The sequence below is a fragment of the Oncorhynchus masou genome, chromosome 29, assembly GCF_036934945.1.
Source record: "Oncorhynchus masou masou isolate Uvic2021 chromosome 29, UVic_Omas_1.1, whole genome shotgun sequence".
Classification (NCBI taxonomy): domain Eukaryota; kingdom Metazoa; phylum Chordata; class Actinopteri; order Salmoniformes; family Salmonidae; genus Oncorhynchus; species Oncorhynchus masou.
In genome coordinates, this window is record NC_088240.1 from 36,498,997 (window position 1) to 36,611,268 (window position 112,272).

A 112,272-nucleotide genomic window follows, 5' to 3' on the forward strand; every position below is an offset into this window, starting at 1 on the left:
AACAAATGCTGTTTTATAGCTCATCTCATGCTATTCTCCACATTTTGCAGTTTTAAAGCACATTTCTTGCTATTTTACACATTTTGCCATGAGGGAAAATGAGAGAAAATGTTGCAATTCTATAGCCAATTTCCTACGATTCTACGCATTCTGCCATTGCTTATGAAGTACTCTTACAATATTTGTCCCCCCCCAGCCCCCACTCCTGCAACCATTTAAAAAAAATGCTGTGTGTGCCTTGAATTCTAAATAATTCACAGTGTCACCAGCAAAGCACCCCTACACAATCACACATCCTCCTCCATGCTTCACGGGGTGAACCACATATGCGGAGATCATCCGTTCACCTTCTCTTCGTCTCACAAAGACACAGTGGTTGGAACCCAAAATCTCAAATTTGGACTCATCAGACCAAAGGACAGATTTCCACCGGTCTAATGTCCATTGCTCGTGTTTCTTGCCCCAAACAAGTCTCTTCTTCTTTTTCTTCTTCTTCTATCCTTTAGTAGTGGTTTCTGTGCAGCAATTCAACCATGAATGCCTAATTCACACAGTCTCCTCTGAACAGTTGATGTTGAAATGTGTCTGTTACTTGAACCCTGTGAAGCATTTATTTGGGCTGCAATTTCTGAGGCAGGTAACTCTAATGAACTTATCCTCTGCAGCAGAGGTAACTCTGGGTCTTCCTTTCCTGTCGCGGTCCTCATGAGAGCCAGTTTCATCATAACGCTTGATGATTTTTGTGACTGCACTTGAAGAAACTTTCAAAGTTCTTGACATTGTCCAGATTGACTGACCTTCATGTCTTAAAGTAAAGATGGACTGTCGTTTCTCTTTTCTTATTTGATCTGTTCTTACCATAATATGGACTTGGTCTTTTACCAAATAGGATATCTTCTGTATACCACCCCGACCTTATCAAAACACAACTGTTTGGTTCAAATGCATTAAGAAGGAAAGAAATTCCACAAATTAACTTTTAACAAGGCATACCTCTATATTGAAATGCATTCCAGGTGGCTACCTCATGAAGCTGGTTGAGAGAATGCCAAGAGTATGCAAAGCTGTCATCAAGGCAAAGGGTGGCTACTTGGAAGCATCTCAAAAATAAACTATAAATTGATTTGTTCAACACTTTTTTGGTTACTACATGATTCCATATCTGTTATTTCACAGTTTTGATGTTTTCACTATTATTCTACAATGTAGAAAATAGCCAAAATAAAGAAATTAGTAGGTTTTTTATATATACTGTATATGTATATATTATCATTTTTGGGGGTAGGGGGCCCCTGGAGGTCCGGCACCGGGGCACGTGGCTTGCATTAAGTAATCCGTCCCTGACCGCCCCTGACATCACACCTAGACTTTTGTCTACAGTTGGTCGGTGTAGCCTTACTACTCAAATGCGCCCATTGTTTTCACCAGCCATGTGCAATTTACTCTGGAAGTCTGCCTTCAAAAAATAAATCAAGTACTTTTCTAAAAATGTATTTCTTAGCTCCTCTTTTAAAGCTTTTTAGATGACATAGTATTGGCACAAGGCTCTTTTAAAATAGAATACCTTTACATTAGTGTTCTTCTTCGTGGTAATGATTTGTTCTCGCGTCCAATTTCAGCACCATGGACAGATACCATGTGTCAACAATTTACAACAAACTACCTCTTGTGTTGCTATTTGATACCTGGCATCTGTCCATGGTGTTGAAGTCGTAAGTGATGATGTTTCAGTCACTAGCGATTGGTTTTTAACTTTTACATGTATTTATTTTTTAAATTAATCTAATTATCTATAAATATCGTGCTAATTGGTTTAAATGCTTTTGGTTCTCATGAAACCATGTCAATGCATGAAATAGGCTGCCTGAAGTTAGTACAGTATTTGGATTGGACTGGATACATTGTTTCCCCATTTGATTGGCTGGCAATATTGTAATGTCGTTTGTATTCTATTATTCTGTCGCCATTGGCTTTCGTTGCAATCTTCAAAGTGCTATTGGTTGCATTTTCTTGGTGTAAGATTAGCCATCATTGGTTAATTAATTGCACGGCACTAAACTCACATTCCGTTCTCAATTTCCCATAGCTTACTTTTAAAAACATCGAATTGTCTAGTCACTTGTGTGTGCTGACTGATACGCAAGAGCTGAATGTAGGCTATCTGTTCTACGAGACAAGAAATATTATGAACCTTTTATCCTATGCTAGCCTATAGCCAAGTTACAGTAGCCTTGGTTATGTCCACAAAAATCGATAGAGAGGATATTACCACGAAGAGGGCGTAACGTGATCACCGGGTCTTGAATGCAGCAGTATCTTCAAGTAATAGCCTAAGCTAGCCTGCAATATTTGAACAAAACTGAACCGCGCGATGTATGAGGATGCTTCTGGACCCATCCCACTGTAGTCGGAGCAGCACTCGCTTGCCCCTTCATGCGCACGCCTTGGACATAAGGATATATGAACGCCGACATTTCTCCACTTCCCTACAAGCACGTTTGTGGTGCTGAAGTGAATCAGACAACTGTTTCCCGAGATGTAAAGTTGTAATTTTGCGGGATCAGAATGAAACATGTTGACAGGTTCGGTTTCACTTGAAATTCTAGCACGGGGGACGTCAGTGTGCAGCACTGAAAATACCGTTTGTGAAGTTGGACAACCATGACGAGAAGTAACCGGAATATGTCATGTTTCGGCAAGCCTGCCTCGTTTGAAATGATCTGCTCTGGTGTGATATGACTGCAGTATCCTTGAAACATAAAGGTAGGCTACCTGCTTAGACCAAAATATGCCTTTTGATAGCAAGAACAATAACTAAATCTTGTCCAGATCAACATGTGGCACTTTGAAGATCCATAGACATTATTGTGATGAACCAAGCAGCAGCTACTGAAAGGATCATGTGTAATAATTCACACTAATGGCATGAAAACATATTCTTGTTAACATGGATGATAAATCCAATAAATTGATCTTAGTTCCTATTTTAGCTGTTCTTTTTGTAATGATAGGCTATCAATATATATGTCCAGCTGGCAGCAATTCTTGCCACTTTAAAACTGGGGAAAATTTGAGAGGGGTCAGTATACTTTCTACCCAATATCGGACAAACGAAGACTTTTACACAGAACTGGAGGATGACAGCCCTCCGAAATTGCCGTCAAAATTCAACTTTACTGAACGAGACCTTCAGCGGCACGTGGATTTCAACATCAAAGGATACGATGTGATAGTGTTTTTACACATTCAAAAAACCGGGGGAACCACGTTTGGAAGGCACTTAGTTAGGAATATTCGTTTGGAGCAACCATGCGACTGCAAGCCAGGGCAGAAGAAATGTACATGCCACCGACCAGGGAAAGAGGAGTCCTGGCTGTTCTCTCGATTCTCTACGGGCTGGAGCTGTGGTTTGCATGCCGACTGGACAGAGCTCACCAATTGTGTACCTGTCATCATGGACAAGAAGGAAGCTCAAAAGAACAAAAGGTACTGTATAACATTCTATTCCCTCTCTATCTGTCTCTCTCTCTCTCTCTCTCTCTCTCTCTCTCTCTCTCTCTCTCTCTCTCTCTGTGTGTGGGGGGGGGGGGGGGGGGGAGATACCTTTACATTCATATTCACACTTTCCATAGCATTACCTTCATGAAAATGTGCTTCTGTAACTGGAAATACAGCACGGCCTACAGTTCAGTGTGCATTGAACTCTGAGACTGAACTGTAATACAACAAAAATATTTTTGTAGTTAACTGTAATACAAACATTCTTTTGAAGTTACCTGAGGAAACAGGGCGTTGTTGGTGATAACTTACAGGTCTCAGAGATAGACAGACTGTGGAACAGTAAAATTAGAGATTCCAAGTGCAGCTGGTGGAAATCTATCTCAGCACAGAGAGATAGTGTAGAAGACAGTGAATGGATGTGGTAGAAGCCTGAAATCACATAAAATCTTTGGTTATAGTGTTAAAATAAGGTCAGACAGAGTGGATTTTGTAAACCAATTGGGTGTTACCGATAACATGGGCATTCCTGCAACTAAAATTAATTGAACCATAAAATGGTGCCACTGCTAGGAATTGACGATGCATGCTATATTCTCAGAACTGCTAAGTAAGTGCTTTCTGTTTGATCTGCGCATGACGTTCCCTTGAAAACATCACAGGGTGCAAGGTAAAGAAGGGTGGGAAAAGTCAGATGAAGTTCATCCATCTCAAGTGTGAAGAAGCATCACTCTCCTGCACTGCTATGAAAAGGATAGCATGGAAATTGATGTAGAACATAAGGGATGTATGTCTATGTTGGCCACAAGGTTCACAGTCTCCCTGGAGGACAGAACACAGCCCTGTTTTCTCACAAACATCTTCACCACCATTATCCACCACAGCTGTAGCAAACACAAAAACGACAGTTTACTCTTAGGCAGGGGCGACTTTTCACTGTGGACAGGGGCGGGGCATGCCCCCCCTCCCACATTCTGAAATTGCATTTTTGTCACCCACAGTTTTATGATTGGAATGTGATATTAAACGAGGCAACGGTGTGCTTTAGGACGAGGCGGACGTCTCCGAGCGGTCTGGTAGGCTCTTTTTTAGTGTTTATCTGACTGGGGGGAAGAAAAAAATATATATATTTATGTCCCCCCTACTTCTAAAACCAAAGTTGCACCCCTACTCTTAGGTCTTTTCTACAGTTTAGCCAAGGACAGTGTTCAAATATATTGTATGAGGTGGCCAGTCTGGAATGTATACACCGATGAGAAACACTCAGATTTTTTCGAGGATTACAGGTGGGCTATTCAAGTGGACTATCTGAATGGCATGGTATCTGCTTTTGTGCAAAGGCTCTCTACACTCCTCATGTCAACCATGTCATCTCTAATCCATTATAGTCTCCTTTAATAATTATATATCCCCAGCTCACTATCTGTAGCATGAATTGTAATGTGTCCACGCTGTTCATTTTCTTAAACATGATTTTTCTCTGGTCACTTTTCAGAGTCTTTTTTTGTCCTTGAATTACCTTTCAATGATACTGGAATGATGCAGGAATACAGTCACAGCAGCTACCACTCTCCCACTCTCCATCTCTCTACCTTATATATATCCATTGTTCTCTCCCTGCCTACTGTCTACCTAGAAGCACCCTGTTACGCAGGCTTCACGCCCCTCTGCCTTTTTGTCTGCATCCTCTATTATGAGAAAATAGGTCTGTCTCAAGCATATCCTCATTATGTCCCCACCTCTGTAAAAGCTCCTGTTGCTGTTGCCCTTACTTTTATTTCCTGGTATTAAAGCCCACTGCAAATAAATGTAGGCTAGACCAAACGCTACATAATCTCTGCAATCAAACCATGACCTTCAGAGATTAGGAAAGTGACATTTAAAGTGATCCATTTTCATGTATTCACAGATTTGCATACAATTGAGGCCCACTGGGCGTACCAAGTAATTTCAAATGGATAATTGGGTAATGTTTGGTTGAGACATTGATTACAACCTATATTCACCCACTCAAAAAGTTTGTTTAATTTCCAATGTGTTATCACTATGTTTTCAACCATCTAAAGCACAACCAAATTCCAATTGAATAACAACGTGTGTTTTTGGTTTAGTTGTAACCCAAATGTCTGTCACTGTGCTTTCACTCAATTAAAAGCACAGCAAAGTTCAAATGGGAATTCCATGTCAGATATTTTGGTTATTTATACAACAAATTAGTGTTATCACTGTGCTTTATCTAATAGCACAACCAAATTGCTTGGATTGCAGTTGATATTGCATAATAAGTACATAGTGCAAGTGATCAATGCAGTTCGAGATTCTGCACAGATTATTACAGCAATTGTGAAGACCTCCACAGACCTGCGACAACCTATTCACGCTATCTTGAACATGCACGCTTTATATGATTATATTAGAATACATTTATAGTTACAGTAACCTCAACATATGGCCATGGATGTGTTACCCATTTTACAGTATATTGTTACATTAGCGATATAGGATCTTCATTTGAGCCAGTTTGCTACAGCAGGAAATGAATGAGGCAACAGGAAACATGAGTTATGATGTGTGGATTATAATTAATGGACATCTTTGTCGCGGTTAATACATTTTCCATAAGGGAAAATCAAGTCTGAAATGTCAAAGGGGAAATGGGAAACTTCAGAAGCCTTTTTAAGCCTCAAATTACACTACAAATTCTCCTGCAACAGGGGATCAAATTAAGATCCGACACCTGTAGTAGGATATTTACTGGGCTATTTGCTGTGTTACAAAAGTAATATGAAATTGTGTTTGGTTGACAACACAACAAAATATCAACATTTAAAGAAGATATGTGTACTGCTTAGAATAGTTCCATCTGAGCCACTGACTTAATCCCATTTTTTAACCTTTATTTTTGGTTGAGTTAGAGACTTGAATCCAACATACCATTTGTGAACTTGTCGACAAGTTAATAGGCTATTTATGTATTACAAAAGTAATATTGACTTGTGTTTGGTTGACAACGCAACCAAATATCAACATTTAAAGGAGATGTATAGTTCCATCTGTTCCCCTGACTTAGTCTGGCTTTAATTCCAGTTTTTCTACATATTACATATAATTCCATCTCAACCAAAAATATAAGTTAAAGAATATGACTGAATCAAATGGAAACCAACTTTAAATGCACTTTAGTCCTATTCTTTAACTTAGATGTTTGGTTTGCTCTGTTAAACCTGCCCTTTGGAATGACTTCGATAGCAATAGTGAATCTATTTAGTTGTTAAGTGGAGATCTCTCTCAACAATCATTCTCACGATAGCACATTAGTAATAGTCAGTGACAAATATCATACTCAAGCAGGGCTGGGCTTGGTTAAAACCCTGGATAGGAGACCAAAGGTTAGCTGTAGATAGATCAATTCTCCAGTAGGACGTCCTGCCCAGCCTTTTGTTATATTTTCTGATAGTGGAAATGAAGTTGAAGATCTGATGTTGTTTTAAAAGATACAAATTCAACATACAGTATTTTATACAAGGTTTGTCTATGTTGAAATTTGGTGACCGTGATGACATATTCCTGTGGTTGAAATTTCACCCTCAAAACATCAGTTTCCTTTGATAACATCTTTCAAATCCATTGAATTTTCCATGTACAGTTCATTCGGAAATTTTTCAGAACTCTTGACTTTTTCCACATTTTGTTACGTTACAGCCTTATTTTAAAATCTATTACATAATTGTTCCCCTCATCAATCTAGACACATTACCCAATAACAAATAACAATGACAAAGCAGAAAGAGGCTTTTAGACATTTTTGCAAATCTATTACAAATAAAAAACAGAAATATCTTATTTACATAAGTAATCAGACCCTTCGATATGAGACTCGAAATTGAACTCAGGTGCATCCTGTTTCCATTGATCGTCCTTGAGATGTTTCTACAACTTGATTGGAGTCCACCTGTGGTAAATTCAATTGATTGGACATGATTTGGAAAGGTACACACCTGTCTATATAAGGTCCCACAGGTGACAATGCATTTAGAAGTACAGTTCTTACCATTTATAAATATTACAGGGAGAAATTGACTGAAGGTGAAGGGCAAAGACTTTTCTCCATTTCATGATATGTATTATGAGCCCTAAGATCCTCTGTCGGTGTATTATTGAAACGTGCATCTGCAGCCTTCTTCATCAAATCATTTGACATGATTGCGTTTACTTCATAACCTTAGCCCACTGACTGTCTGAACTTGTCTGAACTGCCCCGAGTCAATGATGTATGTGATCGGTTATTCCAACGACAGCAGATATAATGTATAATAAATACTCAGTATCTGTATGTATAGTATAAATACAGATAATTAGTGTCAAAGAATCATTATTTCTGCATTAAAGATTCCTCAAGCTTTAATCCCAAATTGACAAGGCAGAGTTTAATCAACCAAAACCCAGGGACTCTAGGATCATAGGAAGGGGTAAAGCTGTAGTGATTATATATTTCTAACTGGCTTTACATCCCTATGGATGAGGGCATCTATCTATGTCCACTCAGATGTTTAAAGAGTCGGCCAGTGGGCAGCATCATGCCAAAGACACACACACACACACACACACACACACACACACACACACACACACACACACACACACACACACACACACACACACACACACACACACACACACACACACACACACACACACCTTCCCTTCACTCTCTGGCCTTTGAAGTCTGGAGATCTACTGATGATCTGTCTATGTGTTTGAAGGGGCTCGTGTTCTTGTGTGTTCATGTTGTACATAATATGTGAACATTTCTTCACAGCTGTGATGTTTATAGTGACCCCTACAAAATGCCGCACGGTTAATGCTGGTATAGGTCCACCTAGTTTTAGATTGACGTAATTTACAATATATTGCACAAATTCCATCTCATTTGAGTTTCTTTCACATTCTAAATACACAGTAACTCCCAAACAGTTTTATACCAGTTACCATGTACACTACCGTTCAAAGGTTTGGGGTCACTTAGAAATGTCCTTGTTTTCCATGAAAACATCAACTCGGCAAAAAAAGAAACTAGAGGTCGACCGATTATGATTTTTCAAGGACCAAAAATTGGAGGACCAAAAAAAGCCGATACCGATTAATCGGCAGATTTAAAAACATTTTTATTTGTAATAATGACAATTACAACAATAATGAATGAACACTTATTTTAACTTAATATAATACAGAAATAAAATCAATTAAGCCTCACATAAAATGAAACATGTTCAATTTGGTTTAAATAATGCCAAAACAAAGTGTTGGAGAAGAAAGTAAAAGTGCAATATGGGCCATGTAAAAAAGCTAGAGCATGAGAACATATGAAAGCTGGTGGTTCCTTTTAACATGAGTCTTCAATATTCCCAGGTAAGAAGTTTTAGGTTGTAGTTATTATAGGATAATTTCTCTCTATACGATTTATATTTCATATACCTTTGACTATTGGATGTTCTTATAGGCACTTTAGTATTGCCAGTGTAACAGTATAGCTTCCGTCCCTCTCCTCTCCCCTACCTGGGCTCGAACCAGGAACACATTGACAACAGCCACCCTCGAAGCAGCGTTACCCATTGCTCCACAAAAACCGCGGCCCTTGCAGAGCAAGGGGAACAACCACTCCAAGTCTCAGAGGGAGTGACATTTGAAACGCTATTAGCGTGCACCCTGCTAACTAGTTAGCCATTTCACATCGGTTACACCAGCCTAATCTCGGGAGTTGATAGACTTGAAGTCATAAACAGCGCAATGCTTGAAGCACAGCAACGAGCTGCTGGCAAAACGTACGAAGGTGCTGTTTGAATGAATGCTTACGAGCCTGCTGGTGCCTACCATCGCTCAGTCAGACTGCTCTATCAAATATCAAATCATAGACTTAATTATAACATAATAACACACAGAAATACAAGCCTTAGGTCATTAATATGGTCGAATCCTGAAACTATCATCTCGAAAACAAGACGCTTATTCTTTCAGTGAAATACAGAACCGTTACGTATTTTATCTAATGGGTGGCATCCATAAGTCTAAATATTCCTGTGACATTGCACAACCTTCAATGTTATGTCATAATTACTTAGAATTATGGCAAATTAGGCGGCCCAAACTGTTGCATATACACTGACTCTGCATGCAATGAACGCAAGAGAAGTGACACAATTTCACCTGGTTAATATTGCCTGCTAACCTGAATTTCTTTTAGCAAAATTTGCAGGTTTAAAAATATATACTTCTGTGTATTGATTTTAATAAAGGTATTGATGTTTATGGTTAGGTACAGTCGTGCAAAGATTGTGCTTTTTTTGCAAATGCGCTTTTGTTAAATCATCCCCCGTTTGGCGAAGTTGGCTGTCTTTGTTAGGAAGAAATAGTATTCATAGAGTTTGCAACGAGCCAGGTTAGCAGGCAATATTAACTAAATATGCAGGTTTAAAAATATATTCTTGTGTATTGATTTTAAGAAAGGCATTGATGTTTATGGTTAGGTACACATTGGAGCAAGTCAGTCCTTTTTGCGAATACGCACCGCATCGATTATATGCAACGCAGGACACGCTAGATAAACTAGTAATATCATCAACCATGTGTAGTTAACTGGTGATTATGATTGATTGATTGTTTTTTATAAGACAAGTTTAATGCTTGCTAGCAACTTACCTTGGCTTCTTACTGCATTCACGTAACAGGCAGTCTCCTCGTGGAGTGCAATGTAATCAGGTGGTTAGCTGAAAGGTTGCAAGATTGAATCCCCGAGCTGACAAGGTAAAAATCTGTCATTCTGCCCCTGAACAAGGCAGTTGACCCACCGTTCATAGGCCGTCATTGAAAACAAGAATGTGTTCTTAACTGACTTGCCTAGTTAAATAAAGGATACATAAATGTGTAAAAAAAAAATCGGCCAAATTGGTGTCCAAAATATTGATTTACGACTGTTATGAAAACTTGAAATCGGCCCTAATTAATCGGAAATTCCGATTAATCGGACGACCTCTAAAATAAAGGTCCTCTCACTGTATTCGGATGTACCGATCCTGTGCAGGTGTTGTTACACGTGGTCTGCCACTGCGAGGACGATCAGCTGTCCATCCTGTTTGCCTGTAGCGCTGTCTTAGGTATCTCACAGTCCTCATGCCTCCTTGCAGCATACCTAAGGCCCGTTCACGAAGATGAGCAGGGACCCTGGCATCTTTCTTTTGGTGTTTTTCAGAGTCAGTAGAAAGGCCTCTTTAGTGTTTCAAAACTGTGACCTTAATTGCCTACCGACTGTAAGCTGTTAGTGTCTTAACGGCCGTTCCACAGGTGCATGTCCATTAATTGTTTATGATTCATTGAACAAGCATGGGAAACAGTGTTTAAACCCTACAATGAATATCTGTGAAGTTACTTGGATTTTTATGAATTATCTTTGAAAGACAGGGTCCTGAAAAAAGGGATGTTTCTTTTTTTGCTGAGTTTACATGAAATTTGTTGCAAAATGAATAGGAAATATAGTGAAGACATTGACAAGGTTATAAACAATGATTTTCAATTTAAATAATAATTGTGTCCTTCAAATTTTGCTTTCGTCAAAGAATCCTCCATTTGCAGCAATTACAGTCTTGCAGACCTTAGGCATTCTAGTTGTCAATTTGTTGACGGAATCTGAAGAGATTTCACCTCATGCTTCCTGAAGCACCTCCCACAAGTTGGATTGGCTTGATGGGCACTTCTTACGTACCAGACGGTCAAGCTGCTCCCACAACGGATCAATAGGGTTGAGATCCAGTGACTGTGCTGACCACTTCATTGTAGACAGAATACTGCTTCTTCCCTAAATATATATTGCATAGTTTGGACCTGTGCTTTGGGTCATTGTCCTTTTGTAGGAGGAAATTGACTCCAATTAAGCGCCGTCCACAGGGTATAGCATGGCGTTGCAAAATTAAGTGATAGCCTTCCTTCTTCAAGATCCCTTTTACCCTCTACAAATCTCCCACTTTACCACCACCAAAGCACCCCCAGACCATCACATTGCCTCCACCATGCTTGACAGATGGCATCAAGCACTCCTCCAGTTTCTTTTCGAATGTTCTTTGTGATCCGAACACCTCAAACTTAGATTCGTCTGCCCATAACACTTTTTTTCCCAATCTTCCTCTGTCCAGTGTCTGTGTTCTTTTGCCCATCTTAATATTTTATTTTTATTGGCCAGTCTGAGATATGGCTTTGCAACTCTGCCTAGAAGGCCAACATCCTGGAGTCGCCTCTTCACTGTTGATGTTGAGACTGGTGTTTTGCGGGTACTATTTAATGAAGCTGCCAGTTGAGGACTTGTGAGGCGTCGGTTTCTCAAACTACACACTCTAATGTACTTGTACTCTTGCTCAGTTGTGCACCAGGGATTCCAACTCCTCTTTCTATTCTGGTTAGAGCTAATTTGCACTGTTCTGTGCAGGGAGTAGTACACAGCTTTGTACGAGATCTTCAGTTTCTTGGAAATTTCTCGCATGGAATAGCCTTCGTTTCTCAGAACAAGAATAGACTGACAAGTTTCAGAAGAAAGTCTTTTGTTTCTGGCCATTTTGAGCTTGTAATCGAACCCACAAATGCTGATGCTCCAGATACTCGGCCAGTTTTATTTCCTCTTTAATCAGGACAACAGTTTTCACATGTGCTAACAATTGCAAAAGGGTTTTCTAATGATCAATTAGCCTTTTAAAATGATAAACTTGGATTAGCTACTACAAAGTGCCATTGGAACACAGGAGTAATGGTTGATGATAATGGCCCTCTGTACACCTATGTAGATATTCCATTAAAAAACTGTCCGTTTCCATCTACAATAGTCATTTACAACATTAACAATGTCTACACTGTATTTCTGATCAATTTGATGTTATTGTAATGGACATAAATGTGCTCATCTTTCAAAAACAAGGAAATTTCTAAGTGACTCCAAACTTTTTAACGGGAGTGTATGTATATATATATATATATATATATATACTTGAAACTTTTGTATGAACTGTACATGGAATATATACATATACAAAAGTGTGGACACACCTACTCATTCAAGTATTTTTTTAAACTATTTTCCACATTGTAGAATAGTAGTGAAGACATCAAAACTATGAAATAACACATATGGAATCATGTAGTAACCAAGAAAGTGTTAAACAAATCAAAATAGATTTGAGATTTGAGATTCTTCAAAGTAGCCACCCTTTGCGTTGATGACAGCTTTTGCACACTCTTGACATTCTCTTAACCAGCTTCATGAGGAATGCTTTTACAACAGTCTTGAAGGAGCTCCCACATATGCTGAGCACTTGTTGGCTGCTTTTCCTTCACTCTGCGGTCCAAGACATCCCAAAAATGTCTGCAGCATTGAAGGTCCCCAAGAACACAGTGGCCTCCATCATTCTTAAATGGAAGAAGTTTGGAACCACCAAGACTCTTGCTAGAGCTGGCCGCCCAGCCAAACTGAGCAATCGGGGGAGAAGGGCCTTGGTCTGGGAGGTGACCAAGAACCCAATGGTCACTCTGACAGAGCTCCAGAGTTCCTGTGTGGAGATGGGAGAACCTTCCAGAAGGACAACCGTCTCTGCAGCACTCCACCCATCAGGCCTTTATGGTAGAGTGGGCAGATGGAAGCCACTCCTCAGTAAAAGGCGCATGACGGCCCACTTGTAATTTCCCAAAAGGCACCTAAAGACTCTCAGACCATGAGAAACAAGATTCTCTGGTCTGATGAAACCAAGATTGAACTCTTTGGCCTGACTGCCAAGTGTCACGTCTTGAGGAAACCTGATACTATCCCTATGGTGAAGCATGGTGGTGGCAGCATCATGCTGTGGGGATGTTTTTCAATGGCAGGGACTGGGAGACTAGTTAGGATTGAGGGAAAGATAAACGGAGCAAAGTACAGAGAGATCCTCAATGAAAACCTGCTCCAGAGCTCTCAGACTAGAGTGAAGGTTCACCTTCCAACAGGACAAAGACCACAAGCACTCAACCAAGACAATTTTTATTTTTACTTTTATTTTACTAGGCAAGTCAGTTAAGAACAAATTCTTATTTTCAAGGACGGCCTAGGAACAGTGGGTTAACTGCCTGTTCAGGTGCAGAACGACAGATTTTGTACCGTGTCAGCTCGGGGATTTGAACTTGCAACCTTTCGGTTACTAGTCCAATGCTCTAACCACTAGGCTACACTGCCGCCCCCACAATGCATGAGTGGCTTCGGGACAAGTCTCTGAATGTCCTTGAGTGGCCCAGCCAGACTTGAACCCAATCGAACATCTCACAGCTGTGCCGTGACGCTCCCCATCCAACCTGACAGAGCTTGAGAGGATCTGCAGAGAAGAATGGGAGAAATTCCCTAAATACAGGTGTGCTAAGCTTGTAGCGTCGTACCCAAGAAGACTCAAGGCTGTAATAACTACCAAAGGTGCTTCAACAAAGTACTGAGTAAAGGGTCCGAATACTTATGTAGATGTACTATTTCAGTGTTTTTTTTATTTATAAATGCTTTTCTTTGTCCTTATGGGTTATTGTGTGTAGATTCATGAGGGAAAAAATCTATTTAATTCATTTCAGAATTAGGCTGTAACATAACAAAATGTGGAAAATGTCAAGTGGTCTGAATACTTTCCGAATGCACTGTATATAAAATGTGATGTTGCAACTTTGGGGTTTTGATTTACTCATATTGGTAGGCCTAATTGAGTTTAAATGGGAGAGGTTGAGCTGTGGAAAACTGTCAAGCACCATCCACAAGTTTCACTGAGTGATGTAAAATATATAGCCTTAGGAGATAATTAAAAATCCACATTTGCACATATATGATTGTCTAAGTAAATAAAACGCCATCTGTTTGTTACTGCCTACCAAAAGGTAGTTATACTTATGAGATTCACAGTCAATTATTACATGAAGAAGCCTGTTATTTGGCTGTTCTGACCAGTCAGTCCATTGAATTCATTCATTCATTTACCATGAGTTTAATTCTCTCTTTAGCCTACAGTCGATTGTACCCAAGTAGCTCCTTGATCTTTTAATGTCAGAGAAGGGCGCAAATGAGAGAAAAATGTGTTATGCGAAGCACACCCTTGATGCTGAAACTGCAGTGTTTGTAGCAGAGAAATTACCTCCCTGCTTTGAAGAAGAAAAATACAATGGTGCACTAAACTGCAAGGGCATGAGCACATGATTTATTTCTGCAGTGCCAAGTGTTTCCTTTGCTCTGGAAAGCGCTCACTGGATGCGACAGCTCCTCGTTTCATAGCTGCAGCATCAATTCTGCACTCTGAGTCCTCCCCTCCCTGTCTCCTAAATGGGCCCCCAACAGCTATTTCAAGAGCATATTACCACTGCCTCTATTGAGACTCTGAGAACAAATATGTCACCTCAGACAGTTAAGTGACAACATTATGAAAATGAAAAACTCCAAACACCACATGTTTAAAACAGAAAATTATGGAGAAATGTTCTTCCTCATTTATGCGCAATTTCCTTTCTCCTCATTGTCTTGCTTAATCTTAAATTAAGTGAAAGGCCTCTCACGTGTGTTGACTGCTAGTGTTAATCGTTTTAGCTCTGAATGGAGCTTTTAATGATTGATATATAAGTTAATGAGATATCTATAATGTGACACCATTAATGGGAATGCCATAGATTTGGATGCATACTTATTAGCTTCTTTAAAACACTTATACAGACCTTCTGTATAGGTTACATGTATTTTCCGCAGAAGCTAGATGAGTGCTTAAAAGTGGCCCAACCTGCTGAGGGTGTTGTAGAGAAGCACAGGGTTCATATTTCACAACCAGATTCTGATGGCATGGCCTTGTTTTGCAGTTGAGGGCCCCTCAGACTGAGTGGCTGTCTGTCCAGGGTGAGTGTCCATGGCAGCCAGGCCTGAGATGGCAGCTAGTGCAGGGGCTGAGGTGAGGCGGGGTGGTGAGCATGGGGCGGCGGGGCCTGACTGCCTGGCCTGACTGGCATGGCCTTTTCAGGCGGGCACGGCAAGCCAGCCCAGCCGTGCAGCCCGGGAAAGGTCAGGCATGTCAGAGTGGATCAGCGTGTCGTCCTGCAGTGGGGCTCCACTGGAGTGTGCTGCCAGTCAGAGGAGAAGAGGAGAGCAGCGAGGGAAGTCTCAATGCTCATTTCTGCAGGGCTTTGGGGAGAGAGATGCCTCTCCGAGCTGTCCTCTTACGTTGCTGCTGTTTGGAGAGCAGCATGTTAATATGAGAGTGGGTAGATGCATGATTTACCAGAACTGGGAGACATCTAGAGCAACATCAGCTTCTGTCACGCAACGAGATAATGGTTCTTGATTCATCTCAAATCATTCAAAGTTTATTGTTCACGTAGACAGATTTGCAGATTTTATCGCAGGTGCAGCGAAATGCGTATGTTTCTAGCTCCAACAGTGCATCAATACCAAGCAATACAATAACAATACACACATAATCCAAAAGTAAAATAAATCAAACATGATACAAATAAATGGACGAGCAAAAACAGAATGAGCAATGTCAGAGTCTGGAATATAAATATATATACAGTGAGAATACCAAACATTAGGAAAACCAACACCTTCCTTTGGCCCTCAGAACAGCCTCAATTCTTTGGGGCATGGACTCTACAAGGTGTCGAAAGCATTCCACAGGGATGCTGGCCCATGTTGACTCCAATGATTACCACAGTTGTGTCAAGTTGGCTGAATGTCCTTTGGGTGGTGGACCATTCTTGATACACACGAGATTTGCAGTTCTTGATATAAACCGGTGTGCCTGGCACCTACTACCATACCCCGTTCAAAGGAACGTAAAAGTTTTGTCTTGTCCATTCAACATCTGAATGGCACACACACAATCCATGTCTCAATTGTCCCGTACGGACTCGGGAGAGGCAAAGGTCGAGAGCCATGCGTCCTCCGAAACACGTATGAAATATCACATTTACATAGAGTACCAGTCAAAAGTTTGGACTATCAAGAGTGTGCAGAGCCGTCATCAAGGCAAATGGTGGCTACTTTGAAGAATCTAAAATCTAAAATATATTTTGATTTGTTTAACACTTTTTTGGTTACTACATGATTCAATATGTGTCATTTCATAGTTCTTCACTATTATTCTGCAATGTAGAAAATAGTAAAACATAAAGAAAAACCCTTGAATGAGATTTTGTGTCCAAACTTTTGATTGATACTGTAAGTATTCAGACCCTTCACTCAGTCTCTCCAGAGATGTTTGATCGGGTGCAAGTCCGGGCTCTGGCTGGGCCACTCATGGACATTCAGAGACTTGTCCTTAAAAGCCACTCCTGCTTTTTCTTGGCTGTGTGCTTAGGGTTGTTGTCCTGTTGGAATGGTGAACCTTCACTCCAGTCTGAGGTCCTGAGCACTCTGGAGCAGGTTTTCATCAAGGATCTTCCTGTATTTTGCTCCGTTCGTCTTTCCCTCGATAGTGAGTAGTCTCCCAGTCCCTGCTGCTAAAAAACATCCACACAGCCTGATGCTGCCACCACCATGATTCACTGTAGGGATGGTGCCAGGTTTCCTCCAGACGTGACGCCTGGCAGTCAGGCCAAAGAGTTTCATCTTGGTTTCATCATACCAGAGAATCTTGTTTCTCATGGTCAGAGTCCTTTAGGTGCCTTTTGGCAAACCACAAGCTGGCTGTCATTTGGCTTTTACTGAGGAGTGGCTTCCTTCTGGCCAGTCTTCCATGAAAAAGGCCTGATTTGTGGAGTGCGGCAGAGACGGTTGTCCTTCTGGAAGGGTCTCCCATCTCCACAGAGGAACTCTGGAGCTCTGCCAGAGTGACCATTGAGTTCTTGGTCACCTCCCTGACCAAGGCTCTTCTCCCCCAATTGCTCAATTTGGCCGGGCGGCCAGTTCTAGGAAGGTTATTCCATTTAAGAATGATGGAGGCCTCTGTGTTCTTGGGGACCTTCAATGCTGCATTTATTTGTACCTTTCCCCAGATCTGTGCCTTGACACAATCCTGTCTCGGAGCTCTATGGACAATTCCTTCTACCTCATGGCTTGGTTTTTGCTCTGACATGCACTGTCAACTGTGGGACCTTATATGGACAGGTGTGTGTCTTTCTAAATGATGTCCAATCAATTGAATTTACCACAAGTGGACTCCAATCAAGTTGTAAAAACATCTCAAGGATGATCAATGGAAACAGGATCCACCTGAGCTCAATTTCAAGTCTGAATACTTGTCACAGAGTGTTTATTATTATTTTTTTTAAAATATATAAATTAGCAAAAATGTCTAAAAACCTGTTTTTTCTTTGTCATTATGGGGTATTGTGTGTAGATTGATGAGGGGGAAAGAATAATTTGGAATGAGCTTGTAACCTAACAAAATATGGAAAAAGTCTTTACTTTACGAAGCCACTGTATATGTAAAAATCTTGTGGGTACGCTACAATGTCTTGAATGACTATTTAACGGCCTAGGAACATTATAACAGTAGTCTCCCTCTGGATGAAAACCATGCACAGAATAATTTTCCACAGTATTGAAACACTGTAGGCAGGCTTCATGTCTCCCCTCTGTTGTCCTCTGTCATCTGATCACATTCTGCAGGAGTCAGGCTCCTCTCTATTAGACACAGAATGCACCTTCTGCTCCACTTCGTCATCATTACTAGGGCTGCTCATCTGATCGGAGAAGATTAAAGGTACCAAACATATGGCCCGGAGCCTCAACAATAACACAACTCTGCTTCCTTAATAATGAATCGAAAGAAACCCAACCGAAGCCTTTTATGCACCAAAAACAGCCAAGAATCATATATTTCATGAACATGAAGAGACCCAACATCATTACATTATCACTCTCAGAACAGGGTCAGATTGCTCTCTGTTCAACTGGAATGGAGCATGGTGTGATTTTCACACACTATCCCTGAGAGCTGAGAATGTGTGAGCGCAGGGTGCTCAAGTCACCTTAGTTGCTAACCAGAGAGAGAGGGCTGACTGTTGATTTTCCTACTGCTGCTGCTTTACCCAGCAGGCTCTCTGTCCTTGCTTTAATTATTGACAACGTCCCTGCAAATTTGGTGAAACGGCAAATCAAAGTTCCGCCCGGCCAGATTACTATGCCATGCAAAGTAATAAGCCTAAAATTGCTGTCTCATTGATTTACCAAAATGAATAGAAAGTATCTTACCTGTGAAACCCCCTCTGTTTAGCAGTTGTCTTGACATTTAACAAATCACTGGCATAGCTGTGGAAAAAGGAGCGGATTAACTTGCCATTTCTCAGCATATTTCTATATCCCCACCTTAAAACTGCTTAAGGTTCAATTATTGAAAGGATTAGTACCTTTAATATTAGCTGCAGTGCTTCTCATCATCCATTCTCATTTACATTTCACAGCTTAACGATTAAGTCCTAACTATGCAGATGCTGATGAAGCAGTTGTGAATGAAGTATAAAACTTCATGAATTAACCCACTGTTTTTGTCTTATGAACATCAGTCCAGAAGTACAAAAGAGCCTAACAGCAGGAGTTTTTAACATTTGTTTTACTTTTACGGTAGCTCAAAATAGGGGCTAACCATCACCAGATACTTTGATTCTAGTCTTAAGCCCAGGAGGATGTGTGCACGCGTGCGTGTGTGTGCGCCTGCCTGGGTGCATGTGTGTGTGTGTGTGTGTGTGTGTGTGTTTGTACAGTGTGTACAGTGTGTACAGTGTGTACAGTGTGTTTTTTTTACAGTGTGTCTCAGTTCAGCCGAGCTCCACAGCGCGTATAGCACGGTAATAGCTGCTCCCGCATTCCCCTCAAACAATTTGGAATATAATAGATTCACAACCTCTTCATTTCCAAGACAATCAGAGTAATGAGCAACCTGCAGCAGCAGTAATGGCCCCGTTATTACTCACATGGCACAGCGATGACACGCTACTGCCCAGCTCCTGGCTGAATAATACCCCACATCATATTTTATTCATTATAGCCTACGCAGAGAGGGCTGCAATTACTGCATGCCCCTTACCACTTACCGCTCAGATCACCCAGCCATGTCTGCCTGCCTCCACCTGTCCCCTGGTGCCTGGGCTTTAGCCAGTTAGATATCCCCCTGCATGTGGGCACGTGGGTGGGCATGGACTGTCAGGATGACCCAGACAGACCAATTGTGGTGATACAGTGTGGTGTGTTTTTGAACTAATACAGTGCTGTTCCATAACGTCATCACATGCCCAAACCACAGCAGTCAGCCAGTGTCACCAATGCTCTGTCAGTGAGGTAGGCATAACCCAAATGTAATGTCATCTCTCATGTACATCATCAAAGCCAAGAAAACCTAGTTTGTCCATTGACATACAGGTGCATTAGTAATGTTTGAGTAGTAAATAGGAAGCCTTATGTAAATAAATAAGTACATTTGTGGATCTAGGAGCTCCCAATGGTCAAAATGGATACATTCCATTCATAAGAAATACAGTACTGGACCTAGTTATCTCAGTGAAGGTTTTATTCTCTCAGGGATCTCCTGCTCAGTGAAACAACAGCAACTGAAAAGGCCCCAACAAGGGTCTGACCCAACACATGCAGCAGCAGCAGGCTGTAGGCCAGGTGCCTAGGGAGCACAGATGAACCTGTAGAAGTAAAGTTTTACAGATTTACAACCTTGGCCGCATCAGCAGGCCTGCCAGGCGAGCGATCCCGATTATGGGATGTTTATTATGTGTGGAGTGTGCCCTTGTGGTGCCAGTCCTCTCAGGGTGTGGGGATTGCTTTTCATGTGCCGTTAATCCAAGCTGTCATCGGTTCGATAATGAAGTGTAACCTAGACAGGGGGTGTTACAGCATCAGTCAAGCACTTATTCACTGTCTTGACAAAGCAAATTAAAGGGAGTCAAGGTTTTAAATTTGATTTAAGATTAGATATATTATCAGTATTATCGGTGTTGCAATTTGAAAACACGTTCAGAGATGATATAGTCAAGTAGTCACAGTGTGCTCAGGATCACATGCAATCATCTCGACTCTTCTCATATGTGTGGTGCTTGTGGAAACGGGGTTCTGGGAGGTATGCTGATTTCTTTCTGAGTAATGTTTTTATGGGCCTTAAATATGCCTGTTTTATGATTCTGATGTTTATCTCTGTAAGGAAGATGTGTAGGGCGTCAAACTAGCAAATATTCAATACTTCAGAACCTAACAGGTAAAGGAGTTAGAAACGCTAATAACTGCTAACTTGGTTTTGTTCTGTAAGTGGCACTTTTTGCTCTTTACAAGGGAGGGGTCCCAACGGCCCTCGGATCCATGTGTACGGGGGTGGAGTGCCAGTGACATGGATGACAACCCTACTTGGGATGGGGGAAAGTTTGAGGGAAATTAGAGGACAACTGGAGGTCTGCTTAGATCCAGTTGGAGCTGCAGTATGTTTAGCAGGGTATCATGGTACAGCTACGTGGATAACGGACAGACAAAGGTTCTGGTGGTACTGGTAAGTATGGATAAGTATCTCAAAATAATGTCCAGGAAAGTGGTACATTTCTGAAATATAACCCATCATGGTAATTGGTGAATTGAGGAAATGTAACTATAATTCCAATGGTTTGGCTGATAATAAATAGGAAAAAGAGGGCAGTTTTTACATGGTTAAAGGAGGACAACCATTATTATTTATTTTTTACAGGAAACTCATTCAATATACTCTGACAAAGTGGCTTGGGGAAAAGAGTGGGATGGTCAAATCTAAATCTGTCATGGGCTAAGGAATTCGAAAGGTGTTATGATTCTATTAAAAAACAATCTAGATCTTGAGGTGTAATCCATTAAAATAGATCCTCAAGGAAGATGGATTGCATTTAATATACTGCTTGATGATAAACAGATATGGCTCGTTAATCTATTTGGACTGAATAATGAAGATCTGAACTTCTTTGAAAATGTTTATAATAATTCAATTACTTTCCAATATAGAAGTAACTCTGTTATAATTGTAGGGGACTACAACACAGTTTTAATTACGTCAATAGACCATAAAGGCAATCATACCACCAAATGTCACCCTCTGGCGCTCAAAGAGATTGCGAATATTATAAGCACTTTGTAATTTACTGATATTTAGATGGCTTAAAAACAAGGATCTCGTAGAATATACTTGGATGAGGCTTAATCAAGGTAGTCGTATTGATTATTTTCTTGTATACTTTTTTAAGTGAAAAAAGAATTGAATGAGGATCGAAAGCGATCAGATCATCAACTTATATCTTCCCATTTAACTATGAAAGACTTTTCACGAGGATGGGGATATTGGAAATTTAACCAGGGTTTATTGACTGACATTACTTTATTTAAAAAAACTAAGGAATTCATAACAGACTCCCCCACTGTGGCGCTCGAGGGCGCCAGGCGGCCCATCATTACGCACACCTGTCACATTACGTACATCAGCGCAATATCGGACTCACCTGGAATCCTTCACTTTGTTGATTTCCCCCTCTATATCTGTCTGTTCCTCAGTTTGTTCCTTGTGTCAGCACTAATATCGTTATGTTTGTCATGTCCAGACACTGTACTGTCTTGTTTCATGTCTGTTTATTAATTAAATGTTCACTCCCTGTACTTGCTTCTCTTCTCCTAGCGTCTGTCCTCACAGAATTCTGACACCACAATTTGAAGCATCAGGGAGTTTTGTTTGCTTGTTTTGGTTGGTGACGTTTGGTCTGGGCCTGCTGCCGAAGTAACCGGGGGTGCATCAGCTCTCTTCTCGGGCTTGCACGCCTTAGCTGACTTGAGAGGTTTCCTTGCCTCGGTTGGCTCAGCAGGCTCCCACCCCACATCATGCCTCAGCCAGTTCGTCAGGCTCCCACGCCTCAGCCGGCTTGTCAGGTTCCCATTCCTCGGCTGGCCCGTCAGGCTCGCCCAGGTGGGATGCCGGGTGGCGCCCCTAGAGGGGGGGTACTATCACACCTGCTCATGCTCCCCCTCTCGAGCGCCAGGTGGCCCATCATTATGCACACCTGTTACCATCATTATACGCATCAGCAAAATATTGGACTCACCTGGACTTGCCCCCTCTATATCTGTCTGTTCCTCAATTTGTTCCCCGGTCAGCACTAATGTCGTTACGTTTTTCATGTCTGACGCTGTCCTGTCTTGTTTCATGTCTGTTTATTAATTAAATGTCCACTCCCTGTACTTGCTTCTCATCTCCAAGTGTCTGTCCTCACAAATACAGGTTCAGCGCACCCACTTATCTTATGGGATGCCTTTAAATGTGCCTTTAGAGGCCATTCAATAAAATGTTTATCCCAAAAACAAAACGCTATCGGTCAACTCTAAAAAATCTAACATTACATATCGATGGTGTTGATAAATGTAGTACAGAAGTACTGAATAATTTAATAATCTAGACACAAAACAGGAGTTTGAGGAATTTATTCAGAAAATATTAGGTTTTATTTTTCTAATAAAACTGAGCAAATTGGATGCTAAAACCTTCAATATAGAAACATGGCCAAAAATAACCTAAAAGAAATTGTTCCAAACGATGGAGAAATCCTTATCTCACCAAAGGACATTGTGAATGAGAAAGTAAAATATTTAAAAGAAACATTCTCTTGTCAAGTTCCTTGGCAATTGATTCCTTTCAGATGGGGAAAACCCCTGGCCTCGGTGGCATTCCAATGGGGATATATCAAATTCTTTATGAACTACTGAAAGATCCATTACTATCATGCTTTAATTACTTGTATATAAATGGCAAACTGAGAAAGCCTTCGATACAGTATGTTTAGAATCAGTTTATAAGTGCCTGGATTCTTTCATAACGCTTTCTCTGAGAAATGAATTGATAAGAGGCGCAAAACAAGGTTTCCCTCTGTCAACATACTTACTGTATTTGTTATGGCCATTGAACTGTTAGGTATAAAAATCTGATCTAATGATAACATTCAGAGGCAAACAATGTATGCCGATGATTAAGGTTTTCTCTTGAGTCCTCAATCTTCAAACTTGAAGGGCCTCATTGAGGACCTGGATAATTTCTCCAGATTCAAATTCAACTATGATAAGTGTACTATATTAGTGTAACGGCGTTCTTTTGTTGTTGAAAGAGAGTCGGACCGAAATGCAGCGTGTAAGTTACTCATGTTTATTGAGTGAAGACAAAACGAACAAACTAACACGAATAACTAATAAATACAAAAAAACAACAAACAGAACGAAACCTAATACAGCCTGACTGGTGAAACTAACACAGAGACAGGAACAATCACCCACGAAATGCAAAGCGAAATCAGGCTACCTAAATACGGTTCCCAATCAGCGACAACGAGAAGCACCTGACTCCGATTGAGAACCGCCTCAGGCAGCCAACCTAATTAACACACACACACACCCCTAATCAACTACAATCCCAACTACTACAAACCCCAATATGAAACTACAATACATAATAACCCCATGTCACACCCTGGTCTGACTAACTAATAAACTAAAACACACAATACTAAGACCAAGGCGTGACAATTAGTGATTGGGTCTCTCAACGACCAAACTTTAAATTGCCATGTGGTCTCCCGATTAAATGGACGGATGGTGAAGTTAATGTGCTTGGTGTACAGTACAAATGCCAGAAAAGTTGAACCATCTTGCACTTATTAAGTTTGATAGAAAACTTAGCAAAAATAAATAGGATCATGAAACCATGGAGAGGGAAACACCTGTCATCTATGGGGAAATTACCCTGATTTATTCTCTAGTGATATTGCAGTTTACATATTTATTAAATGCCTTACCATCTCCAGGATGATCCTTTTTGAAATCATGCGAGAAAAAATGGCAAACCAGATAAAGTTCAACAGGCATATTTATATAATGAACATGAGTTTGGAATAGCGTTGGACTGTATACACTATATACCGTATACCGGGGTATTTGGAAATAGCCATGGGATGGTTTTTCAATACCATTAATACCGTTGAAACAATTTCTTTAACGTTTGTTTTTATAAATGTGAATTTTGATAGCTACTTTCTTTAGTAAATTACCTGCAGTCAACTTATGCAATATGTTAAGAGATAAAGAAGATTGTCTTCTTCATTTCACCTTTCACATCATTTTTCATTATGAAGCTTATAGGTGGTCCCCAGTAACATTGTTTGATTACAAGCACACAATGATGAGAGACTGTAGCCTTGTGAGTCACTCACTGTTGTGTAGCCAGGTGATCTAGTTACAGTATGGAATTCACAACTAAGTGTTTGCCAGCTAGACATCTAATAACTATTAAGTTAACTGTTAAAAATGGGATAAATGCGCTGCAGTTGTGCATTCGGTTTGCTAATTTAGTAGCTAGTTCGCTGTCTAGCTACATGGTTAGCTTATTCCAAAGGTTTTGCTTGGTAACAGCAGAAGATGTGTGCAATGCACTCGTTAGCATTTAGTTAGCAGTCTCAATGGGATTTGATCATGTACTTGTTTAGCATTGCTCAATTTCGGTTTACGATAGCGCCCCTTGTGTTCAGCGCCCCTTGTGTTAGCGTCCCTTGTGTTCAGCGCCCCTTGTGTCAGTTGAGAACAAACTCTTATTTACAATGACAGCCTAGGAATCTGCCTTGTTCAGGGGCAGAACAACAGATTTTTTACCTTGGCAGCTCAGGGATTCTCTCTAGCAACCTTTCAGCTACTGGCACAATGCTCTAACCACTAGGCTACCTACCGCCCCATTAATCCAAACTGGTTCTCCAGCAGGCTACTAAGAGAGGCCCATCCTATGTTGAAGACTGGGCTCTTTGCCTTTTTGCAGATAGACGGGTTGGCTGACAACGTCACGGAAGTTAGGAGCACGGATCAATGTGTCCGGAATGTGTGCTTTGTTAGGATTCTGAACAGTCAGATCACTAGCAACAAGGACAAGGATCTGCCACGTGGGGAATCGTAGCTGGCTTGTTTCAGCTCGTTCTGTCTTGTTATTGATACCATGTCTTGTTGTTTTTACTGATGTCATGTCTATGCTAATATAGCTTAGAATCACTAGCTAGCTGGCTAACCAACAACTGTAACAATGTATTTGAAAGACAGCAAGTGGTCATTTAGCAAATTTATTTTGGTATTTCTATAATTAATGGGGCCAATGTGTGACATTGGGATCAAGATTTCAAAATGTTTTGAAACAAAAATAAAAAGGACTTTCATGCAGTTCCACATGTGCACATGCTAAAATAATTACAAATAATTTTCAAGCACCAAATTGAGGAAATATCACATTTTCAAGGTATTGCAGTACTTCAACTTCTGACCTTTAAATTTGAGTAGGCTACTTCAAGCCCCTTGTATTGTTTCAAATTGCAGGTGTAACATTGAAAACAAAATGTATTTGTCGTGTCATTTCATTACCAGATCATATTGTGACTAAGCCCATTGGGCTATGTCATTTGCTGTCATTATATCCAGAATAATTAATAGGACTGTCTTTGGGTGGTGTGCAATATTCTATCCTTCCCAATTGCACACAGTAGTGGACACAGTCTGTGTCCAATTTGAGGCACAAAAACATATGAAAACATAAACTCGTCACCTTGATACTATCTTTGTTAAATCAAGCAAGACCCTGCAGTAAATCAAGCAGACAACAACAGATGATCAACATCAATTCTCTAGGGATTTTAGATCCAATGTAGATCCAGGCACAACTGTCTTCACTGGCATAACGAATGAGACATCAACATTTGATGGACATTCCTCGCGAATCCCTTTTTTCCAGCTCTTAGGCTGTTGTTGCTATCTCAACAGCTGTTCATTACTCGACTGTCTTTGTGAAAATTCCTTCCAAGATCAGATGATGATGTGTGAAAATATCACAGCGTAACGAAAATGCTCATCCACCAGGTGTTATGCATAATTATTGAAGAACCACGTCAGTGACACCGTATCGATTTAGATTTTAGGTATCAAGGTAAGGTGACTCTTTCGGTTAGAAGCATTCGATTTTGGAATCACTGTTGTTATTTTGGATTTGTGTGCCCATGAAAACAGTTTTCACCCCCTAACATAAGAGGACACAAAATGTTCTCTATACAAAAAGCTAGATCCAGGATTCTTACAGGGTTCAAGTTCAATGTCTAATTTAACTGATGATTGATTAATATATGATATAATGACAACTTACACTGTCATAAATGCAAGGACAGAAAAGTTATGTTTTATGTCACATGATTTTGGACAAATCCATCAAGACACCAACCATGATATAGGATTAAACATAGGTTTTAAATCAACTTGGGAATGTTATGCTTGGCGTACACACAAGACAAAAAATGAACAGCTGAAATGTCTTGAGTCAATAAGTATTCAACCCGTTTGTTATGGCAAGTCTACATAAGTTCAGGAGTAAATATTGGCTTAACAAGTCACATAATACGTTGCATGGAGTCTTGTCTTTCTGTGTGCATTAATAGTGTTTAACATGATTTTTGAATAACTTCCTAATTTCTGTACCTCACACATACAATTATCTGTTAGGCACCTTAGTCGAGCAGTGAATTTCAATCACAGATTTAACCACAAAAACCAGGGAGGTTTTCCAATGGCTCACAAAGAAGGGCAAAAAAACAAACAAAAAAAGCAGACATTGAATATCCCTTTGAGCATGGTGAAGTTATTAATTACACTTTGGATGGTCTATCAATACACCCAGTCACTACAAAGATACAGGTGTCCTTCTGAACTCAGTTAACGGAGAGGAAGGCCAAAACAGTTACAGAGTTTAATGACTGTGTTAGGAGAAAACTGGGGGTGGATCAACAACAGTGTAGTTACTCCACAATATTAACCAAAATGACAGAGTGAAAAGAAGGACGCCTGTACATAGTAAAACTATTTCAAAGCATGCATCCTGTTTGCAACAAGGCACTAAAGTAAAACTGCAAAAAATGTGGCAATGAAATGAACTTCATGTCCTGAATACAAAGCGTTATGTTGAGTATGCTTGTCATCGGCAAGGACTAGGGAGTTTTTTTAGGATAAAAAGAAACAGAATAGAGCTAAGCACAGGCAAAATCCTAGAGGAAAACTGGGTTCAGTCTGCTTTCCAACAGATACTGGGAGACAAATTCACCTTTCAGCAGGACAATAACCTAAAACACAAGGTCAAATATACACTGGAGTTGCTGACCAAGATGGCATTGAATGTTCCTGATTGGTGTAGTTTAGACTTTTGACTTAAATTGGCTTGAAAATCTATGGCAAGGCTGGAAAATGACTGTCTAACAATGATCAACAACCAACTTGACCGAGCTTGAAGAATTTTCAAAAGAAAAATGTGCAAATTTTGCACAATCTAGGTGTGCAAAGCTCTTAGAGACTTGCCCAGACAGACTCACAGCTTTCATCGCTACCAAAGGTGATTCTAACATGTATTGACTCAATTGAATCTATTTTGAATTCCAATCCTATTAAAACCGCACATTTTTGGTGGATTAATAACGGATCCCTGTTTAAAGTATCCTCCTTTTTAAACGAAGCCAAACAGAGATGTTCATACAGAATTTCAATGTCATCCTCCAGAAAAGGCTGATCAAATATTACAGCAATAGCGAAAAAGAGGACAACATTTAGAGAGAAAAAACGCATTAGAAATTATGCAAACAATGAAATTGACGGAACCCAAAACCTATCTGCAACTGTAAAGCGACAATCAGCAGTAGAAACAATAAAAAAGGGTGCTTACCGCCTTTGTTTTGGTAAAAAAGCTGAAGGATGGGGCTGGAGAAATATAGCACCCTCAAATTCATAGGCAGAACTATGGATGCAAGGACTGACTATCTGTGATATACATTATAGATTTAACCATGTTTTGAGGCTATATATTGTTGGTTACATGTACTTATCTGACAAACATCGGAGTGAAACAAACTTACATTTGGGTTCTGATGAGGTACGACAGTTGAAATAAGCTCATGAGGCATTTATAAGTTATTTTCTACAAGAATCAATGCATACATATCATTCATGCACAAAAATCGATGTATCAACTGCTGATTGCCCCTTTAAAGCTGATCTACTCCCCCTCACACAATAGAAAGACATTTTAAATCTCTAGTTACTTTGAGGAAGATTAGTGTAAACACTGTGAAGTCTTTTCAGCAGAAAGAAGATTATAGTTCCAGATTTATGCAGAAACATTTAGCTTTGTTCGTAACACATCAAAATGGGGGACCAAGTTGCCTTCATGTTTTTTATTGTCTAGTGCGCTTTGATTAAATAGCAGGAAGTTCTGATTTGAGATTACAGGCTCTGGACCAGCACTATTAGCATTTGGGAAAATGAAAATCCCTGCATGTTTATGAGACCATTCTGCATATTTAATGCTTTTTCATCTGAAACATTTCGATACGGGGCTCATAGTGTGTCTCTAAAAGCCACTCAGGGTAATGAAAGGAGTGCAGCTTGCCAGAACAGCCAGCCAGGCAGGCACACAGCTCCCCTGATCTGACACCGCTGCTGCTGCTGTCAAATTCTTGCTGGTCTGGCAAATATGAATCTCCAATAGTTGATTCAGCTCTTCTCCTCTGATTAAAGGGGGACTCTTGGACTGGACCAGTGGCTGGCCAGGACCTCTCCTCTTTGGTGAGTGTTCAGGTCTCCCGGGTTTCACTGTAGTAGTCAGATAGTTCTGGGTGTAAAGCTTTGGACCATGCACCAAATACGTTGTAGCATTTCAGTCTATCTATATGATTTGCACAGCACATCTCTGTAACATCCTCTAATTGAGAGCTCATTGCATTCTGCTGGATGCTAGTTGGGGCCTGTTTTTTATTGAGTTGCTGACTCCGAACATTATATAGAAGGAATGTGCCATAGGAGTGGTGAGCTCAGCCACCATGCAGGCAGTCCTCTGGAGGACATGCGGTGCACCATGTCTCTGAGACACTCCACTATGTGTGCTGTGACTCACTTCCATTACATTGATGACTGTATTTAACTGATTCTCAATGTCCTGCCACGTCCTCTGTCCCTCCACCATTGTATTTGCGATCAAAAGGAGATAATGCCAGACGGCCTGCTTCAGGGAAAGGACGGAGAACGTGGCAGCACATTACATCAGGTATGAAGGTAAGACCCAGATGCAGACAATGTCGAATTAACAATGGTTTAATAATCCAACAGGGGCAAAAGACAGGTCAGGGCAGGCAGAGGTGAGTAAACCAGAGGTTGGACAATGGTACCGGATGGTAGGCAGGCTCAGGGTCAGGGTAGGCAGAGATCAATAATCCAGAGGTGGGGCAAAGGTACAGGTCGGCAGGCAGGCTCAGGGTCAGGGCCAGGCAGAGTGGTCAGACAGGTGGGCTAAGAGTCAGGACAGGCAAGGGTCAAAACCAGGAGGGCGAGAAAAAGAGAGACTGGAAAAAGCAGCAGCTGAGACACAACACACAAAACAGAGAACAAAGGTATATATGCACAGGGGATAATGGGGAAGATGGACGACATCTGGAGGGGGTGGAGACAATCACAAAGACATGTGAAACAGATCAGGGTGTGACACATTGAGAACCAGTTAAATACAGTCATCAATGTGATGGAAGTGAGTCTCAGCACACATAGTGGAGTGTCTCAGAGACATGGTGCACCGCATGTCCCCCAGAGGACTGCCTGCCTGCATGGTGGCTGAGCTCAACACTCCTATTATCAGAGGCACAATTAACTTTGGTGCACATTCCTTCTAATTGAGGAAAGGACTTTTTGCTTCTGTAAACGGCCAGCTAAATGTACACTAACTGTACCGGCCAGTGCAAGGCTCCTCAGAGGAGGAAAGAGAGTAGGACACATCCTACACAATGAATTTAAAAAATAAAATAAAAAGTGAAACATTAAAAAGTTAGCCTTTTAGATACAAGTATACTAAATATATTCACGTCACAAAATAATTGATTTAAACACTGTTTGCAATGAAGGTCTACAGTAGCTTCAACAGCACCCTCTAGGGTAGCACCATGGTGAAGCTGGAGGACAGCTATTTTCCATCTTCCTTTGGGTACATTGACTTCAATACAAAACCTAGGAGGCTCATGGTTCTCACCCCATTCCATAGACTTACACCCCAGAGTTTCTAAACCCAGAGGCGCAGCATTGTGAGACTTCGTTGAATGCTTGCAAAACAGACCAAGCAGACCAGACTGGCATTTGAGAAGTGCAAAATTAGGTGTTCAGTTTCTTGAAATCTAAAGGCACAACCTAGATGCATGAAAACAATATGCGTATTTTTACCATCAAATGTACTTGTTGTGGATAAAAGGCTGTGCATGACGACATAGTGCACTTAAAAAGACCTTTTGTAGTTAAATTCCCATGTAACTAATAAAAAATACATGTTAAATCGGTTTTCATCCCTTGTTCAACTCCACTGATGGTTTTCTCACAAACAAACATGCAGTTATATAGCAAGTGGGGAGACTCCGGTATCAGCTGCAGATACAGTGTTGGTATAGCCTACATACACGATGAGATTATTATGGACAACAGAGAAAGATTATTTTGATTTGTCAAACAGCAGCCAAGCATCAATCATCATGTCACCAGAATAAGACCCTCGATATTCATTGGGAAGGAACATCAAGCTCATCACATTGCACTTTTCACCACCCTGTGAATTTCACCATAACTTATTTTATCTGTAGCCTAATAAACTGTATGGTTCCCAAAGAGTCATAGTGGGAGGAACACACAACATATCATATAATGGTTATTATATTATTATTTCCACCAACATTTCCCGCATAATTCATTTTAGAGACACAAAAAGGTCCCACCTTGTCTAGCGTATTTTGTTTTTCGACATTTGGAAAGTTTACAGACAAATGTTTTGTTTCCATCAGGCCTGTCAAGACATTTTTTTAACTAACGTACTATACTCACATAAAAAGGTTGGATGGAAACCTGGTTAATATCTTAAGAAGTTTAACATTATTACTCCAACCTCGTGAAAGTGACAAAGTGACACGTTTTCCTTTTCGTCAGAAACAACTTTATATTGAAGGAGAACCTTTGAATTAATGGCCCCTGCACATGTGCAGTTTGGTGGGAGTTGACCATTAGACCCCATGACGTCAAGGTAAGCATTCGGTTTATAAATGTATTGCCACCAGGACCTGCAAGTGTAACTGCTAAACTGCTTGCTGTATACTGTATTGTGCGCGTGTTTGTACATGGATTGGATTGTGCGATTACTAACGCGTTAGTTCTAGTTTGTTGACTATAACGTTAATATGGTGACAATGATGTAGGCTGTGTAGCGGTTAGCATTTATGGTATGAAGGTTTGGCTCTAAGACGTTTTTGCGCCTGGTCACAGTTGTGTTGTGCACTGAAGTCCAGAAGCGAAGGGAAAAAGTGAGAGGAGGAGAGTGTGAAGATGGGAGAAGGAAATATGCAACGAGTAAAGTGATGATGCTGTATGTGGCCGCTATGAAAGTGAACTGTGTGTGCTGGTGATCAGGGGTGTATTCATTCCACTGATTGGGTTGCAAAACGTTTCTTAGACGGAAGCGAACGTAACGAAATGGGGAAGGACCTACAGTACCTGAGTTTGTCGTATAGAAACTCTCATTTGAACTAAGGATTACACCCTAGATCAGCTAGATGCAGGCAAGAGTGTGTAAGGCGGCATTGATTGTGTCACTGTCTGTCAAATGAAATAAAATAAAATTGTATATGTCAAATGCACTGAATACAGCAGGTATAGACTTTACCGTGAAATGCTTACTTACGAGCCCTTTCCCAACAATGCAGAACATTGATTCGTCTCTTGACCTGTGCAGCTACGTTATAAACGTTAATTTGTCGGCTAGGTTGTAGCAACCTCATGATGGGTATTATGTAGGAAAAATTCTAGTAACATGTACTAGCCTAAACCTATCGATGTTATATTTAGCTGGCTGAATGGAATATGATTGACAGTCATCTAATATGCTGTAATAGAAGTAAGGCCATCGCTCATAAAAAAAACGTCACTGCTTCTGGCGATACAACTTTAAGATCGCGGTCATACATTCTTAATTGAACACTAATTAAAATAGCCTGATCAGCAGTTTCTCACAACAAATTGCTCTGATGATTCAGAGGAAACAGCCTTAAACAGCTGGAATGTTGTAGCCAAGCGTATTTTTTCTGCCGTCTTGCAGATCTGGGTCTTTGCTTAATAAAACTCCTTTAAGTGTTTGTGTCTCCCATTAAATGTGTTATTGTCTCAAGCTTGAAAGTGCAAGCATATGTAAATATCAATAGACGATGGTAGTTTAGATAGTGTTTACCTCAACAGAAACATATATATGATGTTACAGTATATAGAATAATATAAAATATTATGTGAAAACCATGCACCATCCACCCCATGGTACTTGGGGAGTTAATGGCGCTATCTACCATTGCTGTCTTTCATACGATTTCTCCATCTCTTTAGGATTATTCTTTACAGAAGTTGCAGTGTATGTACTGTTTGTGAGTCATGTAGAGTCAATGTTGTTATTGTATGTTATTGTGTTACATAGCAGTCATACTCAATATCTCATGTAAGGGTTTTTGCTGTCTATAACCTGAAAGGGTTCTTCGGTTGTCCCCATAGGATCATTTTTTTAGAAGAACCATTTTTGGTTCCACGTACAACCCTTTTGGGTCCAGGTAGAACTCTGTTGGGCTCCATGTAGAACCATTTCCACGGAGGGTTCTACATGGAACCCAAAAAGGTTCTACCTGAACCTGAAAATGGTTCTCCTATGGGGACAGCCGAAGAACCCTTTTGGAACCCTTTTTTCTAAGAGTGTATGTGTCTGTCTAACACAGTCTTAAAGATAAGGTAAGCTCAGTGGACTTCGCTGTCTACAGCCAGGGATAGACTTTCCTCTCAGCAGCGTGTTGTTCCTGCTTCTTTATTTAGGTGACAGACTGACAGCTCAAACAGCGACAGGGAAAACGCCAGCTCAGATACTTTGCACTATTATTTTTCAATTGATACGTGTAAGGCGTGACGAAAGATTTCTGCCAGGGAAAGCCTGCGCTGGGGCTGATTTATCATAACAACCTGGAGAAAGGTCATCTGTCCTTATTTGGGGCAAGCTGCTGACAGGTAAGTTATGCTGCAGGGCCGGCGAGGGGAGGCTTGCCGGTAACTGGGCTAGGGCTGGTGCTGCCTGTGCCGCGAGTCTTTCTAACATGGATTTAGTGGTATAGCAACCTGGCACGTTGTGAGTACAGGTACAGAGTCACCTTCACACTGCCTAATCCCCTCTCCAGTGCAGGGCCGGGCCCGCCATACCGCCTCAGCTCTGCTGCCAGGGGATTGGTTCAGCCCTATGATGTCACGGTGCCAGCCTACAGGGCACAGCACCACACTGCATTTAAATGTGCCTCGGACCCCACCGCTGTGCCCATCACTGTGCCGGATATGAGCTTCAGAGACCCCTATTCCAGGACCTGGCAGGTGCCTGGGGTGTGATGCTCACAGATGTGGACAGTGATCGACAGATATGTGGTGACAGTGACAGGGACCTTGCAGAGGCTTTTGACAGTGCTTTTAGTGGCTTTTGCAAGAATCGGACATTCTATTTTATTATGCACATGGAGAAACACTTCTACAAATGTAATTCGCAAAATCTCCATGGCATTTCATAGACATCCCTTCTAGTCTCTTCAACGTGTACAGTGCCTTCAGTATTCATACCCCTTGACTTTTTCCACATTTTGTTGTGTTACAGCCTGAATTTAAAATGGATTAAATTGAGATTTGTGGTCACTGGACTACACACAATACCCCATAATGTCAAGGAGGAATTATGTTTTTAGACATTTTTACATATTCATAAAAAATGAAAAGTGAAATGTGTTGAGTCAATAAGTATTCAAACCATTTGTTATGGCAAGCCTAAATAAGTTCAGGGGTAAAAATGCGCTTAACAAGTCACATAATAAGTTAATGGACTATATGTGCAATAATAGTGTTTGCCATGATTTGTGAACGTCTACCTCATTTCTGTACCCCACACATACAATTATATGTGAGGTCCCTCAGTTGAGCCATGAATTTCAAACACATATTCAACCATAAAGACCAGGGATGTTTTCCAATGCCTCGCAAAGATCTACCTATTGGTAGATGGGTAAAAAAAAGCAGACATTGAATATCCCTTTGAGTATGGTGAAGTTATTAATTACACTTTGGACGTTGTATCAATACACCCAGTCACTACAACGATACAGGCGTCCTTCCTAACTCAGTTGCCGGAGGGGAAGGATAACGCTCAGGGATTTCACCATGAGGCCAATGCTGACTTTAAAACAGTTACAAAGTTTAATGGGTGTGATAGGAGAAAACTGAGGATGGTTCAAGAACATTGCAGTTACTCCACATAAATAACCAAATTGACAGAGTGAAAAGAGGGAAGCCTGTACGACAAGGCACTAAAGCAATACTGCAAAACATTTGCAGTATTTGTCCTGAATAATACAAAGTGTTATGTTTGATGCAACCCATTACGGAGTACCACCCCTCATATTTTCAAGCATAGTCGTGGCTGCATCATGTTATGGGTATGCTTGTAATCATTAAGGACTGGGGAGTTTTTCAGGATAAAAAAGAAATGTAAAAAATCCTAGAGAAACATTAACAGGCAAAATCTTAAAGGAAAACCTGGTTCAATCTGCTTTCCACCAGACACTGGGAGATTAATTCACCTTTCAGCAGGACAATAACCTAGAGCACGAGGCCAAATCTACACTGGAGTTTCTTACCAAGAAGACAGTGAATGTTCCTGAGTGGCGTAGTTACAGTTTTGACTTAAATCGACTTGGAAATCTATGGCAAGATCTGAAAATGGTTGTCTAGCAAAGATCAACAACCTATTTGATAGAGTTTGAATAATTTGTAAAAGAACAATGAGCAAATGTTGCGCAATCCAGTTGTGGAAAGCTCTTAGAGACTTACCCAGAAAGACTTAGAGCTGTAATCACTGCCAAAGGTGCTTCTATAAAGTTTTTACTCAGGAGTGTGAATACGTATGTAAATTAGATATTTCTGTATTTCTGTATTAGCAACATTTTCTAAAAACATGTTTTCACTCTATCATTATAGTATATTGTGTGTAGATGGGTGAGGTAAAAAAAATATTCATTTTGAGTTCAGGCTGTAACATAACAAAATGTGGAATAATTAAAGGGGTATGAATACTTTCTGAAGGCACTGTACAAAACTGGCTGCGTGAGAGGCTAGAATGATCTCACTGAACAGATTGCAGCTCAGATTGCTTCTTAGACTCTTCTGTTTATAAATAGGCGCTTGTGTCTGTTCCTGGTTTCCTTTGCAAGATCATTTCTGATATTTGATTAATACTTGATTTGCACATATTTTTGAATCTTTACGTTTTAGTGAAACAAGGGTATTAAAGTAAACTGTTTATTTATTTATTTTTTACTTCTGAATGTGCCAGGGAAATGCTACAAATAGAAATAGAAATCACTATCACTAGCTATCACTAACTCTAATAGGGAGGGAAAAAAACAGAAAATAAACGTTTGAGAGAACTAATCAGAGCTCAGACGAATACTGCATTTACACCAGACCAGTGTGTCAAGTTTGAAGTTTATTCGCCACGTGCACAGAATTACAACAGGTGTAAAACAGCACAGTGAAATTCTTACCTTGAGAGCTCATTCCCAACAATGCAGTGATGGTAATAATAATATAGATTAGTGGGCCTTATCTGGTCTTCAACGAGGTCCGGAGGGCCACACTGAAAATGTGTTATATTTCCTTGCCGACCAAACTTCCCCAAAATAGTCCTCTATCCATCGTTATTGGAATTTTCAAAGCTCCCTGACTGGCTAGAGATTATTAGCGAGCTGGACTGTCAAGAAACGGTATGAATGTAGGTCTATTGACTGTGCACAGTTTTGATTTGGTCTTAGTCATTGTGTTATTTTTTGGTTCAAACCCCCCGTGGGCTGGATTGGACCCATTTGCTGGGCCGTATGTTTGACCCCCCCTGATACACTGTAGATAATAATATAAAATATAATATAATAATAACAATAAATAAAAACATCAAATTTCAAAAATAAGTACAATATAGGTTGATTAAACACGAGAATGCAAATATATACAAGCCAGCGTCAATACCTTATTCAATGTGCAGTGGTACTGGAGTGGTTGAGGTAGGTTCATTCATAAAAAGTGACTGGTAGTAGGATATACAGGGAACTCCAAAAGTATTGGGCGAATTTTGGCTTTGTACTCCAGCACTTTGGATTTGAAATGATACAATGGCTAAAGCGCAGACTGTCATCTTTAATGGTATTTTCATCCATATCGGGGGACCGTTTAGAAATTACAGCACTTTCTGTACATAGTCACCTCATTTTAGGGGACCAAAAGTATTGGGACAAATTCACATATATGTGTATTAAAGAGAAGTTTAGTACTTGGTCCCATATCACATCATTTCAAATCCAAAGTGCTGGAGTACAGAGCCAAAACAACCAAAAATGTGCCACTGTCCCAATACTTTTGGAGCTCACTGTACATGCAAACATGACTGAAAAGTGACTGGCGGCAGAAATATATAAATACAGGGCTTTGAGAAAGTATTCATACCCTGTGACTTATTCCACATTTACTTGTGTTACAGCCTGAATTCAAAATGGATTAAATACATTTCTTACCTCACCCATCGACACACAATACCCCATAATGACAAAATGGAAACATGTTTAAAAAATGTTTGGTACATTTATTGAAAATGAAATAGAGAAATCTAATTTACATAAGTATTCACATCCCTTTGCTATGACACTCCAAATTGAGCTCAGGTGCATCCTGTTTCCTTTGATCATCCTTGAGCCAATTCAATTGTTTGGACATGATTTAGGAAGAAATACACCTGTATATATTGTCCCACTGTTCATGTCAGAGCAGAAACTATACCATGATGTCCAAGGAACTGTCCGTAGATCTCTGAGATGGAATTGTGAAGAAGGGTAGAAAACATATATGTTTCCAAGAGCACAGTGGTCTCCATCATTTGGGAAATTGAAAAAACATGGAACTACCCAGACTCTGCCCAGAGCTTTCCGTCTGACCAAACTGAGCAACCGGGCAAGAAGGCCATTGGTCAGGGAGGTGACCAAGAACCCAATGACCACTCTGGCAGATCTACAGAGTTCCTTGGCTGAGATTCGAGAACCTCCCAGAAGAACAACAGTCTCTACAGCACTTCACCAATCTGGGCTTTATGGGAGAGTGGCCAGACAGAAGCCACTCCTGACAAATTGGCACATGATCGTGTGCCTGGAGCACGTGAAAGACTGAGAGCAAAAGGCAAAAGATTCTGTGGTCTGATGAGACAGAAAAGTTACTCTTTGGCCTGAATGCAAAGCGCTATGTCTGGAGAAAACCAGGCATAGTTCATCGCCCGTCTGACACCATCTCTACCATGAAACATGGTGGTGGCAAAATCATGCTATGGGGATGCTTTTCAGCAGCAGGGACTGGGAGACTGGTAAAGATAGAGGGAACAATGAATGGAGGACAACAACCCCAAGCATACAGCCAAAGCAATGCTGGAATGGCTTCAGAACAAGAATGTGAAAGTCCTTGAGTAGCCCAGCCAAAACCCAGACTTCAATCCTAGTGAGAATCTGTGGAAAGACTTGAAAATTGCTGTTCAGCGCTGCTCCACATCTAATTTAACAGAGAAAATCTGAAGAATGGGAGACAATCCCCAAATCCAGATGTAGATAGCTGATAGACACATCTAAGATGACTCAAAGCTGTAAGGTGCCAAAGGTGCTTCTACAAAGTATTGACTCAGGGGTGTGAATACTTATGTAAATGAGATATTTCTGTATTTCATTTTCAATACATTTGCAGATATATAAAAAAAAAACATGTTTTCACTTTGTCATTGTGGGGTATTGTGTGTAGATGGGTAACAAATGTAAATCATTTGAATTCAGGCTGGAACACAACAAAATGTGGAATAAGTCAAGGGGTATTAATACTTTCTGAAGGCACTGTACTTATGGTAATATACTAATGGTAATATACACTGAGTGTACTAAACATCAGAAACACCTGCTCTTCCCAAGACATAGACTGACCAGGTGAATCCAGCTGAAAGCTATGTTCCCTTATTGATGTCACTTGTTAAATCCACTTCAATCAGTGTAGATGAAGGGGAGACAGGTTAAAGAAGGTTTTTTAAGCCTTGAGACAATTGAGACATGGTTTGTATATGTGTGCCATTCAGAGGGTGAATGAACAAGACAAAATATTTAATTGCCTTTGAACAGGGTATGGTAGTAGGTGCCAGGCGCACCGTTTTGTGTCAAGAACTGCAACGCTGCTGGGTTTTTCACACTCAACAGTTTCCCGGGTGTATCAAGAATGGTCCACCACTCAAAGGACATCCAGCCAACTTGACACAACTGAAGGAGGCATTTGAGTCAACATGGGCCAGCATCCCTGTGGAAGGCCCTGACGAATTGAGGCTGTTCTGAGGGCAAAAGGGGATGCAATTCAATATTAGGAATTAGGTGTTCCTGGTGTTTTATACACTCAGTCAGTCGGTGGTGGAAAAAGTACTTAAAACTCATACTTGACTAAAAGTCAAGATATCTTAATATAAAATGACTAAATTGAAAGTCACCCAGTAAAATACTACTTGAGTACAAGTCTGGAAGTATTTCAAATATACTTAAGTATCAAAAGTAAATGGAATTGCAAAAATTGCATATTCCTTATATTGTGCATACCAGACCACACAATTTGTATTATATTTTTTATTTACGGATAGCCAGGGGCACACTCCAACACTCAGACATGAATTTACAAATGAAGCATTTGTGTTTAGTGAGTCCGCCAGATCAGAGGCAATAGGGATGACCAGGGATGGTCTCTTGATAATTGGACCATTTTCCTGTCAAAATGTAACTTTTGAATGTACTTTTGAATGTCAAGGAAAATGTATGGAGTAAAAAATACATTATTGTCTTTAGGAAGGTAGTGAAGTAAAGGAAAAAGTTGTCAAAAATATAAATAGTAAAGTAAAGTACAGGTACCCCTAAAAACTACTTAAGTACTACATTAAAGTATTTTTACTTCAGTACTTTACACCATTGCACTCAGTGTATACATGTTAATCAGGAGTAATAGTGACCATTAGCAGGATAAATAGATACTAATGTTAATGGAAACCAATAATCAATGAACAGCTTTGTAATGGTTGCAATAAATCAAATCAATAGTCATTATAGCAGCAGCATAGGTGTGGGGGGGTGTGTGGGTGTGGGTGTTAATGTGTGGCATCAGTAATGAGTGTGTGAGGGTGTATGTGAGTGTGTGTGTGCTTGTGAATAAGAGTGACAGTGAAGGTGTGTGTATCAGAGTGGGTAGAGACCTGTTAAGGGGCGTACAGTCAGTGTGGATAGTCTTTGGGAGAGGGAAAGCAGTAGTTGTTAGCCATTTAACAGTCTTATGGCTAGGGGATAGAAGCTGTACTTCTATCCCCGGTACTTCTAGCCAGACGGGAGGCTGGAGAACAGTCCATGACTCGAGTGGCTGGAGTTCTCAGACACCGTCTGGCATGTATGTCCTGGATGGCTGGGAGCTCGCCCCCAGTGATGTGCTGGGCTGTCCGCACCACCCACTGGAAGTATGAGAGTGCTGGTGACTTCATGACTGTGCTAGTGTGAGAGGACCATGTTAAGTCCTCAGTGATGTGTACACAGGAACTTGTAGCTTTTGGCCCTCTCCACTGAGGCCCCGCCGATATGGATGGGGTGTGCACCCCACCCCTGTTTCCTGTAATCCACGATCAGCTCCTTGGTTTTGTTGACAATAAGGGAGAGGCTGTTGTCCTGGCACCACACTGCCAGGTCTCTGACCTCCTCTCTGTAGGTTGTCTCATCAGTGTTGGGGATCAGGCCTACCACCATCATGTCATCAACCCCCGTGTTGAGGGTCAGCGTGGCAGAGGTGTTGTTGCCTACTCTTACCACCTGGGGTCGTAGTCGATGAACAGCATTCTCACATAGGTATTCCTCTTGTCCAGGTTGCTAGCTTGTCAATGTTATCAACATATTCCAGTCAGCACGAGCAAAGCAGTCCTGGGGCATAGCCTCAGAGGACCATTTCTCTACTTAGCGATTCACTGGTAATTCCTGTTTAAGCTTTTGTTTGTAAACAGGAAGCAGGTGTATAGAGTCATGATCTGATTTGCATTGGGGGGACAATGGAGGACCTTGTATGCTTGCTTGTGCATTGAATAACAGGGATCTAGGACTTTATTGCCCCTAGTGACGAAAGAGATGTGTTGATAGAAGTTGGACATCACGTGTTGTAGTGACCGGCAACAAGAAAAGCAGCCTCGGGTGCATGGTTTCATTACATTACATTACATTTAAGTCATTTGGCAGACGCTCTTATCCAGAGCGACTTACAAATTGGTGAATTCACCTTATGACATCCAGTGGAACAGCCACTTTACAATAGTGCATCTAAATCATTTAAGGGGGGGGGTGAGAAGGATTACTTTATCCTATCCTAGGTATTCCTTAAAGAGGTGGGGTTTCAGGTGTCTCCGGAAGGTGGTGATTGACTCCGCTGTCCTGGCGTCGTGAGGGAGTTTGTTCCACCATTGGGGGGCCAGAGCAGCGAACAGTTTTGACTGGGCTGAGCGGGAACTGTACTTCCTCAGTGGTAGGGAGGCGAGCAGGCCAGAGGTGGATGAACGCAGTGCCCTTGTTTGGGTGTAGGGCCTGATCAGAGCCTGGAGGTACTGCGGTGCCGTTCCCCTCACAGCTCCGTAGGCAAGCACCATGGTCTTGTAGCGGATGCGAGCTTCAACTGGAAGCCAGTGGAGAGAGCGGAGGAGCGGGGTGACGTGAGAGAACTTGGGAAGGTTGAACACCAGACGGGCTGCGGCGTTCTGGATGAGTTGTAGGGGTTTAATGGCACAGGCAGGGAGCCCAGCCAACAGCGAGTTGCAGTAATCCAGACGGGAGATGACAAGTGCCTGGATTAGGACCTGCACCGCTTCCTGTGTGAGGCAGGGTCGTACTCTGCGGATGTTGTAGAGCATGAACCTACAGGAACGGGCCACCGCCTTGATGTTAGTTGAGAACGACAGGGTATTGTCCAGGATCACGCCAAGGTTCTTAGCGCTCTGGGAGGAGGACACAATGGAGTTGTCAACCGTGATGGCGAGATCATGGAACGGGCAGTCCTTCCCCGGGAGGAAGAGCTTGTTTGTAGCTTTGTACAGTTTGTCAAGTGCCAGCCAGCTTGTTGTTGTTTTCCTGAGGATGAAAACCCTCTTGGGAGGTAGAAGGGTTGGCATTTGACCATCAGGTATTCCAAGACGAGTGATCAATAGGTTGAGACTTCCACTGCGCGACAGTCTGCACGTCATTTGTTGTTGATGAAAATACATTTCCCTGAATCCAGTGTCCTGTCTGCACGGTGAATGGAGGATCCATTGAGTTGGATAGACAAAGGGGGTATCTTGTTCAAAAGCCGTGTTTCAGAAATACAGACAATATTGCCATTACGAGAGTCTTGTTCATAGCGAATCTAATTATCAAGTGGCCAATATAATGGAGGGAAGTGGTGGCCGTTTTTTTCTTAGCCTTGGTCTCACCAGGACGCCAGCTCTCCTGCCTATTTTTCACCTGCCTTTCCTCTTAAGTAGCCTGTAGATTGGGTCAGATATATACAGAGCCCAGGGCAGATGAGTCAAAGTCGAAGTTGAAGCCGGAATTGAGGCTAGTAACTGCCTATCCGATGTTCAAAAGTTCTTATTGATCAAAGGAAATAATAGAGGATACATTTAGTGCGAAAAAAGTAAAGATATAGGCAAAAGAATCACAAAATACCGAAGTTGAGTCAAAGCTCGCAAGACAGAAACCATTCCTATTTTCTGTCACAGCTTTGCCCTCTGCTGTGTACCGGAGTTGCGTCAGCCTGACTTGCAAGAAGTGAAGTCCAAAAAACCACCAACAACAAAAAACCACCGATGGTTCCTGGCCTCCCACGCATGCATTCTGTTCCTAACACTAAAACGAAAACTGAAACAAAATAATATAAAAACTCAAACTAAATATAAACCAGTAAATCAGGTCTGAAAACTAACAGAAACTAAACAGAATTTCAAATTATTTAAAATAAAATAAAATACAAAACTAATATAAGAACACAAAACTATAATTACCTTATAGTGAAGACTTTGTAGAGTTTTGCAACCACATAACTAAAAAAAGTAAACCCTTATTTTGATACGTGTGAGGATATAAACGGAAAAGTTTATCGCTTTAACCCCCTCATCACACAACATAGTGTTTAGGACTGGCATCATGATGAGAGAGCAGATATTGCTACTGTATAGATATAATTTTGCATGTCCTATGTTCTGCTGACTAAACTCCTTATTATAATATATCGTATTGCAATGGGAAACTATAGATCAATTGCAGGGCATGACTGTATTGCAGTATAAATTGGCTCCCCAGTCCACAGTAAAATTACTATGGATTGAAAATCCATCCTAACAATTGGAATGGCACTGGAGAATAGAGTAACATCTTGCGGTATCACAGAGTGGTGATGTGGAACAAATAGCATTATGTTCCAGTGTGGGCTGTGATACAGCACATAAACTTCATCATAGGAATCCAATGTCCCTCAATTGAAGCCAGTCCTCCTGAGGCACAAGAGACAGGGTTACTATCTACAGCTCCAAATCACATTCACAAATCCAGGGATCTCCCTGCTCTCATTTATCTGGTTTTCTGCAGTGAATCATATACTTTCTGCCAAGCGACGTGTGTGTTATTCAATATTCTAGCCCAGTTCCTCATGTATTGTCTGGGAATTCAGGGATGATTTGTTTGCTTACTCTTGGAGGGTGGTAAAGGAAATTGTCCTATCACTATATGCATTGAAAGTACTTGGAATGCCAAGCATGCTTTTGAATAGTAATAAGAAACAGACAAACGGTATTAAATATCTGGGTCTGAGTGGTCCCATTTCTTCTCCGTCTGAAAATTTTCCTCACTTCTAAGCGGTGTAAAGTACTTAAGTAAAAATACTTTGAAGTACTACTTAAGTCATTTTTGGGGTATCTGTACTTGACTATTTATATTTTTAACAATATTTACTTTTACTCCACTACATTCCTAAATTAAATAATGTACTTTTTACTCCATACATTTTCCCTGACACCAAAAGTACTCATTACGTTTTGAATGCTTAGCAGGAAAGAAAAATTGTCCCGTCCCTGGTCATCCCTACTGCATCTGATCTGGCGGACTCACTAAACACTAATGCTTCATTTGTAAATGATGTCTGGGTGTTGGAGTGTGACCCTGGCTATCCTTAAATTTAAAAAAAACAAGACATATGTGTGATCTGGTTTGCTTACTATAAAGAATTTGAAATTACTTTTAACTTAAGGTATATTTTAGAAATTACATTTACTTTTGATACTTAAGTATATTTAAAACCAATTACTTTTAGACTTTTACTCAATTAGTATTTTTCTGGGTGACTTTGACTTCTACTTGAGTCATTTTCTATTAAGGTATCTTTAATTTTACTCAAGTATGACAATTGGGTACTTTTTCTACTACCACTGACAGCGTCGGTGCAATGCGGCATAGCCTAGTCCTTGTCGCTTAGCGAGCGATTTCCAGGTGACCAGCCACAGTGGTCACAGTGGCCAAGAGTCCTGAGACCCCCACTATCCTGGATTGACACATTCTAATTGTGCGGCCATTGAGGGCATGGCTTCATTTCTCATCCATGGGTCTGCGCTGGTGTGGGGTGTAGGGAAGGCTGGGTCCCAGCCCCAGGAGCACAATACTGGGTGCCAACATGACTAATGTGCCTTACCTGGACCTGCTATCGACTGGACAGAAATACACTGTGATTGATTTGAGCGCTTACGCCACAGCCATAATCTGCCCACATATCATGGATATGTTGTGTAAAAAAACTATGCTCCTGCAACAAGGCAGGAGGTGCCATTTAATATCATTCAGAACATCCAACTTGCAAAATGACCAGCAAGGTGTAATGGTGTGCTTCATTTACTTTGACCTTATTCTGACCCCTATCAACATCATATGATGTTGTTTTGGATTAGAGTATGTTATCTCTACTTCTTGGCGCTGGTTAGCAGTAATAATACACAAGGTGGTGGGTTAGGTTAGGTTTAAATTGCAAAGTCAATCTCAATGAGACTCAACAAGTATATTTCAGCCTGCCAATTAACTCACCCTTCCTTCTTAGTTTTAAGGAATATGAATGTCTGTGATTTTGTGCTCCCTGCCACTGAGAACAAAACACTACACGTCTTCATAATTGAGTAACGTCTTGGGTTCAAGTCCAGCAATACTCTGTGGAGAAGTCCTTGACTGAAGTCTGTGAATGACATTCACAATCAGAAAACCATCATATACTGAACCAAAATCTAAACGTAACCTGTAAAGTGTTGGTCTCAAGTTTCATGAGCTGAAATAAAATATCCCAGAAATGTTCCAAATGCACGAAAAACTTCTTTCTCTCAAATATTGTGCATAAATTTGTTTGCATCCATGTTAGTGAATATTTCTCCTTTTCCAATATAATCCTTCCACCTGACAGGTGTGGCATATCAAGAAGTTGATTAAACAGCATGATCATTACACATGTGCAACTTGTGCTGAGGACAATAAAAGGACACTTGAAAATGTGCAGTGCCACAGATGTCTAAATCTTTCAGGGAGTGTGCAATTGGCATGCTGACTGCAGGAATGTCCACCAGAGCTGTTGCCAAAGAATTTAATGTTCATTTCTCTACCATAAGCCACCTCCAATTTGGCAGTACGTACAACCCGCCTCACAACCACAGACCACGTGTAACCACCCAGCCCAGGACCTCCACATCTGGCTTCTTCACCTATGGGATCGTCGATGGTAGACAGTGTGAATAGCGTCGTGTGGGCAAGCGGTTTGTTGATCTCAACGTTGTGAACAGAGTGCCCCATAGTGTTTTAGGGGTTATGGTATGGGCAGGCATAGGCTACGGACAACGGACAAAATGGCATTTTATTGTTGGTAATCAATGTACAGAGCATACCGTGACCAGATCCACCGCGATACTGTACAAAATTCCTGGAAGTTGAAAATGTCCCAGTTCTTCCATGGCCTGCATACTCACCAGACATGTCACCCATTGAGCATGTTTGCGATGCTCTGGATTGATGTTTACAACAGTGTGATCCAGTTCCCGCCAATATCCAGCAACTTCACACAGTATTTGAAGAGGAGTGGGACAACATTCCACAGGCCACAATCAACAGCCTGATCAAGGAGATGTGTCGCACTGCATGAGACAAATGGTGGTCACACCAGATACTGACTGATTTTCTGATCCCCACCCCTACCTTTTTTTAAGGTATCTGTGGCCAATAGATGCATATCTATACATTTACATTTACATTTAAGTCATTTAGCAGACGCTCTTATCCAGAGCGACTTACAAATTGGTGAATTCACCTTCTGACATCCAGTGGAACAGCCACTTTACAATAGTGCATCTAAATCATTAAGGGGGGTGGTGAGAAGGATTACTTATCCTATCCTAGGTATTCCTTGAAGAGGTGGGGTTTCAGGTGTCTCCGGAAGGTGGTGATTGACTCCGCTGTCCTGGCGTCGTGAGGGAGTTTGTTCCACCATTGGGGGGCCAGAGCAGCGAACAGTTTTGACTGGGCTGAGCGGGAACTGTACTTCCTCAATGGTAGGGAGGCGAGCAGGCCAGAGGTGGATGAACGCAGTGCCCTTGCTTGGGTGTAGGGCCTGATCAGAGCCTGGAGGTACTGCGGTGCCGTTCCCCTCACAGCTCCGTAGGCAAGCACCATGGTCTTGTAGCGGATGCGAGCTTCAACTGGAAGCCAGTGGAGAGAGCGGAGGAGCGGGGTGACGTGAGAGAACTTGGGAAGGTTGAACACCAGACGGGCTGCGGCGTTCTGGATGAGTTGTAGGGGTTTAATGGCACAGGCAGGGAGCCCAGCCATGCGAAATCCATAGATTAGGGCCTAATGAATTCATTTCAATTGGCTGATTTCCTTACATAAACTGTAACTCAGTAGAATCTTTGAAATTGTTGCATGTTGCATTTATGTTTTTGTTCAGTGTAATTAGTGAACTTTATTCATCAATCAAGCACAAGGGATGGAGAAAAAATCTGCAGGCACTCGGCCCCCGTGGAATGAGTTTGAAACATATGACCTCAATCTAAAGCATTGTAGTTCATAACTGCCAGATCAGGTTGAGCTCATAGTGGATTGGTGTCACACAATAATACTCCAAATGTGACATACAAGACTGAAAAACTGAATGGCTGTTAGATTTCCGGGGATTCTCTTCTACTCTAGTCTTTCTCCTTCGTGTCCAATAAATGTGTGGTTGGCTCTCCGGCCTTCCTTTTTGTGGGCCTGGATGGATTGGGCCTGGATGGATTGGGCCTGGATGGACTGGGCCTGGATGGACTGGGCCTGGATGGATTGGGCCTGGATGGATTGGGCCTGGATGGACTGGGCCTGGATGGACTGGGCCTGGATGGATTGGGCCTGGATGGATTGGGCCTGGATGGACTGGGCCTGGATGGATTGGGCCTGGATGGACTGGGCCTGGATGGATTGGGCCTGGATGGATTGGGCGTGAGCTGCGAGATTGCGTCCAACATTCCCTTTAGACTGAAGCCTTTGGTCTTGTGTGATAAATGCCTTCTGTTTGCTAATGTAGCATGATTAACGAACACAGCCCAGAGCCTCTCCCTCCTTGCCCTCCGTTCCCTGTTCACTGCGCCTGAATCAATCATCTACAGTCCGTGGAAGGGACACTTTCTAGCTTTAGAGAATGCTTAGAGCGTTCAGCTCTTTCTCCCACTCTTAGTTTTAGGATATTGGCGTTGCTAAAGGATTTGCTCTCAGATATAATAAATATCACGCCCAAAAAGTCTACTGCTGTGGAATTTTCAACGCCATCCGAGCTACAGCTATAGCTGAAGAACATACACACAACCCCTCACTTACATGCATCTACACACAGAACAACTAATTGAACTGGTGCGATGACAGATTTAATACAGTATATTATCTTCACAGAGGGATAGAGTCAATTAATCATAGTCAACAGTGCGGCAACACTGCCATTACAATGTAATCATACAGCAATTGCTGGTATAATATATTGCTGGTATAATATTGCTGTAATATTATAGCAATTGCTGGTATAATATAAAAGTTCATGTGAAATGTTCAACAACAAAAAAGTGAAATCATCTGTGGCCATTAGATGGATCCTGCGGTGTCCAGAAACAGATGTGAAGCTGGCACAGCCTGACTGGCACAGTCACATCCTATTTACATATCAACTGGATAGCGCTTGCTCATTTGACTTGAGGCTGTGCTTGTACTTGCAGGAGAAATGAAATGAGAATTGCCAAAGAAATGCAATCAGAGAGGCTCAAAGAGAAAGCGCAGAGCACACAATGCAATTCACATCAGTTTACTCATTTCACTCATGCGTTGACATTGACAGGAAGGTCAAGTGTGTGTATATCGTACCATCTGTTTTACTCTGTCTGAGTCTCTGTACACATGGCCTTTGCTACTATAGTAAAAAAATAAAAAATCTCCTCACCTGGTTGTCTTGGTCTTAATTAAAAGGAAAAACCAAAAACCCGCAGACATTCTGCCCTCTGTGGAATGAGTTTGACACCCCAGATTTAGGTGCTATCTGTTTTCCTATTCTTTCTGCAACCAGATCTAATTTTGTACTTTTCCCCCATGTCTTTTTCCAATAGTTGAATATTTTAGAGAATCCTATACATTGTGATGCTACTTTATCTGTGCCTATATGTGTATTCTCTCTCATTTGAATGCCCAAGTGTCACTCTAGCCCAACTTTTAATGAGCTATGTCGTGACGGGTATGAGCTAACTACCAAAGTGTCATTTTACCTGGCATGAAAATGATTTCCAGGGGGTATAATGGCCCCCATAGAGCTACATGACATTGTTTTATTGGAGCGGGAGAGACCCCCCCACCCCCTAGGGAAGCCTCAGTACCTCACACCCCTCAGCCCTGTGGTAATGGTTCTCCCAGTGGGGGGATGCTTTCAATCCCTGAAATAATGGGCCTGGCACTCAATGGGGCCTTCCCATTGTCCTGCTGAGAAAGCTGAGATAAAAGCCACTTAATGCAGCTCAGCCAGTCATGTGAGAGGTGTTAAGCTTTTAATTGGGAGATAAATGAATCTTGATGCTCTTGTTTACTTTAGTGTGTGGTGTTTTTTGTAGTTTAAAAAAAAAATTGTTGGTGGTATTGATCCAATGTCACATTCGACTGGGAAAGGGACCATGCAGTTTACTCTTGGATTGAGTAGAAGGGGCCTTACATTCTTTGTTTTGTTCCTAATTCATGGCGATAGCCACGTACTGTACCTTAATAAGAAGTGTAACCATTGGAAATCAGGTCCAAAATGGTTGGCTTCACATTTCCCAGAATCACAGAGTGGTTCTTCGTCTGAAATTGGTTGATGAATTAGGAGAGGGGGATCTAGCACACCACCGCCCCACTTCTCATCATTTGCATATGATTTTGGCTGTTAAGTGACAGAATATAATATTCTTCATAATTGTTGTGAAAAGCTAAGACAATGATGGCTATAGACAGAGAATATCAACTGTAGTTGTAAAGAACTATAGGTTAGTATGCCTTGGTAGAGACCTATGGTATGTATCATAGCTTCAACACAATGACAATGTTAGGATCCCAAGCACATAAAGAGGGAAAAATATTTAAAGGTCCTTTAAAGAGGGAAAATGTTAATCATGATGTTGGGGAGGGGGGGGGTGGTTGCTGTGATACGAAATTAGCGTTCCCAAGCCAAAGAAGCGTGTATCTGCTGTGAGGACCCAACATATTGTAAGTCATAGTTTTTCATTTCAAATATACATCAATAGAGCATTTCAGGCACACAGAAATTCCAAATGAAGACATTGAAATGTTTTACAAAACGTCCACAACCAAATATTGCATATTTCAAATTGAGTAGTTCTAAAGTACCAGAAAACACATTGTAGCGTCAGTAGATCGCTACATCAATGATAGCGTTATAACTCAGAACAGTAAAGAAAAGGAAATTAAATTCACTACCCATTTAACAAACACTTCCCTCTTCAAAAACATTACAGGTTATGTAGACAGGATCCTGGATCTCCTCTTCAATGAGGTCAGCCTTGATCCAGCTCCGTATGTGGAGAACCTGTGTGAGCTGTCCATCCCAGGACACCTGTCTGCTCAGTGGAGGCCATAGCTGGATTTGTCTCCCGCTTCAATCTTGGGGGTGACTGAAGCCAAGTGGGTGACTGAAGCCAAGTGGGTGACTGAAGCCAAGTGGGTGACTGAAGCCTGCTTGATTTCATGGATCCCCCTCCTCTCCCCATCAATCTCTGTAGTTGGTTGCATCTCCTAAAGCCTAAGTAATTCACTGTTACATGATGTCACATTATGTTTCTTTGTATGTTTTTTTTAAGCATCGGACGGGAGATGAGGGTTACAAGTTGTACAAATCGATGGGGCCCTGGACAGTGTGGGGTGGCCGCGTGCCGATATTAGGCATTTGTTTCTCATTTCGGCAATACCGGCCAATTGTAAATGATCAAATGTCTGATCAATACATCCAATGATGTATTAACATTTAATTTTAATTTTATAATGCTTAACGCAGAGGCACCAATAAATTGTCCAGAATTGTATGCCGTTCCCCTATGTCTAAGATTCTAAGGTGACTCAGACATGGCTAATTATTGTGAAGAAGTGTATCAATGAACTGCATTCTGTAATTATTTCCAAAACACTAAGAATGCAATTGTGTTTTGCTGCTGTCTGTCTGATATCCAACAGTCCATGAACAGCTCTGTGGACCATGAGAACATGTTACAGAGAAAATGGATTGAGGCATACTATTTAGGCTCGGAATGACATGTGGCACATTGTTTACCTTGTCATCAATGATATGTGGACCATGAATATAAGCTCCCCGCCCATACAGGCTGTTATTTCAGGCTTCCTGATAGTTAGAGATGAGAGAAAAGGCAACACTTTTAAAAAAACACTTTAATAAGGTAAAAATATTATGGGTGATGTTTTGGTCCCTGAAAGGCTATTTTTACTTGGGAAATAGAATGACTGTGTGGGACCTTTAACGAGACGTCAAGCATATCCCCACCATATGGACATGAATGAAACCCATCTGCCCTGGGCTGTCTTTCAATGCAAAACACGTTGAGTCCATTGGGAGTCTTTGCCCAGGATAAAGCGCTCTGACATTTACATTATAATGCACAGTGTCACAAAGTTTAGGCAGTGTGCCTGATCTCCTTCCCTTCCCAGTCCCCTTGTATATCTTTTCTCGTTTTTTTTTTAAAAAGCACGGGCGCCGCACCACACGCTCCCTTAGGTCCTAAGCGCTGATGCTTGATAAGCTAACGCAAACAGGCTCATGTTTATACAGGGCTTTGATGAATGCGCTGTGCTTTTCATGTTAGGAAGACAAACAACATCGATGGGAGGGTAACTACCGCTGGTTTTAATTAACGTGCCATACGTAATCACAGCAATAAACCTGTCCACCGTCGCTGTCTAATGAAAGTATATCAAAGTCAAACCGAACTGAGCAGTTTGAGGTGAGCCTCTTGTTCCCCGACGTGTTTGAATGGGTGTCATCTGGGAGCTGCAGGGGGAAATATAAATTGCGGGTGTTTAATGTCACTCCACATTTGGAGGCTTCCTGTCAGGATGGAGGTGCTGTGACATTCCCCTCTGCCTCAGAGAGTGGCAGGTCCTTCTGAAATTTGTATTCATGGGAGCAAATGGAAATTAAATGAGTGCGAGAGGTGTCCTGAAGCGCCGGCCCCTGTTATTGATGTGTGGCGGTGGGAAGAGAGTGACATTTAACTGTGTGAGGAGGAGACTAGCCTCCCTCCGTCCAGCTTGAGTGCACAGCCACAGTCGAACAGCAACAGAGGCCCCACCCACATACATTCTACAAGTCTCTGTCTGAGTCTTGTCATTATTATAGAGGAGAGCGAGGACGGAGGAAGCAGAGAGGAATGAATGGGCCATAGGGCTAAAGAAGCCATCCCAGCTATGACTACCCCAGCCTTGCCCTGCCTCAGTCAGAGGAGACAAACAGGGAAATCAATAGTCCCATTCAGGACAGCTCACTACAAGGGCCTCCCTCAGTAACATTGTCTGTCACAGGCAAGCCGGGAACTGCTGACAAGAGAGGTGTCAGACCACACTGAGCACACCATCACAGAGAGATTGAGAGGGAGGAGAGAGGGAGACGGAAAGAGTTCAGAGAGAAAGAGGCTTACAGAGAGAGAGAGGAAGAGATGGAAGGGTTCTGAAATAAAGAGTGAGAGAGGTGTCTAGCGAGAGAGATATCTACAGAGAGAGAAAGAGAGAGGTGTCCAGACAGAGGTGTCCAGAGAGAGAAAGAGAGAGATGTCCAGACAGAGGTGTCCAGAGAGAGAAAGAGAGAGGTGTCCAGACAGAGAAAGAGAGGTGTCCAGAGAGAGAAAGAGAGAGGTGTCCAGACAGAGAAAGAGAGAGGTGTCAGAGAGAAAGAGAGAGGTGTCCAGACAGAGAAAGAGAGGTGTCCAGAGAGAAAAAGAGAGAGGTGTCCAGACAGAGGTGTTCAGAGAAAGAAAGAGAGAGGTGTCCAGAGAGAGAAAGAGAAAGGTGTCCAGAGAGAGGTGTCCAGAGAAAGAAAGAGAGAGGTGTCCAAAGAGAGAAAGAGAAAGGTGTCCAGAGAGTGAAAGAGAGAGGTGTCCAGAGAGAGAAAGAGAAAGGTGTCCAGAGAGAGGTGTCCAGAGAAAGAAAGAGAGAGGTGTCCAAAGAGAGAAAGAGAAAGGTGTCCAGAGAGAGAAAGAGAGAGGTGTCCAGACAGAGAAAGAGAGGTGTCCAGAGAGAGATGTCCAGAGAAAGAAAGAGAGAGGTGTCCAGAGAGAGAAAGAGAAAGGTGTCCAGAGACAGAAAGAGAGAGGTGTCCAGAGAGAGAAAGAGAGAGGTGTCCAGAGAGAGAAAGAGAAAGGTGTCCAGAGACAGAAAGAGAGAGGTGTCCAGAGAGAGATGTCCAGAGAAAGAAAGAGAGAGGTGTCCAGAGAGAGAAAGAGAAAGGTGTCCAGAGAGAGGTGTCCAGAGAAAGAAAGAGAGAGGTGTCCAGAGAGAGAAAGAGAAAGGTGTCCAGAGAGAGAAAGAGAGAGGTGTCCAGAGAGAGAAAGAGAGAGGTGTCCAGAGAGAGAAAGAGAAAGGTGTCCAGAGACAGAAAGAGAGAGGTGTCCAGAGAGAGAAAGAGAGAGGTGTCCAGAGAGAGAAAGAGAAAGGTGTCCAGAGACAGAAAGAGAGAGGTGTACAGACAGAGATGTCCAGAGAGAGAAAGAGAGAGGTGTCCAGAGAGAGAAAGAGAAAGGTGTCCAGAGAGAGAAAGAGAGAGGTATACAGACAGAGGTGTCCAGATAGAGAAAGATAGAGGTGTCCAGAGAGAGAAAGAGAGAGGTGTCCAGACAGAGGTGTGTAGAGAGAGAAAGAAGGGTCAGCACTACAGTCAGAATATAATGCATGGCAATGAGAATGTAACACTAGCAGATATGTTTTACAGGTCATTGAGGACTTCCATTCTTTATGTTGGACTAACTAAAAATGAATTATGTGTTTTTTCAAGGCCATACAGCAGCTTGTTCAATGCAGATATTAGGCTACACCTATGCCTTTACTGACAGCTTCAACATTCCCTCTGTTACAGCTTCAACAGTCCCCCAGTAACAGCGTCAACATTCCCTCAGTAACAGCATCAACATTCTCCCAGTAACAGTTTCAACATTCCCTCTGTTATGGCTTCAACATTCCCCCAATAACAGCTTCAACATTCCCTAAGTAACCGCTTCAACATTCCCTCAGTAACAGCTTCAACATTCCCCCAGTAACAGCTTCAACATTCCCTCTGTTATGGCTTCAACATTCCCTGAGTAACAGCTTCAACATTCCCTCAGTAACAGCTTCAACATTCCCCCAGTAAAAGCTTCAACATTCCCTCTGTTACGGCTTCAACATTCCCTGAGTAACAGCTTCAACATTCCCTCAGTAAAAGCTTCAACATTCCCCCAGTAACAGCTTCAACATTCCACCAGTAACAGCTTCAACATTCCCCCTGTTACGGCTTCAACATTCCCTCAGTAACAGCTTCACCATTCCCTAAGTAACAATCCCAGTAACAGCTTCAACATTCCCTCAGTAACAGCTTCAACATTCCTTCAGTAACAGCTTCAACATTCCGACAGTAACAGCTTCAACATTCCCTCGGTAACAGCTTCAACATTCCCTCAGTAACAGCTTCAACATTCCCCCAGTAACAGCCTCAACATTCCTTCAGTAACAGCTTCAACATTCCTTCAGTAACAGCTTCAACATTCCCCCAGTAACAGCCTCAACATTCCGACAGTAACAGCTTCAACATTCCTTCAGTAACAGCTTCAACATTCCCTCAGTAACAGCCTCAACATTCCTTCAGTAACAGCTTCAACATTCCTTCAGTAATAGCTGACTATTGAGATAAAGGAGGAGGCACAGACAGTCAGTCAAGTTGTTCCCACAGTATATTTCCACAGTGTAGAGATGGAGGGGGAGCCCATCAGAGAAGGCTGCCAATGGTAATGAAGCCACCATTATAAATGGGCTAGACATTCATGATTAAGTGGCGTGTCATGCCTGAAGTAATTGCCTTAATTAGCTATTGAACAGGTTTCAGGGTTAATGGGACAACAGGTTGGCAGTGAATGTGATTTACCTTTGGAACTTAATGATTTTACTCTCATCTTCCTTTCATTCCTCGAAATGATTTGATTAACAGTAGAGGAGAAACAGATCCCCTTGTTTGTTAATACAAAATCAATTTCATGGCTGGCTGAACTATCTCTGACAGTGTTTTTGTTGGGCGAGCAAGGTCCTCAGTCAGCCTCCAGAGAGAAGAGAAGACAGACAGAGGGGCTGTGGAGGAAGAACAGTGTAAATCTGCCTAGCCTGCAGAGCTTGCCTCCTCCCAGGGAATTGAATGCACTTCCATTTGTCCATTCGTAAAGGCTGGCATCCCTCACCTTATTTCCTGCCTGCTAGTTTACCTCACTAAGCTTTTTGTGACGACTTGCAGCCAACCCAGCCTATGTGAGTAATTGGAGAGCAGGTACTGTAGAATCCCAGGAAGGCTAGATCGATAGGATTTGAAACATTAGGGGAATTTAAAATGCCAGAGGGGTGAAAATGTAATGATATTACCTTTAAATCCACAACCAGCGGAGCCGCCACATTTGGGAAACATGGTCTTATATTAAACTGAGGTCAAAATAGAACAACCTTTTTTGTTAACCTAATTTTCTCTCTCAATGGAGAAACTCTTTGATAGTGAAGCCCAATTTAGCCCTTCTCCTCTATGGCACTGTTTGCCTGTGGCATGGTGAGAGTAGAGACATTTTGGCAGTGAATACATTTGGTTTCAGAGCTTCCAGGGCAGATTCAGATTCACTATAGAAATCACATACAACCTTTAATTTGCCTTTCATTCTTCCAGACTGGTTTAGCATATAAATGCCCATGATTGGAATACCTACGAGACAGCTGTGTTTGGACAATGATTTCGGACCAGTATGCATCAGTCTGACCATCTGTATCAGTTTACTCTGACTCACCACAGTAGGAGCTTTGAAAGGATACAATGCCTCTACAGAAACACAGCTGGGGGTTGGAGCTGTTCAATTGGACGCATGTGTTTTGTTGTTCTATAGTTCTGTGCTTTATACGTCCAACATAATATTTTTCCCCATGCAGAAATATACTGTGCCTTGGGCTTTTATGATTATGGCAAGTTGGGTTTGGTTGACAATAGCCTTGGTGGTTGCAGTGGTCATCTTTAGCTTATTGACGTCATCCCTCTCACACCACCTCTTAAGATTGCCCTTGTGTGTTGGCGTATTTCGCAGGAGATCAATAAAAAAAGTATTTGCTGGGATGGTTGAACTGAGGAAACGAACTTTGACAGTCTCTGATATACGTCTGGTAGGTACCTATAGAGATTAAAGCCAGACGGAGCAGTTAAAGTGGAACGTTTCTGCTGAACTGCACAAAGACGACTTTTGGGTACCTCTTGGGAGCCATAAAAGCACCGGGCACAGTAAATGAAGTGTGAGTGTATTTCACTGCCTCCGTTGGGCTGGTGGCTGAGTTTGGGCTTTCACAAAAACCTGTCTTTGTCAGTCAGAGGAAAAGATTAAAAGAAGGGAGGAAGATAGAGGAGGACTGTGATAGAGGAGGACACCCTTTTGGTGTTTTAGTCTCTAGAACTCCTTCAACTTTAAAGAAACTTGCCTTTCAAATGATCAGCCATGCTGTGTCATTAGATCAACCACACAATTGATTCATGTTAATTATGTATATAGTACTGCCCCACTGGTTATCAATCACATTACCAATACAAACAACAAGGTTGTTCATGCAACACTTGAGTTATAGCCATTATTACACTGCTGAGACCTCTTACAGTGTTTGCCTCGGTATTCTTCGCACATTCACACGCAAAAAGTCCTGCAATGTTTTTTTTTTGCGTCTGTTGGAACAGCATTTAAAAAAAACTCAAATACCTCATGTACTTTAACTGAGAGACCCATGCTCTGCCAAGAAGGTGCCAGCCTGACAGTGAAAGGAGAACTTGTCTCGCAGAAGAGTGAGGAAAGCAGTGCGTGCCTGTGTGCCTTTGTGTGTATGCGAGAGTTCCCCTGTCACCCCCAGTGTCAAGCCAGAGTTGTCTTTAACTGATAAGGACTTTGTATGAAGTTTGCACATCTCCAGAACAGCGACATGAAAACCAGCAGCAGTGAGTAGCAGCAATAGCAGTAGTAGCAGCCAGCAGAACATACTCCCTCTCCTCCCTGTAGTCCTCTGATCAGGGTGTCAACTCTGACAATCCCTTTGTTCATTGAACAAGTCTTTCTACTCAGATTGTCAATGAAACTTAGTGTCTGTGCTATAGCGAGGCAGGCAGTCAACGTTCTTCTCGTCTGTCAGACTGAGCTGTTAGTCTATTGGCCCTGTAATCACAGCGAGGCTGTGGGGGATTTGCTGTAGCACTGATTTGTTTGCTCAACTACACTGTGCTATATGAAATCCTTCAGAGACATTCCATGTCCTATTCTTAAAGCTAATGCATGCCAGGGTATGAAACTCAATTAGCATTTTCTTTTTCGCACAGACTGAACAGTCCCCACAAATCAAAACTGTACACAAACACGGTCTCAAATGACTCCTTGGTTGGTTGAGACTTTCATAGTGGCTGTTTCTTAACGTTCCATTTACAGTTATTCTACCATAATCCAGTGTTTAAAGGCGTCCAACTGAATGCACTTATGACAGTCTATAAAACCCCCTGTTTCCAGTAGTTTGAGTTACATGGCTGAGACTGTCTGTGTTTCTCATCCTGGAAGGGGAGCTGATTTGGCTGTAACTGAAGCCGTGCTGCGGTGCTGTGGAGCTGTGGAGCAGCATACGGCCAGGCTGTCTGCAGCTGGCTGGCTACAGGACACGGCCTGTAATCGAGCAGGAGAACATGGAGGAGATAAATCACTGATGTTATCAGTTGGAGAGTGGGACCACGGCGCTCCTTCACTCAAACTCTTAGCGGATCAGAGGAGCCGTCCGGCCTGGTTCCTCAGAGATGCCCTGGCCTGATAACTAAATGCTCCGGAGCAGCAGAGAGAGAGAGAGAGAGAGAGCGCGCCGCTGTAGCGATGAAACAATGAAACGCTACACTGCACCACTACTGCTAGCTACATCTGTCTGATAATGATGGTCAGAAAAAAACGGATTGTATTTCTCCTCGACCTTGGCGGACACACATCACAGGTAACAGAGAGGGAGAGAAGGAGAGGATATTACACAAGAGGTTCACCTGACCCTGTCAGTGTCCCTGACATACAGCTTCACTAACAAGCATCTGAAGTCTGCTCTGAGACAACACACTATAATGGTGGACTTTATGAACTGTACTGGATTCAGTCAGAGGATAGGATACCCAACCTCTTCACTTCCATGGCCTGTCGTCTGCTTGATGATGTTGAATGTGCGATTTATAGACAAATAAATGTCTAATTGTGGGAGTTGGACCCAGATCTATGATAGACTGCAGCATGACGTGTTGGCAGGGAGGCAGTATGAACCCACGGACTAATAGAATGTTGCTGCGTCCATCTGTGTGTCCATCTGGTGTGATGGGTTGGGATGACGGAGTTTACAGCGCCTTGGGTACTGGAGGATTCTCTATCGATAAACAAGATTATACACGGAACATGACCTGACACGACAAGACGTAGCATAGCTTAACACAAGAGTAGCATTAGGCCACATTGATTTGACTACCCTGCAATGGCTTTAAACATCACTTTACAGTAGCATCAAATAACTCCTTCCTGACGTCTGCTAGCTGTAAGGAAAAACTTTAGTGTGTGTGTGTGTGTTTTATCTGGGTGTGTTTTTGATCATCTATATCTCTGTCGGCAGGCTACATGCTTGGCTGATTAGCTCCAGTACTGTAACCTCAATCTCTATACTGTATCTCCAGGGCAGAAATGCCACAATTGACTGAAAGCTTGAGGAAAGGCCCAGCGTTTTGTGAGGTATGACCTTTCCTATAGTTGTGTATGACGAACCCTATCGATTATGGCCACACACATTATGTCTGTGATGAACAGGGTTCATCTTACCCTTCTGGTATTGATCATGCATGATTTTGAGGCAAGGTAGGGAAATATAGAACGTTTCTTTTTTGTCTCAGAGCTCTTGCCTGGATCGATAAAAAGCAACATATTACATTTCGTGTTTAGTGACCAGAATGTGTGTATTTTGTGGGCAACATGCAAGTGTATAGTATAGCACGAGGTCTCTGTATGCCCTAGTCCATAACAATAATATCTGCCAATTAGAAGCCTTCCTTAGAGGCCTTGGGAAAGGTCACAACGGTGGTTTCATATTTCCACAGAAATGCCCTTCACATGGTCCGAAGCACAAGCTGAAACCCAATTTTTGTCAAGGGGAAAGGACAGTGGAATCTGAGCTTAATCCGGGGGTGGGATACGTTCCTCTGTGATGATATCGTGCCTGTTATCCTGTCAGGAAATGTGGGCTGTTAGCAGTGGGATATATTGGTGTAATGAGGTAACAGAGAGCAGGAGCAGAATGAAAGTGTCACCGTGGGTCCTTCCACCTCTCACACAGCCAACGGCGCTAGGATGGCAGAGACACTGTGAAACTGTGGGGATGGAGCTGGAATTCAACAGGACAGCAGATGCACAAGCAGTTGTGTGGTGGTGGTTATGCATCACACCTTTGTGCGTGATCTGATAATACATAATACATGGATCTCAGTAGAGTTGGTACAGGAGTTGGGATTAAATGCATGTCCACTAAGAACTGTGTGTGTGTGTGTGTGTGTGTGTGTGTGTGTGTGTGTGTGTGTGTGTGTGTGTGTGTGTGTGTGTGTGTGTGTGTGTGTGTGTGTGTGTGTGTGTGTGTGTGTGTGTGTGTGTGTGTGTGTGTGTGTGTGTGCGCGTGCGTGTGTGTCCGTATGTGTGTGTGTGTCCGTATGTGTGCTTTATACAGAACATGGCAGGGATGTGTTTTGCTGGGAGGATTCCTGTGTGAGCTGTGATGTGGTCTGTCAATGCACTTGGCTCTGCGGGAGTGTGTAGATCAGCCAGGTCTCCAGAATGGTGCAGTATTATCTATGCTTCACAGGAGAGCAGTGAGCAGGCAGGAGGAATCAGACGGCAGTACCAGCTTCACTGCCCTGGAGCTGCCTGCCTGCCTGCCTGCTATCCACACTACACTAACATCCACACTCCTCTTAGCTGCCTCACCCCAGTCACTCCCATTTCAGAGACCACTGTGCAAAGTATACATTTTACACCACCCTTTAGCCTGGCACATGTCTAATGATAGGTAAGTAATCGTGCATAGTGAGGTGCCAAGCCTTTTTGGGATTATTCAAGAGAATGAAGTGGTTGTTCCTGATAATGGATACACTAAAGGCCAGCAGCCAGGAGTGGAATGAAATCTTTGAGAGAATTAGGCCTCTCCTCAACACCTCTCAAAAATAGTCTCTTGAAGAACTTTTCATCTCGCACTCAAAATCCTTTGTGTATTGCCTTAAAATAATCTAACCGTTTCCCATGGTGCCGCACTGAATAATATTTTAGAGGGAGGGCTGGAGTAGTTTTAATGTCAAGGTGAATCAGATCTTCTCCCTCAGATAAGAGGTAGGATGAATGGGCTATAGCCCAGATGCTGTATACAGGCCAGGGAGAGGCTTGGAGAAAAGATCAAAGAGACACTTTTACTGAAGGTGAAACTTCTGGAGATTAATGAACCATTAAAGCCTTTTTGCTCTCCAGACTACAGTAAAGGAAAATACATTTGCAATGGTTTCAATAAAGGCAGAATCTCTGCTTTTGTACTCCATTGAATCTCGTAGTTCTGGAGGTGCTTTGTTAGTTCACTGAACCCTAGAATATTTCACAACAGACTTCCTTTTCAAAGAGCTGGGATGCTGAGAAGAGGAGAGAGGCCAGACCAATGGTCTGCATCCAGCCGGGTCTATAGAGCGGAGGGCTGGGAGGGTCATTTCTCTGGTGCCGGTGGAGGGATTCTATCTGACGGTAATAGGGTCCCTCTAGGTCAACTGAATCTAATGGACTCCTTTTCCAGTAGGATAAACACAGACATACAAACATCCAAAATGGTGGGTTCACCTCTGGCAACAAAAATAGTAATAGTCAGATGGAACAGAGTAAATAGGCATTTTAACGTCATAGATTTAGCCGGTGGTAACTTGTAGAATAGACACCGGCTAACCAATCAGCATTGAGGATTAGACCCACCCGTTGTATAAATGAGAGCATATAACACAGAATCAATGTCATTTTGGAGGCATGTTTTACAAAAGTACATACATATTTCAGTGACAGTATTTGACAGTGACAGTACATCTTTGGCATTAAATGTGTTTGTTGATGTTGTTGTTGTTTTACCGTGGCTCACAAGCACCATGTGTGTATATCGTTGTGCTGCAGAGCTTTAGAGGTAAACCCAGAGAGATCCTCTACACAGAGAGCTCCCCAGACCCAATCACAGTAGCCTATCTTCAGCTGTGGAGGGAGTTCACGGCCGTAATAGCAAATCAGAGATGAGTATTTGATATCGCTGCTGTAATTCAGAGACACGTAATCCAGTTTGGGCCAAAACAGACTGATAATTCAGCTGCGGCCCCAATAATCCCCTGAAATAACAAGCTTATGGGCTAAACCCTCTATAATTTTATATTGAATCTTCCACACAGTGGAATTATAATGACATCAAAGGACGACTGCTAATTCGTGGCTAACAAATCAATAGACAGACGAGCCGTATTAATGCTTAATACGTGGCAAATTGGAGAAGGGGCAGAGCTATGGTTTGGAACCTGGGTAGAGCCTGGAGAGATTGTCTGGATGGGAGATATCCGGCTTACTATGGCACTACTCCCATTGTGCTCTGTGGCTTATAGCTGCTGGGTGAACCCTGCACCAAAGTTATGTTTTATTCCAATCTGATGGGTTATTCTCATGGGCAAAATGGATTGTGCTTCTTTAGTTCATTAGTTGGGAATGAGTATGTTTACTATACATGTTTTGTGGCAGCGTGGGTTAGCAGATGAAGATTTCTGTAATTCTACATTTCTGCATAGATCTGTGAGGATCCCTTCCTGGAGCCTACTGCTGTTGTTAGTCAAATGTATGAATAGGCCAACAGTTTAATCTTACACTGGCATTTGAAATATTTGAAGTTGGCAAAAGCCACTGGACACAAACTGGTTGAATCAACGTTGTTTCAACGCAATTCGTCAATGTATTGTGATGTCGAATATATGTGGAAAATACTGTTGTTTTGAGGGTGACATTTCAACCACAGGATTATGTCAAATCAAATCAAATTGTGTTTGTCACATGCGCCGAATACAACAGGTGTAGACCTTAGAATGAAATCCTTACTTACAAGCCCTTAACCAACAATGCCGTTTTAGGAAAATACCTAAAAAAAAGTAAGAAATAAAAGTTACAAATAATTACAGAGCAGCAGTAAGATAACAGTAGTGAGGCTTTATACAGGGGGTACCGGTACAGAGTCAAGATGCATGCGGGTGCAGTCGAGGTAATTGAGGTAATATGTACATGTAGGTAGAGTTATTCAAGTGGCTATGCATAGATAACAACAGAGAGAAGCATCAGCGTAGAGGGGGGGGGGGGGGAATGCAAATAGTCTAGGTAGCCATTTGATTAGATGTTCAGGAGTATAATGGCTTTGGGGTAGAAGATGTTTAGACGCCTCTTGGATCTAGACTTGACGCTGGACCGCTTTCCATGCGGTAGCAGAGAGAACAGTCTATGACTAGGGTGGCTGGAGTCAATTTTTAGGGCCTTCCTCTGACACCGCCTGGTATAGAGGTCCTGGATGGAAGGAAGCTTGGCCCCGGTGATGTATTGGGCCGTTTGCACTACCCTCTGTAGTGCCTTACGGTCGGAGGCTGAGCAGTTGCCATACCAGGCAGTGATGCAACCTGTCAGGATGCTCTCAAAGGTGCAGTTGTAGAACCTTTTTAGGATCTGAGGACCCATGCCAAATGCATTCAGTCTCCTGAGTGGGAATAGGTTTTGTCGTGCCCTCTTCACGACTGTCTCGATGTGCTTATACCATATTAGTTTGTTGGTGATGTGGACACCAAGGAACTCAACCTGCTCCACTACAGCCCTGTCGATGAGAATGGGGGCGTGCTCGGTCCTCCTTTTCCTGTAGTCCACAATCATCTCCTTTGTCTTGATCACGTTGAGGTAGAGGTTGTTGTCCTTACACAACACGGTCAGGTCTTTGACCTCTTCCCTATAGGCCGTCTCGTCGTTTTTGTCGGTGACCAGGCCTACCACTGTTGTGTCATTGGCAAACTGAACGATAGCGTTGGAGTCGTGCCTGGCCGTACATTTGGTTACCATGGTAACCATATTTAAACATCGACAAGCCTTGTATCAAATATGTTTCGTTTGTACCTTTAAAACAACGTCTTACCTTAAACCTTATATAGACGACGAGAAAAAAACAACATTAGGTTGGACAGCACCTCCAACTGGAGCGATGATCTATCAACAGCTAACTTTTGGTCTCCCGTCCAGGGTTTTAACCAAGCCCAGCCCTGTTTAGCTATGATGTTTACCACGGACTATTACCAACATGCTACCGTGAGGGTGATTGTTGAGGAGTCTCCACTTAAAAATGATTTACTGTTACTGCTATCGAAGTCATTCCAAAGGGTAAGTTTATCAGAGCAAATGAAATGGGACCATACTTTATCAGTCATATATCATCAAGGAACATATAGCATTTGAAAAGTCATCTACAGCTATTGTTTCAATTCAACCCTGGGTTCAACTAAAAATAGACGATGGAATTACAGTGCCTTTGTGGAAAGTATTCAGACCCCTTGACTTTTTCTCCATTTTGTTACGTTACAGGCTTATTCTAAAATGGATTCAATAAATAAAACTCCTCATCAGTCTACACACAATACCCCATAATGACAAAGCGAGAAAAGTGTTTTAGAAAATAAAAAACAGAAATACCTTATTTACACAAGTATTCAAACCCTTTGCTACGAGACTCAAAATTGAGCTCAGGTGCATCCTGTTTCCATTGATCATCCTTGAGATGTTTCTACAAGTTGATTGGAGTCCAACTGTGGGAAATTCAATCGATTGGACATGATTTGGAAAGGCACACATCTGTCTATATACAGTGGGGCAAAAAAGTATTTAGTCAGCCACCAATTGTGCAAGTTCTCCCACTTAAAAAGATGAGAGAGGCCTGTAATGTTCACCATAGGTACACTTCAACTATGACAGACAAACTGAGAAAACAAATCCAGAAAATCACATTGTAGGATTTTTTATGAATTTATTTGCAAATTATGGTGGAAAATAAGTATTTGGTCACTTACAAACAAGCAAGATTTCTGGCTCTCACAGACCTGTAAATTCTTCTATAAGAGGCTCCTCTGTCCTCCACTCGTTACCTGTATTAATGGCACCTGTTTGAACTTGTTACCAGTATAAAAGACACCTGTCCACAACCTCAAACAGTCACACTCCAAACTCCACTATGGCCAAGACCAAAGAGCTGTCAAAGGACAAGGGAAACAAAATTGTAGACCTGCACCAGGCTGGGACGACTGAATCTGCAATAGGTAAGCAGCTTGGTTTGACAAAATCAACTGTGGGAGCAATTATTAGGAAATGGAAGACATACAAGACCACTGATAATCTCTCTCGATCTGGGGCTCCACGCAAGATCTCACCCCATGGGGTCAAAATGATCACAAGAACAGTGAGCAAAAATCCCAGAACCACATGGGGGGACCTAGTGAATGACCTGCAGAGAGCTGGGACCAAGGTAACAAAGCCTACCATCAGTAACACACTACGCCGCCAGGGACTCAAATCCTGCAGTGCCAGACATGTCCCCCTGCTTAAGCCAGTACATGTCCAGGCCCGTCTGAAGTTTGCTAGAGAGCATTTGGATGATCCAGAAGAAGATTGGGAGAATGTCTTATGGTCAGATGAAACCAAAATATAACTTTTTGGTAAAAACTCAACTCGTTGTGTTTGGAGGACAAAGAATGCTGAGTTGTTTCCAAAGAACACCATACCTACTGTGAAGCATGGGGGTGGAAACGTCATGCTTTGGGGCTGTTTTTTTGCAAAGGGACCAGGACAACTCATCCGTGTAAAGGAAAGAATGAATGGGGCCATGTATCGTGAGATTTTGAGGGAAAACCTCCTTCCATCAGCAAGGGCATTGAAGATTAAACGCGGCTGGGTCTTTCAGCATGACAATGATCCCAAACACGCCGCCGAAGCAGTGGCTTCGAAAGAAGCATTTCAAGGTCCTGGAGTGGCCTAGCCAGTCTCCAGATCTCAACCCCATAGAAAATCTTTGGAGGGAGTTTAAAGTCCGTGTTGCCCAGCAACAGCCCCAAAACATCACTGCTCTAGAGGAGATCTGCATGGAGGACTGGGCCAAAATACCAGCAACAGAGTGTGAAAACCTTGTGAAGACTTACAGAAAACGTTTGACCTCTGTCATTGCCAACAAAGGGTATATAACAAAGTATTGAGATAAACTTTTGTTATTGACCAAATACTTATTTTCCACCATAATTTGCAAATAAATTCATAAAAAATCCTACAATGTGATTTTCTGGATTTTTCTCTCATTTAGTCTGTCATAGTGGAAGTGTACCTATGATGAAAATTACAGGCCTCTCTCATCTTTTTAATTGGGAGAACTTGCACAATTGGTGGCTGACTAAATACTTTTTTGCCCCGCTGTAAGGTCCCACAGTTGATAGTGCATGTCAGAGCAAAACCCAAGCCACGAGGTCGACGGAATTGTCCGTAGAGCTCCGAGACAAGAATGTGTTGAGGCACAGATCTGGGGAAGGGTACCAAAACATTTCTTCAGCATTGAAGGTCCCCAAGAATACAGTGGCCTCCATCAGTCTTAAATCTAAGAGGTGTGGAAACACACAGACTCTTCCTGGAGCTGGCTGCCTGGACAAACTGATCAATGGGGGGAGAATTGGCTTTGGTCGAGGAGGTGACCAAGAACCCAATGGTCACTTTGACAGAGCTCCAGAGTTCCTCTATGGAGATGGGAGAATCTTCCAGAAGGACAACCATCTCTGCAGCACTCTGCCAATCAGGCCTTTATGGTAGAGTGGCCAGACAGAAGCCACTCCTCAGTAAAAGACACATGACACTCCGCTTGGAGTTTGCAAAATGGCACCAAGGCACTCTCAGATGTGAAACAAGATTCTCTGGTCAGATGAAACCAAGATGGAACTCATTGGCCTGATTGCCAAGCGTCACCTCTGGAGGAAACCAGGCACCGCTCATCACCTGGCCAATACCATCCCTACGGTGAAGCATGGTGGTGGCAGCATCATGCTGTGGGGATATTTTCAGCAGGGACTGGGAGACTAGTCAGGATTGAGGGAAAGATGAATGGAGAGAGCCTTGATTAAAACAGAGTGCTCAGGACCCCAGACTGGGCTGAAGGTTCACCTTCCAACAGGACAACAACCCTAAGCACAAAGCCAAGACAACGCAGGAGTGGCTTCGGAACAAGTCTCTGAATGTCCTTGAGTGGCAGAGCCAGAGCCAGGACTTGAACCCAATCAAACAGCTCTGGAGAGACCTGAAAATAGCTGTGCAGTGACGCACACCATTCAACCTGACAGAGTTTGAGAGGATCTGCCGAGAAGAATGGGAGAAACTCCCCAAATACAGGTGTGCCAATTTTGTAGCGTCATAACCAAGAAGACTTATGGCTGTAATTGCTACCAAAGGTGCTTCAACAAAGTACTAAGTAAAGGTTCTGAATACTTATGTAAATGTGATTTTTCATTTTTTTATACATTTGCAAAAATATCTAAAAACATTTGTTTTGCTCTGTCATTATGAGGTATTGTGTGTAGATTGATTAGGACAAAAAAACAAGTGAATCCATTTTAGAATAAGGCTGTAACATACATTTTTGGGGGAAAAGTCCAGGGGTCTGAATACTTTCCGAACGCACTGTAGATTGTAATCTCATCAATCAACTTCTTAACCAAATAGTACCCAATTGTCCGTGGTAAAATGACATGGTGTTCCCAGTGGGAAGTGTACTAATGGCAATTATTGTCACTGAATCATTCAATATGAATTTGTCTCTTGATTGGCACTGCACTCAACACGTCAAACCACAGGGCAAAGGTGCAAGTGGTAAGGAAAAATTGAACAGCAAAGTAAAAGTATGTTGCTTTCTAAATTCTTCAGAAAAATACATGCAAAGTAGGCAATTTGAAATGACACTGTCCATTTCGACGAGAGTGGCACTTTTTTGTGATGTGAAAATGTGCCCCTGTGTGTAGAGATGCCAGTATTTCCATCCAGAGATCTGTGCCACTGCCAGGCCAAGCAGCATGGCCTCTCTGAGGTAATTAGCCTGGTAGGGCTACGACCTTGCCTCTCCCAAGGACTCTACTCTCCTCCCCCTTCCCTTTCCCTCTCCTCTACTCTCCTCTCACTGACTGTCACTTGTTCCCCTTTTATGACTGCAAAAGCCTTCCCCGTATTTCTCCTCTGAATATTCCCTGTTGCCTTAGGAAGATAGGGGAACAGGGACGCTTTGCCTGCTCTTTGTGTCTTTATCTGAACGCTACATCATTTCAAATGAGGAACTGTCTCCGTGTAGGAATTGCACAGGGAGGAAGCTCCGAACAAAATCAGTGATACAGTACAGTAGATCATTTTATCCTCTGCTATCGGCCTTCCCTAGGTCCCACAGAGCATGTACGAAATGCATAGTAGGTCTTCAAAAGGGCTTTGGAGATTATAAAAGAGAGTGCAGAATATTGCGTGAAATATGATATCCAAATCATTTGACAAAGTCCATTGAAACACCTATGTGTGAACACTGTTCTCTCTTTCTCTTTCCAGGAAAGACAAGGGAATGTGGAGAGCGGGACACACAAAGAGCACAGGAAGTGCTGGTGTGAATTAGTCTCACTTTGCATCCGTCCGTAGACCACTAGTTTAAAAAGGCTGAGCATTTGGCTCTGAGCGCTGCGCAAGCAGAGACAGACGAAGACGAGTCGAGAGGAGATCGATTAGGGTAACGCGCGGCTACACGACCGAGCCTTGTCATCCTTGCACTGGGCCACGCCTGGCAGGGACCTCAAGTGCTCCCTTAGATTACGGCGGTGCACAGCAGAAGTAATACATGGCTAAAGGAACACAGATGCCGGATGGCAGGCTGGGCTGTGGGGAGAGAAGAGAGATGGGCTCGGTAATAGGTCAAAGCTATTACTGGGGCCTCATCCTCAAAACTCCAGCCCTGTGGACTTAGCCTGAACAAAATAAGCAAACTGAATATGTCAACTGACCATATACTGTATGTCATTGAATAATACTGTATAACCAATATAGAAAGGAATACAGTGTTTAGATGTACTGTGTATTGGAATTAATTTATAATAGCCTCACTAAATATTTATTGACTTAATAATGTGGTGAGATCCATGCCACATGTTGTTCTTGTGTTGCTTGGTTACCTCTGGCGAGTGATGATTTACAGTCTCTCTTAGGGTTCTTTATCATGATTCTGAAAATGATTATCTGATTTGAAATAGTGGCATGGACTCCCACACACCGTGCACTGTATAGCTGCAAACGATTGAGGTACACAACATTTAGGTTATATAGACCTTTGTCGAAGCAACACAGCGTTCGTACCTGTATGCAACATACACAACAAAGAAATACCTTCTTTTTTTTTTTTTTTTTACAGTTGAACCAGTGACTTACAATGGCATTCTCTGAAACCCAATGGGAAAGACCTTGCCTATTATTATACTAACTGTTTATACTTACCGTTGGTATGTTTATACTTACCATTGGTAGTCCTGTGTACATTCACCCATGAGCAGAAAGCATCAATGAAATTGTTAATACACTAAACTGGACATAAGCGAGACAAACTGAATCTATGGGCTAAAAAGGACCACTACATCTGGGTACAACATCTCAGCCACAGCACTCGGTAATACACAAGGCAAATGATGTTATTTATCTGTGTTGCTGTAGGTCTTATGTATGAAGCCCAACAGTGCATGGAGGAAAGTGTCTCTGAGACTGAGCTAAGGTCAAGTTGGAGGTAAGCTTTATTAGATGAGCCATCAAATAGGAATTTCTGTTATTCACCACGTAGCCCGCCAGTCTCATTTCCATGCAAAGAGAACAATCTTCATTCCTGCATGATGAGCCTAAATAATTGATAGAGGATAGACGAAGGCCAGGAAGAACTCAGTGGGATTTTACTTCAAAGGGAAGAACTGTCACCAATCACCTTGACACCTTGATTTATTTGTCTCAATCAGGGTCCCGGCTTCTGCCTCCTTGCTTCTAGATTCCACACCGTTACAGAGACCAGCCCAGGGAGATAAATCACATGTCTCTTTAACCAACAACACGCCACCGCTGTATCTGCAACATCAATAACATAGCCACAAAACAGGCCTTTAAACACCTCTCCCACTCATTATCGCTGACACTCTGATTTAACGACAACTCTGTCTTCAAGGCGTTCTGTTCACTGGTATTTATCAAACCTCCTTTCATGTAAGAGCATGATAAATGCCTACAGAAATGGTCAACATGCCCACTGAATTTCTTTGGGAATGCATTGATGTAATCATTTAATACATGAAAATATGGAATGTAAATAAGCTCAGGATTTACAAGTAATGAAATGTCAGTACATAGCACCTTGTCCTAATCTTATTTCATTAGGCTGTTTAGTCCATTTTCAAATGGTTATCTCAACACTTCTCACTCTTAATGAACAGCACCCTGTGTTATAAACAGTAAGCGTATTTGAATGTAGTAGCAGTCCCTTCAGTATGAAGTGTCCCCAAGCCCCTCTCAGGTCACTCATCCCACAGTGTTAACGCTGCTGGGATTTACAAGGGCAGGGAGCAATATCTGTTCACCCCTGTGACATGGTGCTGCTGCTGTGGCAGTGCCCCTTGTGCCCTCTGCGCCCCACTGTGCCCCCTTGTTGCCCTGTGTAGACCGCCGTACCACAGGGCCCCGGGGCGATTTAACAGACCTTGCCTTTGCCTTGGTTACAATGCACTTAAAGTCATCCGAAAGCAGGGGAGATTAACCTCATCGATCCGCATCCGTTCTCTACAGAAAGCAGTGTTCACTGTGTTGATCATTAGCTTGAATAAGTAACCTGCACCAGATGCAGATATGTTATTCCCTTACAGTCCCTCAATTGAATGACAGTCAAACAGAAAAAAATGAGACACACTATAGCAGGCATTGCAGTGTAATTGCCGTAGGAGTTTTCTGCTTCTTTGGAGAATGATGGGCAATAGCTTCAGGATAAATGATGACTGAAAGAAATGTCAGTTAATCATGAAAGGGCGTTTAAACATTAGTAAAAAGTTTTGGAATAAAGATTCCTTTTCACTCCCCCTCCCTCTTCCCTCAACCCTCCCCAAAACCGTTTGATCTCATCTGCATTTAATCATGCAAATGCTTAATTTTAAATCACCACAGTTACGTTTTCATTATGCAAATTGTTTTATTGAAATTGATAGGCCTATTTAGCATCGGCATTTCATATGAACTGAGAATGTTAAAGAGAGAGGAAAAATTCAGCAGCCAGTCTCAATTGTACTGTACCTACAGAAACAATTACAGACTGATGCTCAGTAAATGTATTGCACAGAGCATGAGATACTGTGGGTATGGGAAGGGTTTATAAAGCATGGGAGTTCCACAGCGCGTGTGTATATAGTAGAGTCTCTGATATATTAGGCATTGTAAATGCAATTTTCTGGAATTGACTCTGAATAACGTCCGTGACCTTGATTATAATGACGGAAAATTGTCTTGGCAAGTATTGATTTCAGGTTCTTCATTTCTCAGTTTTAGCAGCGTGACCAAGCTACGAGGTGAAGGAACAGACGGAGAAAACATTTGAGGTCCTGCTACAATTCCTGGAGATCGATCGCATTCCATTTACAAAGCAGACAAAGGTTGACTCAGTTAATTTGACCACGAAAAGACCAACTTGATTTGTCAGCCTGAATACATGGCTAAGATAAAGACAAACGGAACATTGATTATGAGAACTGGAAAATCATTTCAATGATTGTTTGAGCGAGTATGTGTTTAGGATTTCAGAAATGTGACGACTTAAAGGTAGACTCGGTGATATGTTGAGGATGCAGGAAGTAAACAGCAAAGTGGGTCAATTGGCGCAACAACTAAGAAGGTTGAAGTGCGAGGCTCAACTTCTCCGCTGTCTTGGTCCCCTGGCACCCACGCTGTAACAGTGCACATGCGCAGATACTGTGTGTGAATGTGTGAGAGCGAAGTGTTGCTTCTCGCTCATCCCAATATCTGCAGAGTTGCTCGTGGCAACGTCATCTTTGCCGAGTCTACCTATAATAGCACACGGCTATGTTGTTAGTCTATATATCAATCGCATCAACTAATACATGGGTAGTCAGTCAATGAATTACAGCGTTATTAGATATCTCGACAGCTCCATGTTTTTCTCCATTAATGTTGTTTATGAGACCGACATGACAGTTTGACTGAACCAGAACAGGAGATAACTCTGAGAGAGCACCATGCTCCGTCTCCACCTATGGTGTCAGAAATGGTTGAATGGGGACCTTGACTGTAACCAGTGTTAGCAGCTCTTATCGCTCTCCTAGTTTAAGGACAGCAGTCTTAGAGTGAGGGTGCTTTTCAAGTTCAAGACCTTTCTCTCTAGCCCAAATATTTACATGAGCAAGACCTTTAAAACGTGCAAAAGACCTCAAGCCGAACCCTTTTGCCACATTTGTTTTTCTTCAGTCTGCACTTAATGTGACATCCCTGAAAACCTTCCCTGAGATTTCAGCTTAGCTTTTAACAACCGACCAGAGAGACATGTTACAGTTTTTTTCGATTGCTAAACGACAGTGGGCACAACTGGAGTCACATGTGCAAAACTCTAACTACAGTCTGCACTACCAACAGTCAGCTGAGCTAAACAGTTCACATCACCTGCAAAACTCATTACAAGCAACACAACTCTTAACACATGGCTCAAAACACGCTCAGTGCAGCCAAACACTATGCACAACCCTCACTGTGATAACACACACTGTCACTCAGAACACACTGAGAGTAAAAACACTAGCATCAAACAACAATACAGAAAATACAAACTTTTCATCTTTACAGTTTGAACAATTTCAGTGACTTCATACAAAGTAATATTTTCTTCAAAGAAAAGAGTGACATTCTTTCACATGATTTATTAAAATTTTTAGAACATAACAATTCTTTAAGGTAAATGAAAATTAGCAGTTTGCTTCAATAGTCTTTAGTAATTTACGGAATTACAGTAATGAGAAAAAGGTAGAAACTAAAAGTACATACTGTAATTCGAACAAATAATTGAGGGGCTAATCCTGCCTCTCTCTAGCATCAGGCCACAGGTTTTCTTCAACATCTAATGTTTTCTCTTGCCATGCACCTGGGGAAGAACCTTCTGGTGTGCCTTATCCATCCCTGGCAGTCCTCTGGACTCATGTCCTCACATCCGGCACGCATGGATTCCAAAAGAGACATTTGGTCATGTGGGTGGTGACCAAACACTTTCCACCTCCAGGCAGAGAAAAACTCCTCTATTGGGTTGAGGAAGGGTGAATATGCAGGCAGGTACAAAACCGTAAATCTGTGATTTGCTGCAAACCAATCTGTGACAGCTGCAGAGTGGTGAAAAGCAACGTTATCGCAAACTATGACAACAACTTGGGGGTTTCTTACTGGCTCCCCCTGTTCTGCTGGCACTAGCTGAGCATAGAGCTGTTCTAGGAAAGCTATACGCCTTTCTGTGTTGTATGGGCCAATGAGTGGTGTGTTGAGAAGCAAACCATCATTGGCCATTGCAGCACACATGGTGATATTTCCCCCTTTGGCCTGGAACCTCCACAGTGGCCCTTTGACCTATAACATTCCTTCCTCTGCGCCGTGTTTTGGCAAGGTTAAATCCAGCTTCATCGATAAATACAAATGAACGTGGTCTTTCCAGTGCTTCCACCTCCATTACTCTCTGAAAAACAGTAAGTGCACAGTTTTACTGTAGAAATGTTAGTGTTTTTTTTACTGTAAATATTTTGTATAGCTGTGTACGTAACCTCAGACGTCTTACCTGGACATATTGGTATCTTTGCTCTTTTACCCGTTCACTGTTTCTCTCGAACGGTACAGTGTATAACTGTTTCATTGTAACTTGGTGTTTCTTTAGGACTCAAGCAATAGTTGTTGTGCTGACAGAATTAATTTTTTCAACTATATCATTATCAGCCAGCACTCTATCTTGAATCTCCCACAGTTTTATTGCATTGTTGACAACAACCATGTCAACAATAGCATTTTCCTGCGCATCTGAAAATGTTTTTCCTCTTCCCCCTGTTGGGGGCAGCCTTTGGGTCCTGTTGTAAAAATATATTTTACAGTCAAACTTTCTGTAATATATATCTGTGTAAATATTCTATAATTGCAATACAAAATAGATTCCTGTAATGTTTTCATTTACTGTAAGGATGTAACTCTCACCTGTTTGTATGATGGAAAATTTGCATTACAGATGCCACTGTGGATCTTTGCAGATTGGGTTGCACCCTCAACCCTGCCTCTTTCAATGAGAGACCATGGTTCACGACATGGTCTATAAGTGTAGCCCTTATTTCATCTGAAATAACAGCTCTTTGTCTTCTTTGTCTTCCTCCACGCATCCGCCCTCTCCCTGCCACCCTTCTCCTCCACGAACCCATCTTCCTTGTTCCATTTCCAAAATGAGTCTTTCTGAGCTCTACCTATATATACTGTAATATGTGTGTGTGTTCACTAACAAGTCTAAAACAAGACACCTGCTTAGCCTTTCAGCTGAAATTGCAATCAGCAGTGTTTGAAAGGCACAAGGCTGAAATCTATTCCGTTTTGAATGTGTGGTTCACAGTTTTGACAGCAGTGTGTTAGCATTTGAACAAAGTGCTGTAAATCCACAGTGTTGTGCAGGTTGTGGTTAAAGTCATGGGATAAGTGTGTAGAGTTTTGAAAACTGTGTTCAAGCAATGAAAAACGAACTAGAGTTTGGTCCACATGAACTGCTGCTGTGCAGACTGTAGTTAGAGTTTTGCACATGTGACTCCAGTTGTGTCCACTGTCGTTTAGCAATCAAAAAAAACTGTAATAAACCATTGGCTCAATAATTGAAACCAACAACAAAACATCTTGGGTGAATATTTTATTGCTATGATTTATAGAGTCCAATACAGTTCTCACTCTGCTCAAGTTTACCAGAACATCAACTTGGCTAGGTCAATTGAATTGAGTGTTGACGCTTGACTGATTATATTTCAGTCAGAATCAGTGATGCATCTTCAGTTTGACTTAACCGAAGGGTCCAGAAGTTCTCTCAAACTCTGTGGGCCTGGCGGTTGTAATATAGAGTAGTGTCCGTGGTGATTGTGTGTGTGAGTGACATACAGGTTCTTGAGATTCCTGTAATTACACACACACACGCACACACGCATGCACACACACGCGCGCACGCACGCACGCACGCACACACACACACACACACACACACACACACACACACACACACACACACACACACACACACACACACACACACACACACACACACACACACACACACACACACACACACACACACACACGCACAGATCACCTGTGGTGTAATGAAGGTCTTGGGCAAGAGTCTCTGATGCAGTCTGCCCAGGAGGAAGTCAGTGAACCAGCAGTAATCAAAACTCAGTCACTCAAACCCATCGATAAGGCCCTGAAAGGTTAACTCCGCGGGACAACTGGAGGTGTGTATGCGTGCGTCTGGATCCATGGGTGCAGCAGTCTCCGGCCTGGCCGCTGTGGAGGAGTGACAGTGAGAGTGATGGGGCAGTTGGCTACAGTTGGCTTCAGCACAGGGAGGGCAGACAGGGGCTTTGAGCCTGCCTAGGCCCCTGTCTGACACCACCTACCAAGGCCTATATGAATAATTGTCGAATGTGGCAGAAATGTGCTTCTGATCTAGTTTCTTCAAGACAAGATCAGCCCTCACCGTCTTTTGCTTTGCATTAATATACAGAATAATTGCCATTTCCCCAGCAGCCTTTCAGCACCATAGGATTAGAATGATTTATCCATGTTCACTGTGTCTTCATTCAGTTCATTGGATTACGTTTAGATATTGTGGATAAAGGGCTAAGGCTCTGTAAATAATACTGACTTGAAGATTGTGCCACTGATAGTTGGAGGACAAGTGCATTGGAGCCCCCCGAGCTCCACTGCGCTCAATTTGAGAAATAAACCTATTGAATATTTCATTAAACAACAGGCCAGTGTTTCCACTTGGGAACCCTTAGCCCATGCACTTTATCCAGCTCTGTGTACACACTGTCATGATACACCGTGTGAGTAATGAGATAATATAAAATATTGTATATGACTCTGTAGTTGTGCTGCTTTCCCAAGTCATGAAATTACTTAATTGACCAGTTGCTGGTGTACTATTGTAGACACAGAATGCTAGTTCCCTCAGGAAGGTATTTGTGTCAGTCAGTGTCCTCCAATTCTATACACTTCTCAGAAGTAGGATATAACACTAGGATTTCATTCAAAACACATTTCATCATAGCACAGTCCCCTGGAGGGTCGCTACCTCTCACACACACACACACACACACACACACACACACACACACACACACACACACACACACACACACACACACACACACACACACACACACACACACACACACACACACACACACACACACACACACACACGTATCCCCCAACCCACAAGTATCCCCCAACCCACACACACATGTTCACCACCACACACACACGTATCCCCCACCACACACACACACACACACATATCCCCCACCACACACATTTCCCCTACCACACAAGTATCCCCCACCACACAAGTATCCCCCACCACACACACACAAGTATAACCCACCACACACATATCCCCCACCACACACACACACAAGTATAACCCACCACACACATATCCCCCACCACACACACACACACACAAGTATAACCCACCACACACATATCCCCCACCACACACACACACATATCCCCCACCACACACACACGTGTATCCCCCACCACACACACACACACACATGTATCCCCCACCACACTCACATGGCTACCTCCTCAGGACGTTTGTGACAGCTGTAAATAATTCATCCAGTTCTATTCCAGGTTCAGATATGTGTCTGTTGTTTGATTAACCTCCTGATCTGAGGAGTGGGGATGAATTCCTGCTCCCTGGCTGTCAATAAGCCCTATGGCTACACACCACTGTGAAACCAGCCAGCTCAGCCACCTATAACCTCTTCTCCCCAGCCCTCTCCAACAGACTTGTCCTTGGCTCAGACAGGAAATCAAAGGGCATCTTCGGAAAGAAATAGAGAAAATAAATAAAATCCAACTCGACATTAAGAAAAAGTGAAACCTGAGAGAAAGAGAGAGAGACAGAAAGGAACCCTAAAAAGAGAACATTCATTTTGATTAGCTGCTCTGTTCCTGAGATGCAAAGTACCTTTTCAGGGCGCGTTTTGAAATGTTTTTCAAAAGTAACAGCCAGTCTGAGATCACTTTTGCATCAGATCAGTGATGTTGGATGGCCATAAACTCGGATGTCTTGCAGAACCAGGCACTCTTGGAAGGTTGATGTCTATGTCCATTAACCTGAGAGAAACGGGCACTTATGCATTATTAATCTGCAGTTATCACATTCGTGGTAAAAGCGCCAGCAACCAAGAGCACCGGCAACGCTGTATTGGAATGACAATTATCTGATGATATTCTTCCTAAATTCAGAGCTCAGTGCAGCAACATAACTTGCAATACTTCTTTTAATAATTCCATTGACATCAGATACAGCATTCGCATGGACGTAAATGTTACATATTATCACGTGTTGGTCCCAAAGAAATGTGAGGATGTTTCTTGTGGTGTGTAAAAGGTTAGGTAACTCATGCTTTTGTTGCAGGCCAAGGACATCGCTATTGTACAGTAGTTAGAACTGTCTCTCAGTTTGTAACGTCATTATCTGTGAGCTTGTGTGAGGGCTTCTAGACTGACATGTCTGTCTTAAGCTGCTCTTTCTGGCAGACTGCTCAGAGGCCAGTGCCCTACCACAGTGATTACTGTGAGGGAGTAAGGCAGAGAGAGAGAGAAAGATAGGTAGAGGGAGGGAGGGAGGGAGGGAGGGAGGGAGGGAGGGAGGGAGGGAGGGAGGGAGGGAGGGAGGGAGGGAGGGAGGGAGGGAGGGAGGGAGGGAGGGAGGGAGGGAGGGAGGGAGGGAGGGAGGGAGGGAGGGAGAAAGGCTGTTTGCACTGTCAGACGTCTGATTGGCTTCTCTGAGGAAAGGAGACTTAAGAGTGAGCGTCTCTCCCTCCCCACTCTCTCTCTCCTGTTCCATCCATATTCTATAGCTTTTCAGCAGAGCAGGGATAAGCCCTAGTTGAAGCTCTGCCAGTACTGGGTTGATCTGAGCCACGGGCCAAGGAAGGACCAGGATCAACCAGACACCCATAGAGTCTACACTATCGTTAGCCTTTCGCTGTCTTATATATACAGTCTCAGCGACAATACCAGTCTCCATACCTTTAGAGACTTCAGTCTCCATACCTGAACAGACAATGCTGTTGCTAACATGCTATGTTGGCTATTGATTCAACACCACCTGGGGGATTTTATTGAGTGGTTGGTTTTAATAGGTCTGAGGATATGCTGATATTGAGGATGGAAAGATAGGGTAAGTCAAGTGGAAATGGAGTCAGTCAGTGTACGGGCTCCCTGCACAGGGAAATGTGCCCTCAACGGTGTGAAATGGGCCCTCGTTTCCCCCTCACCGGGTTCAGCACGGACCACAATGGAGCTAAATAGGCAGACAAATAATTCCATTAGAAATATTAATTCAAGGAAGTAACAGGTTTTAAGTAAGTGGTAATGCACATCAAATGTTATCCACAGGTCAAACAAGTGGGAGAGTAACATTACTATACTTACAAAGTCATTTAGGCTACCCTGCTTGTAAGAATGTTTAACTAGGGGGCAGCAGTAGTCTATCTGCTAGGTCGTTCTATCTGGATCTCAGCTCGTCTAAAGCAGGTCTAGAACCTGTTACTGACTGGTCAAAATCAAGAATGAAAACTGTCTGTCAGTATCCTTGAGCTGCGGGCCAACATTACTCAGAGAATACTGAGCTGAGTGTCTGGCTCGCGAAACGAGTACAATAATGGTATGTGATGCATTATTTGTGCGTTGTGTAAGAGAGATATTTAGCTTGATGGATGTCAGATTCGCTCAGTCTGAACAGTGAGTGAGCTACCACCTTGACATACCAACACTATGGTATATCTGGGAATGGATCTTTTGTGACAGGGGTGCTTTATGTAGCTTCCATGACTGGCTCATAAAAAACAAGTCTGGAAGAAATAGTGCGACTAGAATCTGCTGATTATTATACCTGTATGGATCAGGCATTTAAAGAAGGATTCACTTGGTAATACCCAATCCCACTACTGACACATCTTTATGACTATATCATACACCTAATCCACAATACTTTAAATGATGGTGGAAGGGATATCATGTTGTTGAGGAAGATGATGATGGTATGGCATGATGGTAAGGGAGATTAACGGTGGGGTTTTGCCCCCGGGAGGTTAGGGTGGATGTAAGTCTCCCACAGTCGCATAGAGTCACTGTGATGTAATGTGATGGGTGCCATTTTAAACCCCAGTCTGCCCAGTGCACATGCATCTCTTCTGCCATTATCATTTATTCAGAGATTGCATGACACGTGTGAAGGAAATTCGGCCTGGTCTCCTCCTCCTTCTTCCCTAGCCTCTTGGAAAAAGAGAGAGAGAGGGGGAAGGAGAGTGAAGAGAGAGAGAGAGAGAGAGAGAGAGAGAGAGAAAGGAGAGAAATGAGAGAGAGAAAGAGAAAGAGCAAGAGAGAAGAGAAAGAGAAATATCTTAGTTCGTAGTGAAGGAGAGGGCATAATAAGACAGGAGGTTTTTCAGTGTCATGATAATTGAATTGGTGCTGTCAAATTAGAATATCTAATTGGCCTCAAATTACAAGAGATCAATCAGAATGACGGAGTACAACTAAGAGTTTTTCTCACATGTCAACTGACTTCACAGTGGGTTTCACCTCAAACAATTGCTATTTTGTGGACTCTGTAACTGTGTGTTACATAAATAATACTATATGTAATTTAGCAGATGCTTTTATCCAAAGTGATTTCGTCATTTGTGCACACGTTTTTAAGTATGGGTGGCCCCGAGAATCAAACCCACACCCTGGTAGTGCAAGTGCCATGCTCTACCAACTGAGCCATACAGGACCACCGATTTGATAAATGATAACCTTGAATTCGTGTTCTAAACGTTCATTTCTATAACACTAGAGAGTAGTTGTAAAGATAAGGAAAATGAAAAGTACAAAATGCACTCACTACTAAGTCTCTCTGGATAAGAGAATCTGGTAAATGACTAAAATGTCAAATGTAAATTCCCTGTACACCTAGTATCTCATAGCCACCCACTTATAGCCTTGTTCTGTGCCGATAAACAAACAGAGGGTCGAGGAGACGCTGCTGTCCGTGGTGCTGAAAGAGATGTTAGATCTCATTACAGATAGACAGTCATTCAGAATAGACCGGAGATGCTTTAATTAAAAAGGCCATTCCCTAAGCCGCCTCCTCAGTTGATTCTCCTGGAAGTAAACTGTGTATTCAGCATTCAGTCGCCGGCTGCACTAACAACTTTGGAAGTAACCTCTAAAAATGTGTCTTCTCCTCTGCTCTTACATGACTATGTTAGTCAGACAGGTGTTTAACACGTTGGGACCTATTGATCTGGCATGATAGTATACTTCATGTAGTCTGTAGCATTGTGCATTTTAGCCAAATTCTCTTCCATTGCAAAATGTTAAAGGCATGTATTTTCAACACCAGAAGGTTATTATTCTCTTGAAGAGAACAACCACCCGAGACTGCCCTTTGAGGTCTTGTCTCTGTCACTGGAGACTTGCTGTGTTCAGCCAGTAAATGTCTGTGCTTGCTGTTGTCACCATCCATTAAGTGGATTCTCATGTCTCAGAGCAGGCTGAATCTAACTACTGTACATCTTCCTTATGTCAAGCCACAACTGTCTGTCTGTATGTCTGTGGAGATGCGTTGGAAAATCCTTTGTCCCTCAAAGGGCAGATTCTGGTTACAGCCCAAAAGTCTCAAATGATGACACGTGTAATAGGCAAGATTGTGTGACAATTTTAAATTGAGTCATGTCATATTTTCTCTCACTCACTTTTTGATTCCATACCATAATCGATGACCAAATCTTCTTTACAAGTCACCTCTTTCAGATTTTAGACTGGGAACAATGTGACCAGTGTCCTAATATCAGCTATTTTCAATATACTTGTTCTAAAAACATAGATATTTACAGTAGTTCTATAGAGATAACATGGCATTCCATTTGACACTGGTATACAGCAAGACGGAAGGGGGTGGAGTCTGTCTTTCTTGGCTGAAGGGCAGTTTTTCTCCTTGTTGATATCAGCCAGTATAAGCACTTTCAGTATGCGCACCATGTCAAGTGCCGTCTATGCCAGCTTTCTGACAAGTAAATGAAAGACCCCCTCGTTCTTATTCCTTCCCAGGTGACACACTGTCCCCATTCCGTCACCATCAGAAAGCTGAACAAGATGCAGAGAAACTCCGAAAACTCCACATTATGGGCTGCCAGGGGGGAAAACAGACCCCATTAGGGAACGATATTGGTTACAAATAATGCATGTCTCCAGTCCCGGGTTCATTTTGTCTGAGGGAGGAGGGGAAGGGAAGTCGCAAAGATGTAGAGAGAGATGCACCAGAGAGTTGCCTCCTCACTCCTACACACTCATCTGAATCTATAGATCTATATTTTTACTCACCAGTCTTTAAAAAATGTATTGGTTAATGCATTCTCATACAACAATCTTTAGTGTCTTACAGATACAGTAGATACAACGTTGTACGACTCTAGCTGTCCTCTGTATCCTCGCTAGGGTTGCAAAATTCTGTGAACTATCTATAAATTCCTTGGTTTTCCCAATATCCCGGTCTGAGGTTTTCCGGATTCAGGAGGGAATAAGAAGTAAAGTCCGGAATCCAACCAGGATTTCTGGAAAAAAAAAACATGGGAATTTATTGAAAGTTCCCATAATTTGGCAGTCCTAATCCTCACATACCACTGAATTGGCAGACAGTATTGAACTCTGATAACTGGCCACAAATGTGATGTGGTCACACCTCTGTATTCATTCTGTGTTTCCTTCATTACATTAATGACCCTAGAGCAGCAGCATGCACTGAAGGAACCCCGCATAGCCCACTCAGCAATTTTCCGCACTTAAAATGGGATCCTCACATCCCACATCTCCCTGTAGCAATACTGTAGCTTTATTGGCCAGGTTTGGGATGTGTAAACCGAGAACAGGTGTAGGGTGAAACTGTGGGTTGTGGTGGATTAGCTAGAGAACAACATTATGCCACTCTGCTAAGCATTAAATCCCATATTCACTGGGGTCACTTCCTGTGGCCATGGTGGGAAATCATCTTGGCAGAAAGATCCGGAGAGAGTGATGGAAATCCATTTACCACAGACTCTCATGGGTCAGTTAAGAACATGCCCTCGTAAGCACTGTAAATACAGTGGAGGAACTGTACACATTTCAGTATATGAGCTTTATCTAATTTAGCGTCCATCAGGTTGTCTTAATCAGAACTTGATCAAATAGTCAAATAGTTGGAGGAGTTCACATTTGGTAATTTCCTTCTGAATTGGAATGAAAAGGCAATGCTGCTGAGTTTATAATAGTACTTCCAGTTTTATGAGTGTAGTAATCTTAAAATTGAATCTCAAACCTGTAGGCACAGTCTTTTAGTTCTAAGTTGCTATTAGGCTCTGAGGCATTTATGTATTTTTAATGGAGGAGAAAAATTGCCTTCATTCGCATGTGAGTTTTATGCAATGAAAACCTTACAGACTCCTGGCTTATGACTGCCATTGTATGGGCCATAGCATTAGGATCTTCACTGATGACCATGTGGAAGACATCTGCAAAAGAGTGAACATTTTATGGAAAAATGGCCGATTTACGTAGACAAAAGTTTGCCATGACTATTCACAAATAGGATGCCTCTCACAGTTATACTGTTAATCCAAGTATGGAAATAAATACAAACTGTGTCAAGGGTAGTTATCCTCTGGGAGAGCAAGTCAGACATGGTAGCTTACTTTATAAATAATGTACAGTTATTTTTTAAACCTCATTAAGTGAAGCATCTGTGCTATGCAGTATAGTTGTCCGGGCGAATTTATCAGTCTTTGGTTTTATCAAGATTTGAATATGCTACAGTCTGTATGAAATAAACAATGTCTCCCAGATATTTTTTTCTCTCCAGAGTAGCAGTAAACACTACAAGAATTTGCCACATTTATTAATGGAAAGGTTCACCCACTTTGAATGTTATATTGTTTTTGTGAATTTCTGACTGGTATTATATTGATTCCCTGGGTCATTTCGTGTTTTCATGTGTATCTGAGATAATGGCGTTCAATCAGGCAGATACCCAGACGGTATGACATAGCACTGTGATTAAGTTGCTCTCACTACACTGGAAGTTACTAGAAATACGACTTTTAGATTGCGAAAACGTGTATCATACATGCTAGAATTCAATTCTAGCCAATGTCATAACTCGGGAGGATGTCTTCTCTGGAATGAGCCATTGATCATATTTTTTTGCGATATTCCTACCTCGAGAAATGTGTTATTTAACTGAAGGCCTAGAACATTTTTCTTGTTTGTCTGCCTTTTTAGTCCTGGGTGCATTGCATTGTGCCGTTGCCAGAGATATTATAAAAAGGAAATAGGAATCCAATGAATAAAGGAACGTATCACTCCCACCCAGCAGACTGTCGCCCAATCATCTTCACGCTGCTGAATGTCGCCCAATCATCTTCACGTTGCTGAATGTCGCCCAATCATCTTCACGTTGCTGAATGTCGCCCAATCATCTTCACGTTGCTGAATGTCGCCCAATCATCTTCACGTTGCTGAATGTCGCCCAATCATCTTCACGTTGCTGAATGTCGCCCAATCATCTTCTTGCTGAATGTCGCCCAATCATCTTCACGTTGCTGAATGTCGCCCAATCATCTTCACGTTGCTGAATGTCGCCCAATCATCTTCACGTTGCTGAATGTCGCCCAATCATCTTCACGTTGCTGAATGTCAGACAACTCTGCGAGGCACATCAATCTGCAGGTTGAATAACGTGAGATTGTACATTCCTAAATGTACAGTGCAGTTTGTTTAGGCAACTTTACAGCTAACGAGCTGCCTTACATGCTGATATTGTCCTGGGGATTATTGTGTGTAGCTACGTTGGCTAGCTAGCTTGCCAGCCCATAGAGATAATTGTATTGTGGATTTTGTAGTCGACTTGAGCTGCAACAGATTCCAATAACGATTCCCCATGTTACTATCAACCTTATTATAACGCCAACATGAAACATTTATTTACAAAAAATATCCTTCTCACATATTAATGTTATTTAACACTAAATTGAAGAAATGTGAGATTTTGGGTGGATTTTTCCTTTAATAAAAGTAGGGCTGGAGAGAGCTGGGTGTCACTTTGCTGTTACCATAACAACATGGATCTGTTTCTATGGTGCAGCCTCCATGTTTAGTGTGATCCCTCATAAACTCCACCACGTACTTTTGGTCACAAACAAACAACGTTTCGATCCTGCAAGGATCTTCACCAGGTCATTTCACCTGAAGTGTACCACACCCATATTTATTGACCTAGGTCTAGTACAAGAACCAATTAGGACAGTCTATACATACAGAGTTTAAGTTTAAAGGGGCGCTTATGAGTGTTATGAGTGTGCGGGCTCTATTACTTTTATACCAGCCTCCCTGTTTCCCTGGTTACATTAGTTATGAGTCGTGATAATACATGCTTTTAATACCCACTACCTCCTATAGACCAGAGGAGGTATAGATACAATATGTTGCCGTAGTATTCCTATGCACACATGGTTAGAGCTCATATATTGACAGACAGTGTACTTATGTCAAACTCCTCTAGAGATGTAAGTTATAACTCCTCCCATAGAAGCAGGTTAGCTTTTTTATTATCAATCTTGTTCGGCAGCTCTGCAGAGCAGAGTGGTCACTAGCTGGCCAGCCTGGTCTCATAGACTAGAGGTAACATAGTAAATGTCAATCTGGGACACACAAATTAGTATGATACTCTATGTTACGTTTGGTATGGTTACATAAGACAGAAGGATAGTTACGCAAAACCAAAAGTAGGGTGGTTGGTTAGGCATATATGAAAATGGACATCCTCAAATGAATACATACCATACTAATTGGAATGTCCTGGATTTACCGTTATTATTTTATGTTTACCCCAGTATAGCTTCCTTCTCTCTCCTTGCCCCTACCTGGGCTAGAACCAGGGACCCTCTGCACACAGACAACAGTCACCCACGAAGCATCGTTACCCATCGCACCACAAAAGCCACAGCCCTTGCAGAGCAAGGGGAACAACTACTTCAGGTCTCAGAGCGAGTGACATCACCCGATTGAAACGCTATTAGCGCGCACCACCGCTAACTAGCTAGCCATTTCACATCGGTTACACTGAGTCCAGGTTGAGCTGGCACAGCCACAATCATAAAATACAATTTTAAACATAACCCTAACCTTGACCACACCGCTAACCCTAACGCCTAACCCTGACCTTAAATTAAGCAAATGTTTTGTTTTCATATTTTCTTTTACAATATAGCTAGCCTATCTAAGGGGAAATCGCTCAGTCCTGCGTTCAGAATAAGACTGAATGACAATAAACGTCAACCTGCTACATAGGGCGGGAATCACATTTTTGTCATTTGGGTTGTGAAATGAGAATGATAGTGAGGAAATGAATCTTTCAAGTTTGAAATTCATTCGATTCTGCTGTATGCTCTAATGATTAGACCATGTCTCCTATGCCCATTCTCTGTTTATTTCTGTCTTCAATAACCATGAGAGAAGCCTTTCGTACTTACACTGTAATCATGCCAGATGAACAATACCGAGGGATAGTTTGCCCCTTTGATTGTGGTCATGAATGTCTTGGAATAATTGGCCCAAATTGACAGGCACAGTAGTGAACAATTACTGAAGAGATGAAGGGAGGTTTGAGTGCTAATGTTATCTTGTCAGTGGATGAGCCTAAGTGGAAACAAATACATTGATATACATTTGATAAAAAGCAGGGATAGAGAAAATAACATTGTACTGTATGTTTGCTACCATCAGCAATTAAGATCAATCATAAGAAAAATTAAATATCTGCCATTTTTCCCACACACAGTGCAAGCCTGTAGCTATTCTGGTTGTAACAGCGTAGGCCTAGGTACTGATTCTGTTGTAGTGCCATTTGCCAGAATGTTTCACCTACTTAAAGAAGAGAAATAGCAAACTCTGACAACATCTGTCCTTGGCAATACCGCAGGCTGAAACTGATGAAATGATAAAAGATTGCAGTTCCTGGTGGAGAACACTTCTCCCTGAAGGTTAGGCTATTTCTTACTTTCTCAAGGGAGTGGAAATTGAAACTTTCTCCAAAGCCTGTGATGTAATTGCATTGTTTGGTCTGGCTGCAGTTCAGTGCTCTTCTGTGTGTGTGTGTGTGTGTGTGTGTGTGTGTGTGTGTGTGTGTGTGTGTGTGTGTTCTCTTTGGGAGTGGAAGTGATTATGCCACCGGTGTGGCAGTGGAAGATCAGAAGGGGCATATAGCAATAGATCTGATGTCTGTCATCCTGACTGCCATAAATAGGCTAGCAATTAAAAACATCATTGTGGCTTGTCATTGACTCAGATGAGAATGTTGAAATCATGAACTGCTTTTTGTGCTGCGTATCTATCACAGAACTGTGAATAAAATGTAGTCTTTTATTCCCCTGGTTTCTCCTGAAATTATCAGACACTTTAGGAAGGGCACTTATTCTGTCTTACTGTAACACCGTCATTAACCTCATGGGTCTGAAGAGCAGAATATGAGAGTGATGTTGAAGGTCACCAATTACGCTAGGCTAAGTCCAAAAAAAAAAAAAACGTATCCTCATGTTAGCTGAACAGCAGAAGATTTATTTGAGCTGGGACCCATAGCGTGTGGCGGAGCAGGGGGCAGTATTTATAGTGAATAACCCCAGGCTACGTTATTACTGAACTTATTTCTTGGCTTCTCGCCAGACAATCCCCAGGTAGATGCTTCAAGCAGGGCTCTTTCCTTCACTTTCTAGCTGTAAGACCACGGCTTGTGTGTCTTCCTCCATGCAGCTAACCTGGTGAGGAGGCAGTGCTTTCCTCACTGCTGGGAAGCACATTTCTCCACACAGGATACCACTCCTGCGTTTTTATTTTAATTTTATTTTACCTTTATTTTACTAGGCAAGTTACGAACAAACTCTTATTTTCAATGACGGCCTAGGAACAGTGGTTAACTGCCTGTTCAGGGGCAGAACGACAGATTTGTACCTTGTCAGCTCGGGGATTCGAACTTGCAACCTTTCGGGTTACTAGTCCAACGCTCTAACCACTAGGCTACCCTGCGTAAATGAGACGATGTAGATGATGGAACCACGAGGACATTGTTTGCCCTTTATAGAATCTGCCATCTGATGTGTACACGACTGTAAACATTGCCCTGCTTTTTCTAATGTATATCGCAAGACGTTGAGTTGGTACCAAGACTCTATGTTGCTGAGCACAAGCGCATTTAGAATGTTGTTTGCAGGCCGAGGAGGATGAGTGCTCTTTAGGCTGAGCGAAGCAGCAGTTTAGCCTGGGGCGGCACTAGCGGCATACCCCTATCTCCATAATGTCATGCTGTTGCCTGGCTAAGGCCTGACATGATCTGGTACTCAGATACATGCTACTCAGATCATGTCAGGGGGTAGTGAAATAACTGAGGCTGATGCTGTGAGAATGGGGAGCACAGAAACCCTCTATTGACAGGAGAGCACAGCAGGTGTGCGTGACAGTCAGGGGTAGATGAGGAGAATAATCCAGTATTGTAGCTTAATGGTAGTGTAGCCTGTCTAAGGGATACTAGATACAATCAGGTCTCAAATGATTGATACTTTTGATAAAGATGAGCGGAAAAGGGTGTATAAAATAAGTAGTACAAAATATATTGCATGAAAAACAAAATGAACAATTCTATTATTTTATTATACTAATACAATTGCTCAGAGAAAGAGATTTTGTTTAACAAGTAATAAAAAGACATCACTAAAAGATAGGGGTCAAAATGATTGGCAGCCATTTTCAGTACTCCAGCACCTTCCCCTTGTGAGGATAATGGCATGGCCTTTTTTCAAAAATGTTTTATGAGATTGGAAAACACATTGGGAGGGATCTTGGAACATTCCTCCATACAGAATCTTTCCAGATCCTTGATATCAGCTTATGGACGGCCCTCTTCAATTCAAACCACAGGTTTTCGATGAGGTTTAAGTCCGGAGACTAAGATGGCTATCGCAAAATGTTGATTTTGACGCCAATGGATTTTGATTGTGAGCTTGGGGTTATTGTCATACTGAAGGATTCAAGTTTCAGCCTCCTGACAGAGGTAACCAGGTTTCTTTGCAAAAAGTTCATGGTATTGGGCATAGTTCATGAGAGCTGGTCATGCAGATAAATGTAAGTCAGATAAATGAAAAGACCCTTTTTGCTGGGCTCTCAGGACTGATAGGCATAACAAGGGCCCCAGGACCAGTGGAAGCAAAATAGACCCATAACATCAAAGATCCACCACCATATTTTTCAGTAGGTATGGGGTTCATTTCTGCAAATGCCTCCTAATTTAGACTCCAAACCCACCACTGGTGTGCTTGGCCAAAGAGGTCTATTTTTATGTCATCCAACGAATATAAACCGGGAGTTTGCTAAATGACATTGGAACTTGGATTGGAACCGGTGCTGCGGTCAGATGACATGAAAACAAAGCTCTTTGGCCACACACACACCAGTGGTGGGGTTGGAGTCTAAATTAGGATGCATTTGCAGAAATGAACCCCATACCTACTGTAAAATATGTTGGTGAATCTTTGACGTTATGGAACTATTTTGCTTCCACTGGTCCTGGGGCCCTTGTTCAAGTCAACGACATCATGAGCTTTACACAGTACCAGGACATTTTAGTCAAAACACCTGGTTTAGCCGAACACTTGGCCGCAAGTGGATCTTCCAGCAAGACAATAACCCCAAGCACTAATCAAAATCCACAAATAAACAGTTAATTGACAACAAAGTCAATATTGTGCATTGACCCTCAGTCTCTGGGCTTGGACCCCATTGAAAGCTTGTCATTTGAATTTAAGAGGGCAGGCAGAACATAAGCACAGACATAGGATCTGTAAGATCTCTCTATGGAGGAATGTTCAAAGATCCCTTACATTATGTTCTCCAATCCTATAAACCATTTTAGAAAAAGGCTCAGTGTCGTTATCCTTAACGAAGAGCTGTAGTTAGTTTCAGAATGGGTGGCAAGGAGTAAGTTAGTCCTAAATATATATATAAAAAAAGCATTGTATTTGGGACAAATCATTCACTAAACCGTAGTTTATTCTTGTAATGAATAATGTGGAAACTGAGCAAATTGAGGTGATTTAAACTGCTTGGAGTAACCCTGGATTGTAAACTGTCATGGTCAAAACATATTGATACAACAGTAGGTTAGATGGGGAGAAGTCTGTCCATAATAAAGCACTGCTCTGCCTTAACAACACTGTCAACAGGGCAGGTCCCACAGGCCCTAGTTTTGTCGCACCTAGACGACTGTTCAGTAGGGTGGTCAGGTGCCACAAAAAGGGACATTAATGATATGCATGCAATCTGTCATGGCTCAAAGTGGAAGAGAGATTGACTTCATCACTACTTGTTTTTCTAAGAAGTGTTGACATGCTGAATGTACTGATCTGTTTTAAACTACTAGCACACAGCTCGGACACCCATGCATAACCCACAAGACATGCCACCAGAGGTCTCTTCACAGTCCCAAAGTCCAGAACAGACTATGGGAGGCGCACAGTACTACATAGAGCCATGACTACATGGAACTCTATTCCACATCAGGTAACTGATACAAGCAGTAGAATCAGACAAAAGAAATAGGTAAAAATACACCTTATGGAACAGCGGAGACTCTGAAAAGACACACACACACACAGGTACAGACACACGCATACACACACAAGTGCAGGCACACGCACTCTACACACACGTACATTGTGATATTGTTGTATGGTGGTATTATTCATGTTGTATTGTACTGTAGATGTGTAGTGGTGTAATAATGTTATATGATGTACTGTTTTATCTTTTGTTTTATATGTAATTTAAGTGCCTTAATATGTTTGGACCCCAGGAAGAGTAGCTGCTGCCTTGGCAAGTAAAAATGTATTACTTGTTTAACAAAATCTATTTCTCTGAGCAACTGAATTAGTACGCTCCATATGTATAACCCCCCCAGTCATGTATTGGGTAAAAAAACACCAACGTTTTGGCCTCCCTTCACCCTTCACCCTTCACCCTTCACCCTGAAGGGAGGCCGAAACATTGTTGTTTTTTTACCCAATACATGACTGGGGGGTTGTACATATGGAGCGTGCGGGTTTATTCTCCATTAGTCAGCACCTCTACACAAAATCATTTTCTTTGGTAGTGCGCCAGCTCATGCTTTCTATTAGACAATTTTATTAGTATAAAATAATATAATTTCCCAATTTTTGTTGGAGCATAGAGTATAGCTCAGTACTTGTGTTATTTGTTTTATACAGTCTATTTTGCTCATATTTGTAAAGGGTGCCACTAATGTTGGACCTGACTGGCTGCATGCGGAACTTTATGTCCGCATTACTTTGTTAAGTGGCAATTCACTGAGGAGAATAATAGCCAAGGATTTCTTCTTTGACAAGTATCTCTTTCACTTCTGCATTTCATTGGGTTGTTGATTCAGGTGTATGAAACCCAAATGAGTGACTGTTTTTTTAATCAAACTTGCTAATATGAGTAATGAAGTAGAGTAAATAATCGTCTCTCTACGGGCAGTGTGATAGAACTAATACACCGTCCCAAACCGTCAGCACAGTTTCTTTATTAGGAATTGATTTCTCCTCTCCTGAAACAGCTTGCACTGGATCACATTCTCCCTTATAGTGATTTCAGATATAGCGAGCTGCAATCTCGGGTGAGGCAGGCATACAGTAGCAGACTAAATTAGTTTGTCCCCTTTAAATCAAACTGTCTGCTGGAGTTTTGCTTCTTTTTTTTGTCAACACTAGGCTACATACAGATACTTTTTTTTCACGGCAATTTAATATTTTTAAACAACCAGATCTAACACTAAAATGTATGAACAGAAGCTCCACAGTTGTTAATATCAGTATGAGAGAGAGGAGAGAGCAAAACACAGGGAGAGGGAAAGAGAGAGATAGAGGGGGTAGAGTGAAGGAGGTGGTGGAAGAGACAGACGACTGGAATCGGAAGCGTGATTAATCTGACAACCTTTAGAGCACTGAAAGGTTGGGAATCCTGAGGGAGCGCTGATGTCTGTAGGCCATGGAGGAGAAGCAGAGTGGAGAGCTGAGGAAAGGCCAGGAGTCAAGTGAGGTGTAAATCTACAGGAAGAACATCTCCTCAGGTAAAACCCTTGTCATGGGACAGTCTTCTTGTATATTGACATCAAAGGACTGGGAATGGAAACGGTCACCTCTAACTATAATACAGTGTTTGCTCTGTGGACATGTACTGGATTGGTTTGAGTAAAGTCAAACTCATTAAGGCGATTTATTGACAGGATACTGACAATGACACTTGCATAATAAGCCAAGTTTACACAGACATTTCTGCTCCAATGACTTTGTCATGCCGTTGCCCTCTTTGGGTACAGCGAGCACCATCCCCTTCTCTCTGTCTCCCACACTCAGGCTGCTGCAACCTCAGGTGGTAAATTCCCGGAGGAGATTATCTCCTCATGGCCACAGTATATAGAGAGAGTGAGTTTTCATAGAGAGAACAAAGGAATTTCTTCCACCTCACAGAACTTGAGGTCCGAACAACATTTATGTTCTGGAGAAGGTATAAAAGATCAGTGAAGAATCCAGCTACGAACTGGTCCATTTGGTACAATTTTGTGAAACTCATGGGAGTCAATACGACCACATTACCATAACGCTGTTTATACAATAGCCTCAGATATGAGGCTTACATCTGATTGTTGTATAAGATGAATGAGTGAGGATGATACTGTTTGTGAAATTGTGTAATGTGATTTTGGACTGTTTAATGAAGGAAACTCCAATTCCCGTTGGAGTTTAACTAAATCAGAGGACCGCCCATGAGAACGGTTATGGTCTGGCGTCCAGGGACAGCCCTTTCTGCTCTTCCAAATAAAACCCCCACCTTGAGAATTTCTCAACAGACCATGTTTCTCTCAATTACGAGAGGACTAAGATTGAGACTAGCTTACCTCGATAATGAGAGGGCCAAGGTTTGAGAGGAGACCGAGCTTAAGGTTTGAGTAGATGGCTGAATCTTTTAACCATACCACGTGGTTAAACTCTTAGACTATCGATACCGACAGAATAAGTCTTTGATATTAATTACTAGTCTGCAACTAGGAATTCGGTATCATTGAACGTGAAGACCGACAACCGCCAAAACATCTATCCCATAACGACATGAATGAACGTCACTCTGAACTATCTATTCTAACCACGACAGAGAGAGAGAGAGAGAGAGAGAGAGAGCGGAAAAACTCTCAAACAGAAACAAACATTTCAACAGAGATCCCGACGACACACTGAGCGTAAATATATATATTGATTGCAATTGTTCCCGAATGAGTGAGCGTTCATGTGCAAAGGATTAGCATTTCAATTGTTATAATTATCAACTGTGTGTTTTCTTATCTCAGTTGAACCCCCACTTCCCTTTTGTACACCAAGCCGCGATGCCGATTTATCCCACTAGGGAAACTCCTTTATCATTTCCTTGTAACTATCTACTGTTTGTTATGCATTTCTGTGAATTACTTAGTTAGTAAATAAATTATTTTAAGACAATTGATGTATGGATGACTCATAGCGAAGACTGGGTTTGTGCAGATAACCAACAATTTACGACGTTTGGAATGAGACTAACGTGAGGTAAAGAATACGTCATTAATCAGAAGACTAAAGGATCAGATATTAAAATATCTGAAAGTTATATTAGGAAAATTATAACTTTGTAATCTGAATATTTTCCTTGGTGCCCCCTAGTTAATTACAGTTACATGATAAATCAGTTTAATCGCCTAATAATAATTACAGAGAGTTATTTGATAAAGATTCATCTTCAGTTTAATGATGCCAAAAACACGACAACATGGATGTTAAACGAGTCACTGGAAGTGTCTGTCCCAAAAGCATGACCTGCGATGCATATTGAAGGTCGGATATAATGCTTTTTTTTATTATGTCTACGGGGACAGACAAATATTAATACGTTCACATGATTTAAAGCACAGACTAGTTCATGCTTGCTTTTGTCAAGCTTTATAATTTTCTCTGTGATACATCTCTTTAATAAACGGAGACCTTTGAATAAAAGGTATCAGCACAAAGAGTTGTTTGACCCTTGTAACCCTGCTGGGCAGACTGTGAACTTTTGAGGCTCCTGAAAAGCATGGTCTGATCCTTATTATACCTCAGTGGTCTGATCAGCAAGCTTTAGACGGAGGGAGCAGTATGTTTGAGGTTTTGCCAGGTCCAAGATGAAACGCAGCGCGCCCCTCTGAAATGGCCTCAAGCGCAGTCCACTGGAATTTGTTGCATATTCATTTCTGTTACATGATGCAGGGCACAAATAGGTGTCGAGCAAGTCTAATCAGCCGCCGAACATAAAGTTTGTCTCAGCATACACTACACATCCCCTGTCTAATTCCAGCAGACCACATCGAGCTAGCAAACAAAGCGATCAAAGCTTTTCTAAAGCGACTGTAAACCAGACATGGCACAATAGCAAGTGAGCAGATTGAGGGAGAACCTCAAGGGAAAGATATCAGAGGCAATTTCTTCAAACAACACTCCATAGTTCTCCCTGACATGAGATCAGTCAGCTTTGGTGCTGAAGTTTCTGGACAAGGTTTGCCTTACTTATTTGCAGGCACACAGTGGTAGACATTTAGTAGCAGAGCAGTTTATAGCAAAGTTCTTCACAGTTAGCAGACAGATCTGTAGTTTGGTTCTACCTGCAGGCATCTGCTACAAGTTTCTGCCCAGACTTCACAGATTCTCATTCAAAATCCAATCCAATTTTATTGGTCACATACACGTGTTTTGCAGATGTAATTGCGAAATGCTTGTAAAGTTGGTTGACTTGTGAAGCCAGTTCCCTCACCTCAGTGAAGACCATGTTCTTGGGCTAAATGTATACTTTCTTTTTTAGTAGCATGCAATCATGGAGGGGCTGCGGGCTGGCATCATGTCGTTGAGGTTAATTACAGGCAATTAAAAGCCAGTTGGCTGTTGAGCTGACACTGGCTTGGATGAATAGTAGTTTACCATCTGCACAGATGGGTCCCTGTGTGGAGAGATGGGAGAGGAGGTTGAGATGGAGGAAGAAGGGGCAAGTCTCTGTCACTTCCTGTGGTGCTGTGCCAGTCTTTAGGAGAGGCTGATGTCCTTCATACTGCTTTTATCCAGCTTGGTTTAGGAAGAAATCCTAAAAGAGACAGGTACTGTGTTGGTAGGTCCTCAGCTACTGTAAAGCCGCTATTGTTTGCCAATAAATAACTCTCTATCTCTCAAATTCATGATTGCGATAGCAGAAATTGGAGCAATATTGTGTTGATAGTGATTGGAATTGAAGTTATAGTAGACAGATAAATCTGACATTTTAATCAGATATTCATCAGATTCAGTAAATATGATGTCTTCCTCATGTGCTTAGTGCACAGTTTCTATAAAAGTTTAAACATCCATAAACATCCAGAGCCGCATTACTTCCTCTCAGCCTTATTGGAATTCATATGCTCTTATAGTCCTCTTCCATGTTAATGACCTGTCGTTAGTCTCCGCTCCAGTTGGGTCTTGCTGCAGCTTCTTAGAGGTAGCATTCTGGAGCTGACTGAGATGCAATATGCTTCACATCCATTATTGATCCATGATTAACTGGGGTTCAGCAGGCCTCTCAACTTAAACACTTTAAGTGGGCTGGAAATTCTTGGCACAGGATGTGTCTCTGTCTGCATCCTGGAGGCTTTATGGAACGACGCCAAATTAAAAAATGTTTTATGTCCTTTAATCATTTTCTGTTTACCCAATCACACGTAAACAAATCAACAGGGAGAAATCATCAGCATATGAACAAACTCCAATTATTATCTCTGAAGATTCAAGATAGCAACTGCCAGCTCCACTTGTGATTGCGGATAACGGCTATGTGAAGTGATTATTAAAACAGGACGATGGGCGGTAGCTCGCTGGGCCGACTCACCCCCCTGTCTGAAGTCCTTCTGTGGCGTGCAGGGCCAGTCTCCTTTCTCTCTCGATACTTTGATGCTGATGCACCGTGACACTGATGGTGCACACGGATGACCTTTGAGCGTGCTGGCGTGCTCAGGCAACACTTGCTGCATGTGTTTGTGTCCCTGATACAGGCTAATGAGGATGTGTCTGTCGGTTGTAGCCGGGGCTGGGCGATCCACTCCAGTATGAAGAGAAGAGCCAGGATACAGCTGCTGCCAGCGGGGCTCTAATCACAGCTTACTGCCTGAGACACACTGCCAACTCACCACGGGCGGGAGAGAGAGAGAGAGAGAGGGTGCTCTGCTCTGCTCACCACCCACTCACTACACTGCACTCTCGTGCACCCATACACACTGACGCCATGGCACATAGTTACATCATATGGGGATGATTGGAGTGTTAGGGTATACTCTCTGAAACCTTTTCCCAACAATATTTGATTTAGTGATAATCATGGTAATCATGATTGATCGTGTCATTGCTGTTAAGTAATTGATGCATAAGGAACAAACAAGTTTTCGTATTACATACATTAGTGTCATTTAATGATAATATGCTATTACTGTGAAGATGCCACGTGTTGCCTGGTGACACAGAAAAACAGACATAAATATTGCTATTCTATGTTGCTAATATTCAGGGGGTCTTAATATATGCAGTGCCTTCAGAAAGTATTCACAACCCTTGACTTTTTACACATTTTGTTATGTTACAAAGTGGCTTTAAAATGTATTTAATTGTCCTTTTTTTGTTAATGATCCACACACAATACTCTGTAATGTCAAAGTGGAAGACAAATTATACGTTTTTTAAAATTATTATTAAAAATTAAACACTCATATATCTTGGTTAGATAAGTATTCAACCCCCTGAGTGAATACATGTTAGAATCACTGTTGGCAACAATTACAGCTGTTAATGTTTTGGGGTAAGTTTCTAAGAGCTTTGCATACCTGGATTGTACATTATATGTCTATTATTCTTTTTAAAATTCTTCAACTTCTTTCAAGTTGGGGGTTGATCATTGCTAGACAGCCATTTTCAAGTCTTGCCATTGATTTTTCAAGCCGATTTAAGTAAAAACTGTAACTATGCCACTCAGGAACATTCAATGTTGTCTTGGTAAGCAACTCCAGTGTATATTTGTCCTTGTGTGTTTGGTTATAGTCCTGCTGGAAGTTGAATTTGTCTCCCAGTGTCTGTTGGAATGCAGACTGAACTAGTTTTTCCTCTATAATTTTGCCTGTGCTTAGCTCTATTACATTTATTTTTTATCCTATATAACTCCCTAGTCCTTGCCCAAGACAAGCATACCCATAACATGATGCAGCCACCACCATGGTTGAAAATATGAAGAGTGGTACTTAGTTAAGTGTTGTGATGGACGTTCCCCAAACATAACACTTTGTATTCAGGAGGTAAATACTTTGCAGTTTTACTTTAGTGCCTGATTGCAAACAGGATGTATGTTCTTCCTTCTTATCTCTTTGTCATATAGGTTAGTATTGTGGAGTAACTACAATGTTGTTGATCCATCCTCAGTTTTCTCCTCTCATAGTCATTATACTTTGTAACTGTTTTAAAAATCACCATGGGAAAATCCTTGAGTCTTTCCTTTCTCACCTGCAACTGAGTTCGGAAGGACACCTGTATCTTTATAGTGACTGGGTGTATTGCTACACCATCCAAAGCGTAATTGATCATTTCACCATGCTCAAATAAATATTCAGTGTCTGCTTTTTTATTTTCACACTTCTACTAATAGGTGCCCTTCTTTGTGAACCATAGGGAAACCTCCCTGGTCTTGGAAATTCACTTTTCGACTGAGGGACCTTACAGATAATTGTATGTGTGGGGTACAGAGATTAGGTAGTCATTCCGAAATCATGTTAGCCACTATTATTGCACTCAGAGTGAGTCCATGCAACTTCTTATGTGACCTGTTAAGCACATTTTTACTCCTGTACGTATGTAGGCTTGCCATAACAAAGGGGTCGAATACTTATTGACTCAATACATTCAGCTTTTCATATGTTATTCATTTGTAAAAGAAAATGAGAAAAAAAGAAGAAGAATAATGTAAAAACAAAATTCTACTTTGACATTATGGAGTATTGTGTCTAGATCAGTGACACACAATCAGTTAAGTGTAGACCTTCAACAAAGATTTCTAGATTCTTGAATGTTACTTTGTGGTGTATCCTTTCAGACTGTGACTATGGTCATGACAGTGTCATAATCGCAGCACTCTTATTTTTCAAGTGCAGATTTTACAGAACTGACAAGGGGGAAATATAATTTGTTGTAGAATACAAGGAACAGGACATCCTCCTCAGAATACCTAAAACAATGACTACACGAGACTGTACCATTGGTTAAAAAAACTGGGCCATGAGTGTGTGCATGCGTGTATACCTGTGTACGTACAACCCTGAATGTGCATACGTCTGTTTACCTGTGTGTGTGTGTGTGTGTGTGTGTGTGTGTGTGTGTGTGTGTGTGTGTGTGTGTGTGTGTGTGTGTGTGTGTGTGTGTGTGTGTGTGTGCGCGTGTGTGTGTGGAGGACCTGAAAAGCCGAGCAGCTTTGGAATCAGTGTGAAGTCTCAGCGGCACATCCCACTTTATCCGGCCAGTCTGCTCTCCTGGGTCACATCCGAATGCGGCCCCATTAAATATTCACTGGCACTCAGAGGACATCACCTTAGGGGAGGCCTGCCCAGCCAACACCTGCCCCAGCCCTTCATTGCTCTCTACCTCAGGCTGCCTTGACATACCGACCTGGAGTTTGGGAGTGTGATGTTTTTCCTTTGAAGTTGTCAGAAAGCCTTGTGTTGATAGAGCAGCTGTGGAATTTTTGTCAATAAACAGCCCTCTTTGCAGTGTAAAGTGAAGAAAACATTATATCAGATGTCTCTTCAAAAGTGTATTTATTTATTTTGACTATTTCATACATACAGTACCAGTCAAAAGTTTAGACACTCATTACCAGGTTTTTCTTTATTTTTACTATTTTATATAATGTAGAATAATAGTGAAGACATAGAAACTATGAAATAACACAAATGGAATCATGTAGTAACCAAAAAAGTGTTAAACAAATTAAAATATATTTTCTATTTGAGATTCTTAAATGTAGCCACCCTTTTCCTTGATGACAGCTTTGCACACTCTTGGCATTCTGTCAACCAGCCTCGTGAGGTAGTCACCTGGAATGCATTTCAATTAACAGGTGTGCCTTGTTAAGTTAATTTGTGGAATTTCTTCCGTTTTTAATGCGTTTGAGCCATTCAGTTGTGTTGTGACAAGGTAGGGGTGGTATACAGAAGATAGCTCTACTTGGTATAAGACCAAGTCCATATTACAGCGAGAACAGCTCAAATAAGCAAAGAGAAATGAAGGTCAGTCAATCTAGAAAATTTCAAGAACTTTTAAAGTTTCTTCAAGTGGAGTCACAAAAACCATCAAGCGCTGTTATGAAACTCGCTCTCATTGGGACCGCAATAGGAAAGGAAGACACAGAGATACCTCTGCTGCAGAGGATTAGTTCTTTAGAGTTACCAGCCTCAGAAATTGCAGCCCAAATAAATGCTTCACAGAGTTCAAGTAACAGACACATTTCAACATTAACTGTTCAGAGGAGACAATGTGAATCAGGCCTTCATGGTCAAATTCATGGTCAAAGGGACACCAATAATAGGAAGAGACTTGTTTGGGCCAAGAAACACGAGCAATGGACATTAGACCAGTGGAAATCTGTCCTTTGGTCTGATGAGTCTAAATTTGAGATTTTGGGTTCCAACCGCCGTGTCTTTGTGAGATGCAGAGTAGGTGAATGGATGGTTCCCATCGTGAAGCATGGGGAGGAGGTGTGATGGTGTTAGGGTGCTTTGCTGGTGACTATGTCCATGATTTATTTAGAATTCAAGGCACACTTAACCAGCATGTCTCCCACAGCAGTCTGCAGTGATACACCATCCCATCTGGTTTGAGCTTAGTGGGACTATCATTTGTTTTTTTAACAGGACCATGACACAAAACACACCTCCGGGCTGTGTTAAGGCTATTTGACCAATGAGAGTGATTGAGTGTGGCATTAGATAACCTGGTCTCCATAATCACCTGACCTCAACCCAATTGAGATGGAAAAGCAGCCAAAAAGTGCTCAGCATATGTGGGAACTCCTTGAAGACTGTTGTAAAGCATTCCTCATGAAGTTGGTTGAGAGAATGCCAAGAGTGTAAAAAGCTGTCATCAAGGCAAAGGGTGGCTACTTGTTAGTCTCAAATATATTTCGATTTTTTAAACACTTTTTTGGTTACTACATGATTCCATATGTGTTATTTCATAGTTTTGATGTCTTCTCTATTATTCTACATTATATAAAATAGTAAAAATAAAGAAAAACCTGGTAATGAATAGGTGTATCTAAACTTTTGTATGTCTGTTTTGTATGTATGTTTTGCCATTTGGAGCTCGTGTATTTAAAAAAAGAAGTTTTTACCTTTATTTAACTAGGTATCGTGGAATTGTAGTACTGTATATGATTTCGACTGCCTACATATCGTTTTATTATGATTCCTACTGCCTACATACATTTTTATTGAGTAGGTTGCAGAGTATGTTCTCGACATCTTCTTGACAATGTTTTCACTCTGTACTACATTGCTTACTGCTATGGATTTTTACAGCACGTTCTCCAATTTTACTGTAGCCTGTACTGAGTTCCTCTCCTTTGAATGTCCTTAAGTTGGCACTGCAGGAAACTGATTAATTGAAAAAAAATTATGTTCAGTGGCTGTCCCTAGGCTTACAATGATTGAGGAGATAGTCCCTCTCTGTAGGAGAGGCAGTGATGTATATAAAAAATAATATCTTTCATTTAACAGCTCTCCTCTCCAAAGTGCTACTGGAATTTCTCCTCTAAAACATAGAGCTTAGTTTGGTAGACAACTGATGGGTAAAGCACTTGATTAGGACTGCAAAAGACTTCTGCCAAAAACACTTTCTCCTCATTCCGATAAGCCAGAACATTGAGGAATGGATCTGATAGGTTTTATATACATCATTGGTCAACTAGATTTTTGCTTCAGGTTATTTCTGATGACTAGACATGCTCATGATCAAATAGTACAACCTTAGGTGAGTTGTAAAACACCCATAACTCTGTTGAGATTCCCCTACCATTGACACGATAAATCACTTCTGTGTTCAAGGACAATAGGGAAAAAGACCTCTGATAATCTCTCTAAAGTTTCAATTTGGTAATTAGCGTCCAACCTTGAAGTGCGATACACAGTCACAGAAGTCACCATCTGTCAGTACAATGCTGCGTGGGCCTGTGTGATGTTGATGTGTTCGTAGCTCTCTGATTGTGTTTGTTTTGGCTGCAGGGACTTCTACTACATAACCATGCTGCGTGACCCCGTCTCCCGCTACCTGAGCGAGTGGAAGCACGTGCAGCGAGGTGCCACCTGGAAGACCTCCCTGCACATGTGTGACGGGCGCTCGCCCACACAGGACGAACTGCCCACCTGCTACAGCGGGGACGACTGGTCGGGCGTCACCCTAACCGAGTTCATGGACTGCCCGTCCAACCTGGCCAACAACCGACAGGTGCGCATGCTGGCCGACCTCAACCTGGTAGGCTGCTACAACCTGTCCTCCATGAACGAGAGCGATCGCAACCACATCCTGCTGGGCAGCGCCATGAACAACCTGAAGAACATGGCCTTCTATGGACTGACAGAGTTCCAGCGCAAGACGCAGTACCTGTTTGAGCGGACGTTCAGCCTGCGCTTCATCGCCGCCTTCACTCAGATCAACAGCACACGCGCCGCCAACGTGGACCTGAGCGAGGCTGTGCGCCGTCGCATCGAGGAGCTCAACTATCTGGACGTGCAGCTGTACGAGTATGCCAAGGACCTGTTCCTCCAGCGCTTCCAATACACCCGCCAGCGCGAGCACCAGGCGGAGCGATTGAAGAGGCGTGAGGAGCGCCGATGGCTTCGGGAGCAGAGGGAGCAGAGCAGGGCCTCACTCCCCAGACGTCGGGGGTACGGGGGCGGAGGCGACCTGGCCACGACCACTGAAGACTACACCAGCCAGGTGGCCCGCTGGTGAGGTGTTACCCTGGCCACGCACACAGAGAGAGGTCACTGGTGATCACCTCCAGAATCATCTCACATGGTACTCTCTCTATCTGCCTCTGTCAATCTCTCTCTATCGCTCTATCTTTTTCTGTCTACTATCTCTATCTTTATCTCTTTCTCAGCTTCAGTGTGATCCTAGCGCTCTGCTAAAGTTTCTTTCTGGTTATGAAACTGCCAAGTCTGTGAGTCAGTATCACAGAAGCTCTGCCTTGGAGTGCCCTTTGGTGTCTTAAATCTTCAAATGGATGGTTTAATGTATTTATTTGTAATGAATTGTTTTGCTGCTCCTTTGCTTTCCTGCCTCTTAGTCATGGTTATTTATTATCATGTAGATTATGATAACTCTTTAAAGGCAGTAAATTAAGCTTAAAGAAGACACAATCAAAAGACGCTGCTAGCAAATACATTTTTATTGGGACTCAATGTCAAGGGGTGGATATCAATCCGTGTTGTTTTGTTGCGACTGGCAGGAATATAGTAGTTCAACAGAAAACAATATAAAAGTGCTGATTCTCGCATGTCATGTGTCCATATTATATTTGAGAGGCGGTTTGAGGATGGAGAGTTACTTCCAAAAGAAATGATGAGAGCCAAAGTACACCGATTTAGAAAATATTTGTCTTTGTTTACGTAGCTACTGTTTTCTTAATGGGACCTTGCAAATTGACAACTTCTCAGAAATAAGATAATGTATTAAGTTTCATTTTATCATGGCAGTTTCAATTATATTTACATTTCCCTCAAACAAATATAGTGTAGTTGTAGTCAGTCAAGATAATGTCAGATGTTTTGATTATGATGCAAAAATGTTTTCTAGGGTGCAATATTCAGTGTTCAAGTTTCAACTCGGAGGGAACTGCTGTTTCTGTTCATCCACTATCTGTGTGTTGGAATGTGAAGTCAATCATAAACTCACAAAGAGAGGATTACCCTGAAGAAAACCAGCCTGATTTCTATTCTGCACTGACCAGACTTACAACATTCAGCTTTCACATTACAAATGGAAAGAACTCCTCAAGGAAGATTTTTCAAAAATGTTAAGCTTGGATTGTTTAAGTAGTCTTCTCCAGAAGGTAAAGATAACCAGTAGGTAAATGCTCTAGGTGAGGACTGAGGAGCCAGGTCAGTGTGGTTGGTGTGTGGACTGTCAATGAGGTGATCAGCATTCGGCCCTCGTGCTCACCCCGTCACACTCCGTGGTTTAACATGTTTGTGGAGCCCACGCCAACGGCTTTGTGGGCTGTGAGGGGGGTTCTAATGCTACCAGAATAACAGCCTGAGATGACACGGTAGCAGAATACAGTAGTTTCCTGTAGTAGGAAGGAGATGAAATGTACCACGTCTAGTTTCATGTCTGATTGTCCCCTTCAAAACACAGGTAACTTCTGAATGAACATTAAACAAACTTGAAAGTATCAAACAAGATTCATCTAATTGTTAAGGTTGAATTACTTGCAGATGGCTGTGATGATGATGTCATGTTAGATTAAATAATGGATTTGCTATTCTGATCTGTTGTTCTGTTATGAACATTTCAACTCTCCAATGACAATATTTTTTTGATAAAAATATGAATTTGCTGCTGCTTTCATTTTCACATTTATCCTGTTTTTACTTGATTTTTTCAGAAGTTGTAGGTCTGTCTAATCACTGAGCACAGCTTTGGTCCATTAACCTTAACCAATGAGTGGAAGTTTTTGTTGTTTAAGTAAATTTGTATCCAGTTAGTTGATTGACTGTAATGTAATAGTAACCATTATCACAGTTTGGGTTGATATCCCTAATCCAGATTAGGCCTGCTCTTGGACTAAAAAACCTGCTAAATGGAAAAGCTCTATTGAGAATTATTTTTCATTCAGGAATATGCAGCATCTGCTTGCAGGATACATTGTTCAAGCTATACAGTTATTGGAGTGTGTGTGCGTACCATTATTGTATATTGATCACAAGTTTGCCTGCAATTTCAGTGAGCCAACACACCATGTTTATACATAGTCCCAGCATTTTCAAACCAACATTATGGATACAATACCAAGTTTTATTTATTTATTTATTTTTTATTTTTTTTTGGGGGGGGGGGGTGGAATGTGCTGTGAAGCAATCTCCCTGTTGAAAAAAACTGCTTATATTCATGTAGTTGTTATCTGCTCATACTTACGGTAGTGTGATGTGTATATTGACGCAAAGTCTGAAAAGAATATTTCAAACCTATTATCCTTATCAGACCTCAGTGTAAATATAGCGGTGAAATCAAGCCTAAAAAGAGAATGTCACACTAGATATTGTACTGCCATCCCCAAAGCCCTGTGACATGCCATGTTGTGAAAGAGTGATTTGAATGAACTTCAACTGCCACTCAACTTAAGTGCACATCTTTGAAAAACAGGTAATCTTGCATTTATTTATTGCAAACAAAGAAGTTTGTCTAAAAGGAAGAAGGTTATAATACCATCACACAAGGGAGAACTTTCTACATTTATGTATCTGTATGTTCCTGTTCAAATTGTTGTGTATGAAAAGGACAGTCTTGATGCCATTTGATGTGTTATACTTTATCAGCAATTTTCTTGTCAGGTCTGCAAGGCTGGGTGAATACTACTTCAGATATTAGAAATAAATGCATTGAACAAACATGACCCTTTTCTGCCTGGAATCATTGGTATGAAGCCATAGACATTAGGAAAGTTATTCAACGACATTTAACCGCATTCATGAGGTCTTGACCTTTAAAATGCAATACAAGCACGAGCTTCGTCCGTGTTAGCAAACAGCCCAGATAAACACAGTCCCAGTCAGGTGACCAGGCGTCCAACATCTATCTTCATCAGTAGGTCATGCACTGTCGGAATTAAACTTGTTTACGTGAATTATTAGCATTGGTTGTGTTTGCAAGATTTTGGCCTGTATTTTCTCCACCAATATTTTCATAATCATGCATCATAATGAAGTGTGGTATAGTGGATGTGTTTCACTTCATGTGTGTGTCTGTCTCCTGAGGATTACATTTCAATGAGATATATTATATGCATTGTAAAACATGAAAATTAGGCAGAAAGGAGAGGACCATTGAGAAGAACACTACTTGTTAAATGAAATATTCAAGTTCCTTTCCTGTTGCTATAGTGAGATTATTACTAAGGGAGAAATAAGGGAACAAGGGAGAATAATTCAGAATGTTCTGGTCCAGAAATAGCAGTTTATATATACAGGTATATGCACTGTACAATCATCAGTCTCTTTCATTTGCTGTTATTCAGCAGTGACAAGGGATGGAAATATTGGTCTGCTTACAAGACACTGATTGGACTATTACCTGCCTAATACAAGCTTCTCTCTATGCAGGAAATTTCCCTGACTCTCAACATAGTGCAGTTAATAAGTTGAATGAATGAAGACTCATCTTCTATTCATTTTGTTGCAAAAAAAAGTGGAACCACCAGACAGGAACCAACAGACAGACAGACGGACAGACTCTACTGTCTAGTCTACTCCCGACAGATCCCGCTTATTTCCTCCTAGCTGTGGTATGAGGAAGGAAAATGACTCATACCCACAAACAAGGAGAATAGCTTCTCAGACAGGTAACATAACATGTTCTGTATTATTTTATATGCTCCTGCTTTGTGGTACCAATCCTACTGGGTTTGTTTGAGGAAGTTCAGATGTCTGGATAATTATTGTGTACAGACAGGCACCTTTAGTGAAATGTGAAATCACTGTTGATTTTTTTTACTGTTGGCTGATGTGAACAAACAGTTGTCCACCTCCACAAACGAATCATTACACAATCAGGATATAATGTCATGTAAAACCCATTGTCGTACATATATACTGTATTTCTTACCTAAATAACTGATTATTATTATTCTATTGTGAAAGCTTTCTGAGCTTTTCTACTAATCGTGCCCCACTCGAGTGCCAGCCGTATGAAAGAAAAAGGTTCACATCTGTTCTAAGCAATCACCTGCAGCGAAGTCTGATATTCTTATTAAATCTATGACTCTATAGCTAGATCATAGAAGACAGTGTTCTATCCTCAGTCCAATGTTTTGAGACAATATTTGAGTCCAACATTGTAAGTCTTCTCTGTTCTTAAATGTGATGTTCTGGTGCCTCTAGGGCAATTCAGAAAGATGATTGAGGACCTTATTAATGATGAATGTGTTTGCATTTGATGAAGATGTTTTTCTTTCTGCTTGCGTTTTGTATTTATATTTTGATGTGGGTTTTTTCTGTCATTTATGTCATTCAGGGCTCATCTGTAAAAGAGACATTGGTCTCAGTATGACCCCCCTGATAAAAATAAAGGTTAAATCAAATCAAATAAAAGTCCAATATTTACTGACAGTGATTAACACATTTAATTGTTAACATGATTATATGTTGTATGATTGTACAGCTTGTTATAATGCAATGTATTGTCAATTACAGACTGACCCAGAAACCTAGCATTTCCCTACTGAATCCAGTCTACTCAAGATAAGAGCACCCTGCTGTGATTTATCTTGCACGGCAGTTGACAGAACCAGCTTTATGGCAAAAATATTTTGACAATATCAGTAACGTTCAGAAACATGGTCACCCTAGAAAGACAGCACCTAATAAAGTTACTCAAAGGTGAGCAGTGCATTTGTAAGTTACTATGTTAGTAAGTAGTAAAGAGGACATAGTTATTTTTGTCAACACCAAAAAATAGACTTCTGTGTTTTGAAATGAAGTAAATCAACCATATGTATATAAAATGTTGTGTAGTATTTTGACTCAGCTCTTTAGCACGTTAGCCTGTGACATACTGTTTCTGCCTGGTTGGCTGATCACTGCCACCATGATGGGCCTCTTGGTCTTGAGAAACTGGGGTCTCCAGCGGAGGAGGCCAAGGACCGCCTGGTGGAACCTGTCTCCAGCCAGAGTGTACAGAGCCAGGTTGAAGAAGGTGTTGAGCCCTGCCAGGGGTCTGGAGATGGTGTAGGCTGCATTGACCCCTATCAGCAGCATACAGGGCACCGGCCTTTGGGCTTCCATCTGGGTGTACACCCGCAGGGCACGGAGGATGTGGAAGGGTGTGAAGCATAGCACAAACACAACCAGGATCAGCACAGTCATCCTGCGGGCACGCACCCTGTTTGGACGGCCCTCATGTGGCCCACCGGCCAGCTCACATGCAACACGGATGTAACTCAGGCACACCACCACTAGGGGGAGTAGGTAGCCCAGGACAGTGAGTAGCCAGCCATAGACCCACACCTCTTCTGGATCATTACTAGCAAAATCCAGGCATGACGTCATATTGTTCTCAGTCTTCTTCACAGTGATCATGTAAACCATGGGTATAATCTCCAACACAGATATGAACCACACAGCCAGGCAGGCGATCACACCCCAGCTCATCCTCTGCACCTGGGCTGCCCTCAGTGGGTGGACTACGACCACATAGCGGAACACACTCAGGCAGGTGAGGAAGAGGATGCTGCCGTACAGGTTGAAGTGGAAGCTAAAGCGAACAATGCGACACATGGCCTCGCCCATGATCCAGTCGTCGTGGATGTAGTAGTGGACCAGGAAGGGCAGACACAGAACATACAGGAGGTCTGCCAAGGCAAGGTTCACCATGATGATGCTGCTGCTCTTCCATGGGCGCAGCCTGACCACGTAGATGATGATTGAGGTGATGTTACCCACAAGCCCCACTACAAATATGATCCCATACATGATCGGAAGGTAGGATCTCTTTATGTAGTCATCCACTGGAAAACATTCAGGAGTCTTATTGTCCCTGGCTTCGCTAGCCATGGTTGTGTTGTGTGAGCCAACAAAATGTCCTAAGACAAACACAAGTGGAGATTGCTCATGCTATTACAATAAAAATCATAGAAAGAAATAGAGAATCATAGAAAGAAATTGGATGAGGAAAATGCATCTGTTCTTACTATTAGCTGCAATGCTGCTCCAGTATCTGTGTCACTTCTGAATTTCCTGATTGTTCAGGCAGCAGTCAGTTTGAACAGCATCCCAGAGCCCTCCCCCAAAGAATGTGTAGCACACCCATTCGTTCTTCAGCAGGATGCATTAGGTGTCCTTGCAGCTTTAAAGGTATCAAAGATCTACTCTAACTAAGCCCACAAGAATCAGTAGTAGTGATTTATACAGTACAGTTGTGATTTGACACAATGGTTAGATTACTTGAGATTGGTGGGTTTAAATAGAAAGTAGAGAATTATACCATTACAACCTCATTGGGAGTGATTTTAGGTCACACATTAAACCAAATTGTGCAACATCTTACTTTGACATGTTTTATGTAAATTATTGCGATTAACTGCAGTTGTTGTTTTTAAGAATTCCCTGATCCCACATACCTGGAAGATGTGTCATCCCTGTATGCTTGACTGAGGACACAAACAGCAGACATACCTTCACCTCTAAGTTATTGTTCAACTAAGAATGATCACATAGAATGTCCTTTCATTTCCTTATTAGACAGCCTGGTCTCATAGACTAGACATAATATTGTAAACATAAATCCGGGAGAATCAAATTAGATGGCTACTTAAGGCAAAAACAATATAAGGTGGTTGGGTGGGCGTACAACGCGAATGTCTAGCAACCCCAATGGTTGGGAGAATCTCATCACGGACAACTTTTGCATTTTAGCTAATCGGCAACTTTTCAACTACTTACAACTTTTTAGCTACTTTGCAACTACTCAACATGCTAGCTAGCCCTTCCCCTAACCTTAACCTGAACCCTTTTAACTAATTCTTCCCCTGTACAACATTAACGTCTAGTATCCCAAAGGTTGCGAGTTCAAATCTCATTACGGACAACTTTAGCAACTTTTCAACTACTTACTACTTTTTTTAGCTACTTTACAACTACTTAGTATATTAGCTAACCCTTCCCATAACATTAACCCTTTTAGCTAACCCTTCCCCAACCCTAGCCTTAGCCCTTTTAGTTAGCCCTAACCCTAACCTTAACCCTTTAACCTAACCCTAAGCCCTAGCCTAGCTAACATTAGCCAGCTAGCTGACATTAGTCACCTAGCCACCTAGCTAGAATTCGTAACATATTGTACGTTTTTCAAATTCGTAACATAATATGAATTGTAATTTTTAACACCATACGAAACGGAATACATACCATACAAAACATATCATACTAAATGGAGTGTCTCGTATTCACATACATAATAATATGACATTTTCTGAGACCAGGTTGCAGACACCGAATAGGTCTACCACAGAAGGGAAATACTATTTTCATGCCACTTTGATACCGAAGTGACTTAGTGAAAATGCTCTCCTAACCTGCTACAAAAATCACTTTGTATCGAAGTGGAGTGAAAAGAGTGTTGTACACCACAGAAAGCCAACAGTTGCCCAGTGAATCCTCCCTTGATACAAAAGGAATAGTGATAGGACATTTCAATGCATTTGATAATAGAAAATTAAAAAACATTCCATAGTGATGATGAATGATTCTTTGATGATGGTCCAGTTCATCAAGTAGTCCTGAAAAACAGACAGGAGGTGCATGACATCTAGAGGACATATACTGAAATTGCATCTATTTGCAATATGATTGATACATTATTATGAAGATATTTTGATATTTCAAATACACTGAGCCAAAATAGATGTCATTTTATTTTGTTTTTCATTTTCAGTCAAGCTATTAAGTCATCCCAACCCATTTTTGTAAAAATGTCAGTGCCTTATGTTCTGGCAAGAATAAATCATATTGCAGAATTACATCTACATGTGATGCATGGGTTAAATTCTAAAGTAATCGTTGACTAGATTTGCTGCAGTTTTTAAACATATAACTTCACATTGCAAGTATAACAAATACAGCATCTTGATGTCATTATTAAAGTGGTCCTTTTTTTAACCACTAGATGGTGCCTAATATCAGAAACTGATTCTGAAGAGAGCAGAAAAGTAATGTAATTGTATTGTAGTTGATGGAATTAATATTATATTAAAACCTGATAGTATAATACATATTTTTTCCTCGCATCTGAGCAGTATCAAACAATATAAGATACTGTAGGCAATGAAGACTGGGAAGTTTATATCACAGGCAATGACTCCAGTAGGCAGATGTATGAAGTGATGTTTATGGCTGTGCTGACAGGCACCGACAAGTGTAGGAGGGACCTGGGTGCTAGACAGCCATCCCTTTCACAGTGACCTTCTGCCCAACTTCAGATTGGCTCAGGGTAAATCAGAAGGTCTGATGCAAATGCTGGAGAGATAGTGTTGTCCTCTATTCCTATTTCTATGCACAGCACTTCTTCCTTCATCTCTAGCAGTCTATGTATCTCACTCTTAGTCTTTCACACATTATCTCACACACAGAAAAAAAACACACAAACACAAAGAGACACACAGGTTTGAACAGACTTCGTAGGACTTTACCCTTTTATCCGGTAATCTTGTCTCAGAGTTGTATTGCTTGAATTTCTTGGATCTTATTGATTTGAACACATCAACTGTGAACATTTTCAGCAACTGAACAAAGAAATAATGGTTAAGGTCAAAGAAATCCAGCACAACCATGACTTCTGTTGAATAAAGAATGCCTCAAGGTTGCTGCTATACTTCGATACAAACATCTCCAGAGTGTGTAGCGTAAGCTACTATCAAACTAGGAATGTGACAAGCATTTCGCTACATCCGCAATAACATCTGCTAAAAATGTGTATGTGACGAATACAATTTGATTTGATGATAGAAAAAGACATTACCTCAATTATCAGTCATTCAAAAAGATTGTATAATTTGTTTTTATTGTTTGAACATTTAATGACAAATAATTGGTTGATTTTTCACAATGTTTTATCTTATAAATTAGCTTGAAAATGCCAACGTAGCACACTAAGGAAGGATTATTCCGTTTGATGCCTCAACAAGTCCAAAGAATAACCCAAGGGTGGCTGTTTCCACTCTCATGCTTCCATATCTCAGTCTGTTTGACTGTGACATTTCTCCAGTCTAGAAGGGAGCAAGGTTGTGACCTTTCCACATACAGCTCTGATGTCTCTGCTTCATTCTTTTTGAAGGGGATAGTCAATGTGACAAGATCAAAGATTGGACCTCTCCTGTGAGTCAATATTTAATCTCACAACTGTATCAAATGAATGTGACATCTGAATCTAGAGTTTAATAAAGGCACTAGGATGGAATGAATGGAAAGTCATAGTGCTAGAGGTTTCATAAATAATTTAGCCTGCTACTTTATATAGCAAATAAACATACAAACCATCACACAAAAATAAATATATTGTCTTTTGATGTTGGCTGTGACCAAATGCTGCTGTTGATCAAGTTAATTAATTAACCATCAATAAACGTTTTAATTATCACTGAAACACTGTATAGATGTTTGATCAGTCCCCTTGGTAATACCAAGTCTCCTCCCAGACCAATTAGCAGAGAAAGAACCACATTAGCACTGTGCCTCATCCAAAACTAGAACTCTCTGCATTAGACTATGCTTCCCTATCAACTATACGGTAATAGACGCTGGAAACACTTCAGTCGGATTTCCAGATTCATTGTGAGTAAACCACTTTACAGCAGAGTAGAATTTACATGGCTGTGTCATTTGATAGCTCATTGCACTGCTGTATGGCCCACCTCTGCTTGCCAGCCACATGGTTGGCATGGAGGGTGCCATGTTGTGGAATGGCCAAGGTAGTGGAGCCTGGTCAGCAGGCTTCCCCCCACCACCAGTCTGGCATTCCAGTCGGGTCATCTTTTTTTTCTGATGCCTACAACAATATTCAACACATACCACTTTCAATTTAGTGGAAGGAATGTGTTTGTCTCCTTAAATACCTCCATAATCCCATATCTGGCACTCAATAAATGACAGGGAAAAGAGATGGTCCATGGTTATGTGACGGAATATAGGCGGTCTGTCACAAGAGATTAAATAATGACAAGGACGTCCTGTGATTTACTGACTAGAAATGGACCAGCTGTGTGTAAATGTCCTAACAAGCCAGAGTCCCACTAAATCTTCACAATATTCCTCAGATCATTTTTAGAAATGTCACACGTATATGTGGTGTTCTGCCTTGTAGATTTCCATAGATTCATAGGTTGGCTAATTCGATACCTCATTAGTGTGTGATATCCTCAAGAACAATGTTAGGATTGATACATTATGTCCAGCTGCTGGTGTGTGTCCTGCATGCATGTGTAACAGAATGGCCACACAGTGGCTACGCATGCATGTCACAGGAAAAGTACAGGGTTGATAGATTTCAATGGCCACTTATGCAAGGTTAACAAGTTTACAATGCATACTAAACCCTTTCCTATAGCCAATCTACCAGATAATTTCATTACTCAATTTGCCTGACTGATAATCTATTACACATCCTCTCTGAAACCTATTTCGGCATAGGCCTAGCTATTTGTCTTTTTATAATCTGTCAATTATAATCTTGTGAGGGTTATGATGTACTAATAAATGATGGCATTAATGAAAATGAATTATAATGTCACATAATGTGTGTGTCTGTTTGTAAATCATTTATATGAATAATTATGATCCGTTTCAGTAGGCTAGATGTGGATAATCCACGTTCAGGTCTAATTGTATTTTGGCGGGTATTGTTGTAAGTAAGCATTTCACTGTAAGGTCTACCTGTTGTATTTGATTTGATAAACCTATAGAGGCATCGACACAACATCCCATCAATCAACAAGGTGCAGCCTTTATCTTATCCACATGGTTTGGCTCTGGTTTTCTATGGCCTGCTGTAGATCTATTCTGCGATGACCTTGAGTGTTATGCCGGGTCAGGAGGACGCTTGACTTGCTCTTTATTCCCCTATGGCCCAGGCAGACTATGAGTGAAAAAAGAGCATCCTGGTGAAGAAAAGGTTAGGATTTCAACTACAACATGTACATTCAGATCTAATCAGTGTGAAAATATTATCGAAAGGTCAAAAGTCCTATCTTCTTGTGGCATGGATTTCTCTATTCTGATTTATTCACCTACGAATTTCACGCAATAAATCCGTTTTGATGCTTTTGAAACATCCCATAGTACAAGGTCTATTTTTTATGTTCAATCTCTAGTGATGAATACTATGACTAACAGATGAATAACACGAAAGGAAGTGTTTTACATCCCAGAAAACGGGGAAGAACGCTGGCTTGATTTTTTTGGGTGAGGAATCCTTTTACTAAAACCCTGTAATAAACTAAAAATCCCGGTAATTTTCCTCACGGTTCCATTGCTGTTCCCTTGGTAACAAGCAAACCCTTGCCCTTCTGGAGCCTCCTGACATTCGCTTGGAACGTACCAAGCTGCTGTGGGGAGATCTGTAGTTTTCCATTTCACTAATACGTTTTTTTAAACCAAAAATTGGTTATTTAAAAAACAAACAATAACGTGCCTTATCTTTTAATTTTCAACGTATATTTATATTCCAACGAATCATCTAGATGCTCCAATTTTCGTACGCACATTGGCATAGAGTGGCATTACGTTACCCCTTCAAATAAATCAAACTGGCAGTCGTAGAGCGAGCTGTCAAATGCTTGTTGCTTGTTGTGTCAAATCCGTGCTAGCTACAAAGTAACGAAGATAAATCAAACACCCAGTTACTTTCTTCTGAAAGTGGTTATAGCTCATCTATAGCTAGTTAATACGACAATAATTAAGTCGACCGTTGAAGGTTGAACAGCACCTGTCCTCTCCACATTTTGTTTTTCTCTGTTCCATGGTGCTTTCTACCCTGGCTGCGTGACTGGTGGCTTGCGCTGGGGAACGAGTCGTCCTGATGATGAGGTAAGCAGGTAGAAATGCTAGCTTCAGCTTGTCAGTGTCCTAGCTAGCTCGCTATGTACCCAAATATGATGTGTCATGTATTGCAGGTTAGGAAAAGTACCTAATAATAAAGTGTTATCCCGAAGACTTAAATGGGAGTGCATGCAGTCAGAAACTAGCATATAATGTTTGTCATCAGAGAGGAAGAGGCGAAGCGAGGCTTTACTCCACCCCAAA

General features: G+C 41.8%; 2 protein-coding genes across 2 annotated transcripts; one reads left to right on the plus strand and one right to left on the minus strand.

Annotated features, from left to right (window-relative positions):
- Positions 1-2,376: 2,376 nt before the first annotated feature.
- Positions 2,377-102,315, plus strand: hs6st3b (heparan sulfate 6-O-sulfotransferase 3b). The gene is made up of 2 exons (XM_064944653.1): positions 2,377-3,486; positions 99,487-102,315. Exons 1-2 carry the CDS (start codon positions 2,948-2,950, stop codon positions 100,214-100,216), a joined length of 1,269 nt encoding a protein of 422 aa, XP_064800725.1. The 5' UTR covers positions 2,377-2,947; the 3' UTR covers positions 100,217-102,315.
- Positions 102,316-104,592: 2,277 nt separating this feature from the next.
- On the minus strand, positions 104,593-106,256 carry LOC135519436 (2-oxoglutarate receptor 1). Its single transcript, XM_064944654.1, has 2 exons — positions 106,173-106,256; positions 104,593-106,064 (listed from the first exon to the last, which is right to left on the minus strand). The coding sequence occupies exon 2, from the start codon at positions 106,033-106,035 to the stop codon at positions 105,007-105,009; it is 1,029 nt and encodes a 342-aa protein (XP_064800726.1). The 5' UTR covers positions 106,036-106,064; positions 106,173-106,256; the 3' UTR covers positions 104,593-105,006.
- Positions 106,257-112,272: the final 6,016 nt, after the last annotated feature.

Bases quoted from the DNA above. Each gene is read 5' to 3' on its own strand.
- hs6st3b (XM_064944653.1), top strand. From the start codon at position 2,948: ATGGATGATAAATCCAATAAATTGATCTTAGTTCCTATTTTAGCTGTT. The intron at 3,487-99,486 runs GTACTGTATAAC...TTTTGGCTGCAG, and splicing joins GAAGCTCAAAAGAACAAAAG to GGACTTCTACTACATAACCA.
- LOC135519436 (XM_064944654.1), bottom strand. From the start codon at position 106,035: ATGGCTAGCGAAGCCAGGGACAATAAGACTCCTGAATGTTTTCCAGTG.